A 144,179-nucleotide genomic window follows, 5' to 3' on the forward strand; every position below is an offset into this window, starting at 1 on the left:
AACCAAATTCAAAAAGAAATACATCCAAAATACAAAAATGAAATTTTTACCTAAAATTTATTTTTAAAATATAATACCAAGGGAATAGATATGTATAATATGAACGAAAACATGAAGTATAGGAAAGCATCTCCTCTATTCCAACATTAGAGTAAATCTTTGAGCGTTTCTTAGAACTTTTTCATTATTTCCTACTTTGAGAAAAACAACAGTTATAACTTTGCTTTTGAAGTTTATTCAAGTTGTTTCAAGTTGACTCGCTTTGGTCTGGCTGTGTGATACGGTTCTCCTCACAGTTACCATACGCCAGCACTATGCTAGGTCCTATTACAAAAAGAAAAAATATTTGCCCCTTGAAGATATGAACTTTCCTTGTGAGCACATGTATGAGGAGCCAAGCTGCCCTCACACGGTTTGGTTACTCTAAAATTTATCCATTAATATTGGCAAAATAACCGCAGGTAATGGAGTAATGGTATATTCAAAGTTTCTGGTGTCTGCCCGCTTCCCATTCATTTGAAAACTGGCAGAAATTGATATAATCCAAGCTGTTTTATATCAAAGCAATTTTACATTAAAGTTCTTAATATTCTGAGCCCATAAAATAAATCTGCGTTTACTTATCAGTCTTACTTACTAATTTTTGATCTTTCACAAATTATTTAAGCTCTCTGTGCTTTGGTTTCTAGATAGATACATGGATAGATAGCTATCAGAAGGATTACAGATCTTATGTAAAGTGATTGGCACAGTAGAAACTGCACAGTTAATGTTTGTTAAATTTTTATCTTGAAATAACAAAAACCTACATTAATTACCTATTTTTCTAGGGTGTATCTATCATACCCACAATTTTTCCAATGTTGATACCATTCTATATAGGGTCTCTTGTAGCTTAACATTTCTAATTCTTGAAAGCAAAATCCAGTGTTAACTTACTATATTTTATTCCCAAAACATTGATCTTTCCTGGGATTTGAGTCATAGCTTATTTTATGGGCCTTTAAATTTTATAAAGTACTTAGTGACACATGGGCAAAAAATAAGACCCTATAAATTCATGTTTCTCCAAATTCCATTTCAGATTCTCTTCTTATAAATAAGTGAAATTGGCAGGTTTCACTCCATAATGGAAAACAAAACTAAAATACCTCATATATCTTCGTCTTTTAAGTCTGTATATTTTTATCTTCCATCAAGATAAGTATAAAATTATTTTGGACAACAGAAGCCAGATGATGCCTGAGAAAGGCCTAAAACTCTACTCATCAACATATTTGGGGAAATGCTCATATAGAATTAATTTATAGGCTGAGAGGCCTATTATTTCCAATTCTACATAATAAAATAAGGCTAAATGTATTTGAAGCAGATTTGCCTTTAGGCCTCGAAAGTCTTGTGGCCAAAAATAAAGAAAAATAATGAAACCAAATGCTGTTCTTTAAAAAGATCGATAGAATTGATAAACTTCTAGCCAGACTGATCAAAGAAAGATGCAAAATACCAATAATAGAAATGAGAAAGATGACATCACTACAGATTCTACAGATATTAAAAGGACCATAAGGGAATATTATGAACAATTTTGTACCAATAAAATCAACAATTTAGATGAAATGGACAAATTCCTTGAAAGACACAACCTACCACACTCACTCAGGAAGAAATACATAATTTGAATAAGCCTGTGTCTATTAAGGAAATTGAAATTGTAGTTAAAGTCTTTCCACACTGAAAACTTCAGACCCGTGTAGCTTCACTGGTTAATTCTGCCAAGTATTTAGAAAGAAATAATAGCAATTCTACAAAAACTCTTCCAGAAAATTGAAGCAAAGGGAATACTTCTCACCTCAGTCTATGAGACCAGCATTACCCTGGCCTGACAAAGACAACAAAAGAAAACTATAGACCAGTATCTGTGATGATCACACATTCAAATTTTCTAAACAAAATTTTAGCAAATCAAATCCAACAATATATTTAAAAGATAATATGCCATGGTCAAGTGGCATTTATCCCAGGAATGCAGAGTTGGTTACACATTCAAAATCAGTCAAAATAGGGGCGCCTGGGTGGCTCAGTCATTTAAGCGTCTGCCTTCGGCTCAGGTCATGATCGCAGGGTCCTGGGATCGAGCCCTGCATCTGGCTCACTGCTCCACGGGGGGCCTGCGTCTCCCTCTCCCACTCCCTCTGCTTGTGTTCCCTGTCTCGCTGTGTCTTTCTCTGTCAAATAAATAAAATCTTTTTTTAAAAGATTTTATTTATTTATCTCAGAGAGAGAGAGAATGAGATAGAAAGCACGAGAGGGAAGAGGGTCAGAGGGAGAAGCAGACTCCCTGCTGAGCAGGGAGCCCGATGTGGGACTCGATCCTGGGACTCCAGGATCATGACCTGAGCCGAAGGCAGTCGCTTAACCAACTGAGCCACCCAGGCGCCCCAAATAAATAAAATCTTAAAAAAAAAAATCAGTCAAAATAATTCACCATATTAAGAAACTTTTTAAAAAAGAAAAACCATATGGTCATCCCAATAGATGCAAAAAACCATTTGAGAAAATATAACATCTATTCCTTATAAAAATGTTCAGGAAGCTAGAAATAGAAGGGAACTTCCTCAAACTCTAGATAGTATCTATTTTTTAAGAACCTATAGCTAACATCATACTTAATAGTGAAAGACTAAATGCTTTTCCCTTAAGATCAGGAACAAGATGTGGATGTCTACTTCACCACTTCTATTCAACATTGTACTAAATAAAGGTCCTAGCCGTGCAATTAGGCAAGAAAATAATGATAATAAAGACATCCACATTAGAAAATAAGTGAAATTATCTTTATTCACACGCAACATGGTTGTCTATGGAATCTACAAAAAACTACTAGAATAAGTGAATTTAGCAAGGCTACAGAATACCTGATCAATATACAAAAATCACTAGTATTTCCACATACTAGCAATGAATTATTGGAAAATTAAAATGTAAAAATTATTATCTTTACAATAGTATCAAAAAACATGAAAGAAATCTAACAATATGTTAAAAGCCTAGAAACTGAAAACTATAAAACATTACTGAGAGAAATTAAAGGCCTAAATAAATCAAGAAATACCTCTTGTTTTATGGGTCAGAGGATTCAGTATTGTTGAAATGTCAGTCTCCCCAGATCACAATCAAACTCCCAGGAGGCCGTTTTGTAGAAATTGGCAAGCTCATTCTAAAATCCATATGGAAATGCAAAGAATCTAGAATAGCCAAAACAACTTTGAAAAAGAACAAAATTGGAAGACTGGCACTATCTGATTTTATTATAAAGCTACAGTAATCAAGATTGTGTGATAATTGGTATAAAGATAGGTCAGTGGAACAGAGTAAAGTCCAGAAATAGTCCCACACTATATGTGATATGTGGAAAACTGACTTTCAATGAAGGTGCAAAAGCAATTGGTAGAGAAAGGATAGTCTTTTCAACAAATAGTGTGAGACAATTGGATTTCCAGATGCAAAAACAAACAAACAAAAAACTTTGATCCAAATCTAGCACCAATATAAAAGTTAATTCAAAAGGGATCATAGACCTAAATGTAAGACCTAACAATACAACTTCTGGAACAAAACATAGGAAGAAATTTTTGTGACCTTGGGTTAGGCAAGGGTATCTTACGTTCAACACCAAAAGCATGATTTATTAAAAGAACAAATTCATAAATTAGACCTTGTCAAAATGTAAAACTTTTGTTCTTTAAAAATCCCTGTTAATAAAATGAAAAGACAAATCATGTATCTGCTTAAAGGGCTTGTATCCAGAATAATTCAAGAATTCTTGGGGCCCCTGGGTGGCTGTCAGTTAAGCATCTGCCTTTGGCTCAGGTCATGATCTCAGGGTCCAGGGATTGAGCCCAATGTTGGGCTCCCTGCTCAGCGGGGAATCTGCTTCTCCCTCTCCCTCTCCCCCTGCCCCTCCCCCACAACTCCCACCATTCCTGCTCCTGTGCGTGCTCACTCGTTCTCCCTCTCTCTCTTTTGCGTGCACAAAAACAAATAAAATCTTTACAAAAATAAAAATTAAAAATTAAAAAAATAAAAACAGTAGGATAAAGCGATACTTAACAGAAGGGGAAGGGAGCATGTGGATTGTGCTTTTTGGAGACCACTGTGGTATTTTACAGCAGAAGAACCTAGGTGTCCCATTGACAAGGAGGAAAAAAAGCCAGTGAACTAGACAAACTGAGTCCCTGGGAGATAGGACTAAGTGGAGAAAGTATAATTTTTCTTTTTTACTGGAAATCAAGCACCATATTTTGTCATGCAAATACAATCGGGTCTTTGTTTCTCATTATGATAAAAAGACATTTCAGAAAACAGAATTGAGAGCCCAGAAATAAACCCACACATATATGGACAATTAATTTACAACAAAGGAGCCAAGAACAGAAAATGGAGAAAGGACAGTCTTCAGCAAATGGAAAAACTGGACAACTACATGAAAAAGAATGAAACTAGACCACTATCTTACACCATATACAAAAATTAACTCAAAATGGATTAAAGACTTGAATTTAAGACCTAAAACTATAAAGTTCCTAGAAGACTCCAAAGGCAAGGGAAGCAAAAGCAAAAATAAACAAATGGGACTACATCAAACCCAAAAGCTTCTTCTGCACAATGAAGGAAACATCAAAATGGGAGGGCAACCTACTGAATGGGAGATGATATTTTGAAATCTTCTATCTGATAAGGGGTTCATATCCACAATAGATAGAGTTCCTACAACTCAATGATGAAAAAAAAATTTAAAAATGGGCAGAGGATCTAAATAGACATTTTTCCCATGTTTCTTAATGTCAGATTTCAAATGTGGCTATCTATGTATTAATCAACCCAGCATTCAAGTCAATCTGGTTTTTTTTTCCCCGTGGAAGAAATCCTCACATGCTTGTTTCTTAAACTGTGGCTAAAGAATGAAAAAAAAAATTGCTCTATATCTTCTTTTCTATTTCCAAAAGACCTAACAATTAACCCCAGTTTGGGGGCAGATTGTCTTTGGCCTCAAATAGTTAGCACCAGTAGGTGCCCTTGCCCCTGAGCACTGACACCGTGATGCTATCTAAGCACCAATTCCAGTTCAAGCAGGGTGAGTGCCAGGGGCCTTGGGAAGTGTCTAACCTTGCTAACATAATTGTAGGGTCCAGGATTTGTGGTGAGGCCAGTCACTCAGTACAGTGGGCTATGAAAGTATTTTTCCACTTGTAGAGTTTTGCTTCTAGTCCTAGCATATGATCTCCCTGAAATACCTGTAAGTTCAACTTAAGGTCATATTCATTATTTCCATTCTACTTTACCTCATAAGTGGGTCTTGAAAATTATATACTTAAGCATATTAAGTATCAGAATAATCAAGGAAAGATAAAGATATGTATGAGGCAGTGGTTTCTAGGGAGAATAGTCATTGAGAGAATGGTTTTGTTATTTGGAGCTTTGTTTGATAAAAGTTTTTTAAAAAATTTTTAGAACCTATTATGGACTGGGTCCATAGAAATAGCCCTGAACTCTTCTTCCCTGTGACTAACAAGGTTTATTCCAATGTCTGTTGGGGCAAAGTTGTTCTTGGAGCTCACTCTCCTTGAGCACATTGCAGATTCCTCCTCCCTGAGACTCTCAGATGGAAGGGAACCAAGTTCCATCCTGGGCCTGTCTCCTTCTGTCCTACCACCCACAATCTGAGTCACCCCCTCTCTATCATGTGACACTGGCTGTTGGGTGTTGCCATTGATTCCGAACCAGGAACTCAGACTAGGGAGCATGCAGTTCTAAAACGCTGGAATAGGGCACACTACCTGGCTATTCAGGGCCATGTCACAGTTGTCCCATGGAAAGCTCTCTAGTCTTCTGGAGATCCGATGCAACAGGAAGTGGCTGAGAGCAGGGAAGCAGCTCCACAATATACAAGCCTACTGAATGAGAGTCATACTCTCTTTTAATATATTTTCCTAAAATCCTCTTTATTTTATATTACTTTTGAGCTAAAATTTTAGTTCATTTAAAAAGCCAGTAAGAAAATGTTATAGGGGGGAAAAAACCTTTAATCACAGAAAACTAGGTTTCTAACCAGATGATAAGCTTTGATAAATCAATGATACCCAGATCATGACTTTAAATTCTCACTGATCTATTAGGCTGTAACATCAATCTATTACACACATGCCTGCTCACTTTGGCTGACCAAATGTGGGCCTACATTGCCAAATTAAACATGGAGAGAAAAGCTGGCTTCTAGACAGCCTGCCTAACATGTTCATTTGAAACAGCTTTTAAGCAAATATAATTATGATTGGAACTTATCTCAACCAAACAAAATTCTCTAATGGTCATGAGAGATTGAGCAATATAGAGGTGAGATTGCTCTGGGTGGACTGGAGTGTCACAAGGTCATCAGCCTACCTTCTGCCAACATAAGATGGCTCCATAGAGTCTGCATACAGCTTGTTTAAAGTATGCTACAGCTCAGTGACCATTCCAAGCTCTGCCTTCTCCCTCTCTCCCACATCATGCCTTCATCCTTATTCCTATATCCAGTGACCTCACTGCCTAATTTAATGATGAAAAATTAAATTAAAATGCATAAGCCCTTCCCCCTTCCCTTGGCACTTGAACATCTCTTTCTTCTAATCTACTCTTCTATCCCTCCTAATTTCCAAAGCTGTTCCCTGTATCTGAGCCCTTAGCCTCATTCATTCTTGCTTTCCCCGGGGCCTTGCTCTCTTAGTTATCAGCTCTTTTGCCACAATTTGTTCTCTCTCTACTGGCTTCTCCTGCATTGTCTTCAGACAGCCATATATTTCTTTTGTCCCAAAAAGATCTTTTTTTTTTTTAATATTTTATTTATTTATTTGACAGAGAGACACAGCAAGAGAGGGAACACAAGCAGGGGGAGTGGGAGAGGGAGAAGCAGGCTTCCTGCAGAGCAGGGAGCCCGATGCGGGGCTCAATCCCAGGATCCTGGGATCATGACCTGAGCCAAAGGCAGACGCTTAATAACTGAGCCACCCAGGCGCCCCACGAAAAGATCTCTTGCTGTCCTCTAAACCACCACCTGCTCTTCACATTCCTTTCACTGACAAACTTCTCTGTACAACTTTTCTTGTTTTATTACACACTGTTTACACCACAAGTGCCTGAAAAGCAAGTTATGATTTATGATATGTCTGTTGAGTCCCTAGCACAGTATAAAGCACTGAATGAGGCATAGACCCTGGGTTCAAATTTGGTCTCACTGACTACTGTCAAATGACCTTGGGAAATTACTTAATCTTACTCACCCTCAGCTTCTTCATTTCTAAAGGAGGGGGGCGTGGGAATAATAATGCTTATCTTCAGAGGATCTGAATAGGGATTTTGCCAAAGAAGACATACAGAAGCCTATAAGTATTATGAGAAGGTGCTCAACATCACTAATATCAGGGAAATGCATAATCAAAACCACAGCAAGATATCAGCACACGCCTATTAGGATGGCTAGTATCGTGAAGACAAGAGGTAACAAGTGTCAAGATATAGAGAAAAGGGAGCCCTTGTGCCTAGTTGGTGGGAATGTAGATTGGTGTAGCCACTGTAGAAAAGTAGTTCCTCAAAAAATTAAAAACAGAATGACCTTATGATCCAGCAATCCCACTTCTGGATATTTATCCAAGGGAGTAAATTTGGTATCTCAAAGAGATAAGTGTACTCCTGTACTCACTGCAGCATTATTCACACTAGCCAACATATGGAAACAACCTAAGTGTCCACCTACAGATGAATGGACAAAGAAAATGTTAGATATATAAACAATGGAATATTATTCAGCCATGAGGAAAAAAAAAAGGAAATCTTGCCATTTGCAACAACGTGGCTGGACCTTGAGGGCATTATGCTAAGTGAAATAATTCAGAGAAGAATAAATTCAGTATGATCTCATTTATATGTGGAATCTAAAAAAGTGAAACTCATAAAGACAGTAGAATGGTGGTTGCCAGAGGCTGGGGGTTGGAGGAAATGTGGAGATACTGGTCAAGGGGTAGAAACTTCCAGTTATAAGAGGGTTAAGTTCTGGGAACCCAATGTGCAGCATGATGACTGAAGTTAACAATACTGTATTATATGCTTGAAAGTTGCTAAGATACTGTATCTTAAATGTTCTCACTAAGAAAGAAGCTAATTATGTGAGGTGGTAGAAGTGTTAACTAATCCTATTGTAATCATTTCATAATAGATAATGTGTATCAAATCATCATGTTGTATACCTTAAATTGACCATGTTATATGTCAGTCATATCTCAGGAAAGCCAGGAAAGAATGATGCCTATCTTGCAATGTTGTTATGGAGATTAAATGAAATTATGTTTATAAAAACCCCTAGCATGGTGTCTGGCATGTAGTAGGCGCTCAAAAAGGCTGGTTCCCTTCCCACTCCACTCGTGGTAGGGTTTCAGTTGATTGACCACGTGGTCAATTTCAGGTCACCATTCAGTGGCATGGCATCCAGTTTCTGTTAAGTTTGATTCTTACTCTTCTGTCTTGTGTGTTTCAGGTTCACAACCAATATCCAACGGAATTTGAATTCAATCTCTGTTACTTAAAGTTTTTGGCTTTCCACTATGTGTCTAATCGCTTTAAAACATTTCTCCTGGATTCAGACTATGAAAGATTAGAGCATGGTATGTGTTTGCACTCCCTTGTTCCATCTTTTTTGTTAGTTTTGTGTGTTTTTAATTAAAAGCTCTAATCTACCTCCAAGTATGGCAAGGCCATTTTAGGGTATTACCCTGAACTATAAAAGTAGAATAGATGGGGCGCCTGGGTGGCTCAGGTCATGGTCTCAGGGTCCTGGGATCAAGCCCCGCATCGGGCTCCCTGCTTTGTGGGAAGCCTGCTTCTCCCTCTCCCACTCCCTCTGCTTGTGTTCCCTCTCTGGCTGTCTCTCTCTCTCTCTCTGTCAAATAAATAAAATCTCTAAAAATAAATAAATAAAAGTAGAATAGATATGAATGAGTGCCCACCTTCTCCAATTATGTGCTGTGCTCTTAGGGACTGCAGGTGGTTGTCCAGTAGCACCGTAGAAGGGTGAAATTTGCTTACTATTTTAACATCCCAAAGTGGTATCGCTGAAGAGAAACATTTGACTTAGTTTTACCATCCCTGGTACACTCACTCTGGTAGGAAAAGTGCCGGCCCTTGGAGGCAGTTTGAATAGCAGGAAAGGCCATGGGCTCCAGAGCAAATAGACCAGGGTTCAATTCCAGCATTCCTAGTACCAGCTGAGGACTTTGGACAAGTTCAGTGCCTCTCTGAGTTTCCTCAGTGTCCTCATCTCTAAAATGAGGACAGTGGGCGCCTGGGTGGCTCGGTTAGGCGACTGCCTTCGGCTCGGGTCATGATCCCGGAGTCCTGGGATCGAGTCCCACATCAGGCTCCCGGCTCAGCGGAGAGCCTGCTTCTCCCTCTGACCTTCTCCCCTCTCATGCTGTTTCTCTCTCTCTCTCTCTCAAATAAATAAATAAAATCTTTAAAAAAATAAAAAATAAAATGAGGACAGTAATAGCACCCACCCCTTTGGCCATGATGATCACGTGAGGAAATATTTATAAATTTCTTAGCAGTTTCTAGCTTTTAATAATCACTCATTGAATTTTATTTATTTTTTTAAAAAGAGTAGATTTTGAAAGTCAGCCCCTGTGAAAACATTCCCCACAGGGATTTTACATTCTTACTTTTGTTGTTTTTTTAAGAGGGGAAAGGATAATACACAAGATCTTGTTAAGAAGACAGTAAAGAAAAAAATAATCTATTTTCAATATATGTACCTGGATATTCATAAAGAGAACTCTTCTAGTGGCTGAAAATATTTACTGATGTTCTCAGTTTAAAATATGAAATCAAAAAATGTTGCTTTCCGATGTATGCTATTAAATGGTCTAGCATGATATTTCATACTTTTGGTAAAGGAGACAGCACTGGTTCTTATTTATACTCCAGACCTTTGTTGACTCATAGAATTGTCATTCCACATGTCATAATCAGAAACTTTAATTTCTTAAGCACTGTGTGTTGGGAAAACATTAAGGAGAACTGATTACATTGGACATTAGAGTCACTTGGAGAACTTTTAAATCTTTTTTTTTTAAGATTTTATTTATTTGACAGAGAGACACAGTGAGAAAGGGAACACAAGCAGGGGGAGTGGGAGAGGGAGAAGCAGGCTTCCTGCAGAGCAAGGAGCCTGATGCAGGGCTCAATCCCAGGACCCTGGGATCATGACCCGAGCCAAAGGCAGATGCCCAACCACTGAGCCACCCAGGTGCCCCCACTTAGAGAACTTTTAAAATAACTAGTATCTGGGACCCATCCTCAGAGATTCTGATTTAATTGGTCTGAGGCAAGACCTAAGCATTGGGATTTTTTAAAGCCCTTGATTTTCCTGATCTGTGGCCAGGGTTGAGAACTACCACACTGGACTCTGCAGTTAAAAGGTAGACAAGAAACAGTACTTAGTCTTGGGGGCCTCTTTGTAGGATTTTGTGCAGCCTTGGGCTTGAAACATTCTTTTCTGATCAACTGGTAAAATGTTTGTTGACTTTTGACTGAGTCATTTCATTCAAAGCAAGACAGCACTGCTAAGAGAGGCACCCTTGGCCCTTTGAAGAAATACTCTCCTTCCTCACCCTTACACATCTTCTCTATTAAAACCAAAGTGAGCCCATGTGAGTGGCAAATTGACTATTTGATAGGTACAAGGATAGGATCAGAAAAGGCCTGAAGTACCCCCCTCTACATTTGGCTTTGGTCAAGTCACCCAAAGATACAGACCACACCCTCTATCCTCCAAAGTCTCCATGACCATGATTTGCAGTATATATAAACTACTGAACAAAGAAACTTTAAACGGCTTCATAATGAACAGCCGAAGACTGCAAAAAGAAACCTAAAATTACATTTTTAACTGGGCTTCATCACATCAACTCGAAGTCCTTCCCTTTTCTTGGGAAAAATGTGTAGAATGACTTCTGGCGTGGAGCTCTGTGAATCTAGATCTAAATGTAGAATGTGGATTAGAAGAAGGTCATGATGAACTGCTAAATACTTGGGAAAACCTTATCAGATGTTTTCCTTCCATTTGGGTTTGTTTCCCTATAGCTGAGAAGTTCATTCCTCTCTTTAGCTTTGCAGTTACCTCCTAAGGTTTCTGCACGTACATTGCTGTTTTGAGAGCCATAAGATAGATTTTACTTTTCATCTGCTACATGCATCATAGTTTTATTTATTTCTTTTAAAGATTTTATTTATTTATCTGAGAGAGAGAGAATGAGAGATAGCATGAGAGGGAAGAGAGTCAGAGGGAGAAGCAGACTCCCTGCCGAGCAGGGAGCCCGATGTGGGACTCGATCCCGGGACTCCAGGATCATGACCTGAGCCGAAGGCAGTCGCTTAACCAACTAAGTCACCTAGGCACCCACATCATAGTTTTAGACAGACTGTTGATTTATTTGACTTTTGTTTTATTGATTTTTTTTTTTTTTGGACTTACAGGAACTTTGTTTGAGGATAAAGGAGACAAGCATGCCAAAAAAGGAATTTGTATTTGGGAGTGTATTGATAGAATGCACAAGAGGAGCCCCATTTTCTTTAATTATTTATATTCACCAGTGGAAATAGAGGTACAGTAAGAAAGTATTTATGTTTCATTTTCTGAATATTTAGTGTTAAAGTTTTCCTTACTTTTAAGTATATATAAGCTGTTTAAGCTTTTTATAAACATTGGACTAGGAAGCTGTTTAAAATACCAGAGGCTATTTAAAAGTTTGATACACCATGGGTTTGGGTTATGATGGAATGGAGACTGTTCATCGTATTCTTGACCACAAAAATTAGGAGCTGGACCCCCAAATCTAGAAGGGGTTACTTAAAGAAAGTCAAAGTGAGGCAACTTTCCATGGGATGGAAGACCAAACAAAACTTGAAACCTCAACTGGTTATCTAAGCTGAAAAAGAAAATCTAAAATACTTTGGGAAAGATTTCTTTAAGTCCATTTATACCAAAGCCATGGAAGAACCCTTTGGGAAGCAGGGATGTTTGGAGCGCAGCCCAAGAAGCATGACATCTCAGGGGCAACCATGCTCTCTGATGCACGTCTATATGAAGTAAGCTCTGGGATGGGACGGACTGGTGTGATGAGCAGTACCACCTTCCTCCGGGGCAAGAAGGCCCTATCCTTGGCTCCATACATTAGGACCCCACTCTGGCCTTTCTCCAGCAACCCCTCCTCAGAAGGTGCAGAGCACAAGAAACCAAGTGTTTGTGCTTAGATACCCCTTCTTTATCTAAACCATGCTCTGGTACCCCAAAATTTCTTAACCCAAATCCAAGTTATTCACGAGACTACTTCCAGTCTGTCTCCCAAGCCAGTGCATGTGCCCCTCAGCCCCAAGGATGCCTAAGAAATAACTGTTTGGCAGGGAGTAGACAGAGTTTAGCTTTGTGGACTGGGGTATATATGCACATTCATAAAAGACCTTCAGAATATAGGACAGAGCCAAAGTGAGAGGAGCAGGGACTTAGGCCGAGGACTGGGAGCTGGGACTAGCTTCCCCAGTGCCACCACTTTCTGGTGTAGAATTCCAAGGAGTCCATGATATCTTGTTTTGAGCTTGGTCTTCCTGGTCATTAGGAAGTTCTGTTTATCAAGGTGGGAGGAGAGACATATTTTATTTAATAGTTTATCTTGATGTATAACATTTAAATATTTAGACATGTGGTATTAGAACATCCATTCATGCTCTTGCCCTGGACCTTGCAAATGTTAGGGACCGGCCTGCCTATAAACTTGAGGTACTTTGAAGTCAAGATGAAACTATATTTCAGAATTCTCTTTGAACAGGCCCTGAAGCCCAATGTAAATGTCTCCAGCCTCAAGAAATGGGATTACTACATAGAGGAGACCCTTTCCACAGGGCCTTCATATGACTGGATGATGCTGACCCCCAAGCAGTTCCCCTCTGAGGACTCTGAAGTGGCCGGAGGAGCTGGGCTCCAGAGCCAGAGGAGAACAGTGTGGCCATGCTATGATGACGTCAGCTGTGCTCAGCCCGATGCACTCACCAGGCTTTTCAGTGTAAGTCAGGCCTATGGAGACATGCACGTAGGGCACCCGAGGCCTCAGGAACCAGGCTAAGTTAGAACTGGCTCGCAGACTTCTAGACATGGCTCTCCTCACTCTGGGCCAGTGTTATATGTGGTGCCACAGGAGAGTGAGGAAACCAAATTTGCTCCCCAGCAGCAGCGGGGTACCAGGCTCAACTACTGGAAAAGAGTCCAAAAAAGTAAGTTTTCCAGCATTATGAGGAAGCAATCAAGCAAATGGAGCAATTTGCAGCTTCCCGGCTGTTTTAGCTGCCCAGCAGCCTGAGTCAGGCCTGGGTTATGGCTTTTGTGGGTGCTTTACTTCCTCTGGTCAGAAGTGTGGGTGGTTGATGGCGTGATGGGAGTACTGCCAATCGTCTTCTCCAGGGAATATTCTGGAGTGAAGCTGCTCCAGCAGTGGCCACCCTGATGAGAGCAGCAGCCCCGAAGAAAGGTTTGAGCCCTGATCTGGGCCCAGCAGTTCCTGAAGAGTCTTTGTCCATTCTTCTGACCGGGGGATGGGGGGGTACGCATGCTGCAGTGAAGGTGCCGTCACAGGGGCAGCTACTCTGCTCTCCAGCTTCCCTCTCCAAAGCAAAGTCCATTCCTTGGGCATTTCTTGATTCATTCTTTCCACATCTGGTTTTAAATCATCAGAGTTGGGGGTTCCTCTGTCAAAGACAGACCTCTACCTCAGCTATTAGGGTTTGAACACCAGCCCTTTTGCTGTGGCCATCAGATTTCCTGTGGGGTGGCCAAAGGTCAAGGTGTTTGGGATACATATTTTCTCTTTATTTAAGCTATTCTGTACAAAGGGCCTGATTACAGATCCTAATAAATCACCTTTGCCACAGTACGTCATACCAGCTAGAGCTCCCACCGCTGTCCCTGGCTTGGGAGACTTCTGAGGCCACCGACTTTAGCTACCTTCTGGCCATGATGTTCATCAGGCCCAATACAAGGAGATTTGGCTCTGGGGCACATTCTGATTTCTATGAAATACTTAATGTCAGAAAACTCATTTTAATTGCTTTGCAGGAAATTGAAAGATTGGAGCACAAATTGAACCAAACCCCTGAGAAGTGGCAGCAACTGTGGGAAAGAGTAACAGCGGACCTTAAGGAAGAACCCAGAGCAGACCGTGTGAGTTGATAAAATCCTGTGAGGAGCTACTTCTGAGCTTTTTGAGGGTGCTAGGTCAGGTGGGGCCCACTGCCACAGGTAACCCAGGTGGGTTTATGGCCAGAGGGAGGGATGGAAAGGGAGGGGTCATGCCCTGGAGGTCCAGGGCAGAAGGTTCCAAATGACTGAATACTTCCTGAGTGTCTCACTTTACCACAGTGACATAAGACTTGTGTTTCAGGGCCCCGCATCCAGGGAAAATTACTGGGTTCTTTTCTATCTGTGCCTCTGTGGTTTCAGCTGATTTTCTACCATATGAGTAGGGAAGGGAACACCAGGACCATCTTCCCTTCAGAGAAATAGAGAAAAGAAAATATTTTTAAAAGACAGATTATGCTACTTTCTGTTGCTCACACCCCCTTTTCTGTTTCTGAATTAAGAAACATTTATCATAACAGTATTTTAAAAACACTCTGTTTTCTCTTTTTCATACCCCCTCTTCCGTTTTTGACTTAAACTTTTATCAGGCCTGTAATATGTGCAAGAGGCCATGCTGAGCCCCCCCCCACTTTAGCATTCCCCACAGCCCACGGTGAGGGGGGGCGTCCCTGCTCACAGGCAAGGAGACAGGCACAGAGATCACACACCTCGTACTTGAGGCAGCCACCATCAGATCCACATCAGACTGGCTCCAGATGCAACAGAAGGGAAGTCAGGACAGCTGTGAGTGTTGTGAAGAGGACTTCAGATGTCACAGAGGGACAAGGAGAGTGGGGGACAGAAGAAAGCCGCCGGGCTGCCGAGAAGGGACCCTCCAGGCACTAGCTCTGGCCTCCAGATGGCAGCTCAGGGAACTGTTGTCAGACAGACCACTGGCGGGCGATGTCTGACTGCTTTACTTCTCAGAAAAATAAAACCGTTTCTTGATATTTTTTTCCGATTATGAGAGTGAGATATATTTATTCTTTAAATAAGACAATACACAATAAACAGAGGATAAAAATCACCTACAATTTATAGCCTAGAAATAAACCACAAGCTGTCAAACTTGTATCATTCCAAACACACAAAAAGGGGATTTACTATATATATTGTTTTAAAACCAGCTTTGTGGGGCGCCTGGGTGGCTCAGTCCGTTAAGCGTCTGCCTTTGGCTCAGGTCATGAACCCCGGGGTCCTGGGGGAGCAGGGAGTCTGCTTCTCCCTCTGACCCTCCCCCTCTCATGCTTTCTCTCTCTCTCTCACTCTCTCTCTCAAATAAATAAAATATTTTTTAAAAAATGAGGCATACGTGACCTTCCTTTGTCACTCTCTATAAGTGAGCACAGCAGTTTTAGTGCCTGTCATAAAATTCCATTCTATGGAAATACCTTTTTTTTAACCAGTCCCCTAATGACAGACATTTACGTTGTTTCTGGTTTTTTACTATTATAAACAACTCCAGGATAAACATCTTTGTACGTATGTTTTATTTAGTGCTCCAGTTTTCTCCTTGAGAGAAATTTTTAGAAATGAAATTATTGGGTGAGTTGCTCAATAAAATCTTCATAAAGCTTTCCTAGCTCTTTTTTTTTTTTAACGTAAAATTCAAAATTATCATCTTGGTTCTTTTTCAGCTGCAGAGACACCCTTCAGGCTCCCCAGGAATTGTGTCTCCCAACCTGCCCTCCTGTCAGAAGCGGTCTCTGCCGCCCCTCCCAGACAGCGGCGCGGGGCGGGAGCACAGCGCCCGCGCGTGCCCGTCCAATGGCGTGGACCGGCGAGCAGCCACGCTCTACAGCCAGTACGCGTCCAAGAACGACGAGAACAGGTGGGCCCACCGCGCCGCCCGCCCTGCAGGAAGCTGCGCCTGGCCTGGGCAGCCTTCTGTAACCTTAAATGGATTTGCCTTCATGCTTTGTCTCTGTTGTTGTAAATGTGTTAGATGGCTCTTTGAAGAGGAGAAATCAAAGTTACAACTAAAATAATGTCAAGAGGTTACAGCGATTTGTGGTTGAGTCCTGGTTATTATTATCTCATGCCTGTTAGGTCGTTAGAGGGAGTATGTGTCAGTCAGCAGTCTCGCAGTGGGGCCGTCAGAAGTTCAGCTCGTGCTCGCTGAAACAAAAAGGGGTTTACTCACAGAGACTGGGAAGGCCAAGGATGTGCCAGTTTCTCACACAGTTGTCTTCAGGCTTCTGTTCATTTGCTGGCTCTGTTTTCCCCTAGGGGTTGCATCATTCCCAACACGGCACAAAAGATGGCTACTGGGAGCTCCAGACCTCACAAGTTTGGCAATTCCAGCAGAAAGAGGCAGTCTTTCCCCTAAAGGTCCCGTAAAAAAGATTCTGGAGCCAATTCTGATTGGCTTTTTTTGGACCATCCGAGGGAAAGAGAGGCTTGACAAAAACAACAGACATCCCCTTCACAGCACTTTTTAAATGAAAAACCAAAATTAACTGCCCTGTCATTGTTTCTTCTAGGTCCTTCGAGGGAACGCTTTATAAAAGAGGGGCTCTGCTGAAAGGTTGGAAGCCCCGTTGGTTTGTGTTGGATGTAACAAAACATCAGGTAATAATACTATCAGAGTCTACAGAAATCACCTCTCTAGGCTAGACTGCAGCCTTACTGTACCTTATAACTGACCAGTCAGCCTGGAGGCTGAGTACACAGTTTGATTCTCAACACATTCATTTCTAAAATAGAGTCTGTTGAGGGTCACTTGGGTGGCTTAGTCAGTTAAATATCGAACTCTTGATCTCAGCTCAGGTCTTGATCGCAGGGTTGTGAGTTCAAGCCCCGCATTGGGCTCCACGCTGGACATGGGGCCTACTTTAAAATAAGATAAGATATATAAAATCTAAAATGAAATATAAAATAAAAAATGGAGTCTGTTAAGAAAGATACAAACCGGTACCCCTATACAGTGTTCTGGTAGGACCTGCACCTTGAAGACCATTTCCAGATAAAGATCTCAGATGGGGACCACATTTTCCTCTGGTCAGGGCTTTTCATAAAAGTTAGAGTCTTTGTGGAAGAATATAGAGAATTTATTTACAGATATGCAGTGGAAGCCCTTTGGGGGGGAGATTGTACTTTAAAATAACGACTCTGAGGGGCACCTGGGTGGCTCAGTTGGTTGAGTGTCTGCCTTCTGCTCAGGTCATGATCCCAGGGTCCTGGGATCGAGTCCCGCATTGGGCCTTCTGCTCAGCAGGGAGCCTGCTTCTCCCCCTCCCTCTGCCTGCTGCTCTGCCTACTTGTGCTCTCTCTCTCTCTGTCAAATAAATAAATAAAATCTTTAAAAAATAAAATAAAATAAATAATAAAAAATAAAAAATAAAATAAAAATTAAAAATAAAATAAAATGACTCTGAAATCATAGAGAATAAGCTCTAGAGACAAGTTCCATTAAACCACTAGATATAACATAGGACAATGTCATTATTTTTCTGTAATTTATAATTACACCAAATTATACTCACATTTTTACCAATCTTTTAGATTTCTTTAGCATGAAAAGTTTATGTTAGGTCTGTTTTAGACCTACTTATACCCACGCCTGACTGGAGAAACAGAGAAAAGTCTGAGGCCATAACTGCAGTGACAGAGGCACCAGACACTTTCCTACTGTGTAAGTTAGTGAAATCCAGTCCTGGCACATAATAACCACTCAGTCAAATGTTGAGCTATTTATTGTGTTTTTCAAAAATCATTTTATATCTACATGCTATCTGGCAACTTATATTTTTATATAATATATCTTGAACATATTTTCCTACCAGTTCATAAAGATCTTCCTTACCATTTTTGAAAAGTTATAGTATTCCATATTATTGATATAATTAGCCAACCATCATTGAATTAACAAACACTGCATTGAAAGACAGATACATCTTTTCCATTTTTAGCTAATAAAAACAGTGCTGAAGGAAACCTCTTTCTGTGTGCCTGTGCATGCTGGTGGGAGTGTTTCTGTAGAGGTGAGAAGGATGTATCAATAGGCATAAACATTTTATTTATTTATTTTTATTTATTTATTTGAGAGAGAGCAGAAGCAATGCGAGCAGCAGAGGGAGGGAGAGAAGCAGGCTTCCCGCCGAGCAGGGAGCCGGATGCGGGGCTCGATCCCAGGACCCTGGGATCATGACCTGAGCCAAAGGCAGACACTCAACCAACCGAGCCACCCAGGCGCCCCAGGCATAAACACTTTAAATTTTAGTTGCTGTTGCCAAATTATAGTCCAGAAGGTTTCTAACAAATTATATCCCCACTAACAATGTTTGGGAATACCTAGTGCCTTACATTCAACCTGAATATTATCAGCCATTTTTAATATTTCTTAATCTAAGTGAAAAGTGAAATCTTACTGATGTCATCACCTTTCTTTCATCAGCGAGGTTGCTCATCTTTTCAGATGTTTATAGGTCATTTGCATTTCTCCTGTGACTTGCCTGTTGAGATTTTTTTTATCATTTTTCTACTAGATTGTTTATTTTTTTCTTACCGATTTCTAGGAATTCTGTATATATTCTAAACCTGTTTTTTATGTTACCTATGTTTCTTACCATTGTTAGTTGACATTTAATTTTGGTTTTTAGTATGTCATCTTTTTATTCATTCAGATTTCAAAAAAATATGTCTTTTTCCTCCTTTCTGTCAGCCACCAAGAAGCAAGCGGTGTTTTTATTTTCTTGTTTATTCTTTCAGGCATAGGTAGCAAGATACAGAGGAAAGTATTCAGATACATTTTGAAAAGCCATGCCATTTTCCCTTTCTGTGCCTCTTACACGCCTTCTGTGTCCTTTTGGTTCTAGCTGCGATACTACGACTCAGGCGAGGACACAAGCTGCAAAGGCCACATTGATCTGGCTGAAGTAGAAATGGTCGTCCCTGCTGGCCCCAGCATGGGAGCCCCAAAGCACACGAGTGACAAGGCTTTCTTTGATGTAAGTTGACCTTACTTGTCTTTTCCTGGCTCTGTACATGATTCCTTACAATCCATCCACCTCCAAGAATTATGGGGCCTCAGAGCAATTGATGGTGACAGCAGGTAGGTTGCAGACCCCCTGGCTACGGGAATTGCTACAGAACTTGAACTCAGCACTCGATGCCCAAAGCTGACCTCTTCCCGCTTTTCAAATATCTCAAAAAGGCTTTGCACAAAGGACTTCTTCAGTGGGTGTCTAGTCACATATGGAGACAGATGAATTCCCTGTTAAGTATTGTTAGTTATTGTACTTACTACCTACTGTCAAGAGCAGATGCTACTTCCCTTTAGATCCAGTGGTCCATAAAAATTGTCCTTAGTCATACATGGTGACTATTTGCCCTTAGGTGAGCCTTGGGGCATTTTATGGGCCACATGATAGGGTTCTTATCTAGTTCCCATAGCCAAGCAGGGCTTCATAAAGAGCACAGTCATCCTCAAGGGCTCTGTTCGAGCTATCAGGCCACTTCCCTGAGTCTCGGCTTCCAGGGGGGCCCCAACTGAAGCCTTTAGAGAAGGGGATGGAAAGGGAACAGGGAAGCCAACTTCCTCATGGTGTGGATGAATCTCACTCAGGCTTGCCTGAGGAGCACAGGGAGCTTCCACGGCACATTTGCTGCACTGGTGCAGTGCATGGGAGAGGCCAGAGCCATTCCTGACCCTCTTCCTTAGTCAAGGAAGGCCCCAGGAAAATGTGAAGTTAGGCTCTCCTAGCATGTCTCCTTTTTCTGCCAATGGCCTTCTTATAACATCTGCAGTGACTCTGGGGACCAAAACCACAGTGTGACTGTAAAGGTAATGACAGTATGGTACTGGAGGGGAACGAGAACACAGAGGTTCTGGGGCGATATGGAAAGGGAAGTTCACTGGGATTGATTCACACACTTAGCCAAAGCCATAGAACAGGCCTGCCCTTCATCTGTGCTTCTCTTCATTTGGTTTTGTAGCTCAAGACCAGCAAACGTGTGTATAACTTCTGTGCCCAGGATGGACAGAGTGCCCAACAGTGGATGGACAGGATCCAGAGCTGTATCTCTGATGCCTGATGCCCATGGTCAACCCAAGCAGAAGAGGGAGGAAGGACTCATGCTGTCAGATAGAACAAAGTGCATGAATCCTTGAGGAGCTGACAGCTTCCTGTTTGGTTCTAAAGAGTCATCCCAGGCCTAAGGTTCTCCCGCCCAGTGTTACCCAGTGCCCTCTTTGAGCAGTTGCTGTGTCTGCTTAGCCGGAGTGAATATGTCACAGAGGGCTGGCCAAGAGCCCCAGGCACTCTCTGTGTCTTGCACTAGGTTGTTCTAACAGGGTCTTAGTGGTTAGGGATCAGAAGAATGCTTCCTGAGCCAACTGTCATCTATCCCCTAGGCAAAATGGCTACCACTTACTTGACTCCTTGATGAAACTAGATCCTTTTTCTTCCCAAGGTCATAATTTTCTTGGAGACCTTTCTGACAAGCAAAAATCAAAACTCTCCAAGATGATCTTACATTCTGTCTGGAAGAGGTTTCCCAGCAGAATAGCTTCTACTCTTAACTGCCTGACCTTAGAGATGCTCAGTTCTCTGGTGCTGCCAAAAGGTGCTTCCATAACCCCTGCTTGGCCACTGGGGATCACAACAAGAACCTCAGTGCTCAGTGGCAGGCAAGGGGCAGGCGGGGGTGCACACAGGATTCTCCTGAAGGAAAAAAATGGTCCAGGGAATGATGTAACAATGACCAGGCCAATGCAGGAAAATATTGCTTCCAAAACACTGAATTTTCTAGGCCAAAGGTGCCCTGAGGATTCAGCACTTTGTGTTCCTATGTATTCTTCTGCTCCCTGACAGCTTCTTACACAAAATAACATGCAAAAAGCCGAATGCACTAACTCACAACTAAACACTTGCACTGAACTCTTAAAGAAGCGAAGATGTTGGAAAGACAGAAGCTGGCTGTTCATGAGCGCATCATACCTGTGACGGGCTGCATAGACAGCGGCCGCATGGGGGCACGATCCGATGCCCAGATGGCACTTCTGCACATGCACAGTAAGAACTGTTTGTAGATTTTCTTTACTTTGGATAATGTTGTCTTTGTTCAGCTTAAGATCTGAGGAATGCTGTTGGTTCACAGCAAGCGGGGCAGCGAGCTCTCTGCCTACAGGCACTGCCACCAGCCGGAGTCAGAGGTAGCTAGATGGTTGTTGTGGAATGTTAATATGTTACATACCAAACTAATATTTCAAAAATATGTATATATGATTTCTATATCCTTGTTTTTCAGATAGTCTACTTATAATTTAATATAAAATTAACTGATTCATGCATAAGATTTCAGTAATGAAAATAGTTCCCTTTTTAAAAATTAAAAAACCACTTTGTCTTTGTAGATTACAAATAAATCAGATTTTCAAATTTAAAATTATCTACACACTAGGAAATAGAACTGTGTTAATATATAAGAAATTGGGGAATAATAAGAATGAAGGATTTTTCTATCATTTTCATTTTATAAATTGCCACCTGTGAAAATGATTTTTGCACATTATTTGTATTTTTTCTTTGTATATGAAATAATTTTTGTACTTTGTAAAATACGGAGCCCATTGTACCTTCAGCTATTTGAGACTGTACACAGTGCTTCTTTTATAACTGGATTCTTTTAACTTTCATAAAGGTGTTACATGCCTTACATTCACTAACCACCTTGAATTAAATTTATTTCTTAAGAAAAAGCATCCTCATTTGCTGTGAAATAAAACTCACACTGTAGTACACAGTACTCAGAAGGCAACATTCAGGATTTATATATGAGACTAAAAGTTCAAGGGTGAAATGGCCCATTCCATGCCTTGCTTACAAGGTCAGCAGACACACTGGACACGCTGGCCTGAGCTTCGGGGCTCTGGAAACACTGCCGCCGAGTTTAGGTAAGAGACCTGAAGCTGCTCTTCCCGCTCTGTGTCTCTCATGAGCGGTGTGAAATTGGTGGAGTCCTTTATGTCTTCTGGGTCACAGGTTTGCCACCTATGGTATGTGGCAATTTGTGAGAATTTTAGGCAGGATAATCTGAACTCTAGTCGGGTGGCTGGCTTTTCCGTTCCAGGAAATCGTTAGCACAAATGAAGGATTGGTGATTTCAGTTCTGGACAACGCTTCTTCTAGTTAAAGCCTTCAGTTCACCTTGGGGACTGTAGCTACATCTCCACATGGAGCCAACAGAATGCCGCTTCTCACTCAGGGCTGAACCGCTAAGTCTTTTGATATCCAGGAGCCCTCTCTGAGCCAGGCAGAATGGGCCCCCGGAGCCTCCAGATTCCCTCAGTCTAGAGGCTCAGGTGATCCAGGCGGGGGCCCTCAGCCTTCATTGGTCCCAGGATTCTGCCTCCGCCCCTCAAATAGCTGTGTCCCTGAAATTCAATCATAAGGGAAACCACTGAGATTGGGGGTTGAGCACAAGAATATCCAGATGCCCTTCATTCCTCAGGTCTTAGCTGTGAGGGGGAGAAGTGCACTGGATTCCAAGGAAGAAAGACTATGGCCTGGCCCCTTGTAAGAAGGCTATCCGCCACCACCCCTCACCTATGGCGCTTGTGTCAAAGCCTTTCTATGGCTGGGCTCTTGAAAGATGCAGATCTTGAAAGCGCATTATACAGGTCCCGCTCCCCATACCCTGAGCCCAAGTTCTTTAGTCTCACTTCCAAAGCCCTCCGCCCAGTGGCCTCCATTCCAGAGCTAGAGCTTAAACTGTTAATGGCCCGGCACATTTGCTTCTCAACAGAAATTGACATTTCTAGATATTTCATTGGGGGTTCTCTTAAGAGTTATTAAGTAACCCCATCATCCCATAAAGAATTTCTGAACAATGTCAAGCTGATAACAAGCAACAGCAACTGGAGCTATGAATTAAGCAAAGAATAAGGCAGTATTGATGAAGAGAGAGGGCTTCGAGCAGCACTGTCAAATAGATACATAATGCAAGCCATATAATGTATCTTTTTTAAAGTAAAAAGAAATAGATGGAATTGATTTTAATAACATTTCATCTTATTTTTGATATATTTTACTTAACCCAGTATATCAAAAATATTATTTCAACATGTAATCAATCCAAAAAATTATTAATGCTATATTCTCATGCAGTTTACTCATTTCCCTTAGCCCCACTCAGGCTCAATCCCAGAGATAGTATTTCCATCTTATGGACTACTGCCAGGCCCATCCGTTTTTAGTACGTGATGCATCCAACAGAACCCAAATCATAATGGACAGTTTCAGATGTCCCTCTTGGTGTACGGTGGTCAAGTGTTCTGTCTCTAACCAGAGCCTGGTAACATGCTAGAAACTGTTTCTCAGGTGTGTAATTCGCTGTTGCTGATAGCGTGGCCCTGCTGTGGCCTCGCAGGGGCTTGCTTCGGGATTCTCCCACTGGGACTTGCCATGAGCTCTATACTACATCTTTCCCTGTCCCCATTGCCGACACTCCCAACACCTCCAGCTCCCAGGCACGGTAGCCTGGCCCTGTTGCAGAGCCTTCTGTTGTGGGACCCACCTGCAGCCGGCAGCTCTACACTTCACCCAGAATACTGTGTTGTCTGTAAGCCCAAAGACACTGTGCTTTCCTCACAGCAACAAGAGATACAAGATACAACAATTTTTCTTATTCTTTACTTTCACTTTCTTTCACTGGCCACTGAACCCCTTAAAAACTTCATTAAAGGGGCAGGTCCTTAAATCTTCATCGGTTTTCTGTGCTCCACTCTGGAGTGTGTGTAACTGCACCATGGCCTCCAGCATAGGACATCTCTTACTCATCCTGCCTGATCAGCACAGGGTCATTGATGTAATGGATCAGTGTGATGTTCTGTGGGATATCCACATGGCCCTGATCTCTTGAGATGACATTAAGACAGAGGGCAAGGCAGTTTACACAACCCTGAGGCAAAACTGTAAATGAATATTGTTGTCTATCCCATGTGATTATGAACTGTTTCTGATCCCCTTTTCTAATTGGAATGGAAAAGAACACATTGACCAAATGACTGCAGACCACATACCTACAGCCTTACTAATCTGCTCTAGCAGTGATCCCATGCCTGGCACAGCATCGGCGAGCACGGCTTCTCCTCGGTGCAGCCAGAGACAGTCCAGCTAGTCCTTGTCTGGGATCCATCAGATTCATGCAGAGGTGACTTAAATGGAGAAACAGTAGGGACCACCACCCCCTTCATCCTTGAAGTTGTTAATGGTGGCATTACTTTCTACCATATCCCCTGGTATGAGATTTTTTTATTTACTATTTGGGGCAAGGCAAGGGAGCTGGGAGAGAGCAGTTTCAGAAGCTTGCACTTGGCTTTCCCTGCTGATTGCTCCCACGCAGTAAGCCAGGGACCTGATGTGGGGGTTACTGCCCCTGTCAGAGCACATGAGTTCTGACTAAGCACTCAGGTACAAGGGACTGGTGACAGCTTCAGACCCAGCCAGACCTTAGCTGTGACTCCCCTCTTCCCTGACCTCCAGGGGCCCCGTTCTGAAAAAGGGCCCATGACAATGCTTTGAGTCTCAGATGCTCATGTCAATTAAAACTCCGGTGTCTACTAGTCCCTTTTCTCTAGTGAACAGTCAGCCAAATAAACAGTTTTCTCTGGGAGAAAACTTCAGGAATCACCGTACATACTTGTTGCACTTTTGCAGGGTCCTTCCTCCTAGACCCCTGGTCTCTCTTTGGACTACGGGTTCCAGATCTGCAAATTGGTTCAGGCCTGGGAACTGAGCAGGGGACCAAGGCTTTCCATTGTGCCTGCTCCCTGCACCTCCATTCCTGTCTGCTTTTTTCATTGTAGTTATTAGGCAGAGCCTTACTGGCTGCCGGTTTGCCCCTAGGGACACCATGCTCCATGTGCCTTCTCCACAACTTTCTGTAGGTTGAGCCCCCTTGCCTACCCCTCCTCCATTACTGGCCTTACATAATATATCCATTCCAGCACACCCACTTCTGCCAGCTTCTTTTATTTCTTCTTTACCATCTGCCAGGAAAACTCGGGTATTTCCATTTCACTGAGTGTTTGGCCACTGCTTTTTCCAGACTTCTAAGAGCCACCCCCAGCAGAATCTGCCCTACTGCCTTGTGTCCCATCCAGGGTATTAAATCTGTATCTCAAGAAAGTGCCCCCAAATCCATGAATTCTTGCTTATCCAGTCTTACATTCCAGCCCCCGTAATCAAGCGTTCCCAAAATCCAATCCCAGGAGCATTCCTCTGGCTCCTGCCAGTATCTGTCTGTGGTAGTTACTCTTCTTTCATGTATACTCTCTTTCCTTCATTAGCAGGCCCAGTATGTTCCCAGCAGGATTATTCTGGAATTCAACCCTAATTACGGTCCTTGGCTAGCAGGGGAGAAAGTGGGGGCCACTCCCGAGAAGGGACCAGTTGCCCGGCAGGGGTGAGGCCTCTGTGGCATCCGTCAGCACAGCAGAGGTGCTGGCTCTTAGGAGGAGGGGGGGCCAACTCTGTAAGCCTAGAGGGTCAGGAAGGCTGCAGTACCCGCATCCTCCGGGGCATCCATCCTGATGTCTTTATCTCGTGTTGCAGGGTTCCGGACTTTCCCCACCGGGGCCTGACCTTCACATAACTACCTAGGCTGAGCATTCATACTTATCTGTGCAACTCTTATCTTCAGCCTGCCACTCAGCTATGTCTGATCTGCACTGCCAGAGATAAGCGGCTTCTGCGTCAACTTCCATGGAGGTTTGCAGGCTGGCACACTTGCCCAGCAACTGCTTGTCTGTGGCCGGTGGTCCTTCTGCAGACCATCAGCCTGCACTCATGGCAACCAGCCAATTTGGGGGCACTGTTCCACGCCCCCCCCGCCTTATTTTTTTAAATGCCTGGATGATCACACCTACCATAATATCCCCCTCCCCTAGGAAGTTTCCCCGGGTCCTCACCAGTGTGAACTCTTTAGCATTTGAGCCACTACCTTGCTCTAGGGACTGTCTGGGGCCCCATCAACCAGGATGGCATCCTCTTGGCCATCCCCTGGGACAGTCCCAGACCCCCATCTTGCCACTGTTTCCTCAGACCACTTGTGGGAGTCCTGGTCCTTCTACAAAGACAGGACTCGCTATGTGCAAAAGACTGACGGGGGCGGGGGAACGCCCGTGAGGGAAGATGAGCAGGGCACAGTTCGCAGGCAGGTTGGGATGTAGGTTTGACCTCTGTGAACAAGAGACAGAAGGATGGAAGGTGGAATGGAAGAGTGTGAGGCTGCAGTTTGGATCTAAAAGGAGCAAGGCCAACGGGGAGCCCTTGTGCCAAGACCACCTGTCAGAGAAACCTTGTATCTCCCAAGAAGGAACCCACCTTAGTCATTGGCCAAGAGCAGCCTGTGGGCCTCAGCGCAAACCCTGAGGATATCAGAGCGCAGCCACCGGGGGCCAGTCTAAAATCTGAGAGGTGCATTTTCATGGCCACCACCCAAGTTCTAGGGGTTTCTCTCCATTGGAGCTCTAGACCCAAAGGAACAAAGGTGTCTGCATTTCCCACCTGACGGCAGTATATACGAAAGCTCCCAGCTCTGTCACATACTAGCTCTTTTGGCCTAACTTCTCTAGCCTGATTTTCCTCACCTATAAAATGGGAATAGAAGTTGTGATGATATGTATGAAAGTACGCAGCACAAATGAATTCTCAATATATCATTTGAATCAGATTTATTCAAATATGTAATAAACACCTAGCACAGGCTGGGTCCCAAGGAGTCTCTGAATGAGTAAGAGACAGACATGCCCAAAGAGAAAGAGACAGACCATCTGTGGTGTGCAGAATAATGCCCACCACCCCCGAACACATCCACGGCCACATCCCCAGAATTTGTGAACAAGCTACCTGATGTGGCAAAGGAGAATTAAGGTTGCAGATGAAAGTAAGGCTGCAGGAATCAGCTGACCTCAAGAGATCTTCCTGACACGCCCAGCGTCATCACAAGCGTCCTTGTTAAGTGGAGGAAGGAGGCGGAAGTGAGTGGCAGAGAGACGCAACGCAAGAGACATGGCCAGTCACTGCAGGCTTTGAAGATGGAAGAGGCCAAGGAATGTGGGCAGCCTCTGGAAGCTGGAAAAGGTAAGAAAACATCCTCCCTCAAAGCCTCCAGAAGGAATGCAGCCCTGCGAACACCTGGAGGTTTGCCCAGTGAGACCCATTTGGACTTCAGACCTTCAGAACCGTAAGATAATAAATCTGGGGTTTTTTATTTTGTTATATAAGTTAACCCCTTTATTATAGGCTAGCGATGTTTCAAATGGTGGAGCTTCTACTGGTCTTTCAACTCCTCAGTCTTCAGATGGCAGACTTTACTGTGATGGCAGGAATGGTTCTGTGGGTCCAGGCACCACCTGTTTTAGGTTTTCATGCACGAACCCCGTGCCAGATCCCCACAGCTCATCTCTTTATCTTGGTTTTGCCACAGGAGGAGGTGTACTTGGCATGCTGGCTTATTTCAGCTTTCCTCACCATTTTCCTGAGGGAGGCACCACAACAGATCCCACATTTAGCAGCAGTCCTGCCCTTCTTGGTGCGCTTAGCCATGTCACCACAGACGAGATGAGGGCATGCCTGTTCACACATGTACTCTTGCACGCATGCCCACTCTAGTGACACAGGCCCACCTGTCACCTACAGTCCACCTGTTTCTGGTGACCTCTCTCAACATCCACATTTCCTAGGGGCAGCTGAGTTTGGCAGGTGGGGTTGGGCGTCCCTGCTGTGACCCCATCACTAGAGGCCTCACCAGTGGGAGGCAGCTGGAGGTCATTTCACTGCAGGGGCTTTAGTAGGCGAGGTGCCAGGGCAAGCCTGACCGGGTGCGCATTTCCCCCAAACCTCCCACTGTGGGATGGAGCCTACCATGAACGGGGCAGTCACCCAAAACCACAGAGGGTCCCATTATTCAATCAGTCAGTACATTTATTGGTACTTGCTGTGCCAATACCTGTTCCGAGACTACTTTGGACCCCAAGTCAAAGAAGCCATTACGCATACCTGCAAGGTCAGCTGTGCAGCGTAATCAGAACCGTGACCAGGTGGGGACAGCTAGGGGCCGGCAGAAAAATGGGAGGAGACCCTAGCCCAGCCCCGGGGCATCAGAGAAGACCTCCCAGCGTGAAAGACTGACGTGACTGGAGTCATTTGAAAACAGAGTCGGGAGAATCTGCCTCACCTGCCCGTGTTTGACCCGGGCGACGCACCTGTTGTTTGAAGCAATCGTCCACAAAGTCAACAGGACAGCAGGCCTCCCGGCCATAAAACTGTCGGCTGGGGGCTTCGGGAAGACAGAGCAGGTCACTAAAGCATACCAGGAATAGTTCCACTTGTTAACCCAATAGTCAACCAGTGCACACCCCACAGCGGTGCGGTCTGGCAGCACCGAGTCACGGAATCCCTCCCTTCCTCTCTCTGGTGGAGCCCCTTGCTGTCACCCAAAGGCAGGACACTTTTCTGGTTACAGCCAGAGTCTGTGCCCCCCACACTGCAATTCCTGGGTCCCAAATACACACTCGTTTGCCTCTTGTTGTGGCTCTTTATTTCCAGGTTAACACCTGAATACATGACATGGAGGCTAAGTCTTAGGACAAGAAGGAGCTAGCTGGGCAAAGGGGAAGGGGAGGAGGGCGAGGAAAGGCAGTTAAGCCAGGACGGGACATGTGTTTAGAAAGCCCTCCCTGGTGAAGATGCGCAGGGGGCCTGGGAAGGCGGGGGCGCGGGGGGGCGGCCGGGGCTGTTGTGGTTGTTCAGATCTGAGAAGGCAGGCAGCGGGGCTGGAGAGACGTTCCCGAGGTGGCATGTGTGGAGGGGCCTACCTGCTGGGGACAGTGCGGAGAGAGGGGAGAGGGACCTGAAATCGGCCGCAGCCTCCGAGTCCCGTGGAGGAAAGACGGCCGGGCAGACAGCAGAAGCCTGGGCCCCGGCTCCACGGGCAGGCCGCACACGTCCGCAGAGGCCCTGCCGGGCGGGGGCGGGGGGCAGCGCTGCCAGGCTCTGGGAGGGCTTGTGTCCCACAGCGTCAGGCAGGCGGCCCCCTGCCCAAGTCACAGACACATGGTGCGACTTGATGGAGAGAAATCGAGTAGCCATTCTGCTGTGCAGCTGAGGGCTCCCTGCTTTGGAGAGAGAGGTCAGGTGCCCACGTCGGCCGGTAGTGTCTGATGGAGACGGGCTGGAGCCCAGGCCTGAGTGACTGTGCCCCTCTCTCACCCTCCCCAGGCATCATCCTTCACCCAGGCCAGTCCTGGCACCAGAGAAGGGAGATTAGCGGGCACCCGTGACCTCCACCTCTCACCCAGCCAGGCCAGGCCACTTAGAGGCCATCCAAGGCCAGGAGCACACTGCCATGACGTCACCCTCCTGGGGACTTGACCAGGACGTCAGGTTTCCTCTGCGGGGGGAATGAGCTAGGGCCTCCAGGAGAGGACAGAGGGGCCCAAAGCTGACTCAGCACCCTTACATTCTCTCCACACAGGCCGTGCACCCCACAGACCACCTGAGAAGCGTATATCCCTGTCTGGAAGCGAGGGTTCCTGCCTCCCTGCCAAGAAGAGCACAGGCCTAGCCCAGCTCATCTCCCACTGTCACACAGCTCAGCAAAGCTGGGCCTTCCAGGAAATGCACGCCTGGCCTGAAGAAATAAGAGTTCAGGGCTTAGAACAGGGACGCTCATGTGATCCTGGTGAGAGCTGGTCCTGTCTGAGCCTGTTTCCTCATCTGAAATGTGAGGCTGGGCTCATTTACCCCAAAGCTTCAGCAGCTGTGACGCTCTTTCTGCATCTGCTCTACAGTGTCTGGCCCCATCCCAGCTGAAGGGTTGGACACCAGATGCCTGGTCCCTGCAGAGAGCCCCCGACTCTGGCCTCGGAGATCCACCTCCTCACTCCCCACAGGTCCCCCGAGGTTCGAGGTTCAGTGCAGCCCCAGCCAGAGGAATGTGAGCCATTCCCGGCATCTCCTCCCCTGTGGCCAGCCCAGAGAGGGGCTGGGGCCTCTGGGCCATTCTGACAGGAAATTAGCTGGGCCTGGCCTTCCCCACTACCAGCTGCTCTGCTGACCCTGACCCCGTGTTTTCTGAAACCCGATACTGCAAATTTCAGAGCCTCCTCTCCATTCCCAAGGAGGCCTGGATGAGCTCTGTCTCAAACCTCCAGCCTTCATGACGGTTGGCTTTCCTGCCCTGGGAACTCCAGCCCTGCCGTGACCCTCAGCAGGCCCTACTCTCTCTAGAAGACTGGTGTCCCCATGTCTGAGGCTTCAGGCAGAGCCCATGTGCAGAGTGCCTACAACATGGAAAATGGCTTGGAGGGAGACAAGTGGGAAGGGGTGTGGAGAGACCACATAAGGGGCTGTTGTGGTCCAGCGGATGAGTGGTGGTGGTTAGGATTAGGAAGGGGCAGTGAAGATGTGAACTGGGCAGAGCCCAGAGCTATAGAGGCAACAGGAAGAAGGCGGGGGGGGGGGGGGGGGCAGTGTTAGCCTGGCCATGGAGGCTGCCGGGAGAGGTGTCTGGGGCCCCTTAGTTTCCTGAGTTGCAAAGCCTCTTGGGGAGACACGGAGCACCAGGGGCTGAGCAGCCCTGTGGGGGAGGAGAAAGGGCCCCAAGTTTGCCTTGGATCATAGAGGCTAAGGTGCCTTTCAGATGTCCTAGTGAGCATTTGGATACAGGGAGGAATGAGCTGGAAATGCTCACTAGGGAGGCAGGAAAGTAGATGGTAAGCCAAGCTGAGAGGCGGACAGGGGTGCCACAGGCGAGAGTTCAGAGAAGAGAAGAGAGCCAGCCTGTGCCCAAGGACACTAATGCTGAGTGGCCTGTGCGGGGTGGACCCGGAGGGAGCGGCGAGGAGCGGCCGAGAAGATGCAAGAACAACCCAAGAACGCTGTGCCTGCAAGGGACGGAGAAGGGCGGTTCAAGGGGCCAGTGCTGGAAGCTGCTGGACGACTAGGAAGAGGAGGGTCCTGGGTCACTGACGACTTCAGGGCGCGCTCTCTAGGGGAGTGAGGGCCCGATTAGGCAGGCTGCAGTGGGCTGGGAGGCCGTGAGAGGTGAGCAGCAAGAGCGGCGTGGGGAGAACCGCCCTGTGCAGCCAGGGGGGCTGTGGAGTCAAAGACAGGATCTGGCTTGTTAGCGTTTAGGGCGAGCGAGACGCGAGCGTGTTTACACGTAGCTGCCGAGGGCCCTGCCACCGAGGCGTTGATAATAGCCGCGAAAGCAGGGATGACCCCCAGAAAGGTGGCCTGGAGCCCGCCGGGGCCTTGCGAGGGCCACTCCGCGCCTCAGGGGCCGAGCTGGAGGGAGGTGCGAGGGCGGCCACGGCGGGGCGCTGTCCTCCCCACCCCACCCCCAGCCCCCCAGCTGACCCCCGGCGCCCCCCCACCCCGGCCACGCTGCCCGGGCCCCCCGCCGCCCCCGCCGCGCGCACGCGCGCGCACGCGCGTCTTAAAGCTTGGGGAGCCCGGCGTAAAACGCGGCTCCTAACGGGTCGGCTGTACTGGAGGTGACGGAGGTAGACAGTCACACACACGCTTCTCGTCGGAGTGTGGGGTTTCCCTGAGAAGTCAGGTCGCGTCCAGCGACCTGGTTCCATCCTGAACGACGGCAAGCTACTGTTGCACTGAGCTTTCCACTCACGGGTTTTCCACGAAGCCCGCCGTTCGCCTCTGCCTGGAAAGAGCCGGGAGCCAGCGCCGCCGCGAGCAGCGCCCTCGTCCCCGCGTCCCCGCGCTAAGCCCCCGCTCCCGGAGACACGGGCAGGCGCCGGTGCCGAAGGGCGGAGCTGGATGGCCACGTCGCACCCCGGCCCTCCCTGTGCGCAGCGGAGCTGAGCGGGGCACGTCACCCGGGGCGGGGGGGGGGACACGGAGACACCGGTCGTGAGCGGGAGCCTAGCCGTTCCCGAGCTCTCCGCGGCTCCTGCCAGCACCCGCTCTGGCTTCAGACATGCTCTCACCCATTGTCTCGTGGTTTCCCTCCAGCCTCTCGGCCACTCCGCCCAGGGCGCGCGTGCTGCCTGTTGCCCCCAACCGCCCCGGACCCCGTCTCTTCTCTGCCCCCTCGCTGGACGGCTGGCGCTGAGTGCCGCCTCATCGTCGTTGCAACTCAGGCCGAAGGCTCTTCGCGAGCTCCGGCTGCCTCCGGACGCCCCCACCCGAGCACGCAAAGGCGCCCTGACCGTGTGACAGGTGCACCTCCTCTGCCTGCACTCCCTGCACTCCCTGCCCGCCGAAGAAGCAGCCTTGCTTCTCTTCCTCGGAAACGGGAACTCCTTACATTTGCCCTGGCCACAGGCTGAGTCGTCCTCGACGGAATGTTCCCTGCTCTCACACCCACAGCTGACCCAACTTCAAAGTACACTCTCAGCCTGTCCACTTGTCACCTTCGCCACCGCCAGCCTGGCCCACCTCTCACCTGGGCTTGTGCAGGAGCGTCCTCAGCGGTCTCCCTGCTTCCACCCAACAGTGGCTAGGGGGACCCCTAGAAATGAAAGCTCAGGGCATCCCCTATCCAGCCTCCCCCCCTCCCCCCCGTGCCATTCCCTCTTCCTTGGACTGGAAGTCTCGAAGACCTTACAACAGCTTACAAAACCTGTGGCAACGCCTCCCTCTGCTGCCCGTCCGGCCTCTTCTCGGGCCATGGGCCCCTTGCTCATCTGCACCAGCCGCCGCCACCACACTTGTGCTGCCCTCTTCCTAGGACACTCCTCCCGCAGACTTGGCTGAGCTCACCCCTCACTTCCCTCCGCTCTCTGCCCAGAGACGCTCCGCGGCATGTGCGCATGCGCGTGACAGCACCCAGCCCTGGCGTTGCCCCCCCCGCGCTCATCGCCCGCTCTGCGGTGTCCACAGCACGGCCTCTCACGCACCGCTGCCGGCCTGTCCCTCCTCTCAGAAAGCAGGCTTCGTGAGGGCTGTGACTTCCTGCTCACAGTCGGCCTCTCAGCACATGGAAGCGTGGTCGAGGCACAAACATGAACACAAATAAGCACTAATAAAAACTGTGGGAGGAAGGAGCAAGAGTAGCTGAGAGAATGGCTGCTGGGCACAGGGGAAGGCGCCCAACCACCTGAGGGAGGATGGGAAAGGACGGACTGAGAGATCCACAAAAGATGGAGAGAAGGGCGCCCTTCCTGACCTGCCAGGTCCAATCTGCAGGAGGCTTGAATGTTGGTGAGGTTTGCTGTCGGTTTTATCTTCAACTGTCTCCCACCTCTTTCCTGATGATACAGGTTTCTGTTCCTTGCAACCAAAATAGTCTTGACTCAAGCACTATCCTTCCACCCACTCTCCACATCTCCACCCTCCGTCAAGCCTCCCAACCATCTAGACATCTAGGCATCTGTCCATCGAGCCACAGGAGGAAATAGAACCAAGACCCCTGGACCTGGGGCCCAGTCAGCCCTCAGAGCCCTTGCCCGCTCAGGAATGAAGATCGGGCAGATTGAGGATGTCACCCCCATCCCCTCCGATAGCACCCGCAGGAAGGGGGGTCGCCGTCTGCAAGTCCAACAGCCCACGGGGCCCTTCATCCCCAAGAGCGCCTGCCTGCCCAGAGTCCACCCACCCACCTGTCAGAACCAACAACTGTCCCTCTACACATCAGCCCCTCAAAACACACACGGTACTGTGGGGCCAGATCCTGAAGGGTCTTGAACACCAGCTAAGCAGTGGGGAGCTATGGAAGAATTTTGAGCAGAAAAGTTATATAATCAGATCTGTATTTTAGAAATAGAACACTGGCAGCTGTGAAGAAGATGGATTAGAGGAGGAAATCTAAAGCAGGAAGACCAGTTGGGGTAATAATCCAATATTCCAGATGATGAAATAGGGCAGAAGGAGAGTGGCTAGGGAAAGGAAGCTTCGAGAAGACAGGGGAGCAGCCCTGGGAGCAGGCTTGCCCAGATGGGGGACCATCTAATGGGCCTTGGCTTGGCAACCCCCAGGTCGGCCCACGCACCGTGCTTGCCCCAGCTCTCAGGTGGGGCTGTGCCTCCTGCACATTTGGCCCCAGAAGTTCAGGACAGGCAGTTCCCAGGGGCCCAGCGCAGAACCAGTCCTTTCTGGGCCCATCTACAGAGCCCTGTGCCCCATAGCTCAAGCCCCTGAGCAAGTGATATTTCCAGAGTACACTGTCACCACCAACTCCAGTGTCACAGCTCAGCCTGGGCTGCAGAAAGCTGGGGCCTCTTCTCTGCTAGTTTTCTCCAACTCCTCAGAGGCTGGGCCTCAGGCCCAGTGAAGTCACAGTTTGGGAGGCAGCCCTGGCTCCCTGCCACCCATGGAGGCTATATTTGGAGCAAGACAACTCCCTACAAACATAGACTAGGGACCCACCCTGCAGCGCTGCCCCAACAGTTTCACCTACCCAAGCGGTGTGAGTGTCACTCACATTTTCACGTACTTGCTTATTCAGTCATTTGGTCCCTCATTTATTCGTTCCCCATGTAGTTGCTGGACCCCCTCATAGGACAGGGCAGGCAGGATGTATGGTGGGCACGTATATGTGTGCGAGTATATATGGCTATCTGTGTTGAAAGAGGGATGGCAGAACATACTCTCCGTGCCCTCCTCAGGGTTCCATGGTGTCCGTGACTCAGGATCAGGTGTCAGTGGCGTCTGCGGGCACCTGTGGCATGTGCATGCAGGCACGCGCTCGCCGAGGAGGCAGCTGTGACTCAGCTGCACACGGCGTCCGTACCGTACCTGCGCGGAGAGGACTGTGTGTGCCGGCACGAGCCCTTGTCCCCAGGGTGGGGGGGAAGCAGTGGTGACTGACTCGGCTGCATTCGGTGACTGGGTACCCACAGACCAGCTGTGGCTTTACACCTTGCTCACTTGCCAAGCCAAACAGCCAGTGCTGGGTGCAAATGTTCTGCACAGAGTGTGCAGGGGACAAAGTCCCAAGTCAGCGGCCTCCGGTAAGCGATCAGGGCCCAGCTGCTTCTGCCCCTCCCCCGGCATAGGGCCCACCTCTCAGCCTCTCCCGCCTGGCCTCCTGGAGTCTGGGACACTGTGCCTCATGCGGACTCCTCCGTCCCCCTCACCCACCAGTCCCAGGTCTGAGCACATTAGGAGCCAGGCCGAGAGGCACCGAGCTGCCAGCCCAGCCCATTTTCCTCCCACACCCCAAGCCCCTCCTGTTTTCAGCCATGATCGCATCTTTCTCCATCTCCCAGGCGCAGCCGTAGCAAGGACAACCCCGGGAGCGTTTCCGATCTCTGGGGCTCCAGACCCACGGCCTTGGCACTGCCCGGCCCTGCCCCATCTTCTTCCTCTGTGCTCCTTGCCCTGTGTATGCCCGGCTCTCTCTCTCTCCTTATCTGCCCAAGGGTCTGTCTGTCTCTTTCCGAGGCCGGCTGTCTGCAGCGGAGGCTTCACAGGAGTGGGGGATGCTGACAGGGTGGGGGGGTGTGGGGAGGCCACTCTGTGTCCCTTCTTGAGCCTTATCAGGAAAGCTGAAGTTACTGCTCAGGGCTCAGGCTGGAATTTCGCCCCGGATGACCTCGCTCCGTTTGCCGGGGCCTCCGCAGGGACAGCCAGGGTCAGCCCAGGCAGGAAACAGGCCCCTGCTTGTTGGCTGCTCCCCCTCCCTCGTCACCCACTCTCATCCCCGCCGCCGGCCCCCAGCCAAGCCTGTCCACAGAGGACACAGAGGAGAGAGGGCCGCCCCTTCCTAGGCTCTTACAGGAACAGGGCCCGGCTGTGTGCGTGCTGGGGGCAGCGGGGAGGGGTGAGTCATGACCAGAATGCCTCAAGCCACCCAGCAGGGCACTCCCCAGGCCCCCCAAAAGGAAACCTCAGGGCCCGAGGAGGAAGGGGGCTCCCCCACCTTCTCCCCTCATGGGCTTCCAGGCAGGCTTGCACTGCAGGCGTGTGGTACATGCCGGGGGGGCTGGGAGAGCCTCGCAGTCGGGACACCTGGGTTTTGTCCCCCATCCGTCACTGCCTGCCCTTGGGCAGTTCCCTCTCTCAACACCGTTTTCTTCATCTGTAAAGTAGGAGGGGGGTGTGGAACGCCACCTTTTGGGGCTGTTGAAGACACAGTGGGGCGGCTCCGGTAGGCTCGGCGTCCGTTTCCTCAGCCCTTGGCGGACACGGCCGCCACCCGCGGGCGCTCCCACCCGCCCCGAGCGGACCGACCCTGCCGCGGGCGGGACGAGGGCCGGCGGGGCGACCCGGACGGCCGGGAGCGTGGCCGCGGCGCACGCCCGCCACCTGGCGGCCCCCAGCGGCGTCGCCCACGCCAGCGGCCCGCGGCCCGGGCTCCGCCTCGCCGTGCGCCGGGCCACAGGCTCTTTCCCCCAAAGGCGTCAACAGCTCACTGCCCCTGAGTCTGCGCCGCTTCAGGACCTGCCGGGAAGGCCTGGATAAGGGGGATCCTCCCTTACGGGGGCGGGCATGTCCCTCCTTACAGCCGAAAGTAGGCCTGAGACCCCCGGCAACCCCGGTCCGCTGTCCCTGGAGGGTGGGGTTAGAGCGGTAGTCTTCGCTCTGCATACCTCCTTTGTCTCCATTTTCCACATTGGGTAGGTATTACTTTGTGATGAGAAAAAAACCACAAACGTTATTTTTAAAAAGATTTTATTTGAGGGGGGTGGGGGGTTGCAGAGGGAAAGGGAGAGAGAGAGAATCCCAAGAGAATGCTGCACCCAGCTTGGAGCCGGATGCAGGGCTCTGACCTACCACCCTGAGATCATGATCTGAGCCAAAATCAAGAGTCGGTTGCTTAACTGACTGAGCCACCCAAGCGCCCCCAAAAATCAGGGAGAGAGGGGGCCCAATTAGCTTGTCCATCAGGGAATTTGGGAAGGCTTTCTAGTATCTCTATTAGGAGAAATGGAGACTAGGACTTGAGACCCTAGGATTGATGGTCCATCCTTCACATAAGCTGGTATTAACTCTCTTTAGAAGAAAGGCAAGAAAAAGTAGCCCCAGCCTCAGGACAGGGTGGGGTAAATGCTCTAAACGGACCAGAAATTCTGTAGAATAGAGTTGCTGGCAGGTCAGTCACTGTTGTCTCCTGTGAGCTCTGATCAGGCCCAGGGGACTATAACCAGGACATATTTGAGGACAAATATGGGGCATTAAAACGTCAGCCTCTACTAAGGACTTACTAGGTGTCAATATAGCCATGAGGAGGCTCCCCTGCCATTAAGGAGCCTTGGGCTTGGGCGCCTGGGTGGCTCAGTCAGTTAAGCGTCTGCCTTCGGCTCAGGTCCTGATCCCAGGGTCCTGAGATCGAGCCCTGCATAGGGCTCCCTGCTCCGCAGGGAGTCTGCTTCTCCCTCTCTTTCTGTGATCTCTCTCGATCTCACTCTAATAAATAATAAATAAAATCTTTAAAAAAAAAAAAAAAAGGAGGCTTGGGCTCACCTCTGAGAAAGTTCACCAGGGCTGGAGTGCAGTGGGGAGCCTCGCCCCACAGAAGTGGCAGCGGGAGCAGCAGCTGGAGGAGGCCCTGGGAGGAGAGTGGAGAACCGCTCTGGCTTCCAGGGGATCCCAGAGGGGAAAGCAGAGGCCAGGGGTCATGGAGCTCCTGGGAGGTGGCAGTCCCAGGCCCTTGAGATCCACTTCAGAGCCTGGCCGCGCCACTGTGACTGGGAAGTGGGAGTCTCGCTTCCACCGTAGGACCACCACTATGCAAACATTTGCCAAGTACCTGCCTTTGCAGGACACCTGCCTATGGAAATGCAAAGAGAGCACTCTCCAGTAGCTTTGCATGACCACCTACCTCAGGCACCTGCAGAATTTTCTCAGAACTTGCCAGTTCAACAGCAACATCTCTATTATGTGTCCTGGCCCAGCCAAGATGGAAAACCCCTTCACCACTGGACTTTCCAAAGAAAACGCGCGAGGATGAAACATGGCAGGTGGGGGTTGGAGGGAGAGTTCATCTCTGCCCTGTGGAGAAACCTGAACAGGTTGATATTCTCTCACCAGTGATGGACAGATAACATCATGTGCCTCCAGGTGTGACACCCTCAGAAGGACACATGAACTGTGCAGGACCCCTCTGAGAATACAGAATCTAACTCAGGGTGACACAGTAAGTTAGAACCATTAGAACCCAGGTCTGTGTCACTCTGAAGTCCGGCCTCCTTTCCACCTCTCTAACTTGCGGGTTGTCGGTCGGAGCGGAGTATCGGCCGAGGCGAAGAGGCAGGGTAGCACGGGACAGGAAATGAGGAGTTCGGATGGGGAGGAAGAGTCAGCTGCTAGCAGGGGCTGAATGGAATGGGGGCTGCCTGCAACCTCCCCACTGCTCACGCCTTGCTGGCTCTCAACCAGGCCCTGTAGACCACTGCTGAGGAGGTGGACACAAGCAGGGGGGAGGGCCTGCTTCCTGTGGGTACACAACCCTAAGAAATACGTGGTGGGGACGAAAGAGGAATCTGAGGCTAGCTCTTGTTGGAATTTAGTGTCTGCCACAGCTTAGCCATGGCGCAGGGCCAAAGACTCAGCAACCTCAGGCCAGCAGAAGCGGAGCGCAGGACTGCAGCGGTCACGGCCCTCCCTCCATAGCAAGATGAAGCACGGACATGCAACTGGCTGAATGATGGGGACAGAAACACATCAAGATGAGCATGTTTGATGTCCAAATGTAAAGGGGAGGCAGGGGGCGTAATGAACCGCATCCTAGAAGAGGCATTCCAGTATGGACTTGGCTCATCCGCTTCCAGGTCCTTCTCTGCAAAGTGAGGGAGTTTGGACCCACTGTGAACAGTACAAATCTTGTGTCAGGCTGATAACATTTTACTTATAGAAGAACAACTATGCACTTCCAGCATCCCAGAAGGTTCACTTATGCTCTTTTGCAATCAACAACCACCCCTCCTACCCCAAGGTCACTCTACTTCTGACTTGGAAATCGGCACATTAGCTTTGCTGGTTCTGGAAATTACTATAATCACAGAATATTCTCTGGTTCCTTTGCTCAACACGATGTCTGTGAGATTCATTCATACTGTTGCATCTCTCAGTGATGTGTTATTTCTAATTACAATGTAGTGTCCTTTGTCTGAATACACCCTGCTGGTGGGCATTGGGTGGTTTCGGTTTGGGGCCGTCCTAAGCAAAGCTGCTGTGAACAACCCTCCCTGTAGGGTCTTGGTGGGGACACGTGCCTCAGTTCTCCTGGGGGTAGAACCACTGGGTACATGTTGTTTTTAGCTCTAGTGGATATTACCAAACAGCTCCCCCAGCGCTGAAACGTGACTTTTATGGGTCTCAAAATGAGTATAAATAAACAAGGAAACAGAGGGGAAGAGAAAGAAACACATTGCTTAAACGATTCCCAAGACTGATCCTTTCAATAAATTTTGAGCACCTACCGTGAACTGAGGAAGGCTGGGCAGCGCCTCTTCCCCACGGCACGCGGCCTCGGGTTAGCCTGATCCTGGCTCCGCGGGGCTGCTGCGCCTGGCTGGCACCTGGCGGAGGCTCTGAGAGGCTTTGCCAAGCAGAACAGGTGCCGGTACAAGGCACAGCACGGCTGGGCAGTGCCTCCGAACACTCATTCCTTACCAGCTGCTGGGTGCTTCCGACAGACCCTCCCTCTCAAGGAAAGAAAATCAAGCTCATGGCAACTTTCATATTTCACACCTCAGCAACCTGCATCACAGAAAGACTTTAAAACATACCCAAAGCAATTCCCTCCGGATCTGTGTGAAAAAGGCAAACTGGCAGTTTCTGAAGCCCGCAGCCCACACCAACTCTGCCAGCCCACAGAGCAGGCGGCCTCTCTCCCTCCCCTTTCTGCCAAGGGGACTCCTTAAGGAAAACCCTGATTCACTGGGTTCTGGGTACTAGAACTTGCCTTTCTGTAGAGCAGGTTGTCCCAACCTTGGCACTACCGACACCTCAGGCCAGATGACTCTTGGTTAGAGGGGACTGTCCCATGAATTGTAGGACATTCGGCAGCATCTCTGGCCTCTACCCGCTAGATGTCAGTAACCGCTCCCAGTTGTGACAACCAAAAATGTCTCCATACATTGCCAAATGTCCCTGGGGGGAGAGGATGGGGGACGGGGGGCAGCAAAATTGTCCCCTGCTGAGAACCACTACAGTAGAGAAGGATGTTTAAGAAAACACCTTCCTCTAGAAGGGAAAGATCAGCTTTCCAAGACACAATCAAGCTGGCCTGAGTGAGTGGGCCGGCTTAGTCCACAGTAGGCATTTTAATCTTGGCAACCATGTGAGACCAAAACCAAAAACCACACTGTTTACTCTGGTAAAACTGAAAGAAAAACTAAAAAGTATAAAAAGAAAATTCAGGAAAGCAGAGGTTAAGAGGATTGGGAGGTAAGAGCAACAGTGAGGGAGAAATCATTTTTGTAAGTTCCCGTTTGTGAGCACACACATCTGCCATGGTTTCCCATGAGTGACTCAAACACCAAACATGAAGCCGTAGCTAACCTCATGACAGCACTCGTTTGGGGGTCCAAGCTCCAAACTCAGTGTTTTCAGGAAGTATCCCTAAACTCAAGTCCATCTCATTATATGAAAATACACACACATACACAAAACCTTACCCTACTGTTCTATTAAATCAGACAGTTTAAAATGCATGCCATTCTGGTATTTTTATTTTCTTACGGAGTCCATTTTACTAAAAACAAAACAAAAAAACAAAAAAACCAAACATACAAAACATTTTTAATATATCTTAGAAAATTAGCAAAAAATTAAGAAAGTTCAGGATATTACATTGTACAATACTTAGGTAAGAATGTCTGAAAATTATAAATATTTGTTCCTTCTCAACACAGGACATCATAAAAATACATTTTTAAAACTTTCTTCATGTATAATTCCTATAAATGATCATTCCCTATTAATATTTAGGAAAAGGCCTGATTATGACAAGCATTCACACACTCCGGAAATTTTCTGTACAGTAACTACAAAAGTAAAAGCAAGGGGGTCTGGTGGTACGATGACCCTCACAACCATTTTAAATATTAGAAAGAATTCCATTAGTATCAAATTATCATTCCAAATGGGATTTACTTAGTTCATCTCTGTGCTGTGTTTGATTCCTAAGGATCTATCTTAGCCAAAGCACCGTGGACAAAGGTGTTTGCTTCCTTGAGCAGGTGCCGCCGGAGCCAGGACTTGGATCAGCGGCAGTGCACTGGGCACAAACCTCTGCACGACCGCACCCGCGGACCGCTGCCCGCAAGCCACGAGCGGGGGCAAGGGCCACACACTGCCAGGGACGGCTCTGCAGGAGAAGGGGTCGCAAGCACCCCTCCCTGGCCACCAGCACGCCCAGGCCGGCAGACCGGCAGGCTAGTTTAGAAGCCTGCGCTCGGAGAAAGGCACATGCTGCCTGCCTCAGGCAAGGAAGGAGCGCCGTCCCCGGGGCCCCGACCCCATCCCTCCGGGGACGCACACGCGGCAGCTGACGGCACCCCCCCTCCCCCGCACGGCGTGTCCGTGTGCGGCCTGCTTCCCACTAGGCCCTGAGGGAGCTAAAGGGAATTTTCAGAAGCTGAAGTTTTCAAAGAAAGAGTAAATAAAGAGCTTGATAGTGTCGACTTTTTTTCTTCAGGTAAGCCCTTATTTTCAGGCAGAGAAATAAGAAGGCTTCCTCAGTATGTTGACCTGCTAGGAGGCACAGAAGGAAGGTTAGAAGCAGCAAAGCCAGTTCCTGTAGCATCGAGCTTTCCAGACACACGCCAACACGCCCCGACGGCCCTGCCGCCCATCACTCCCTTCACTCCCTCACTCGGTGCTCTTCTTTCCCTTCCAGCTCTTCTCCCTCTCTTCCAGTTCCGCCTGGGTGAAAGCCGCGGGGCCCCAGTTCGTGATCAGGTGAGGGTTTTTGGAACCTAAGGGACAAACACACATTAAATACAAGAAGTACCATATCCTTTGGTTAACATAAGCGTTTCCCCACAGATAAAACAGTAACTTTCTCCTTTATTTCTCCTCTGATGAATATCCGTCAAGGTCATACCAGCCAAAAAAACCGGAAGGCTTATGCAAAGGGAATTAAGGGCGCCTTCTTATCTATTACAGAGAGAGTTATTCAAGAGAAATTGACCCTAAACAGCTTGGTTTCTATATATTTGGGCTAACGAAGATTTTTAGCACAATTCAAACACACAAATAAAACAAAAATAAGTTGGAAAAATATCTGATTACTTCAAGGAGCATGTTACCTGGCTCTATCAATCGAATTAATCCTTCATGCTGGGCCACTTTGTCCTTCCAGCTCTTGGTCTTACTAGTTGCCATCTCCAGCTTCTTCTTAACATCCTGGAACAGAAGCAGATTTTGGACTATGCAAACACAATGGGAGTTTAAGAACCAAATAAAAATGATTAGGTGCTTACTCTATGCTTGTGGGTTATCCCAAGAAATCCTCCCAGCCACCCCCGTTTTTACAAATGTGGAAACCAGATGTGCAGAGCTTGAGTAACCTGCCCGAGGTCAGCCAGAGGACCGACTCGCACTGCTCCGCACGAATGTGTGAGATCCTGGTGTGCATCACAGTGCATCACCCCTTGGCTCCAAATGCCCCCCCCCCCCCCCCCCCCCCCGCCGCCCGGCATGTGACTGAGGGGAACTCTCCTCGCCTGCTGGCACCACCTAAGCTTCGTCAGTAGAGGGCACTGAAGGGACACTGGAGGAAGGGGCTTTGCTTCCAGGTCCCACTGGACCCTGCTCAGTGGCTGAGAACCTGCCGCTCTTCTCAGCAGCTTCTGCGGCGGCGGGGGGGGGGGGGGGGGGGGGGGGCAGGTGCTCATCCCAGTGCCCAGAGGACAGCCTCCCAGTCATAGCTCTTCTGGCGTCCAGGAGGCCAGGGCCATGCCCTCTCCAAGGAGGCCAGGATCACAGCCATGGGCAGAAGGGGCAAGGGGCAAGGGGGGCCCTCTCCCAGCTGTGTTCCCTCTCTGCGAGCCCTGCCTCAGTCTCCGAGGCACGGGCTGCTTCCTGCCCCAGCCGTTGCTGCAGCCTAAGAGTCTTCTTTACTGCGTAGCAGGTAATCCCCTCGTTATGGCTCATAACTGCCTCTATCAGACTGCCCCCGTTCCAGTTACCGTGCCTCTGGACTGGACTGACCTGGTGCACCTCAGCACCTGTACAAACTACCGCTTCCTACAGCGACGCGACCTTCTTACCAGCACTTCTTACAGCTAAGCAAATACCGTTATTTCTAAATGTTTCAGTTTTTACTTCAAGTCCAGTCAGTTAACAGAGAGCGTTATATGAGTGGCTTGTTTTTAAAGCCTGACTGATGCGCATGCAGGCCCCATGTGGTCACCTCGTACTGCTCCAGCGCCTGTTTCCGCTCACGCCCCAGCCGCTCCAGCTGCTCCATGGCCTCCTGAAGCGCCCGTTCCTTCGCGCTGCGCTCGCTCTCCAACCCCTGCTTCTCCGCCTCGCTCGCCTGAATGGCCTGCTGCTGCTCCAGGTGCCACTTCTCCAGGTCAGCCCTCTTGGAAGACTCTTCCTCTAGCAACCTGCGACACAGGCAGCCCAGGATCAAACCTGCCTGGGCTCCCCACCGCAGCAGAGGCGGGGGCCCCTGAGGTCATCTCATCCACCCCCCTCATTTCGCAAGGAAGAAACGAGGAGCCACAGAGGCCCATATTCACAAAGCTGGTTAAGGCGACCCACATGTCCTGTCCAGCTCCTCTCTGTTGCACCCTTTGTTGAAAACAAATTAAAATAAAAACAACATTTATGAGAGGTTTAACATGCACACAAACTAACTGTATTTAGCCAAGAGCTAAATGTATTTCCCCAATCAATCCTCACAATAAACTTAAGTGCTATCAACATTCATAGTTCAACGATGAAGAAAGGCACAAAAGCTAAGTGACCTATACCAGGTCATTCACTTGGCAGGTGGGAGGGCCAAGTTTGGAAACTTGCCTGGTTGCTAGGACATTAAAACATTTCTCATCTAGTACAAACCTATTACCAAGGACAAAGCTAACAAACAAGTGAAGGCGAGGGAAGAAGGAGCCAACAGAAGGCAGAATAAATCAGATACCACTTATTGAACAATTACTACATGTTAGATCCTTGCTTTCATGACTGCTAACCCATCAATTCTGCAAGGTATTATCATCCCTCCAGGTGAAGCAATAAAAACCAGAATGTTTATAAGTATGTTTACAGGCAGTAGTGGATTTTCACCAAGGTTTGTGTGACTCCAAAAAGTCATCTCTGAGTAACAGGCTACCTGTCTAAGAATATCCAGGTACGGAGGCATTTAAATAAACTCACGTACAGCCCAAACCTGTATCCAAAGTACAGATGGTGCAGTTAGATGCCGGCCCGAGGCCCGACACACCCCCAGTGGCCCGGCCACCAGCATGCTCTTCCAAAGCCAACGACAGAAGGAACAAAGCAAGCAACGGACCAGACGGCCTCATGTCACCACCCGCAGCCGCCCCCACTACAAGAACTCCCTCTATGACACCCTGCAGGGTGGTTATCCGACTGTTCTCAAACCCTCTGGGGGATGGGCCGCCCACTGCTTCACAAATCAGGTGAGTTTATTTATGGGCAGCCTCATCTGTAGAAAGTTCTTCCTCAACTAGGAAGAGCTCTCCCACCCACTACCCCTCGTTCTACACAGGACCATCCACTTCCTCCTTAGATGGCTCCTGGAGTGTGAGAACCACAGCTGAACACAACACTGCAAATGTGGTGTGACCAGTGTTTAGCCACTCACTCAGTGTGTATATATGATGCACCCTCTGTGTGCTTTTCTAGGCACTGATGACACAACACTGAACAAGACTGGAAAGGTCTGTTTCCTCATCCTAGTGGTAAGAGTATGGAAGGGAAATGGACATTTGCGGTGTTCAGCCTGCCCGGTCTGAATCCCCTTCATGTGTCCAAGGAATCTGCCACAATAGGTGTCTGGATGGGAAGCAGGGCCCATCTCCCACTACATAAGCCACAGGCCAGACCCCTGCCCTCCTGCCCTTTGGTGGCCAGGGCACAGTGGAAGCCTGAGCTGGGCTTGGCTAAGCAGATGCACAAGGAAGGAACTAGCTCTGAAATTCTGACTCTGAAGCAACCAACACAAAGGAGCAGAGAGAGTGGAGAATTTATCTTGCTGGGGGTGGCAACATCCAGTGCTGAGTGACAGCAGAAGCCATGGTGACTACCAACACATGGTGCCAATGCTGACCTCAGTGGCATCCTCAGGGGACTCTCCCCACGGCCTGGTCCGTGCTGTGGTTGGGCTGCTCAGCCTTGGTTCATGCCTGTGTTCAGGCCTGGCAACCTGCCTGCTCTAACATGGATGGAAGGCCTGTCTAGAGCCCCAGAAGCCAGGGTCCTCCAGGGCCCTAGATTGAGAATAAACAAGTTGGCCAGCCAAGCCTCCAGGGTCTCTCCAATCTGGCAGACACTCTTCCCTCTTCACCAGAACGTTAAGTCATTCCTAGAAACGACATTAGCCCAAGCTAAGCACATAAAGGCAAGGGATACAAACGGATCTGGCACCTGGCCTGAAGCTTCCGCACGGTCTCCTCATCTTGCCGGGCCTGTCTCTCATCCTCAAGGGCCTCCTGCAGCTTTAGGTACATGTCTTCCAGCTCCCGGACTCGCTGCAAATACTGCTCCAGTTCAGAGGACTTCTGGGCAACCTGTTCTTCCATCTGCTGTCTGATCTGATGGTGTAAAAGGGTCATGTTAAACTCCGGCTGACTTCATCCTCAGGGAAAGTCTCCCTCGCAGCCCAGCAGGGTGGGCAGGGCCCCGTCCCGCGCTCCCAGAACTGATGGAGGAAGGACAGCACTGCCCGCAGAGTCCACGGACACAGACTACAACCCTCATGCTGTATTCCTGCCCTGGGAGCGCTCCGTCCCTTCCACTCCACACTTTAAGATTCAAGTCAAGAAAATACTGTTTCCCTGAATAATTTCTCTTTAAATTCCTTTCTGTTATAAAAGCCACAACCTCTTTACCCACAGTCTTCTCTAAAAGGAATGACCCTCTGCCCAGTCAGAACAGCCAGGGGGTTAAAACAAAGGGTAAAGGAATGACCGACCCGCAGCCAGCGATGCCGCCTCTTACCTGGCTGCCTCCTCACCCCTCTTCTCCCTCCCTGGGGCATATCCAGCCCGGGGGGCCTCAAGCACCCAAGTTAGCACCCTAACAAGTATATGGGTTCTCCTTTCTGTATTAAACAGTTTTGAATCTCTGCCTTAAAAACTGAAAGACAAGGACATCTAAAAGTAATAGCACACACATTAGCATATGTGTCTGCGGTTTATAAAATATTCTCACTGCTCACTTCATCCTCTTAAGAGTCATGAGAGATCACATGACAACGCCTCCAATGTAAAGAGAAAACTCATGCTCAAAAGCAGGAGCAGAGAGGAAAGAACCCAGATCTTCTGGCTGTGAGTGCAGCGCTCCTTCCCCCCACGTCTGCCTGCCTGTGTTCTTTTCTCTCCTAACACGAACTTGTCAGTTTCGACTCCCAGCAACCAAAAGTTACTAAAAAATGTCACGAGCATCTGTTTAATAGGCAATGGGCTCAGTACTCTGCCACACATTACAACTCCGCATAAGACCTGTGTTCCAATGAACTAGCTAACCACCTACAGCAACCTGGCTCTTGGGTGTCTTGGGGGATGGGAACCTCTAAGATGAATCAGAGCTCCTAAGAGGAGCAGACCAGAATTCACATGTTCTCATGACCTCAGAACCTCCCACTTTGCTCATTACAGAAGAGAAATGTCATGGAACCCATGCTCACTTTTTCCACAGCTATTTATTTTCCAAGCCAGGACTCTTTGAGAAGGAAAAGGAATGCTGTTAATAATTATAACAGGATGGCAAGGACTATCCCAGCAAACCAAGACATACAGTCACTCTAACCACAGTACTTATCACCCCATTCCATGAATTTCTATTCTGGGGTCCTGAAAGCAAGGTTTACGCCTTTTACCTTTATATCCTTGGCATAGTACCTGGCACAGAGGTGTTCAATGAACCCATACTGAATGAAGAAACACAGAACTTCCCTGAGCCCACTACAAGTCAGAAGCAGAGCCCAGCTGAGAAGATGGCCTCATTCCAGCCTCCCAGGCCTTGGCCCCTTCCCCTTCACCCAGACTGGCTCTGTGAGCAAATGCAGCAGCGTTCCCAGGTTCCCAGCTGTGTGGCACTCACAAGCTTCTCTCGCTCCAACTCTGTGCTGAACCTGGCCTGTAGTTCCACTTGAGTCTGAAGACGTTTCTTTTCTTCTTCTGCTGCGCGAGATGCTGCTTCTTCCAGTTTCTACCCAATCAAAACCCCACCCATAGAAAAGCAGTAAATATTAAGAGTGAATATCATCTCACACATTATTCCTTAAAACTTTTACCAGAGCTTGACTTATCAGAGGTGGCAATGAGGAACTCCATGGACCCATTCCCCCAGCAAAACACCCATAACTAGTGAAAATAATTTCCAAAAAACCCCCCAAAACAACCATTTAAAGTCCCTGGAAATTATCCTAAGAGCATACAGCAAATGGAGAACATTTATCCAAGAAAAATCTACCAAATCTTAGTAAGAACAGTGAGTTTATGGCATAATAAAACCTTTAAAACATAAATAAATAAAATCTTTAAAAAAAAAAGAACAAAATAATTCCCTGCAGCATTGCCTATTTAATCAAAAGATTAAAAACAAACCAAATGTTCATCAAGAGCAGACTGGCATTGTTTCTTTTTCTAATTTTTATTGCTATGTTAATCACCGTACATTACATCATTAGTTTTTGATGTAGTGTTCCATGATTCATTATTTGTTTCTTTGTTTTTAAGATTTTTATTTATTTATTTGAGAGAGAGAGAGAGAGCCTATGAGAGAGACAGCACAAGCAGGGGCAGAGGGAGAAGCACGCTCCCCACTGAGCAGGGAGCCTAATGCAGGTCTCAATCCCAGGACCCTGGGATCATGACCTGAGCTGAAGGCAGACGCTTAACTGAGTAAGCCTCCCAGGTGCTCCTGGAATTGTTCTCTTAATATCTCTTTCTGATAGTCCATTATTAGTGTATAGAAACAACAGATTTTTGCATATTGATCTTTTATTCTATAATTTTCTGAATTTGTTTATTGAAACAACAGATTTTTGCATATTGATCTTTTATCCTGTAATTTTACTGAATTTGTTTATTAGTTCTAACAGTTTTCTCTCTATATAATATCATGTCATCTGCAAACAGTGACAATTTTACTTCTTACCTTCCAATTTGGATGTCTTTTCTTTCTTTTTCTTGCCTAATTGCTCTGGCTAGGACTTCAAACACTATGTTGAATAAAAGTGGTGAGAGTAGGCATCTTTGTCTTATTCCTGATCTTAGAGAAAAAGCTTTCAATTTTCCACCACTGAGTATGTTAGCTATGGGCTTTGCATGACATTTATTACGGTGAGATAGAGTCTCTCCATACCTGCTTTGTTGAGAGTTTTTAAATCAAAGTCAAATTTTGTCAAACGTTTTTCTGCCAACTATTGAGATGATCATTTAATTCTTATCCTTCATTTTTATAATGTGGTTGTATCATACTGATTTGTAGATAAACACAATTTAAAATGTGAAATATGGTATCAAAAGCATAACATGTTGGGGAGGGGAAAAGACAAATGTTGAGCTTTAGAATGGGATCAAACTTAAGTTATCAACTTAAAATTGTGTTACATGTATAAGTTGTTATATGTAAACTTCATGGTAATCACAAAGCAAAAACCTATTTTAAATATGCAAAAGAGAAAGAGAAAGAAATAAAAGCATAGCACTAAAGAAAGTCATCAAACCTTAGAGGAGGAAAGAGAAGAAAGGAACAGAAGAAATACAAAAACAGCCAGAAAACATTTAACAAAATGGCAACAAGTACGTACCCAATATTAACTTTAAATGTAAATGGACTAAACTCTCCAATCAAAAGACAGAGTAGCTGAGGGCGCCTGGGGGGCTCAGTTGTTAAGCGTCTGCCTTCAGCCCAGGTCATGATCCGAGGGTCCTGGGATGGAGTCCCGCATCAGGCTCCCTGCTCCGCGGGAAGCCTGCTTCTCCCTCTCCCACTCCCCCTGCTTGTGTTCCTGCTCTCGCTATCTCTCTGTCAAATAAATAAATAAAATCTTTAAAAAAAAAAAAAAAAAGACAGAGTAGCTGAATAGATTTTTTTTAAAAGACCCCAATCCACTGAATTGTATACTTTAAAATGGTAATTTTATGCTATGTGAATTACATCAATAAAATTTTTTTTAAATTTCTCATTATTAAAAAAAAAAAGGCCTGTCTATATGCTGCCTACAAGAGACTCAGTTAAATATAAGGACACACACAGACTGTAAGTGAAGGGATGGAAAAAGATATTCAATGCAAATGTAAATTAAAGAAAGCTAGAATACCTATACTTATATCAAACAGACTTTAAAACAAAGCCTGTAATAAGAGGCAAAGATGGGTGTTTTATAATGATAAAGGGGTCAATCCAACAAGAAGATATAGCATTTATAACATTTAAATATCCAGCATAGGAGCATCTAAATATATAAAGCAATTAACAGACCTACAGGGAGAAATATTCAGCAATACAATAATAGCAGGGGACTTTAATAGCCCACTTACATCAATGGATATATCATCCAGACAGAAAATCAATACGGAAACATGGTCCTTAAACAACACATTAGACCAGATGGGCTCAATGATGTATATAAAACATTTCCATCCAAAAGCAACAGAATACATATTCTTCTCAAGTACACATGGAACATTTTCCAGGAAGATCACATGTTGGGCCACAAAACAAGTCTTAATAAATTTATGAGGACTGAAATCGTTATCAAGCATCTTTTCAACCACAATCATATGAAACTAGCAACTCCACAAAGAAAACCAGAAAATTCACAATTTGTGGAGACTAAACAACATGCTGCTGAGCAACCAATAGGTCAAAAGACAAATAAAAAATACTCTGAGACAAACAAAAGTGGAAATATAACGTACCAAAATTTGCAGGATGCAGCAAAAGCAGTTCTAAGACTGAAGTTCTTAGCTATAAATGCCTACCTCAAGAAACAAAAGTCTCAGGGGCACCTGGGTGGCACAGTTGGTTAAGCATCCAACTCTTGGTTTTGGCTCAGGTCACGATCTCAGGGTCATGGCATCAAGCCCTGCATCATGCTCTGTGCTCAGCAGACAGTCTGCTTGGGATTCTCATTCCCCCCTCCCGCTCTCCCTACCCCCTGCTCAGACTCGCTCTCTCTCAAATAAATCTTTAAAAAAAAGGAAAGAAAGAAATTAAGAAAGAAACAAAAGTCTCAAATGACCTAACTTTACACTCAAGGAAAGAAAATGAAGAAAATGAAGCCCAAAGTTAGTAGAAGGAAGGAGGTAACCAAGATTGGAGCAGAAGTAAATAAAAGAGACCAAAAGACGAGAGAAGATCAATGAAACTAAACTCGTTCTTAGAAAAGATAAACAAATTGACAAGCCTTTAGTTAGACTCACCAAGGAAAAAAGAGGACTCAAATAATAAATGAAAGAGATGTTACAAAGGATACCACAAAAAAAAAGGATCATAAGAGACTATTATGAACAATTACACACCAACAAATCAGACAACCTAGAAGAAATTTATAGATTCCTAAAAACATACAACCAATTTGATTACTAGGAGATTCAATCAGTAATCAAAAACCTCCCAACAAAAAAAAGTCCAGGACCAGACAGCTTCACTAGTAAATTCTACCACACATTCAAAGAAGAATTAATATTTGTTCTTCTCAAACTTTAAAAAAAAAAAAAAAAACAGAAGAGGAGGGAATTCCTCCAAACTCATTTTATGAGGCCAGTGTTACCCTTATACCAAAACCAGACACAAGAAAAGAAAAATAGGGGCTAGTATCCCTGATGAACACAGATGCAAAAATCCTCAATAAAATATTAGCAAACCAAATTCAACAATACATTAAAAGGATCACACACCACGATCAAGTGGGATTTATTCTTTTATATAATTTAAATTTTTGAACCATATGATTATATTACCTATACAAAAGATTAGAGTTTTTTTAAAGAAACCAAAGTGGAAATAAAAGTTATTTGGGAGAGGAGGGGGATGAATAGGTAAGAGCACAGAGGATTTTTAAGGAAGTGAAAATAAGCCTGAATGATACTCTAATGGTAAATACATGTCATTATACATTTGTCCAAACCCATAGAATGCAAAACACCAAGCATGAACCTTAGGTAAACTATGGACTTTGGGTGCTATGAGTGTCAGTGTAGATTCATCAATTTTAACAAGTGTACCACTCTGGAAGGGGATGCTGATACCAAGAGAGACTGCGTGTGTTGACACTGAGGTATATGGGAAATCTCCGTATCTTCCTTTTAATTTTATTGTGAACTTAAAAGTGCTCTACAAAAATAAACTCTTTTTCCAAAAAAAAAATGTGGGTAATCCCTTTAAAGATATGTATTAATTTACAAAAACTACAGATTTCTTGTTCCTTCTTCCAAATTAAATGAGGCCAATCAAGTCTTACAAAATCCACAAATGTTATCGAATTCCAGGTGATTAAAAGATTCATCTAAGCAGTTTTTTTCTAAATATGCTTTAATGAAAAATTAGGATGAATTTTACTTAACAAGAAAAAGAAAATTAAAGATTATTAAGGGATCTATAATAATGTCTCAACACTTGTCAAATCCCAAATCAGTTGCTTAACTAAAACTAGGTAGGAGGAAAGCTGTCTAGTTTGGCCTAGGCCTTGTCAGCTCTGACCATACATTCACATAAAGCAGAACAGGCCATCTACATGCTCATGGGAGGCAGAGTTTAAAAGAGTCTAAAGGTTCAAAAAGATGCCAGATGGATGAATCTCAAATGCACGATGCTAAGTCAAAGAACCCAGTCTTGAAAACTTACATACTGTGCAATTCCATTTATATGACAATTTGGGAAAGGCAAAAATATAGGAACAGAGAATAGATCAGTGGTTGCTGGGGGTTAGGGATTAGTAGACAATCTGAGTACAGGGGGCAGTGTGAGGAAATTCTTTGGAGCATTAGAATTGTTCTGCATTCTGTCTGTGCTAGTTACAAGAATCTAGACACATGTAAAAACTCATACAACTATACATAAACCATGAATCTTACTGTTTGTAAACTACTAAAAAACTAAAACAAAAGAAAAAAGGACACCAGAACTTTCAAGTATCGGCAATACTCTATCCTAACTTGGGTAGTAGTTTCAGGGGTATTCACTTTATGATGCTTTGTATACAATCTTTCATACTTTCTTCTGTAGGACCTCTTGCACAATTTTTAAAAATTATGAAAGAAGGACAACAAGCCCAGATTTCCACTCCATTCTTATAACACCCACTACTGCCATGTGTACAGTGGATGAAGGAAGCAGTGATCACATACCACAGGTGCTCATCCTAGCCTATTAAGGGAGATTTAAAGAAAATGTATTACAGCAGAAAGACAAGATGCAAGAGTGATTCAGGAGGAAGAACAACAAGACCTGAAGAGCTGCTTTTAGAAAGTAGGTATACTCTCTGGAAACAGTATGGAGGTTCCTCAAAAAGTTAAAAGTAGAACTACCCTCCAGCAATTGCACTCCTAGGTATTTATCCAAAGGATACAAACAGTGATTTGAAGGGGCACATGTACCCCAATGTTTATAGCAGCAATGTCCACAATAGCCAAAATATGGAAAGAGCCCATCAACAGATGAATGAATAAAGATGTGGTGTATATATATATACTCAGCAATCAAAAAGAATGAAATCTTGACATCTGCAACGACATGGATGGAACTAGAGGGTATTATGCTAAGCAAAATAAGTCAGAGAAAGACAACCACCATATGATTTCATTCATGTGGAATTTAAGAAAGAAAACAGATAAACACAGAGGAAGGGAAGGAAAAATAAAACAAGATGAAAACAGAGAGGGAGGCAAATCATCAGACTTTTAACTATAGGAAACAAACAGGGTTGCTGGAGAGGAGGTGAGTGAGGGGATGTGGTTACTGGGTGACAGGCATTAAGGAGGGCATTTGATATAATGAGCACTGGGTATTATATGCAACTAAGGAATCACTAATAATATACTGATAATAACTGAAACTCATACTGAAACTAATATACTGTATATTAATAATATATAGAAATTAATAATATGCTGTATGTTAACTAATAATATACTGAAACTAATAATATACTGTATGTCAACTAAATTGAATTTAAATAAAAAATTTTTAAAAAAAGAAAAGAAAGTAGGTATGCTGGATAGGAAAAACTGTTTCTAATATCGTATGCCCACATAATTCCTAAGGTTATAAAAGTATTAGAAAATTCTTTGAGTCTACTCAGAGGATGTCAGCACAAAGTGTGGCATTTCCATGGACTGCAAAGGGAGAACCCCACCAGGAATGTGGGGGCTTATACTGTGAGCATCTCCAATACCCCAAGGCAAAGGTGCTACAGAGGAGACACAAAAGGGTCTTGGATCTTGTAGTTAAGCAGGTGCTCACTGACTCAAGGCAGACAGGCTCAATCCATCCCAAGTAAGGATGGTGCCCAGACACCAAAGACCGACTCCCACCCCCAGAACCATGATACAACTGAGCAACAAGGTTTCCCAACGAATGTCAATTATCCTATACAATCTATGGTACTTGACCTCCTAGCCCAGAGGTGGAAGGAGAAACCGACCCAGACTTATCTTTGACTCTGAACAGTGAGACCCACAGCTCTATACTAAGGGTACTCAGGAGTAAAGATGGGAGCTAAGAGGGGGAAAAACTAAAAAAGCAACACACCCTGCCCAGGTCACCAAAAATGACCTTGACATCCTTAGGGGAATAAAATTTCTCATCTTTATCTGACAAAATTCAACTGTGCTCACCATTCTTATAAATGTTCTTTTCCAGTCAATGAAATGCCTTGCTGACCTGAGACCCTCATACTTCCAAGGCTGGGAAAACCAGGATGTCTCAGTAATCTAGATACACTTCCTGAGAAAACAATTTACCAAAACATCTCTCTAAAACTGCATGCAGCTGGTCTTGGTGGGCCCAAAGCTTGTAAGTAAGGTAGCTGTGGCTCCTGCAATGAAACAGAGAGCCCTCCCCCAGCCCAGTGTCCATTCCCACCTTCCTCACGGTCTCCAGCTCCTGCTGCTTGTTTTCGTTGGCAGCCTGGAGCTCCTTCATCTGTCGCTCCAGCTCCTCTTGTTCAGCCAGAAGCTTCTTCCGGAGTTCTTTCCGACGCTGGCGGGCTTCTTTATGTGGTGGGGGGCTGCCCAACTTCAACAGATGGATAGTAGAATGAATGGCTATAAAAGGCGTAGGACAGAAAAAGGGACAGACTGTTTATTCTTCGTATGCAGATGGCATACTGGGAAGAAAACCAGAGACCCAGTGTAGATTCTGATTCTGCCATTAAGTACTGGTGTGACCTTGCGTAAGTCATAACCTGCAGCATCAGTCTCCTCATCTCTAAATGTGATCTCTGGAGTCCCTTCCAACTCCAAAATTCCACAACTGCATATCTGTGCTTAAATAGATACTTGATTCAGGAATATCGCACACATTTGAAGAACTTACAACACTTTCAATTCCCTTCTCTATATTTCTCAAAAGGCCAAATAAGAACAAGACATAGTAAGAGTTGAGATTCAAACTTCTTAATATCTGATTTGCTACATGCTGGGTTTAGTCTGCCCTTATCTATGCCTTCTGAAACCATACCCTTATACACTTCCTTCCTGAGATGGTTAAGCGTAGCTACCATTTACTGAATACTTGCTATATGTATACCCTTTACATGCATTATCTAATTTTTATGTATCTTCCTGATTATTTGAATTAATTTTAATTTTTTGAAAAGCTATTACTTTCACATGGTTCAAATTCAAAAGCATGAAAAGACATATAGGAAAAGTCTCCCTCCTGCTCCTATGCCCAAGTACTGGCTTCCCCTCTCCACTACCAACTAATGCTAACAGTTTCTTGTCTTTTCCAAAGATATTTTAAGCATATACAAATAAATATGTATATACATCCTCCACCTTCTTTTGACATAATACACTCTTCTGAGCCTTGGTTTTTTTCACTTACTATATCTTGGAGAGCTTTCCATATCAATATATAAAGCATTATACAGGGCACCTGGGTGGTTCAGTCAGTTAAGCGTTTGCCTTCAGCTCAGGTCATGATCCCAAGGTCCTGGGATCGAGCGCCAATCGGGCTCCCTGTTCAGCGGGGAGTCTGCTTCTCCCTCCGCCTGCTCATGCTCTCGCTCACACACTCTCTCTCAAATATATAAATAAAATCTTTTAAAATAAATAAATGAATAAATAATTATATACAAGTACTGTACAGAACCCCATTGAGTTTCTTCTATCATTTATTCAACCATTTTGCCATTAATGGACATTTAGGTTGTCTACAATCTATCACATTTTTGCAATGATGTGCCATTTTTAAAATGTGCAAGTATATTTTCATTATCTAATTATTAACACTCAAAAAACCTTCAGAGATAGGTACTATTTTTTTTTAAGATTTTATTTATTTGAGGGGTGCCTGGGTGGCTCAGTCATTAAGCGTCTGCCTTTGGCTCAGGTCATGATCCCAGGGTCTTGGGATCGAGCCCCACGCTGGGCTCCCTGCTCAGCAGGAAGCCTGCTTCTCCCTCTCCCACTCCCCCTGCTTGTGTTCCCTCTCTCACTGGGTCTCTCTCTGTCAAATAAATAAAGTCTTTTAAAAAAAAAAAAGGATTTTATTTATTCGAGAGGGAGGTAGTGAGAGAGAGCATGAGCAGGGAGGAAAGGGAGAAGCAGGCTCCCCACTGAGTAAGGAGCCCGATGTGGGGCTTGATCCCAGGTCCCTGAGATCAAAACCTGAGCCGAAGACAGATCCTTAACCAAATGAGCCACCCAGGTGCCCTGAGAGGTAAGTACTATTATTATCCCCATTCTACACAAGAGGAAAAACAGCTACAAAATTCATAATTCAACTCAAGTGACCCAGGAAAGAGGATACAAACCTAGGTGCACTTGCTTCAAAATCTTAAGCCACATCAAAATGACAATTTTCAGTATAACATAATTTTACTTATGTCTAAGAATATCATATTCAGAAGCCCCTTTCATGATTAAAAAAAAAATCTCCTATGTAGTGTTTCATTCTTTACTAATTTTAGAATAATCAGTTTAAAAGTTTAAAAGTTATTAAATCAAAAGTTTATGTTCTTGAAATAATTATTTGAAACTAGTGCTTTCTTGTGAAAATAACAGATCTTAAAAATTACTGGAAATATTCAAGTGATTGCATTATTCCTCTTTTGTTTTCTGTATTACTAAAAATTCAAGATAGTCACTTCAAAATTCTTCATAGTCCTTAAAAGGGGAAATTCCATTCTCTTTAAATAGTAAAAGTGAATAAAATTTAAAATGTCCAGTTTATAATTTTCCCACAAGTTCATTACGCAAATGAAACTGATGAAAAATTTGGGAACTCCTCTCAATTTGTTTTTCTTTTAGCTATTATGCTGCATGCAGAAATAACTACAATGAGGAAACAATGCTTTAGTATCTCTAATGAGATTAAAAATACAAAGTCAGAGCTCTCAAGTTATATCATGACAAATAATAAAAACTGCCTTACCCTGAATCCACTCCTGTTTCTTCTTCTTATCTGAGGCACTGATTTCAAAGGTCTTATCAAAACATTTTATGAGAAAAAGGCATTTCTTCCCATCTTTGTCGGGCAAGGACTAACACAGAAAGCAAAATCGGTTTTTTAAAATTTTATTTTTAAGCATTTAAATTTAATTTAATCTGAATTATTTATACAAATCTGGCTGAAATTCAATGTCAATGAAAAATATCTATAAGAGCATATTTCTGATTTACAAAATGCTATTCTCTAGGCAACATTACCTATGGTAACAATGACCCCTGATTAGTATACTTCATCTGGACTGCGAGAACCACCAACACCTGATGGGGACACCATGCTTTGGCTTCCTGAGCACAGTGACTCTTGTATGTGAGCACACCCCTTACAGGAACCCTGGAAGGTATATCCACGTCGTTACAACAGGTATTGATTCCAATGCGCTATGAGGCTACTAAGCCAGGGTGATTCCCACATCCACCTGATGCAGATCCACTCTCTGTGCACTTGGGCTATTATTGCTAGCAAGCTATGGTTCCTGTCCTATATCCTTAAGTAGACTGGTATGGTCTATGGTAATCTCGTGAGTCTCCATGTTTAGCTGAATCTAAGAAGACCCCTTAGTAGGCAGTGCACACCCCGAGACATCAGTATATGTACACTATTTCATCCATCAAAATACATTCTCATTTATGAGCAAGATTTTAGGTATTTTACATGTTCTTCATCAAATACAGATGTGATGATAGTTCAGATATAAATTAAAAACTCAAAATTTATGTTTCCTGAAGACTTCACTTCTTTACAGAATTAACAGCAATGAATAAGGTGTCCTGAAAATCACCTAAAATATTCAAAGATACTGCTCATATTTTCTTTAGTTTTATTTACTGTACTCAAAATGGCCCAGATTTCCCCATATATTCATGATTTCAAACACTGTCTTCCTGAATATTTTCTGGCTTTCTTTTTTGTAACTCCATTTTATTCAATAAATGTTTCCTTAAATGTTCAAATAAATCTGACTTAATCCCTGTACTTTGTTCATGAGACAAAATAAATTCACATTACAAAAAACTTCTGTCAGGTATCTTTGGTTTTTGGTTCAGAAAGTCTAGTAACTGTATGCCTATACTATTTTTAGAAATGTTAATTTTAAGATTATTTTAAGGTTCTAAAGCCTAGAAGCAAGATAAAAGACTTGAGCAGCAGGGGGCAGCATCAGAAAGAGGTAACTAGAGGCTTACCTCCACACAGCAGTTTTCATCCAAGAGAATGTCTCCTTTCTTATCTTTCAGATCCTCACTCACATAATAAGAAATTATGTTGGGTTTTAGTACAAACCAGCGTTCAGTCCAGTTTTTCCGTCTATGGCCTTTTTTCATCATGTAACCCTATGAAAGATTAAATCTGATATAAATGCCTGGCCTTTTACTTATTAGAGCTAATATCTCTTCCTTGAATACATGAGTATAAGTGGTTCTTGACCTTTGTGGATCATGAACCCACTGAGGACCTATGATGGCCAGAGGTACTAAAGCCAGTCAAATACATGCATACAAAAGTTTACACATAATTCTGGACCTAGAGAGACAACAGTCCACCCCACTCTCCATCCCCCAATGCTATATACGTTGTCTTAGAACTCCTGGTGCTAAAATCATTGTGATTTTTTTTAATTCCTTTTTTTTTTCTTAAAGGGACGGAGAGAGAGTCTTAAGCAGGCTCCACACCCAGCACGGAGCCTGACATGGGGCTCAATCTCATGACCCTAAGATCATGACCTGAGCCGAAATCAAGAGTTGGACACTTAGATTGAGCCATCCAGGTGCCCCTAAAATTCCTTATCTTTTGGGGATACCTATGGAAATATTTATAGATAAAATGAAATGTCGGGGATGCCAAGGTGGCTCAGTCAAGTCCTGCATAGGGCTCCCTGCTCAGCAGGGAGCCTGCATCTCCCTCTGCCTGCCACTCCCCCTGCTTGTGCTTGCTCGCTCTCACTCTCCCTCTCTGACAAATAAATAAAATCTTAAAAAAAAAAAAAAAAAGTCTGGGATTGTTTCAAGATACAGGAGAGGAGAAAGTAGGAAGTGTAGGATCAACCATGTGTTAGTGGTTACTGGGGCTGGATGAATGGTATATGGGAGTTCACTATACTATCCTGTCTATTCTGATTAAAACACATACACACACAAAACCCTGATAGTGATTCTCAGTAAATTAAAACCTCAATCAATGAAAATGTTAAACTTGGTCAAATATACCTTTTAACCAATCACCTTCTGGCACCAACCTACCCTTCTACCTGACCTCTCACTCACTATTCTGGAGGAAGAATTCTGCTCCAGATGAACAGAAAAGAACTAGCAGTTAGGATTCTGGCTTCTAAATGTAGCTTCTACACTCACACTTCTAGGCCTATACTTCCTTCCCACATATCAATCACAAAGGTGTACAATTCATATCTTTACTTAAGCAAAATGACATATTATTATAGGCCAAGCCTTTCAGGGTTGTTTGAGAATAGCTGACATTTTTTTTTAAGATTTATTTTTTTATTTGAGAGAGAGACTGCTCACGCACGTGAGTGGGTGGGCAGAGGGTGGGAAGAGGGAGAGAGAATCCCAACGGAGCACAGAGCCCAACGTGGGGCTCAGTCTCACCACCCCAATCTCACCACCCCAAGATCATGACCTGAGCCAAAACCAAGAGCCAGACGCTTAACCGACTGAGCCACCCAGGAGCCCCAAGAATAGCTAACATTTTAAATATTAAATGTGTAAGTGCTGATAGCCTAGAGTAGACTATATATTATCATTAAATATTTATTACCTTGCTGTATCATTTGATTATTATGTCAGGTTCTAATCATATACTTGTTCAGTTTCCTAATCCTTGGACATTGAAATAAAAGCTATCTCATACTGAAATTCATCTGTAGTCCAATTATCCTGCCATCTGGTGGGCCTAGAAGTCTTTAGACAGAGACCATGTCTCACACTTCTTTTTAGCACTAAAAACCTACACAAATGAACCTCAATTAATGTTTCTTGATGGGCTCAATTAGGGAAAAAGAGCAAAGACAACAACATCACCTGCTTAGTTAATAAAGGACAAAAGTAAGGAAACCCCAACTTGGGAATTATTATTCAGTATAGTAATTAAGAAATCGGAAAGATCCACTAAAAATATATATAAATTCTATTTAACAAGCATTAAGCTTCTCATATGTATATCATATGCTATGCAGGTCATAATCTAATAAAATAAATGCAATTTTGCTAAATAAAGGTATTTTTCTCCCAAAAGTAAAGGTATTTTTCTGATTTTATAAAAATATATAATCATATACATACATTCATGTATAGAATCCTATAAAGTACTAAGTCCAATAACAAGAAAGGAATAAAGAAGAAAATAAAATTTACAGAAATCCCACAATCCAGAGGCAACTTTGGGGACCATCCTTCCAGATAGCCCTACAAACGTGTATCACATTTCATGAAAGGGGCTGCAAGATACTTCCTGTTCAATAACCTGTTTTTTTCTCTGAACGATATGCCATGAGGATCTTTCAGATCAACAAATATGGCTGTACACAACATGAAAGTACTTTAAAAATAGTTTAAAATGTGGTCATTTAAACAGTTCTTTCAAAATAGTAATTTCCCAATGCTTAAGGGTACTTCAAAATTGTACCAGTAATTTTTTTAAAATTAGAGCCTAACACAAGACTGGGAAAATAAGAAACTATATTCCTGTTCTAAATCAGTGTAAAAGTATAAATGACTTATGCCCGATGAAAATATCTTATTTCAAACATGTCAAATTCTAAAGGTGCGGAGACAGCACTCTTACCTGTTTCAACACATCTAATATAAGCTCATTAAAGACTTCATTAATCGCCATGGACACTGTCTGCCGATCCATGCCTTTGCTGAACTGTCCATTTCCAATAAGCTCAATCAGTTCCCACACAGAAAGGCCATCTTTACTGTCATCAAAGTTGATTTTATAATGTTCAAACTGTTCTTGCTGCCAACCTCCTCCCATAACTTCTGTAAGTTTCTTAAGCAAGTATTCAATCTGTACAAAGAAAAATGTAAAAGTATTAATTCCTAGTAAAAAAAAATAACTTTTAAACTTAGGTATGTATCTATGTTATTTACACTGATATGGTCAACTTAGAAAATTTTCTTTTCTAGTTACAAAAGCATATCTTTAAATAATTATGATATTATCAGGGAGAAAGATATGGATAAAATGCCTCTGGTCCTATATTAACCTTATAGAACAAGTAAAGGAATAAAAAACTGATAACCCTCTAATAGTATAGTATATCTGTATGCAGAACTAAAGCAAACTGTACACATATAGTATCATACACAAACTGATGTGACTGGATTACTCTCTGTTGGATAAATATTTCAATATACCAGAATATTGACCTTACTGAACTAACATGCAAGTACTAAATGAAATAAGCATCTCAAAGTAGTATGTACAAGTTAGTCCTCAATTTACAAATTTTGCACATAAGCCAATTATTTGAAAGTTATGATGCTTCCTCCCATTATAACATTGACAATGTTGGCAACAATGGCTGAATTCCTAGCCCGGGCTGGAAGAGTTTATTAAATCCTGAAACACACATCTTTGTGTAGAAAAACAGTAGAAAATGTTGCTGTTGAAATAGCAGCAGGTGAACAAAACAGTGAGGCAGTAATACTCACTGAATGAAAAATCAGTATCTTACTTTCTAGAAAGCCTGGGTTTCCTACACACTCTTGAATTCACCATGTCCAAAAATGAATGAATCACCTCAAGCTTCCAAACGGCTTCCCCTTCTATTATTGGTTTCAGATGCGAACACCACCACTCACCCATGCTAATCCTTGTTCCCCGCTCCTTTATACCAAATCAGTGATAAAAACCTACCGTTTTCACTTCCCTAGATCAGTGTTTTTCAAACTGTAGGTTATGACCCAACCCAATATAAAACCAATGTATTAGGTAGTAAACACCATTTTCCTTAATGGAATGAAAATATTTGAGTTCACCTACAATAAAGACAAATGTTTTGTGAAAAGTTTGGCATTATGGGTGTGTCTATGTGTGCTGGGTCATGAAATAAAACACTTATCTTCCTATGGATTACAGTCAAAAGAGAATGAAAAACTCTGTTCCAGCAGTTCTCAAATCCATCCCCTCCTAGTCCATCTTCCTTTGTTCAGGCCTCCCAATTGTCCTTGACTCCAGCATTGCTCCCTTGCATCTATATGCTGCTAGAGAGATTTTTCTAAAACACAAGCTGAGCCTGTCACCTCCCTCTTTAAATCCTGTGCTGGCTCTCTAGCACCTCAAGGACAAAGACCAAGCTCCTCTGTGTCCCTTGGTAAGTACCACCCTCCCAGCCCCACCCCGGCTGACTACCTATCTCTAACACGTCTTCCACTATGCCCATTGCAGATTTTACACTTCACCATACCAGGTTAGAGGTCTCAAGCTTATTCTGTAAAGGATTAGGTAGTAAATGTTTTAGGCTTTGTGCATCTCTATTAAAGTTACTTTTTGTTTGGATTGGTTTTTTGTTTGTTTTATGCTTTAAAAATGTAAAAAACTAGGGCAGCTGGGTGGCTCAGTCGTTAAGCGGCTGCCTTCAGCTCAGGTCATGATCCCGGGGTCCTGGGATCAAGCCCCGCGCCCCGCATCGGGCTCCCTGCTCAGCGGGAAGCCTGCTTCTCCCTCTCCCACTCCCCCTGCTTGTGTTGCCTCTCTCGCTGTGTCTCTCTCTGTCAAATAAATAAATAAAATCTTTAAAAAAATGTAAAAACTATTCTTAGCACATGGGCCATACAAAAATAGGCTATGGGTTAGAATCAGCAATGAGCCATAGTCTGCCAACACCTGCCATAGATTATAAAGAGTATACCAATTTAACACACTTTTTTATGCTTCTGTGCCTTTCCCCATGCTGTCCTCTCTGTTTTGAATACCTCTTCTCATCTCTATACCCGGCTAACTGGTATTCATTCAAAATCTGTATTGTCTAGGCTATTCCTACTTCAAGTGAGGTGTGTGGAACAGCAGCATCGGCATCACTTAGAAGCCTGTTAGCAATGAAGAACCTTGGACCCTACCAAAGACCCCAAAATCAAAATCTGCATTATAATAAGAATCCCAGGTACTTCCACATGCACATTAAAGTCTGAGAAGCACTGCTCTAGGAAAACTGCTCTGACCAACCCTAATCCAGGTCAGGTGGTCTTCTATGTCACTGCACTTAGCATACAGTACTGAAATCACCTCTTTACTCATTTTCTTCCCTACCATTTTCTGAATTCTTTATACTAGGGATCATGTCCCACCCATCTTTGAATCTCCAGAAATCAGTATCATGCTTAGAATGTGGTAGAGCTCAATTAACGTTTACTAAAATAAACTAAGCTAAGCCTCAATTTTTTCATCTATGAAATGGACATACTAACACTTATCATATAGAACAACTATGGGGATAAAACGAGACAAGTACTGATTATTTTGCATAGTGTCTGACAGAGTACGTACCCCGTCAACGTTACTTCCTTTTGTACTGAGTGAGTGGGGTATTACACAAATATTTAAAATTATATTTTATGAACAGACCCATAACCACTAAGGAAATTGAAGCAGTCATCAAAAATCTCCCAAGAAACAAGAGCCCAGGGCCAGATGGCTTCCCAGGGGAATTCTACCAAACATTTAAAGAAGAATTAAACCTATTCTTCTGAAACTGCTCCAAAAAATAGAAATGGAAGGAAAGCTTCCAAACTCATTTTATGAGGCCAACATTACCTTGATCCCAATATCAGACAAAGACCCCCATCAAAAAGGAGAATTACAGACCAATATCTTTGATGAACATGGATGCAAAAATTCTCACCAAAATACTAGCCAGTAGGATCCAACAGTACATTAAAAGGATTATTCTCCACGACCAAGTGGGATTTATTCCTGGGCTGCAAGGTTGGTTCAACATCCGCAAATCAATCAATGTGATACAATACATTAATGAAAGAAAGAACAAGAACCATATGATCCTCTCAGTAGATGCAGAAAAAGCATTTGACAAAGTACAGCATCCTTTCTTGATTAAAACTCTTCACAGTGTAGGGATAGAGGGTACATACCTCAATATCATAAAAGCCATTTATGAAAAACGCACAGCGAATATCATTCTCAATGGGGAGAAAATGGGAGCTTTCCCCCTAAGGTCAGGAACACAGCAGGGATGTCCACTATCACCACTGCTATTCAACATGGTACCACAAGTCCTAGCCACAGCAATCAGACAACAAAAAGAAGAAATAAATGGCACCCAAATCGGCAAAGAAGTCAAACTCTCACTCTTTGCAGATGATATGATACTTTATGTGGAAAACCCAAAAGACTCCACCCCAAAACTCCTAGAACTCATACAGGAATTCAGTAAAGTGGCAGGATATAAAATCAATGCACAGAAATCAGTTGCATTTATATACACCAACAAGACAGAAGAAAGAGAAAGGAGTTGATCCCATTTACAACTGCACCCAAAACCATAAGATACCTAGGACTAAATCTAACCAAAGAGGCAAAGAATCTGTACTCAGAAAACTATAAAATATTCATGAAAGAAATTGAGGAAGACACAAAGAAATGGAAAAATGTTCCATGCTCATGGATTGGAAGAACAAACATTGTGAAGATGTCAATGCTACCTAGAGCAATCTACACATTCAATGCAATCCCTATCAAAATACCATCAACTTTTTTCAAAGAAATGGAACAAATAATCCTAAAATTTGTATGGAACCAGAAAAGACCCCAAATAGCCAGAGGAATGTTGAAAAAGAAAAGCAAAGCTGGTGGCATCACAATTCCGGACTTCAAGCTCTATTACAAAGCTATCATCATCAAGACAGTACGGTACTGGCACAAAAACAGACACATAGATCAATGGAACAGAATCGAGAGCCCAGAAATGGACCCCCAACTCTATGGGCAACTCATCTTTGACAAAGCAGGAGAGAATGTCCAATGGAAAAAAGACAGTCTCTTCAACAAATGGTGTTGGGAAAATTGGACAGCCGCATGCAGAAGAATGAAACCGGACCATTTCCTTACACCACACACAAAAATAAACTCAAAATGTTTGAAAGACCCAAATGTGAGACAGGAGTCCATCAAAATCCTAGAGGAGAACACAGGCAGCAACCTCTTTGACCCCAGCTGCAGCAACTTCTTCCTAGAAACATCGCCAAAGGCAAGGGAAGCAAGGGCAAAAATGAACTATTGGGACTTCATCAAGATAAAAAGCTTTTGCACAGCAAAGGAAACAGTCCACAAAACCAAAAGACAACCGACAGAATGGGAGAAGATATTTGCAAATGATGTATCAGATAAAGGGCTGGTATCCAAAATCTATAAAGAACTTATCAAACTCAACACCCAAAGAACAAATAATCCAATCAAGAAATGGGCAGAAGACATGAACAGACATTTCTCCAAAGAAGACATCCAGATGGCCAACAGACACATGAGAAAGTGCTCAACATCGCTCGGCATCAGGGAAATCCAAATCAAAACCTCAATGAGATACCACCTCACACCAGTCAGAATGGCTAAAATTAACAAGTCAGGAAACGGCAGATGTTGGCAAGGATGTGGAGAAAGGGGAACCCTGCTACGCTGTTGGTGGGAATGCAAGCTGGTGCAGCCACTCTGGAAAACACTACGGAGGTTCCTCAAAAAGTTGAAAATAGAGCTACCCGACGACCCAGCAATTGCACTACTGGGTATTTACCCCAAAGAAATGTAGTGATCTGAAGGGGTACATGCACCCCAATGTTTATAGCAGCAATGTCCACAATTGCTGCTTTGAGCCAAGATGTCCATCAACAGATGAATGGATAAAGATGTAGTGTGTGTGTGTGTGTGTGTGTGTGTATACACACAATAGAATATTATGCAGCCATCAAAAAAATGAAATCTTGCCATTTGCAATGACGTGGATGGAACTAGAGGGTATTATGCTAAACTAAATAAGTCAATCAGAGAAAGACATGTATCATATGATCTCACTGATATGAGGAATTCTTAATCTCAGGAAACAAACTGAGGGTTGCTGGAGTGGTGGTGGGTGGGAGGGATGGGGTGGCTGGGTGACAGACATTGGGGAGGGTATGTGCTATGGTGAGCGCTGTGAATTGTGTAAGACTGTTGAATCACAGACCTGTACCTCTGAGACAAACAATACATTATATGTTAAAAAATAAGAAGATAGCAGGAAGGGAAGAATGAAGGGGGGGAATCGGAGGAGGAGACAAACCATGAGAGACGATGGACTCTGAGGGTTCTAGAGGGGAGGGGGTGGGGGGGATGGGTTAGCCTGGTGATGGGTATTAAAGAGGGCATGTACTGAATGGAGCACTGGGTGTTATACACAAACAATGAATCATGGAACACTACATCAAAAACTAATGATGTAATGTATGGTGATTAATGTAACATAATAAAATAAAACTTAAAAAAATAATAAATAAATACCTTTCTAAAAAATAAAAATTACATTTTAGGAGGCATTTATGAAATAACAAAGAAGAATGCGAAATTAAATTTACCTATAATTTCCACTGCATAAAGATTACACAAATATTTTGACAAATACTAGAGGAAAACACAGACACAGTAAGTCTAATTTGTTACAGATAAGATTGTGAGTTAATTTTTCTTTCTCTCCTTTGCACTTCCAATAATTTGGTTATAATGATGTCTGTGAAATAACATATTTTTGCAGAGAAAGAATGCCAGCAATAGGAAAAACATGCTTGCAAAGAAAGGTACATCCACAAAATTTCATGAAGTCAAAAATATCAAGAGTTCTAAGGATTTAATTTGATGAAATACTATAAAGTCCTCTAGTACGAAAATGATCTTCTCTCCTAAATCTAGCATATGGTAGGTAGTCAACAAATGTTTACTTGCTGGAGAAAAACACACTTAGGTCTTTCCTTTCTCTTGTTGGAGACAGATCATGTACTGTTAAGCTTAACAGATACTATTATTTTCTTGGCTTTTAAATAGAAGTAGCAGGGACTGGGGGGTTGGTGCTGGCTGGCTCAGTCTGTAGAGAATGTGACTCCTGATCTCAGGTTGTGAGTTCAAGCCCCACGTTGGGTAGAGCTTACTTAAAACAAAACAAAACAAAACAAAACAAAAAACAATTTCATTTGCGCCTCGCTGGCGCAGTTGGTGGAGCATGCAACTCTTGATCTTGGCATTTTGAGTTCAAGCCCCACGTTGAGTGTAGTAATTTCCTAAAAATAAAATCTTTTATTTTTTTTTGAAGATTTTATTTAATTTATTTGACACACAGAGAGAGAGAGAGCGAGAGAGAGAGAGCGAGCACAAGCAGGGGGAGCAGCAGGCAGAGGGAGAAGCAGGCTTCCTGCATGAGCAGGGAGCCCGATGCAGGGCTCAATCCCAGGACTCTGGAATCATGACCTGAGCTGAAGGCAGCGGTTTAACCAACTGAGCCACCCAGGCGCCCCCAAAAATAAAATCTTTTAAAAAAGAAGAAGTAACAGGGATAGTCAGTGGAGGAGAAAGAAAAAAAATGGTCAAGAAGAGAGAGAAAGAGGAGAGAATGGGGCAGAAAAGAAAAGGAAAAAAGACTACAAGAAGAGATTAAAGAGAGACAAGAGAGAAAAAGAAAGTCAAAAAGGACATTAAGATAAATAAATGCCCAAAGTAAAATATCTTAGAGGCATTAACATGTACAGAAGTTCAGTCTCCCTAATACAGCAAAAAGAAGGGCCCATGCTGTCTGATCACAACTCGGGATAAAGGCAGTGCAAGCACAACTAAAAGTTTTAGTAGTAAGGCCAACAGAAGACATGTATGTGCATACAGTCACATGTACAGGTGTGACAAGAAATGGTGCAACTGAATGACCATTCATACAACTAGTCAAGAAACAGCCTCAGCTTTTCCTCACTTACCCCTGTGAATACACCCAAGTCCCTCCCACTGCAAGCTTCAGTTCCTCTTGTATCTGGAATGGTCTTTTATAATGTTAGTAACTCAGAGTGCCTCTTAGCAGCAAACTCAGCCCTAGAGACAGCTTCCCAGGCTCATTCTGAACCTTTCTGAAGGTGTACTCCCAAAGCCTTCTGAGTTTGTCATCAGTACCAAGCATCTGCTCAGCATTACCAGGGACTGTCCCAGACAAATTATCTAGATTCATTTCCTGCTGACTTTCAACACAATCACACACATCATTAGCAAATAACTGAAGGGCCTCTTAATTCATTATACTGGGCGAGGGAGAGACAAACATTCCCATTCTCAACTATTCAATTATACTAAATAATAAATCACGTGCTGCTGTGTTAGTCTCGAGTGGCCTGCATCAATTCTAAGAGTTCATTCAGTTTCAGGAAGCAGCTTACTTCCTCCTTCCAAGCAAGTTTTACCAAAAATAACAAAGAATAAACTTTCAGGCTGCATGTGATTTTTGAGGCCTTTGGCTCCAAAAATTATTTTGTTAAAAGTTCTTTCCCTGTCATCATTAAAAAGGGCCTTTATTGGCTTAACAACAATTCAGGTCTTATTTCACTAAGGGTCTCTTAAAACTATTTCAGGTTTGATATTTAATTGCATCAAGGCAATTCCTCCAAATAAGCCCACAACAGACACATCCTGTTTTGTTCTTGGCTCTGTGGAAAATGAATACTAATGAAAAAACTATACCGACACACATTTCCAGGAATATCATTTGACAAAAATTATAGAACCATCTTAAACAGGAACATACCGTACCTTGACTTCTGCATGTTAACTCTAATATTTTTGACACTGCTTTCTAGGTGATGGGAAATAGAGTCAAAAGCAAACATTTATATAACTTATATTATTCATATAACTACCACTATCATATAACTACCACTGTTTCTTTTATCTTTTATAGTATTAATTGAAGCTAGAGAATAAAATCTTAGTTAAAAACATTCTGGACTTAAAATACAAATAATCATTATGGTAGATGAATGATTAGAAACATTAAAATCACCTTAAATGTATAAAGCCTAAAAACTGTTGGTAAGATTACAAATTAAATTCATAGATACACTCATGACAAATTGAGACATTATATTTCAAATTTTATTTTTAAAATGTACCTGCCTTTACATTAAATTTTATTAAAATCTCTAAGTCTAAAACTACTTCAAAATATGTTTTTTTAAAAATGTTATTAAAGTATTTAGGAAGGAAGCAAAATGTAACAAACAATGGCCACCTTAAGAAATATTATGATTCTAGTATTTTCCATAAAATAGTGTGACCTTGAGTTACAGTGGTTGGTCCAAGGACAGTAGATGCGCTAAGAGCTTAATAAATACAAAACCGTATTTTAAACCTCAGGAAGCTGGTTCAGCAACCGGACAAAGCAATTCCACATAAATCTGTCCCAATGATTCCTTCTTTCCCCACACAAGTACTCCAGGCCACAGAGAAATTATACATCTAAGCAGAAGAAATGCTGAAGGAGTTAGGGAGGTCAAAACAGAGTAAGTCCAAACAAGAACATGACAAGGTATGCTGCCTGCCTATTCTAAACAAGTCAGAGAGGCTATTCCCTTCTCAAATGAGATTAATTTGTTTAGAAACAGGACCAAAAAAAAAAAAATTAAACATTCTAACAGCTTTTTTCCCTAAATGAATAATAGATAAATTTTAGACAAATAAAGAATTATATTTTATATAAATAAATACTAGATAGCATCTGGTAAAAATAAATAAAAGAAAAGGGGACCAAAGACGTTACGATCAGCCCACAAAGATGAAGGTAGGCATACTGTGGAGTCTTGGTGGGGCCCTGGGGCACAGGAAAGGTTAGAATCATGGCACACCACAAGGCTCACATGGGTCCCAGTTCTTCGGGCCACCTGGGGCATAAATCTTTTCAGTTTATTAGGCAAAGCAGTCAGGAAGCTGGCGCTGGCCGGCTCCCTTCACAGCCTGTGGCTCAACAATGATTTAAAACCAATGACAAGTCCTCCACATCACACAAGTGCTGCCTTGAGGAATAAGGTAAGTTTCCTTACTAATTTTTTTTTAAGATTTTATTTATTTATCCTACAGAGACAGACACAGCCGGAGAGAGAACACAAGCAGGGTAAGTGGGAGAGAGAGAAGCAGGCTTCCCGCCGAGCAGGGAGCCTGATGCGGGGCTTGATCCCAGGACCCTGGGATCATGACCTGACCCGAAGGCAGACGCTTTAACGACTGAGCCACCCAGGCGCCCCTACTTCCTAATTTCTAATACTGAAATCAGGACAAGATCACTTTCAAGTCCACCAGGAATATTTCAGTGATGGAAAGAACCCAAACATCACATGTTCACAGTTAAGAGACCCACCCCACCTCCAGTTCCAAAGAAAACACAAAAAAATTTAGAACACAGAGTAACTACAAAATGTCTTAAAAGACAATACTGGAAGTTTTATTAGCATAATTCTTCCAAGCAACAGCTAGGTTTTTAAAATGCCATCAGTACATCTTTTTCAACACCTATCAATTTTCCATTCCCTTCTATATTTCTCTGTATTAAACTAGACAACATTGGTGTGCAAGACTCTATAGCACGTTTTATTCTTTATGTCTCCTTTAACATATTTGCACTATTACATCATTACTGTTACTAAGCAGTAAGAAACTGTTCCCACCACTACAGTGAAACTGTGTTCTACTTGATTACCAATGACCACCTAATTGGTAAATCCCAGGGCAACTTCTCACTCATCACTCTCTTAATTTTTCTGCAACATCTAATGCCAGTAACTACTTTCCTGCTTCTTAGAACTTTTTCTTTCTTTGGCACCCATGACTCAACACTCTCCCAGTTCTCCTCCTACCTTATAGACTATTCAATTCAGCTTCCTGTACCAAATCTACTTCCTCTTCCTGCTACAGAAACAGTCCCCAAAGTTCTGTCCTCAGCCCTCACTTCTCCCACAACAGTTTCTTCCTCCCTGATCTAATCTCCTTCCATGGCTTCCCCACTTCTGTCTCTAGTCCGGGCCTCTCACAAGCCCTAGATGTGCACTTCCAGTTGAATACAGGACAGCTCCACAAATATGTTCCACCTAAAATACCAATATACCCAACCCTTCATCAGGCACCATATCCCCATCTTATTCATCATCCAATCATTCATTCATACATGCACACACGCGCGCACACATACACACACACACACACATACACACTGTCAATTAGCACTTATCATGGGGCGAGACACTATATTAAATGTTTCACATCATCAACTATTTTAGTCCTCACAAGAGTCCAATAAATGAAATAGTTATCCCCACTTTACAGATGAGGAAACCCAAACAAAGAGATTAAGTAATCTCTTCAATCTCTTCAAGATTACATAGTTAAAAAGTGGTAGAAGTCGGGATTTAAACCAGGCAGTCTGATTTCAAAGATCATGCTTTATTTTTTTAAAAGATTTTACTTATTTATTTGACAGAGAGAGAGACAGTGAGAGAGGGAACACAAGTGGGGGAGTGGGAGAGGAAGAAGCAGACTCCCCGCTGAGCAGGGAGCCCGACGCGGGGCTCAATCCCAGGACCCTGGGATCAAGACCTGAGCCAAAGGCAGGCGCTTAACAACTGAGCCACCCAGGTGCCCTATCAAAGATCATGCTTTAAACAACCACACTATATTACCTCCTGATCGCCCAGGCCTGAAACCTGTCCATAGTCAGGCACTATGAACTTAGTCCTGTCACCTCGGGATCTCTCCCATCTGACCTTCTTTTCCATCCTCACTGACATTACTATACTTCAGTCCTCAAATACCACTTATCTTCTCTCAAGTTCCCATCTCCCATCTCTCCGTATTTCATCTATTTACTTGTCACTCTCTTGCTTAAAAATCATCAGTGGCTCATAGTGCCCCACTGCCTACAGGATAAAGTCAAAACTCTTTCTAGACTCATCTACTACCACTCCTCTTCAGAGCCATCATGTTCCAGTTAGAAATGGCAGGTGTCATTCTTTTTGACTGCCTAGCATCTAATCCCCTTCTTATGTCTAGACAATTCCCTACCTCCCAATATATAAGTTAAAAATGCAAATGGATCCTTTACAGGCCTCCTTTGCAGCTACTTCATGGTACCTGACATAGGCCATACCAATTAGATGTGTTATCCCCTGACTGAACTGGAAAGTGGACACAGAGAACTCTCTCTGGCAGAAAGAACAGCTGCAGGAAGACTGGAGTCCCGGGCTACACTATGTGCAGGGCCAGAGGTGTTCCACAGCACAAGTATAATCCCCCTCCCTCTGGTGGTAGCAGCATTTTCCTTGTGGTTCCTCATTGGAGTGACAACTATAGTTCCAGACGGATACTATTCAAACCTGGTTTCTATGCCATCACAACAATTCTGTGGGCTACCAAATATCTTTTTGGCTTCAATCAGTCCGTCCAGCTGTTTCTAAGTAAGTGTATTCAGACAAGTAGCTATTCAGACAAGTGGAATACCTCACTCACCTCAAAACATGCCTTTTGCTTTCCTGACTCATATAACCTTGCCCACTGTGTCTTCCATCCAGAATTCTTCTCCATTAGTCAAAATTCTTCCCATCTTTTAAGGCCCAGCACAAGTGCTACTTTCCCCATAAAGATAAAAGTAAACATTTAATGAGCACTTTCCAAGGGTCAGGCATTCTCCTTGTCCAATCTTCATAAGAACAGGAGGAGGTAGATACTAGCATTAACCCTATTGTATAGTTGAAGAAACTGCAGCAAAAACAAACAATGTATATCACCCAAAGCGACACAGCTAGTGAACAGTGATAGAGCTAAAATTCAAATCCAGGAAATCTGACTGCAGACCCCTGCCCTTAACCAGGGAACAGCAAATGACAGACCACGAATCAACTCTAGTCCCCTCAGCCAAATCTGGCTCATGACATGTCTGTATACACTCATGACCTAAGAACAGTTTCTGCAGTTTTAAGTGGTTGGGAGGAAAAAAAAAAAAGAATAATATTTCATGATCCATGAATATTATATAAAATTCACAAATTCACATTTCAAAGTCCATGTTATTGAAGCACAGCAACATACTGTCTATGACGGCTTTCTTGCCATAACGGCAGATTTAAGTAACTGCAACAGAGACAGTATGGCCCAAGAGGGCCACAAAGCCTCAAATATTTATTGTCTGGCCCTTTATGGAAAAAGTTTAAGACCCAACTTTTGCCCATTATATTACATTGCCTCTTACAAAGCCTTCCTTACTTACTTCCCCCAAGCTGGAATAAATCTTTCCCTTCTCTGTATTTGCATGGCATTTGCACCTCTCTTATAACAGGTAATCTATTTTGCTTCGAATTACACTTCACTTATTTTTTTTCCTTGAGCAGACTACAAATTCCTTGAAGGCAGGAAGCAATCTTTTTCCCTCTGCATTCCTCTTGGCGCCTTGCTTATTGTTGGCAGTCAATAAATGCTTGCTGACTTTAAATAAAATATTGCAGTATGAACTTTTAAAGAGATTTTCCTAACATGAATACGAATCACAGAAATCACAGACTAGACTCTGTATTGGCAGAAGTAATAACAGGCCCTCTCAATCAGGTATATAAATTGGTATGGCCTTTCTTTTTTATTTTTTTTTAAGATTTTATTTATTTGAGAGAGAGAGAGCACGAGAGGGAAGAGGGTCAGAGGGAGAAGCAGACTCCCCGTCGAGCAGGGAGCCCGACGTGGGACTCGATCCCGGGACTCCAGGATCATGACCGGAGCCGAAGGCAGTCGCTTAACCAACTGAGTCACCCAGGCGCCCTGGTATGGCCTTTCTGACAGGCAATTCTGCCTTGTTCATCAAATACCTTGAAAGTGTGTTTTTTAGGACTCAGAACTCCACTGCTAGAAATCTGTCCTAAGGAAATAAGCAGACTAGTGTGCAAAAATGCAATAACAGTAGTCACAAGAGTTGACACTATTTACTGAGTACATCTTACATGCCAGGTACTGAGCTAAGTCCTTTAAATGCAGAACCTCCTACCCTTTAACACTGTGATGAGCCCTATTTTGTAGGTGAGGAAATTAAAACTCAAGAGGTGAAATAATTTGTCAAAAGTTAAGGAATGACAGATTTCTTTTAAGGGGAACACTATACCTGATTGTAATTCTGCAAATTAGTCTTTTCTGTATTTACTACTATAATAAGCATGTATTATATATATAATTTTTTAAGGCAGTAAGATAGCACAGAAACCCTACACCTGTCTTTTTTTTTTTCCTTTGGAAGCTCAGGGAAAAGAAGTCAGAACAGAATAAGCAAATGCCCTTTTTCATTTACTTTGTAAAGTACAATAAAAAGTCACCATTCTGGACTTTGAAACAAGGGTAGTATTTCCTCACATGAAACAGTCTTGAGAAATAGCACTGTGGATTCTATGTTTACCATATAGCATCATTCAGCCAATTTTGCCCTGCTTTCCTAAAATGCCATACTGGTTTTGCCAATATGTAAGTAGACAGAAAATTATGTTGTGACTTGTACTGAATAAAGACTCTGGATATGAGGACAGATTCATCTATAATTATAGCAATTTAGAAATGAAAAATCCCACCCTGTCTGCAAATCTCCAGGGGTATTACATGACCCCAAATCATTGAGTTTTGGACTTTTCTGGATTCAGGCTGTTTTGCCTCTGATCTAAAAACACTAGTCCCAGATGTCCTTCTATATCTACACTGAATTAACACAGTACTTCCAAGCTAGATCTATTAAATGCTTTGATCACCATGTGAGAACTTCCCAGAACCACACCTTACCTCTTCTGGCACGATAATTAATGGATACTTGTCCTCAGATAGAAAGTTGAAAATAACCCATACTTTAAATGCATCTTCTTCTGTAATGAGCAGGGGACTCTTGGTGAGGTTTTTTTTGACACAAAGGGTCCAACACATCCTATTGAATTCAATCTTGTCAAAGTTGTCTTGGACCTAAAAAAGAATTGAATTAAAATTTCAGTGAAAAAATTCTAATGAATGAGGAAATATTCCAAAATAAGCAGGATATAAGCCAAGTAAAACAGATACAGGTTTCCATTTTCACCAATCCAATTAACTAATAACCATTTTCTAAGTACTTGCTTGTGTACCACACTTTCAAAAGCCCAATTAAGATGTTATATTTAGCCTGACACTAAAGCAACATCTATCTGTCCAAATCACTGACTTGGCACATAAAATACTAGCTTGTCGAATAGTTCTTTTTTCACATGTACACGTTCTCTTCTAAATAAAACTACCAACCCTGGTACAGAGGAGTGGAGAATATCAATTACTCAGTATGAGCCACATGCAGATATCTCATCTTTACCTATATAGTCAAAGAAGACATTTTCTTTTGAAAACAAAAACAAACTTTAACTGAAATTCTAAAAAGACAGCCCTGCCATAGTCATTCAACCATGCATTCAATATTCCCTCAGCATCTATTATGAGCCAAGTACTATGCTACAAATTAAGGATATAAAGATGAAGAACTTGGTCTCTGCTCATAGAATATTCAGTTTATTAGGGAAAACAGATATGCAATAGATAAATTCTAACATAATACCATGTATAATTCAATAGTTTTTCACTCATTCAACAGATAAAATTTAGATAGTAATTATTATCTGTCAGGGATAATGCAAAGATACTGAATATAATACTAGCCCATGTCTCCAAGGAAAGCCAAGACAATTACAATATAGTGTGATAAGTACTATAATAGAGGTAAGCAGAGGGTTCTGTGGGAACACTGAGGAACTAATCCAGTCTTAAGAACTGGGGGAAGATTTGCAGAAAAAGTGACATGACAACAGAGTAGGGTCCTAAAGGATCATTAAATATCAAAGAGTTTCTAGTCACTATGGAAAACTGTATGGAGGATCCTCAAAAATTTGTTTTAAGAAACGCCATATGATCCAGCAATTCAACTTCTGGAATATAACCAAAGATAACAAAAATGCTAACTCAAAAAAAAATATCTGCACCCCCATGTTCCTAGCAACATTATTTACCATAGCTAATACATGAAAACAAAGTAAGTGTCCATCGATAGATGAATGGATAAAGAAGTTGTGCTATATCTCAATCCCAGGACCCGATCAGGACCTGAACCGAAATCAAGACATTTAACTGACTGAGCCATGCAGGCACCCCTTACAACCTGCATGTTAAAAGCCATATTCTGGGACAATAAGGAAGATGTACAGGAGAAGGCAGAGTGGGCGGCAGGACCATATGAACAAAGTATTTCTTTTTGGAAAGAGAGAAACAAAGTGTTATGTGTATGGTAAGGAAGAAGTCACTAGCTGACACCAGGGAGAAATTTCTCTTGACCTCTCCCTAGAATTTGTGGTTGGTACACCAGTTCCCCAGGAGTACGAAGATATCCTTTGTGCTCTGCCTTCAGCAGCCTGTCTCAGTCTGGCACCATTTCCCACACCCCAATCGTACACAATTGATCCCACGAAGAGAAAGCAGTGGCTGCCACTGCAGCTTCTTTTTTCTTTTTTTTTTTCCTTTAACACCATTTATGAAGACTTTTAATGTATGCTTGGCATTTTATATGCAGTTTCTCACTTAAACCTCATATTAGCCTTGTAAGGCCAGATATTTCCCCTGCACCCCTAAAAAACACTTTGGGGAAATGACAGGTACACAAAAGCACGTAGCCTTACCCTGAAGAACAAGAAGTGATTCTGTGTAGATTATGTGATGAATTATAGGGTTCCTGAGGGGGAGTGGCTAGACTTATGGCCAGAAAAGCAAACACAGACCAAATCACAAACGGCTTCATAATTTTAAGAAATAGACTATAAGAAACCCCCAACTGAAGGGTTTTAGAGCAGAGAATGAGAATAGGTCATTGGCTGCCCAGATTAGTACTTTGCAGAAAGATGGTATTTGAGGCGGACCTTGAAGTATATGAAGAATGCAAAGAAAAGTACTGCAAAAAACAGGAAAGGAAATGGCATGAGCAAAGGTATGGCAGAAACATCACAGCAGCCAGGTTTAGGGAATCGTCACAGGATGGAGACAAAAACAAGGGAGAAGAAAAGATAAAGTTTTCAGTTATGAGCATCTTCAACCTGAAGGTCTGGTAAGATATTTAGATGGAGGTGTCCAAAGACAAAGTGCAACTGTAGCCTAAGAGGAGAGGCAGATCTGTGAATCAACTGTATGCTGATGACGACTGAAGCCATGGCGGTCAACGAGATCACTGACAGGAAACATAAATGGAGAAAAGAGATGGGATCAAAAAACAGAACCTCAGGGCGCCTGGGTGGCTCAGTCACTGGTCATCTGCCTTCGGCTCAGGTCATGATCCCAGTGTCCTGGGATCGAGTCCTGCATCGGGCTCCCTGCTCAGCAGGAGGCCTGCTTCTCCCTCTCCCACTCCCCCTGCTTGTGTTCCTGCTCTCGCTCTCTCTCTCTGTCAAATAAATAAATAAAATCTTAAAAAAAAAAAAAAACAGAACCTCAGGGGATATAGACATTTACAAAACAAGAGGAGAAAGAGGAATCATGATGACCGAAGGAACAGTCAAAGTGGTAGGAGGACCACAAAGATATGAAAATTGAGTGAGGAAACTGTTAAGAAAGTTTGATCAATAGTGTCAAATGCTACAGAGATTAAAAGGAGTTGTTTAAGACAAGACCACTGGTTTTGCAATTGAGTGATTACCAGTTACCTTCAAGATAGGCAAGAAATTTGGGTAAAAATCAGATTGCAATGGCATCAGAAACCAGGCAAATTCCCCATAAATTTTCCCAGGAAATAAATAGTGGCTTTTTGATCCATGTCCACTGTATAACTTAATTTTAATAAATTGTTTGGCTCATTCCTTTCTCTAAAATTTAATGTACTATTCTTTAGTTTAATCATGCTCAAGGATAAAAACATACTAAATGAAGGCATTTACATATTTTTTTAAAAGTACAAAACAGTACGAAAAGCCCACAGCTAACATAGTACACAACAGTGGAAAACTGAGTTTTTCCTCTAGGATCAGTAATAAGGCAAGAACGCCCACTCTCACCACTTGTATTCAACACAATACTGAAGGTCCTAGTCAGAGCAATTAGGCAGGCAGTCAAGCAGGCAAGAAGCAAAAGGAAAAGGAAAGGAAAAGAAAAAGAAAGAGGAAAAGGAAAGAAAAAGAAAAGAGAAAAGAAAAGAAAAGAAAAAAAAGGAGGGAGGGAGGGAAGAAGGAAGGGCATCCAAATTTGAAAGGAAGAAGTAAAATTACCTGTTTGCAGATAACATGTTCTTTTTTGTTTTGTTTTGTTTTAAGATTTATTTATTTCACAGAGAGAGACACAGCAATAGAGGGAACACAAGCAGGGGGAGTGGGAGAGGATAAAGCAGGCTTCCTGCTGAGCAGGGAGCCCAATGCAGGGCTCGATCCCAGGACCCTTGGATCACGACCTGAGCCGAAGGCAGACACTTAACCATCTGAGCCACCCAGGTGCCCCAACATGTTCTTTCTTATATGTAGAAAACTCTAAAGATTCCACAAAGAAAACCTGTTAGAACTAATAAAAAAATTTGGCAAAGATGCAGGATACAAATTAACACTTAAAAATCAGTCGTGTTTCTAAACACTAACAACAAACATTCTAAAAAAGAAATTTTTAAAAATCCCATTTAGCATAGCATCAAAAAGAATAAAATACTTAGGAATAAACTTAGCCAAGGAGACAAAAGACTAGTACATTGAAAACTACAAAATGTTACTGAAAGAAATTAAAGATGATATAAATAAATGGAAAGACCTCCCATGTTCATGGATTGGAAGACCTACTATTGCTAAAATGTCCATACTACCAAAGGAATTTACAGATTCAATGCAATCCCTATCAAAATCCCAAGGGCATTTTTTTTCCAGAAACAGAAAACATCATGCTGAAATTCACACAGAATCTCAAAGGACCATGAATAGCCAAAATAATTTTTTCTTTAAATTTTTTTATTGTTATGTTAATCACCATACATTACATCATTAGTTTGTGATGTAGTGTTCCATGATTCATTGTTTGTGCATAACACCCAGTGCTCCACGCAGAACGTGCCCTCTTTTATACCCATCACCAAGCTAACCCATCCCCTCACCCCCCTCCCCTCTAGAACCCTGTTCATTTTCAGAGTCCATCACCTCTCATGGTTCGTCTCCCCCTCTGATTTACCCCCTTCACTCTTCCCCTCCGGCTATCTTCTTCTTTTTTTTTTTTCCTTAACATATATTGCATTATTTGTTTCAGAGGTACAGATCTGTGATTTAACAGTCTTGCACAATTCACAGCGCTCACCATAGTACATACCCTCTGCAATGTCTATCACCCAGCCACCCCATCCCTCCCACCCCACCCCCACTCCAGCAACCCTCAGTTTGTTTCCTGAGATTAAGAATTCCTCATCAGTGAGATCATATGATACATGTCTTTCTCTGATTGACTTATTTCACTCAGCATAACACCCTCCAGTTCCAACCATGTTGTTGCAAATGGCAAGATCTCATTCCTTTTGATGGCTGCATAATATTCCCTTGTATATATATACCACATCTTCTTTATCCATTCATCTGTCGATGGACATCTTAATAGCCAAAATAAGAAGAAGAACAAAAGTGAAGGCCTTATACTTCCTAATTTCAAAATATATCACAAAGCTACAGTAATCAAAACAGTATGGTACTAGCTAGCATAAGGAGAGACATATAGACCAGTAAAACAGAGCCCAGAAATAAACCCTCATGTATGCAGCCAAATAATCTTTAACAAGGATGCCAAGACTATATACAATAAGGAAAAGATAGTCTCTTCAACAAATGGTGCTAGGAAAACTGAATATCCATATGTAGCAGAATAAAATGGGCTCTTATCTTACACCATATACAAAAATTAATGCAAAATGGAGTAAAAATCTAAATGTAAGGCCGAAACTATAAAAATCCTACAAGAAAACATAGGGGAAGAGCTTCATGACATTGGAATAGGCAATGATTTCTTGGATATGATACAGCACAGGCAACAAAAGCAAAAATGGACAACTAAGACCATTTCAAACTTTAAAACTTCTGCACAAAATGAAAGTAATCAATAGAGTTGGACAATGGTGAACCAGTCCTTGCCTGTCACAGAAGTTACACTCCAGGAGGGTTTTCAGGTATCGAACAATACAACAACATAACCATCTACATGATGAAAACTGTGGTAAATACTACAAAAGGAAAACAGAGGATAGTGTGAGAACACTTTATAGGACAGCAGGTTAGCTCTGGTAAGGGTAGGGTGCTACCTGGAGAAACCTTCCTGAGGAAGTGACAATCAAGCTGAGACCTACAGGATGAGCAGGAATTAGATGCATGTTAGGGTGGAAGAAGCCTTACCACAGAGGAAGCAACATGTCTGAAGGCTCTGTGGCAGGAAGGGTCTTGATAATGTGGGGAACAGAGAGAAGGCCAACATAACTGCACTGAAGTGAACAAGAAGGGGAAAGGAAGAAAAGGAGGCTGGAGAGGGTGGCAGAGGCCAAACTGAACATGGTCCTATATGCCATGATAAGGATGTTGGGCTTCACCTAAGAACAACAGCAAGCCACTGAAGGGTATGGGCTCAATATTTAATTCTTGCTTAATTAAAATAAATCTATAATATAATTTAGAAGATCTCAAGGTCTGTTGTAACGATAAAAGGTCTAGAAATCTATGAGTCCATATTCCATCTCATCTAAGATTATACACTGCTCAAAATCCCAGTTTATATCACACATAATAAATCAAAAGTCTCATATCTTTTGGAAAACTACTAATGGCTGCCAGTGGTTTCAAGGTATCCAAATGGAAGACAATACCCTAGAAAGAAATGTGTAGAGTTGTTCTCATTTTCAACATATATTTCCTTTTCACTAAAATCCATACAAGATAGCAATGCTATTTATAGACCTCAATTCCAACTCAAAGTACTAAAAGTATTTACAAAACTAAACTCACATGTTTTCTAAAATAGAATTTTCATCCAAACCAGCTCAAGACTAAAGTTCCTGTGAAACAGAGACAGTTCTCAGAAGACAGGGAAATTGGCCAATTTGATGCTTTGGAAATTGATTGCAGAATTTGTTTTCTCAGACAATATTCATACTCTTCCATCAATAATTCTACTTCAAATAATCTATCCTAAAAAGAGAACCAGAGTCAGATAAAGATTTACCTAGGATAGTCACTATTATTTATAAGAGTGGGGAAAAAAATAAAAATAAAATATAAGCCTACCAAAAAGGGAATAGCTATAAAGCCACAGGACAAAATTATCATATAGTCACTGAATACCACTCAGCAGCTGGGTGACCTTAGGCAAGTAATATAACCCAAGGCCCGGTCTCTTTGTCTTTAAAATGGTAGTGATGATGGTACTTAACCCATGGAGTTGATATAAAGAATTAATTAGAACACTTGTTTAAAATATTTAGCAGAGGGGCACCTGGGTGGCTCAAGCATCTGACTCTTGATTTCAGCTCAGGTCATGGTATCAGGGTTGTGAGATCGAGCTCCACCTACAGGGAGTCAGCTTGAGACTCTCTCTCATACTGCTCCTGCCCCTCCCCACCCCTCATGCATGCTCTCTAAAATAAATAAATCTTTTTTAAAAACTAATGAAATATTCAGGTATCAAAAGGAATGAGGTACCATTACATGCAACAATGTAGATGAATTTTGAAGACATGCTAAATGAAACAAGGCAGACACAAAAGGCCTCACTCTTGTGAGTCCAGAATAGGCAAATCCATACAGAAAGTAGAATAGTGGTTTCTTAGGAGTGTGGGGAAGGAGACTGTGAGTACTAACAGATAGTTTTTTCTGAAGGAAGGTGAGGAAAATATTCTAAAATTGACTACGGTGATGGCTGCATAAAAAAGTGACTACACTACACTATACTGGGTGGCTCAGTGGGTTAAGCATTGGACTCTTGGTTTCAGCTCAGGCCATGATCTCAGGATCCTGGCACTGAGCCCTGTGTCAGGCTCCCCACTCAGCAGGGAGTCTACATGTCTCCCTCTCTCTCTGCCCCGCCCCCCACTCATGCTCAGTCTCTCTCTAAAATACACAAATAAATCTTTTTTTTTTTTTTTTTAAGTGACTAGGATGCCTGGGTGGCTCAGTCATTTAAAAGTCTGCCTTCGATTCAGGTCGTGATCCCGAGGTCCTGGGATCAAGTCCCACATCGGGCTCCCTGCTCAGCAGCAAGTCTGCTTCTCCCTCTGCCTGCCGCTCCCCGTTTGTGCATGCTCTCTCTCTGACAAATAAATAAATAAAATCTTAAAAAAAAAAAGTGGTTATACCAAGAACCGCTGAATTATACACTTTAAATAATTAAATTGCATGACGTGAATATCTCAATAAGGCTTTTATTTTAAAAAACAGTATTTCTTTATATCACTCTTAAGACTTATATTGCTGGCCACAGTATTTAATGGGCATAAAGTCATCCACAGGTTTCAGCATTTAACCTCTTTTTTCACCAGAGGTTTTTAATGCTGGGCACCTGGGTGACTTAGTCGATTAAATGTCCAACTCTTGATTTCCGCTCAGGTCATGATCTCAGCGTCGTGAGAGAGAGCCTCATGTCGGGCTCTGTGCTGGGCATGGAGCCTGTTTAAGATTCTCTCCCCCTCTCTCTCCCTCTGTCCCTCTCCAACCACCCCCCACCTTGAACACATGCTCTCCCTCTCTCAAAAAATTAAAATTAAAAAAAAGTTTTTAGTGCTGTATAACTTCACAAAGATGATGAAAATGTAGAGTCCAACTCAGCCATTGTGCCAAAATAATACTATATAACTCCTAAGCAACAATGAAAGAAAAAATAACATAGGCTAAAGGACAATAAAAAGAACTGTATAAAAACATGGTTTGGGGTGGTTAAGAGCAGTATGACTTCCTATAAATGACAGTTGTTAGGCACCCATTTGAAGATATTTTGATTGCTGATGGTATAAGGATTCGAATAACAGAATTTGAAAGCTCATTTTATGGAAGAACTAGAACTGATGTGACCAGCAAGCATTTGGTATGTCAGCCTAGGAAAACAGAATGCAGAGGCTACTAACCTCTAGAGAAAGGACATTATATTGAACTGAAGGTTTCTTTTGTTTTTCTTCCATGTGTATGTATGTTTCCAAAAAGCCAAACGCCAAAAAGAAAAGGATTATGCTAGAAAAGTGGCAGATTTCCCAATGAGGACTTGGCATCTTGCCAATGGATTATTGGTTTTAGTCATAATAGCTCAGACTAATCCTTAACATGTGGAATCAGGAAAAAGAACTGACAATGATTCAGACTCAAAAGCCTAACAGGCTATTAAATGTCAATGAAAGAATTAGATTGCCACATAAATATGCTGAAGCAGAACTAGCTTTTGATGTAGTCTATTGGGGCTCAGTAGTAAAAAGGTAGTAATATATACTGCTTTCTTCAAGTATTCACTGTCAGATAATCCAGGTATAAGGTCTCTTTGCAAAAGAAGAGAGGGGAGGCTCACAAAAACATTCTTCCTAAATGTTTACAGAATTCCATTCTTCACCAAAGAAGGAATTTAACAAACAAGCAAAAAAATTAAAAAAGCTAACACTCGGGGAAGGCAAAATATTTGATACAAGAACACAGGCATATTAATCATTTGATGTCTCAGGAAAGCTGAAAATAAATTCTATCAGTGTGAAGAACAACAGGAATATGATTATCTCTGAAGAAGTAAATACAGAAATCAAATGGAAAAATTACTTTTTAGAAAGTGAATTTCAACATAATTTATCTCTTAGTCCCAAAACCCCTTCAGAATAATTCTCCTAGGCAAAGTCAAAAAACCTCTAAAACCACCTGGAGAAAAAGTGATAAGAATGAACACTAAAGAACACCAGATACCGGAGCACCTGGGTGGCTCAGTCATTAAGCGTCTGCCTTCGGCTCAGGTCATGATCTTGGGGTCCTGGGATCGAGCCCCGCATCAGGCTCCCTGCACAGTGGGAAGCCTGCTTCTCCCTCTCCTACTCCCCCTGCTTGTGTTCCCTCTATTGCTGTGTCTCTCTCTGTCAAATAAATAAATATAAATCTTTATTAAAAAAAAGAACACCAGATACCAATTAAGAGAAAAGACTCATCTTAAAACCTTTGAGAAAAAACCTAAGAGAACTAGAGGCTGACAGAGTTTGAGATTTGTCAGAACAGCTTTTAAGCCCCTTTCCCCTTCCCCTATATACCTAATAACTGGAAAAACAATAATTCTAAAAGGAAGTAATTAATCCCTCAACAGTACAGTTAAAAGAACACTGATCTAGAAATTAAACGGCTTAGGTTTAAAATCTATCTAACCCTTATTTGTTAGGCAACCTTATGCTCTGTTTCCTCCTGAGTTAAATGAGAATAAGAATTCCAGTTATGCATTGCGGGATTAACATAAGGATCAAATGAGATAGTGTGTGTGATAGATATATGTATATGACACACACAGATATGTATATCACATCTTGCAAATTTAATCATTATTTTCTATTTCTTTTGCATAACCGATTACAACCTCTAAACTTTATGTTAACATTCTCCAGTCACTATTGGCACTTTTTCAACCACGTTTCAAAACAAGGCACTAATCTTTGCTCAGTTTAAACCCACACATGGAAACCTTGGCTACTTTATTTGGATTGAAGGACTGGCAAAATTCCACTCCAGGTGGCTAAGCAATAATGTAAACAAGAACTTACTGTTTCATCATATCCGCACTCACTTTGTGAACAAGTTTTTCTCCAAACTTAGTGGTTTATTTTGAACTTTTTAAATATTGCTATATTTTCTCCCCCAATTATAAAACTTTAAAATACCTAAATACTAAAATAAAAAAAACATTTTAAAACTTAAAAGTTCAAGATATTTAACAAAAGTTACACCAAGGAGAACAAAATACAGAATTAGAGTACAGCACTTTGAGATATGAAACCATATTTCCTTATCCACTGGCCCACCCCACAAAAATTTTAGCACTGAAAAGGCAATTTTCAGATTTCTGAATATCCCCCAGTATGTTCTATATTTTAATAACAGACATAATTCTGCTCATTGTCTTTTAATTTAGGGCTGGGGGGTGGAGTACAGAAGGAGAGGGAGAGAATCTTAGGCAGGCTCCACACCCAGTGCAGACCCCAAGGCAGGGCTCGATCTCAGAACCCTGAGATCACGACCTGAGCCAAAATCAAGAGTTGGGACACTTAACTGACTGAGCAACAGGCACCCCTGATTGTCTTTAATTTTTAAGATTAAACACACTCACATAGCAGGTCATCAAATATTTGTGGAATTTAAGACATATTTATTTATAATACAACTACAGAACACAAGTGAGCTACCTCATCAATGAACAGAACAGCACTCAGGAAAAACTCCAGAAAATAGTACAGCATCATACTATGAAGTTTTGAGACCTTACTAATCAGTTTCTGTATAATTTGATTAAAACATTTTTTAATGATTTGATTTACTTGAGAAGAGACAGTGAGCAAGAGAGAGAGAGAGAGAGCACGAAAGGGGGGAGGAGCCGAGGGAGAGGGAGAGGGAGAAGCAGACTCCCCGCTGAGCAGGGATCCTGATATGGGACTCAATCCCAGGACCCTGAGATCATGACCCAAGCCAAAGGCAGACGCTTAACCAACTGAGCCACCGAGGCACCCCTAAACATTTTTTATTGAAATATAATTCACATACCATAAAATTTGTACTTTAAAGTGTACAACTCAATACTTTAATATATTCAGTTTTGCAACCACCATCACTATCTAATTCTAGAATATTTTCATCATCCCATAAAGAAACCACAAGTCCATTGGTAGTTACTCACCATTCCCACCTCCCCTCAACCTCTGTCAACCACTAATCTACTTTTTATCGCTATGTGTTTGCCTATTTGGGGCATTTCATGTAAATGGAATCACACAATTTGTGGCTTCTGTGAGTCTTACTAAATCTTACATTTCATTTTGGTATAATTTCTCTTTTTTTCCTAATTATTAGGCATGATCAAAGCAATGTTATCATCTCTGCAGGGAATAAACATATAACACATACACAGAAAACAAAGAGCAGAAAATTGAATTGTGAGGCTAATGTGGAATAACAGACATAGGTACAAAGAATACTACATAAATGAACACATTGTAATCTTGACAACCTTTGCAATAAAATTTCTGAAAAATGTGCAATTTTTTATTTTTTTAAGATTTTATTTACTTATTTGACAGAGAGAGAGAGAGCACAAGCAGGGGGAGCAGCAGTCAGAGGGAGAGGGAGAAGCAGGCTCGATCCCAGGACCCTGGGACCATGACCTAAGCCGAAGGCAGACGCTTAATGACTGAGCCACCCAGGCGCCCCTAAAACATGAGATTTTTTTAAAGAATCCTCATCAACACTTTGACATTTTCCAAACTACTAACTTATTATCATAAATTTTAATTAATATACCTATTACAAAGACACTAAACTATAAAAAAAAAAAGTATACATATCCAGCAATAAAAATCCAAGGAAGCCATAGAAAAAAGTATGTAAATAGTTATGGTGGTATTTAGGTGATAGAAAAATAAAGTTTTTAAATGTTTTTTTAAGCTTACTTATTTATTTAAGTCATCTCTACACCCAACATGGGGCTCAAACCCACAACCCCAAGATCAAGAGTCGCATGCTCCTCTGACTTAGCCAGCCAGGGGCCCCTTAAATGTATTTTATTTTTAATTTTAAAGTATTATCATTGTCACTTTTTGAAAGGCATTTTTAAAATATATCCAAAAGTTTCATGCTTGGTGTTATAAATAGGCAAAAGCAGGAATTTCTCAGCCATTCATGTGAATATATGATTACTTTTGTATCTTTTTTCTTTTAATTTCACACAGCATTTCTTTTTTTTTAAGATTTTATTTATTTATTTGAGAGAAAGAATGAGAGAGAGAGAGCACATGAGAGGAGGGAGGGTCAGAGGGAGAAGCAGACTCCTTGCTGAGCAGGGAGCCCAATGTGGGACTCGATCCTGGGACTCCATGATCATGACCTGATCTGAAGACAGTCGCTTAACCAACTGAGCCACCCAGGCACCCTGATTACTTTCATATCTAAACTAAGTGTACACAATATGGAAAAATGACACTAATATATCATTCAGTTAAAAAAAACAATTTGAAGAACTTTATGTGTAGCATGATCTTAGCCATATGGAAACAAAACACTATGTATTATGTAGGGGTGTGTCTGCATGTATACATTTAAAAAGATCTGCAAAGATAGTCACCAAACTGTTAAGAGTGGTTATTCCTGGAGGGTGAGACTAGAAGAGTAAAGAGACATTCACTTTTTATTTCATATATATATTTTTTAAAGATTTTATTTATTTATTTGAGAGAGAGAGAGAATGAGAGATAGAAAGCATGAGAGGGAAGAGGGTCAGAGGGAGAAGCAGACTCCCTGTCGAGCAGGAAGCCCGGTGCAGGACTCGATCCCAGGACTCCAGGATCATGACCTGAGCCGAAGGCAGTCGCTTAACCACCCAGGTGCCCTTATTTCATATATTTTTGTATTAATTGCCTATTTAATAAGTATATGCAAACTTTCATAATTTTTAATGAACAATTTTTAAAATTATTTGAAGGTGCCATCAGTTTAGATTATTTTCTTCTAAAAAGAAATAGAAGTAGCTTTTTCGCAACGGGTTTGCCACCAGAACACAGGTGTCGTGAAAACCACCGCTCAACCTAAACCAAAATGGGAAAGGAAAAGACTCACATCAACATCGTCGTCATTGGACACGTAGATTCGGGCAAGTCTACCACTACTGGTCATCTGATCTACAAATGTGGTGGGATCGACAAAAGAACTATCGAAAAATTTGAGAAGGAGGCTGCTGAGATGGGAAAGGGCTCCTTCAAGTATGCCTGGGTCTTGCATAAACTGAAAGCTGAACGTGAACGTGGTATCACCACTGATACTGATATCTCCCTGTGGAAATTCGAGACCAGCAAGTATTACATAACCATCATTGATGCCCCAGGACACAGAGACTTTATCAAAAACATGATTACAGGCACATCTCAGGCTGACTGTGCTGTCCTGATTGTTGCTGCTGGTGTTGGTGAATTTGAAGCCGGTATCTCCAAGAATGGGCAGACCCGTGAGCATGCCCTTCTGGCTTACACACTGGGTGTAAAACAACTAATTGTTGGTGTTAACAAGATGGATTCCACTGAGCCACCCTACAGCCAGAAGAGATACGAGGAAATCGTCAAGGAAGTCAGCACCTACATTAAGAAAATTGGCTACAACCCCGACACAGTAGCATTTGTGCCAATTTCTGGTTGGAACGGTGACAACATGCTGGAGCCAAGGGCTAACATGCCTTGGTTCAAGGAATGGAAAGCGACCCGTAAAGATGGGAATGCCAGTGGAACCACACTGCTTGAAGCTCTAGATTGCATCCTGCCACCAACTCGTCCAACTGACAAGCCCTTGCGTCTGCCTCTCCAGGACGTCTACAAAATTGGTGGTATTGGTACTGTCCCTGTGGGCCGAGTCGAGACTGATGTTCTTAAACCTGGGATGGTGGTCACCTTTGCTCCAGTCAATGTTACAACTGAAGTAAAGTCTGTTGAAATGCACCATGAAACTTTGAGTGAGGCTCTTCCTGGGGACAATGTGGGCTTCAATGTCAAGAACGTATCTGTCAAAGATGTTCGTCGTATATCAGATAAAGGGCTAGTATCCAAAATCTATAAAGAACTTATCAAACTCAACACCCAAAGAACAAATAATCCAATCAAGAAATGGGCAGAAGACATGAACAGACATTTCTCCAAAGAAGACATCCAAATGGCCAACAGGCACATGAAAAAGTGCTCAACATCACTCGGCATCAGGGAAATCCAAATCAAAACCTCAATGAGATACCACCTCACACCCGTCAGAATGGCTAAAATTAACAAGTCAGGGAACGACAGATGTTGGCGGGGATGTGGAGAAAGGGGAACCCTCCTACACCGTCGGTGGGAATGCAAGCTGGTGCAACCCCTCTGGAAAACAGTATGGAGGTTCCTCAAACAGTTGAAATTAGAGCTACCATTCAATCCAGCAATTGCACTACTGGGTATTTACCACAAAGATACAAATGTAGGGACCCGAAGGGGTACGTGCACCCCAATGTTTATAGCAGCAATGTCCACAATAGCCAAACTGTGGAAAGAGCCAAGATGTCCATCAACAGACGAATGGATAAAGAAGATGTGGTATATATACACAATGGAATATTATGCAGCCATCAAAAGGAATGAGATCTTGCCATTTGCAAGGACGTGGATGGAATTGGAGGGTGTTATGCTTAGTGAAATAAGTCAATCAGAGAAAGACATGTATCATATGACCTCACTGATATGAGGAATTCTTAATCTCAGGAACAAACTGAGGGTTGCTGGAGTGGTCGGGGGTGGGAGGGATGGGGTGGCTGGGTGATAGACACTGGGGAGGGTATGTGCTACGGTGAGCGCTGTGAATGGTGTAAGACTGTTGAAGCACAGATCTGTACTTCTGAAACAAATAATGCAACATATTTTAAGAAAAAAGAAAAAGAAGAAGATAGCAGGAGAGGAAGAATGAAGGAGAGTTAAGTCAGAGGGGGAGACGAACCAGGAGAGATGATGGACTCTGAAAAACAAACTGAGGTTTCTAGAGGGGAGGAGGGTAGGGGGATGGGTTAGCCTGGTGATGGGTATTAAAGAGGGCACATTCTGCATGGAGCACTGGGTGTTATGAACAAACAATGAATCATGGAACACTACACCAAAACAAATGATGTAATATATGGTGATTAACATAACAATAAAAAATTAAAAAAAAAAAAGATGTTCGTCGTGGCAATGTGGCTGGTGACAGCAAAAATGACCCAGCAATGGAAGCAGCTGGCTTCACGGCTCAGGTGATTATCCTGAACCATCCAGGCCAAATCAATGCTGGATATGCACCTGTGCTGGATTGTCCACACGGCTCACATTGCTTGCAAGTTTGCTGAGCTGAAGGAGAAAATAAATCGTCGATCTGGAAAAAAGCTGGAAGATGGTCCCAAGTTCTTGAAATCTGGTGATGCTGCCATTGTTGATATGGTTCCTGGCAAGCCTATGTGTGTTGAGAGCTTCTCTGACTATCCTCCTCTGGGCCGTTTTGCTGTTCGTGACATGAGACAGACGGTTGCTGTGGGTGTCATCAAAGCAGTGGACAAGAAGGCAGCTGGAGCTGGCAAGGTCACCAAGTCTGCCCAGAAAGCTCAGAAGGCTAAATGAATATTATCCCCAATACCTGCCACCCCAGTCTTAATCAGTGGTGGAAGAACGGTCTCAGAACTGTTTGTGTCAATTGGCCATTTAAGTTTAATAGTAAAAGACTGGTTAATGATAACAATGCATCGTAAAACCTTCAAAAGGAAAGGAGAATGTTTTGTGGACCATGTTTTTGTGTGTGTGTGTGTGTATGGCAGTTTTAAGTTATTAGTTTTTAAAATCAGTACTTTTTAATGGAAACAACTTGACCAAAAATCTGTCACAGAATTTTGAGACCCATTAAAACAAAAGTTTAATGAGAAAAAAAAAAAAGAAATAGTACATTAAATTCAACACCTTCTTGTGTCAATTTTTAGTTATCCAAACCAAAAGAGAAACTGAACATGGCAGCAATGCCAATAGGTTATATTTGGCTTCCAAACACATAACAGGTTTTTACAGCACCTTTACTCATACCCCAGAGGAAGCATCTGGGTGGTACCCTGAAAAGTCCCTGATGAAAACTTTGCCAGATAACAGCTATTTAGTAAAGATAATTAACATCACCTTTGGTATTCACATTTTACCCTAACATACCCATGCTTTAACAATCATTGCCAATATATGTGGAACAGAATTTAAAAAGAAAAAAAAAAGCACTCTGAGAAGACATTATAGACTAATACAAAATACAGCTCTTAATTTCAAAAAATGACCCAAGTTGTAAAATACCAAACCAAGTTTTGGAATACTGTGAAGAGGAAGAAATAAGAAATGTCAGTCTCCCATTCTTTCTTTCTTTTCTGATTTATCCTCCTGATGCCTCACACCTGAACTCCTTAGTGAACTCACCAGCAAGGGGCTCTGGGGCCCACTTGAAATGTGCAAATCAAACAACGCTGTAAGCAAGAAGACATTAGAAGCATACCTTTTCCAAAATGAACTTGTTTAAATACGGCATGTAGCCCTGATTGGAGACGGGCCCCTCATCATCATCCCTGAAGTGCTCTTCAAGGGCAACAGGGTCATGTGGAACCTTCAGCACCGTGCACAGGTTATGGGAAAGGACCTAAGGGGGAAAGAAAGTAGTTTATTTATTTTTTTTAAATTGGGGGTGCACCGTTCCTGGAAGTACTGCAATACCAGGTCGATGCACGAGTGGACGGAGCAAGCTCCTATTCCACCTCCTGGCTCCAAAAATCCATTTACTATATTGTCCTCGGATAGAGGACATATCAGATATTAAACTGATAAGAACAGATACTACACTTGATCTTAGCCAAAAGGCCGAGAAGCGATAAGAAAGTAGTTTAAAGGCATCTGCTCACCAACACATGGCAGCTTCACTGTCTGAACACAATTGGCTGCTCCCTGCCCTAGGGAGAGAAAGATGGAGAATAAGCTAACAAATACGGGGTGAGTACTGCTTGGCTGCCTGCTCCTCACTTGGTTGTTACCTCAGTCCCTCCCCAGTTCTGGTTCACTTCAAACAAGTCTCTTTTACATGCCTACAATGAGCTGGCTCCATGCAAGATCTATGACTCTACACAGGAATAAAGGGAATGGCATAGGGAATGCAGTCCATGAGACTGTAATAACACTGTATGGTGACAGACAGTAGCTATCCTTGTGGTGAGCACAGCATAACATATAGAGAAGTTGAATCACTATGTTGTACACCTGAAACTAATGTACACCATGTGTCAACTATACTTAAAAAAATGCTTAAGTATCTGTGACTATAATATTCCTTACAATTTTTTATTACTTGGCCCACATTAGAATGAAAAAAGCGGGAAAAAACCAAGAGGATGTTTTCAAAATTAAACTTCTCCCCAAGTAGAGCAGTGTCAGTCAGTTAGAGCTGTAAGGGAAAGAACATGGAACTGGGCAGCTGCAGCCGAAGGTTCTGGACAAAGTGACTGAGGAGGGCCAATCACACCTCTCTGGGCTCCGGTGTTCTCACTTGGTTCAATACAAAGGGCCAAGTTAACATGCAAAAGTACCAAATATTAATTAGCAATCTCTAAGTGTCCAAGTATCTCTAAAATTCTAGGATACTGGGCTAAGTTTTCAGCATGAGTCTAAAAGAACATAAATATAAAAAGAGAAAAGAAATCAAGGGCCTGGTTTAGAAATAGAAGAAAAATTAATTGCAAAAATATTTCAGAAGATTTGCATTCTGTATATAAAGCATTACTGGTTTTGGCATAACTGGAGTGCATACTTTCACACTCAGGCAGTTCAATTAGCAGTCTGGGGTCTGTGAGTACTAATCTCATTTTGTATTAAATGAAAATTTTACATTAAAACTTAAACCCCTCCCATTTCATTTGTGCATTCTAAACAGGTCAGTTACATAGCTCAGGCTGTACTTGCTTTAACAGAGAATCTTACCAGACGTTAAATCCCAGGTTAAAATATTCCCTACTTTGCTCAGCCCTACACATTTAATCACTTGAAGAACCACATTCATCTCAATGAAACTTTCAATGCCACTTTTTCCTGCATACACATACTTCAGTCAGGATTTTTTAAGATTAAAAAAAGTAACCTATAAAAAGAATATTTGCATATCTTCTCTTTATATTTGTTTTGTTTCTCAAAGCTTCATTTATGTGCAGATCCTTTTCTACATGCTCTACTGGTTTTAAGGAAGTAAGTAAAGGAAGTAAATTCACAAATGGTTATAAATGAAGTAATGAAGACTTTTATCAGCCCCTACAAAGCAGGCTGTGTTTCTCAAGCAAAACCTCTATTTGCCAATAGTAGAGCACATGAAAAGAGCGCGGTAGAGCTCTTGCTGAAGAATCCTGCACCACAGTCGGCAAAAACCTAGATATTTCCTTTCTCTATTTACCTAGTACAACTCGTGGAGTAATTATCTTCTTCCAAAGAGATTTTGTGAGGATCATCTGCAAGAACGTAAAGTGCTTAAAACCTGTAATGTACTATAGAAATATGAGTTTGGAGAAATAAGGAGCAATTTTCTCAGCTAAGGCTCAAAGGTCATTCAAATCTGAAATCATTTAGGACTTTAATCAACTAAAAATTCCTAACCACTGGTTAAATTATGATGCATTCATAAAACATTAAGAAGAATAAGGAAGCTCACTGTGTGGTGGTATGAAAAGATCTCCAAGATAAGTGAAGTGAAAAAAGCAATATGCTTAAGATTGTTTAGTGTGCCATCTTTTATGTAAAAAAAAAAAAAAAGAAAGAAAGAGGGCACTGGGTGGCTCAGTCGTTAAGCGTCTGCCTTCGGCTCAGGTCATGATCCCAGGGTCCTGGGATCGAGCCCCGCATCGGGCTCCCTGCTCCGCAGGAAGGCTGCTTCTCCCTCTCCCACTCCCCCTGCTTGTGTTCCCTCTCACTGTGTCTCTCTCTGTCAAATAAATAAAATCTTAAAAAAAAAAAAAAAAGAAACTCTAGCAGAGGGGCACCTGGGTGGCTCAGTTGTTAAGCATCTGCCTTCGGCTCAGATCATGATCCCAGGGTCCTGGGATTGAACCCCACATTGGGCTCCTTGCTCAGCAGGGGGTCTGCTTCTCCCTCTGCCTGCCACTCCCCCTACTTGTGCATGCTCTCTCTCTCTGACAAATAAATAAATCTTAAAAATAAATAAATAAAGGTTCTATTTCTTAAAAACCCTAGATTATATAAGAAACTAATAACAGTAGGGGAAAGATTACCTTGGTGGTAGACCTGAGGTATACTTTTTACTGCACCTCCCATTTTTCTTAAGTTTGAAAAAAATTTTACCATTCAAAAATGTTCTACCTATTTAAAAAACTAAACTTTTTTTTTAAAGATTTTATTTATTCATTTTAACAGAGAGAGAGAGAGACAGCAAGAGAGGGAACACAAGCAGGGGGAGTGGGAGAGGGATAAGCAGGCTCCCCACCGAGCAGGGAGCCTGATGCGGGGCTTGATCCCAGGACCCCGGGATCATGACCCGGGCCGAAGGCAGACGCTCAACGACTGAGCCACCCAGGCGCCCCTAAACATATATTTTTGTAAAAAGTGGCTGACCTAAGATCACACAGCTACATCAATTTATCTTCGAAGTCTCTATTTTTTTTTTACATTAATCTACTCTCTAGAGATAGGTGTAAGAGGAAGGCATATTCCACAGCAATGTACCATGATTAACAGATGAGTGAGCTATAAGGACAATCAATGAGTTCAGAAAAGAGAAACAATGTGTGTTAAAGTGACTTCATAGAGGAAGTGAAATGTAACCTAGGCCTTAAAATAAGGAGAGCTATTTGGACAGGAAAGGGCAATTGGCAGCTTTCAGATAGGGGAATAACATGAGAAATGTAGCTGATTAATGCAAACTCCTCGGGGTACAAAAAGGAGACACCAATCTCTCCCACACCCTTTTTTCTCTGCCTTCAGGTTTCATAGATCTTCCAACTAAAGTCCTGGAAGGGGCTTTGGATGCCATATTGTCATCCTCCTTATCTTATAGATGGTTGAGTACTGGCTCAAAGAGAGAAAATTTGTTTCATTTTGTTTTTAACTAAGGTACTTAGCAAACTGAGACTAGAATTCAGGTTTTGTAATCCCTGGTCCAACACTCTCTAGTAATAAGGAACATCATGGTTTTAGTTCTCTAAAGTCAACAATGCGCTTTGTATGTGTAGCTGCTCAGTGCAATTCACTGATCCAAGAAGATTTAGATTTGAACTCTAGACTTGGACAATCAAACAGCACTTGTGTTAAACAGAGGAATAACTGAACTCAATGACAATTTTCTTAACCGCTTTTATCTTTATTTAGTTAAACAAACTGTGAGGGAGACAACACTTAATAGTAATAAGGACCCTAGAGGAGATCTGAGCGCCAGCCCTGCTCATGCACTCTGTTCCTGTTCAGTGGTTTGCCACTTACCGTTTTATAATGGTTTAATGTTTTGCTACCTATTTGCTCAGTCTCAGCATCCTCACTGTGGAATAAGGTGTTAAAAACTGCTTCTAAAAAAAAACTTTTTAAAGCCCCATCCTTAACTGTCAACCAAAACTCATTTTATGAATTCGGCAAGAGCTACAATTTGATCATAAATTCAGCTTTTTTCATTGTTAATATGGCCTAGAATAGGGAAGTCTTTATCAAACAAAGTAACAAACTGAATGATAGATAACTGAAAAGATTTTGTTACTAAAAGATTTAAAAAAGTGTGCTATCTTTAAAACTTTTCAAAAATTTTTATCAGCATAAATAAATAAAATCTTTTTAAAAGGTGGGGGGGTGCACCTGGGTGGCTCAGTCTGTTAAGCATCTGCCTTCAGCTCAGGTCATGATCTCAGGGTCCCTGGGATCGAGCCCTGCATTGGGCTCCCTGCTCAGTGGAGTCTGCTTCTCCTGCCCCTGCTCTTGTGCTTCCTCTCTTTCTCTCTCAAAGTAAATAAATAAAATCTTAAAAAAAAAATTAACAGCAATTTTTAAAAGCCTAAACATTATCTCAAGTTTTTTTTCATAAAAAATAAAATGTATAAAGAAACCAAAATCTTAAAGGACAGAATATAAACTATTAACAAGAAGTAAACACTCTATATGCTTATACAGTAGTTTATGTTTTTAGAGTAGACTCGCATCATCCATTAGTTGGTTTTAGTCTCACCCCTGGGAAAAGTAGGTATTATTGCTATCTTAGAGATGAAGCGGCTGAGTCAGAGATTAGGAGATGTGCCCCAAATCACAGAATTTTATGTGTAGTGAAACTGGGACTAGAACCAAAACTGGGACTAGAGCCCAAGCCTCCTGCTCTGATGCCCTTTCCACATTTGCCACTTTCCCTCTCTTTCTGGAAGAACAGAGAGCCCTATGACCCCTTGGCAATGTATGCATGTTGTAGATAAGGTGCAGTGATGGCCTGGTGCTTCCCTAGCCCTACCTACACAGTTCTCCAGGACCCAATAAGATAGCTGGCACTATTTTGTGGAGCCGAGTTAAATCCAGGGGCGAAGAACTACATGTGCCTAGAACTCTGGGACCATTCTCTCTCTCAGGGAGCCCCCATCTCCTAGCACCCACCTTTGGGGGAACCAGTTCCAAGAGGCACTAGCCTCTCCAGATGAGGAAGTTGGAAAGCAGATCAGGACAAAAGCAATCAGGAGGAAAGAGGCCTGCAAGTGCTTGATTTGTATAAGGACTGCCCCTGAATCACTCTAATCAGAATGTTTTCAAGTTTCTCAAAAAAGTTGAATTTATCACACTTCAAATGCCTGCTCCTCCAAAGGCCATTCTTTTAGCGCCCACATGATTGCTAAGCAACTTTGCTCTCATTACCCTGATTTGAAGAATAAACTATTGTTACTACAATAAAAGATCCATATCCATGCCAACAACCCATCTCTCCAGTTCTTTCATAACTATCTACTATTGCCTCTGCAGGGTCTTTGCTGACAAGAGATGACTAATTAGCTGCATGAGCCCTGTCGTTGGTCTGTTCCTGTTCAGTGGTTTGCCATTTACCCTTTTTAAGCACTTTACTCCAACTATCATGAAAACAAAATCAAGGATGATAAACGACTAAACAGTGTTTTAACACATGAGTGCATGTTTACCCGCCACCCTCCCAAAGATGTAGAGATTATAAAGGTTCTCTGAAATGTGCCCCCCTCCCCGCAACAAGTCACACAGTTTCCCTTTACAGGATGTGCGTAATGGGCAAACTTCAACACTGAAGGAAAGGGGGGTGGGGATCTCTATTCCAACAAGCTTATCTGAACCAACACAATTACAGAATTATAATTCATAATAAGCAATCTTTTTAAAAAAAACATGAAAATCCCTGCCTGATTTATAAAATTTCAAGCTAATGGCGAATTACCAGAAAACTCTTCCTAACAATGAACCAGAATGACCAATTTCCTACCAGTATTATGCCCTGCCTTAAGAGCATTGTCTTAATAGAAGTCCTGCCCCTTACCACATAGAGTCATTTTCCCTTTCCTGGCAATATCCTTTCATCCTGCTTATCAATGTTTAAGTCTCACTTGCTTTCCCTTAAATTATTTTCATTGTATTCAGCTTCAGAAATCTCCAAGTCAATGTTGACTTAGTCCCTAAATGCAATCACCATCCTAGACACTTTTACTAAATTAATCTTTTTTTTTAAAGATTTTATTTATTTATTTATTTGACAGAGAGAGAACACAAGTAGGCAGAGCAGCAGGCAGAGGGAGAGGGAGAAGCAGGCTCTCCACCGAGCAGGGAGCCCAATGCGGGGCTCGATCCCAGGATTCTGGGATCATGACCTGAGCCAAAGGCGATGGTTAAATGATAGAGCCACCCAGGCACCCTTTACCAAATTAATCTTAAAGTGCTGCTTATATCACATTATTCCCTCATCTAAAATTCATCAAAAGCCTACAGAAGTAAAAACCAAGTAAGTATCTCAGCTCTGTATTTAAGTCACTCGACAGGTCAGGCCCTCTTTAGCTTTCTAGCATTTCTTCCTACCCCTCTGTACCAACCATACAAATCCCACCAAACAAGTTTACTCACTGTACCACACACAAACCCTGTACCATACCCCTTCCCTCCAGGCCTTTACTCCAACCACCCCTACACCTCCATTTCTACCTAACATAAATGCTATCCCTTTCAGAAGCCTCCACCACCCAAAATCAAGATGGTCTTTCCTCACTCTGCATTTCCCAAGCACTCTGTACTTTTTATTTTACACTACCGCAAATGATTTCTCTCTCCCAAGATGGTAAATTTCTGAAAGGCCCATGTTTTATCTATCCTTGCATTCCCACAGCACCTCACATGCTATCCAGAAGGCAGAAGGCTTTCAATAAACGCTGAATTAATTCTTTCTAAAAATTCTCTTTTAAATAACAGTAAAACTACAATATTTTAAAGACAACAATCTTAAGAAATATCCTACTTCTGTCTCCTATTTCACAGATAAAAAGACTGGGGCCTGAGACTTGGCCTAAGTCACACACTGATGAGTAACAGAACAGGGATGAGAACCCAAGTCTCCTATCTGCCTGTCCCACAACAGTGGGGTGCCAGAAACATTCCCTTCTGCCTAGTTACATCCTTCAAGACTGGGTCATTCTCCGTAAACTCTAGGAAACCTTTACTGGCCCTCCTGTCCACTGAACTCCTACTCAGCATTTAAATGAATTGTTTCATATGCCAGTATCTCAAATACCTAGCTGCAGCTCTGCGAGGGAGGGAACCTTGCCCAACAGTTGTATTCAATATGTTTCACATTTACTACCAGTAGGAGCGAAACACTTACGTACAGATTAAGGCAGGATATCTAACTCAAAACCACCTGTTGTGATGTTGTCTGGAGACTACATGCCATTAAACTACCTACAGTAAATGCCATTGGATTTCATTCTAAATGAACCACCTTTAATAAGTTATTTCAGGCAATTAAACAACTTAGCCCTCTTCAGAAATCAAACAGAAAATATCAATAAATTTGACCACAAATTTTTTTTAATTTCCCTTTAAAAAGAGATACCACAAAGAAACAAACAAAAAAAGGCTGATAGCTCCAATATTCAAATTACTCTTCTAAATTAAATGAAGATGAGAACCTAATAAAAAAATGGACAATGGACATAAATGGGAAATGTGTAAAAGAAACTGACGGCTAATAAATATAGAAAAAGATGCTTAACCTCACCAGTCATCAAAATAATGCAAACTAAAAGAGCTGTTTCTTTTTCCTTGAGTAACAATACCTAGTGTTTGAACAGATATAGGGGAGTGAAGATAGCCACCACCCAACACTGGAGAAGGAAGAGAGAAGGTTCTCTCCATCACTACTGACATTTTGGACAATTCTTTTTTTTTTTTAAATAGGCTCCATGCCCAGCATAGAGCCCAACACAGGCTTGAACTCATGACCCTGAGATCAAGACCTGAGCTGAGACCAAGAGTCAGACACTTAACCAACTGAGATGCCCAGGCGCCCCTAGACCAGATAATTCTTTGTTTAACAAGCAGGGGGAGGTGTGTCCTATGCACTGCAGGATGTTTAGCAGCATCCCTGGCTGAAAACATTTAAACGTCTCAAATATCTAAGAATAGGAAAATGGTTAAATAAGACATGGTGCATCAACACAGTGAAACAGTTCATAGCCATTATTAAGAATGTTGTCTGTATCTATAAGCAGTGATATGGAAAGATGATCCTAAGACCTCTTTAAGAAAATAGGTTACAGAGGCACCTGGCTGGTTCAGTCGGTTAAGTGTCTGCCTTTGGCTCAGGTCATGATCCCACGGTCCTGGGATCGAGCCCCACATCAGGCTCCCTGCTCAGTTGGGAGTCGGCTTCTCCCTCTCCTGCCCGCCCCTCCCCCCCGCTTCTTATCTCTCTCTCTCTCTCTTTCTGTCAAGTAAATAAAATCTTAAAAAAAAAGGTTATAAAAGCATATGAAATACAGTCCCATTTATATAAAAGGATATATATGTTTGTGTATATGCAACTGTGTGCATGCATATGTGTATGTGTACGGAGCAAAGAGAGGGAGGAAAAGGGGTGGAAGAGAGAAAAGATGTTAGAAAGATACTCACTGAAAAGTTAATTGCATCCGCCCTTGGTGGTGGAATTTTGGGTACTTTTACCTTTGCCTCTATACTTCAATGCGTTGTTTGAATATTCTACATATTATCTTTATAATCAGAAAAAGTGAAGGTTTATATTTATGGAAAATTTAAAAATTAAATATGTCTGGGGGTTCCAGCTGGAGAACACCAATAAAATTATAAAATATGAAGAGATCACTGTAAGAATATAGAGTTGATGAAACTAACTCAGTTCAGTCATCCACAAAGAACTGTGCTTTGGCACACAATGGGCAACAAAGTCTCCCAATCTGGGACAACTTCCTTACGTTCCAGTCTCCCACTGGACTATAGCATAAACAAATGTCTTTAAGAAGATAAATCATGTAGACGAACCATGAGAGACGATGGACTCTGAAAAACAAACTGAGGGTTCTAGAGAGGAGGCTGGTGGGAGGATGGGTTAGCCTGGTGATGGGTATTAAAGAGGGCACGTTCTGCGTGGAACACTGGGTGTTATGCACAAACAATGAATCATGGAACACTACATCAAAAACTAATGATGTAATGTATGGTGATTAACATAACAATAAAAAATTTAAAGTAAACAAAAAGATAAATCATGTATAAAAAGATTTAACTCCAATAAGTGTCTGCACCTATCTCTCCCACTACTTTGTAAGTTCCGTAAAGGGAAGGTCTCTATTTTATCCAACCGTGTCATACCAAAACCTAATAAAGTGCCTGATGTTCAACAAATGTTTGCTAAATAAGCCCTATTTAAGAATTTTCTTATCTCTCTCTTTAATTTAGTTTGCTTCTCCATCATCTTTATCTAGATCTAGGTCTTTGAATTTACTTCACTGTATTATCATTATATTCCACTGGAGAGAATTTTTGTTTAACTGGAATCTCTAATTCAGGTCACTTTTAGAGTAAAAACCAATGTCATTAGTTATTCACACCACCAGAACTAGCAGACGTAACTCATCTGATCTGAGGTCTAGTAAAGCAATCCAGTTCCTCAAAATTTGAGTAGAGATTTTTGAGGAAGGGACTCAGTAAGAATTAACAAGTGTGAGAAAGAACTCTGTAACAGAAGAGAGAAAAATTAGGTAGTTCAATTTAGTACACTCTACTCCAAAAGAAAATCTGAAGCCACAGTAAACACCCAAAGTGATGACAAAGATCACAAATCTGAGGTTTATCTTTGCTGCCCCCTCTTCTGACCACTCTGTCTCCTTACAGTCTCCATAATATGGCTCCCATCCCTATCAATCTCATGAAATTGCTTTTTCAAAAGGATTCTGTGGCAGACACAGAGATGTACCACTCAGATCCCTCAAGAAAGGAAATGCTGCCCAGCTACAAGGACTGTAGTTAGCTGAGAGCTTCCAGCTATTATATCTTCAGGGTCCTCAGCCAATGACCAAGCAAGATGGTGGTATCATTTGCTCCTAGTTTTGTCAAGTCTGTATCACAGTTTGACAGCTCCTTTTCCCAATCCTAATTCCTCTTTTTTTTTTTTTACCCCCCCATAGGTGTTTCTTCTCAATAGGCCTTTTGCACTCCCAACTCTGTCTCACCATCTGCTTCCTGGAGAACCCACCGTGGGACAGATACCTTCCGAACAAGTCATTCTCCCAAGTTGCTGGCACTTGGCAGTCTGGATCATCCCCCTCCTCTTAGACTTATTTTTGTTCTTCTCCTTAGGAGAATGTCAGGTGAGGGAGGTGATCCCACAAAGGCACCTCTACCAAAGCTCAATTTTCGGCCCTGAGTTCTTCTTTCTCCTTATTCTCTTCTTCAAAAGTGCTTTTATTCTGACAATGTTAAGTTACCTCTATTCTAATAACTTTCAGATCCTCCTCTGGTCTTTTCCTCTCAACTGAACTCTGATTTATATCCCTAACTAATTCTAGAGATTTCTACACTAAATTTGCCTCATATCCAAAAAAACCCAAAGAAGAATTCATCACCTTTTTCCCCAAAACAGGCTTCCCACCCTGATGCTAACTTTGGTACCATCATTTCTTTAACAACAAAATCGTGGACTCTCCTCTTCTTGTACCTCTTTTACTTATAGTTTATCCTATAGCTAAGTCTAATTCAGCACCCCCAATGTCAACTCCTCTCTCCACTGAATGAGCTGCTCTTTCAGCTTATGGTTAACCAGAGAATGTAATGCTGGGGAAACAGGGGCTCCCTGTCCTCAGTAGCAGGTCCCATTCTCCCTTCTGAGACTCCAACAAAGAGCTGCTGCAGAACAAACACTCAACAGGATATGACTGTGGTAAACACATCAAGCTAATATAGTTAAATTAGAAGACTAACCCTCAAAGACCTCATCTGGTACTCTACATTTACAAATGAGGAAACTGAAGCCCAGCAAGAAATGACTTCCCATGGCTACACAAGTATCAGAGCACAGACAGGTCTCCTGACTCCCCAACTAGTGCTCTTTCCTGACACTTTTCCTGTTTTCCCAAGGGATTTATTTTCTGTATCTTTCATCACAGATGTTCTTATAGATGAGTTTGACACATCCCTTAAGGTCAGTAACAACTGTCTCTTCCTCTAGAAGTATTCTCTGACCTAACTCCTCCAATCCTCCCCATAGGCTAGACAGGTTCCCCTCTTCTGTGTGCCCAGCACTTTTTTTTTTTTTTTTGGAGAAAGTTTAATTCTAAAAAGAGTTAGAAAATGAACAGTCGTCTTTACACAATGACAATAAATGGACAAAAATGATAGAATTTATCTTAAAAATCACTATATTACAGCCAACAATAAAATAATTCATTACAGGCAAGTGTTATGAATAGATCCCACAAGGCTTAGGTGAAATGTGTACTTTCCTTATCTCCCTATATTTGAATTGATAGTTTGCTGGGTCTGTCTCATTCACAAGACTAAAGCTCAGGGCGCCTGGGTGGCTCAGTCGTTGGGTGTCTGCCTTCCTCAGGTCATGATCCCAGTGTCCTGGATTGAGCACATCGGGCTCCCTGCTCGGCAGGAAGCCTGCTTCTCCCTCTCCCACTCCCCCTGCTTGTGTTCCCTCTCTCGCTGTGTCTGTCAAATAAATAAGTGAAATCTTTATAAAAAAAAAAAAGAAGAAGACTAAAGCTCTATAAGGGCAGGGAACACACCTGTTTGATTCCCACTGCCACCATCCCAGTCCAGCACTGATCAACTGACTCATCAACTTTCACAGATGCTCCCCAATTGGTCTCCCCATCTCCAGCCTCTTACCTCGAACTACCACACCCACAATCTCAGAATAATCTCAAAACTCTAACTTTGTCATAAATTCCCAAAAAGTTTTAGTAACGTCCCCTCTTTATAGGATCAGTTCTGAAGTACTGGCTCTAATGTAGTCAGTCAACAAATATATGTTAACCATCTATTCTGTACAGGAACAGAAGCATCGAAAATGTAACCCCACAACCATCACCCTAGGAGCTGAAAGAATTGATGGGGATGTGCTGCCTGGCAAGGCAGATAATGCTCCATCCTCCCAGAGCTGCTTATGCAATGCAATATCATACCTTCAACACCGTTCAGCACATGCTGGAGCACGGCTGGTACACGATGCTCACATACGCCACCTTCCTGGTCCAGATCAAAAATACCTGATTACCGAACAAAGGTATTCCTAAGGAAGCAAAAGGTATAGAAGGCACAGAAGAATCCAAAGATGAAAAAATTAGTTTTTCCAATACTGCAGAAATCTCTCCCTAATCACAATATTTCTTCATTTATGAAATTCAACTATATGCAGATTTACTCCTAAATACCTTTCCACAGTTAATTAATTGCTGAGAATTGCAGTTTCAAGTAAACACAGATTTTGAATTAAAAAAAAAAAAGGAACCTGAAGGTATCATGAGAAGAAGGAAATAAAGCAGAAAGCAAAGCAGAAAAATAGATTCATGAAATGAATCCCTGGGGAGGATAAAGGAAGCTGAGACAAAGGGCTACCTTAGACTTATGTTGTAGGATGGAACCAAGGACACACAGAAGAAAGACTGCAGAGGCAAGCTGGATTACCTCGAGTTCCAATGTACTAATTATCCCGAGGGGCCTACATAATAACCTTCGTGTTGAGAGGGAATGAGAACATGGCTACTCTGTGATGGCAAATGGAGTAAGTGAAAAAAGGTCACGCAAAGCCTCTTCTGTCTCTAGCTTCCAGGTACTACGTACCTCAGGACTACAGTGAGACCCAAAAGGAAATACAAAATGGAGATCAAGAAGGTTAAGAACTCTGAGTCATAAGATTAGAAATGCACACTGGCTCTTAAGATGGAGGGACACACACACACACACATATAGTGCCTCACAGTTTGTATATTACCTTCAATAAAGCAGAGGTTTACGTGTTATTTCAAAAAAAAACCCAAAATTTCCAACTCATCTCACTGAAAAGCTGTTAGCAAATAAGGAATGAAGAAAGGAAATAACCCAGAATCCATTATTACCATTTTAAGATTTTTAAATGTCTCCTACAAATTCTTTATTTGGAGAGCTGTCCTTACTATTTTGTTTTGGTGAAATATAAAAAATATTTACAAAGACATTTATAGGCTCATTCATGATTCCAATCCCCTAATCCCATTTTTTTAATTAGATTTTTTTAGTTCCTCAAAAGAAACAACTTTTACCACAGAGGTTAACAGAAACATAACACTAAAGATTAGGGGAAAAGGGGCACCTGGGTGGTTCAGTCAGTTAAGCACCTGCCTTCAGCTCAAGTCATGATCCCAGGGTCCTGGAATCGAGCCCTGCATAAGGCTCCCTGGCTTGGTGGAGAGCCTGCTTCTCCCTCTCCCTCTGCCTGCCACTCTACCTACTTGTGCTCTCTGTCAAATAAATAAAAATCTTTTTAAAAAATGAAGTTCAAACCTTAAAAAAAAAGATTAGGGAAAAATACTATACATGCCAAGTTCACAAAAATTAATCATATTTTTACGTTGTGTTTAACACAATAAAAGCCCTTTACTGCAACTTGCTTCCTTTATACAGTTGTCCTGCTTATGCAGGGGACATATTCCAAGTGGATGCCTAAAACCCTACTGGATAGTACTGAACCCTAGATATATTTTTTTTCCAATACATACATATCTATGATCAAGTTTAATTTATAAATTAAGCACAGTAAAAAGATTAACTAATAATAAAACAATAATTATAACATACTGTAATAAAAGTTATGTGAATATAGTATCTCTCTCTCAAAATATTGTACTATATTCACCCTTCCTGTAATTATAAGAGACGATAAAAGGTCTATGTGATGAGATAAAGTGAACTGAATGATGTAGGCACTGTGACGTATTGTTAAGCTACTACTTAACTTTTTTTTTTTTTTTAAGATTTTGTTTATTTGGGGCGCCTGGGTGGCTCAGTTGGTTAAGCGACTGCCTTCGGCTCAGGTCATGATTCTGGAGTCCCGGGATCGAGTCCCACATCGGGCTTCCTGCTCAGCGGGGAGTCTGCTTCTCCCTCTGACCCTCTTCCCTCTCGTGCTTTCTATCTCTCATTCTCTGTCTCTCTCTCTCAAATAAATAAATAAAATCTTAAAAAAAAAAAATAAATAAAATAAAATTAAAAAAAAAAAAAGATTTTGTTTATTTATTTGACAGAGAGAGACACAGCAAGAGAAGAAACACAAGCAGGGGGAGTGGGAGAGGGAGAAGCAGGCTTCCCACCAAGCAGGGAGCCCAATGTGGAGCTCGATCCCAGGACTCTGGGATCATGACCTGAGCCGAAGGCAGACATTTAACTGACTGAGCCACCCAGGCGCCCTTACTACTGAACTTCTGACGATATGTCAGAAGGAGGATCATCTGCTTCCAGACCACAGATGACTGCAGGTAACTGAAACTGTGAAACTCAAAAACGCAGGTAAGTGGGGACTACGGTATTTTTGACTGACACATTGGCCAGGCTCAATTACTTTTGTAACCAGTAAGGTTAAAAATTTTTGAGGCTAAATGTCTATATGGGAATAGAACATATAATATTCATAAGATACACAAACCAAACTGCAAAGCAAAGAATAAAAGATATTTAGCTGAAAATCTATCATTGAAGAATGAAAAAAGATTCAAACTACCCATGTTGTTCCCAAAAATTTTTTTCTACTTAGATTCTCTTTTACTTCAGAAGGGCACAATTTAAAACAAAACAAAACCCTGTGTTTCTAAAAACAACAGGATAAAAGTGCACAGCCAAAAAGCTTATTTCAAGACATTTCCAGGACTGACATGTAATTCGCACTGCAACCATAATTGCAAAGTAAAGTTATAATAAAGACTGCAAAAATATCACTAGACTTTGCTATATTTAAAAGGACAACACTTACTAAAACAATAAGAGTATTAATTTTAAGGTACATTTTGATCTCTGGAAGGAACATAACAAACTAGTAATAATGGTTACCTCCAGGGCAGGAAAATAGTGTGGGACAGGGCTTGAAGAAAACGTCCTCACTTCTGTAAATGCCCTTTTGAACTTTACGAATTTTTTTTTAAATTTATTTGAGCAAGAGAACATGGGGGGTGAGGGGCAGAGGGAGAGAGAGAGCAGACTCCCCACTGAACAGGAAGCCTGACATGGGGCTTGAGCCCAGGACCCTGGGATCATGACCTGAGCCTAAGGGACGCCCAACCAACTGAGCCATCCAGGCACACCGAACTTTACGAATTCTATACCATGTGTTTATATGAACTATTCCAAAGTTTCTCTTTAATGTACAAATGTTTAAATAATAGCCTTCATCACCTTATCTTCTTGGAATTACATGTAATTTTTTCTTTTTTTAAATTTTTATGTTATTTTAATTCCAGTATAATAATAGAAAGTGTTATATTAGTTTCAGGTGTACCATATAGTGATTCAAGAATACATTACTCTGGGGCACCTGGGTGGCTGTTAGATCATGATCCCAGAGTCTTGAGATCGAGCCTTGTGTTGGGCTCTCTGCTCACTGGGGAGTCTGCTTCTCTCTCCCTCTGTCCCTCCCACTCCCCCATTCACTCTCTCAAATAAATTTTTTTTAAAAAAAGAAAAAAGAGGGGTGCCTGGGTGGCTCAGTCAGTTGGGCATCTGCCTTTGGCTCAGGTCATGATCCCAGGGTCCTGGGATCGAGCACCACATCGGGCTCCCTGCCTAGTGGGGAGCCTGCTTCTCCCTCTCTCTCTGCAGCTCCCCCTGCTTGTGTTCTCTATCAAATAAATATTAAAAAAAATACATTATCAGTGCTCATCACAATATATGTACTCTTAATCCCCCTTCCTATTTCACCCATCCCCCCCACCAACCTCCCTTCTGGTGACTACCAGTTTGTTCTCTATATGTAAGTCTTTTTTTTTCTTTGTTCATTTGTTTTGTTTCTTGAATTCCACATGAGTGAAATCACATGATATTTGTCTTTCTCTGACTTATTTCACTTAGCATCATGCCCTCTAGATCCATCCATGCTGTTGCAAATGACAAGATTTCACTCTTTTTCATGGCTGAGTAATATTCCACTGTATGTAGGGGCGCCTGGGTGGCTCATTTGGTTGAGCCTCTGCCTTCGGCTTGGGTCATGATCCCAGGGTCCTGGGTTCGAGTTCCGCATGGGGCTCCCTGCTCAGCAGGGAGCCTGCTTCTCCCTCTGCCCCTCCTCCATGCTCATGCTCTTGCTTGCTCTCTCCCTCAAATGAATAAATTAAAAAATCTTAAAAAAAATATGCCATTGTATGTATACACCACATCTTCTTTATCCGTTCATTTATCAATGGACACTTGGGTTGCCTCCTTGCCTCCATATCTTGTTGTTATAAATAATGCTGCAATAAACAGAGGGGTGAATATATCTTCCAAATTAGTGTTTTCATATTTCATAAATATCCAGTCATGGAGTTACTGGATCATATGGTAATTCTATATTGCATTTTTTGAGAAACCTCCATCCCATTTTCCAGAGTGGCTACACCAGTTTGCATTTCCACCAACAGTGCATGAGGGTTCCTTTTTTTCCACATCCTCACCAACACTTGCTGTTTCTTGTGTTTTTTATGTTAGTCATTCTGACAGCTATGAGGTGTTATCTCCTTGTGGTTTTGATTTGCACTTCCCTAATGGTAAGCAACATTGAGCATCTTTTCATGTGTCTGTTGGCCATCTGGATGTCTTCTTAGGAGAAATGTCTGTTCACAGGTGCCTGGGTGGCTCGGTCGGTTAAGCATCTATCTGCCTTCGGCTCAGGTCAGGATCCCAGGGTCCTGGGATCGAGCCCCACTTTGGGCTCCCTGCTCAGCGGGGAGTCGGCTTCTCCCTCTACTCCTCCACCCTGTTCATGATCTCTCTCTCACTCTCTCTCTCAAATACATAAATAAAATCTTTATTTTTCATTTATTTTTTTTTAAGATTTTATTTATGTATTTGTCAGAGAGAGAAACAGAGTACGAGCAGGGGGAACAGCAGGCAGAGGGAGAAGCAGGTTCTCCACTGAGGAAGAAGCCCCATGCGGGACTTGATCCCTGGAATCATGACCTGAGCCAAGGGCTGACGCTTAATGACTGAGCCACCCGGGTATCTCAATAAATAAAATCTTTATTAAAAAAAAGTCTGTTCGTATCTTCTGCCCATATTTTAATTGAATTATTTGGGTTTTTGGGTGTTGAGCTGTGTAAGTTCTTTACATATTTTGGATACTAACACTTTATCAAATGCAGCATTTACAACTATCTTCTCCCATTCAGTAGGCTGTGTTTTAGTTTTGTTGATTGTTTCCTTTGCTGTGCAGAAGCTTTTTATTTTGATGTAGTCCCAATTGCTTATTTTTGCTTTTATTCTCCTTGCCTTAGGAGACATATTTAGAAAAATGCTAAGGCCAATGTCAGAGAAATTATTGCCTATGCTCTCCTCTATGACTTTTATGATTTCAGGTTGGAATTGCATGTACTTCTAAGTAACAACGGAGATTTATTACCTTTCAGCAAGACCACTGAAATTCTAAATCATCTGAAGATCATTTTAAAACATAAGTAGAGGGGCGCCCGGGTGGCTCAGTCATTGAGTGTCTGCCTTCGGCTCAGGTCCTGATCCCAGGGTCCTGGGGTTGAGCCCCACATCGGGCTCCCTGCTCTGTGGGAAGCCTGCTTCTCCCTCTCTCACTCCCCCTACTTGTGTTCCCTCTCTCGCTCTCTCTTTGTCAAATAAATAAATAAAAATCTTTAAAAATAAAAAAATAAAATAAAATAAAACATAAGTAGAGAAGAAAATAATTATTGCCTCTACTTCAAATAATATCCCCTATACCTATTTCCATTGACTTCTGCAAATTTACATCAAAACCTAAAAATAACAAAGTCTTCTTCAGATGGCATATTAATAAGGTTTCATAACATATAGAATCCACATACAAATGTTCCTCATTAAAAAAATATATATCCAGGGGCACCTGGTTGGCTGAGTCAGTGGAGTGTATGACTCTTGATCTTGGGATTGTGAGTTCAAGCCCACATTGGGTGTAAAGATTAATTAAAAATAAAAATAAAATGGCAAGATTTCATTTTCTGATGGCTGCATAATATTCCATTATATATCCCTATATCTATATACCACATCTTTTTTACCCATTCATCTGTCAATGGACATTTTAGGCTCTTTCCATAGTTTGGCTATTGTGGACATTGCTGCTATAAACATTGGGGTGCACGTACCCCTTCGGATCCCTACATTTGTATCCTTGGGGTAAATACCCAGTAGTGCAATTGCTGGATCGTATGGTAGCTCTATTTTCAACTTTTTGAGGAACCTCCATACTGTTTTCCAGAGTGGCTGCACCAGCTTGCATTCCCACCAACAGTGTAGGAGGCTTCCCCTTTCTCCGCATCCCCGCCAACATCTGTTGTTTCCTGACTTGTTAATTTTAGCCATTCTGACTGGTGTGAGGTGGTGTCTCATTGAGGTTTTGATTTGGATTTCCCTGATGCCAAGTGATGTTGAGCACTGTTTCATGTGTCTGTTGGCCATTTGTATGTCTTCTTTGGAGAAATGTCTGTTCATGTCTTCTGCCCATTTCTTGATTGGATCATTTGTTCTTAGTGTGTTGAGTTTGGTAAGTTCTTTATAGATTTTGAATACTAGCTTTTTATGTGATATGTCATTTGTAAATATCTTCTCCCATTCTGTGGTTGTCTTTTGGTTTTGTTGATTATTTCCCTTGGTGTTGTCCCAATAGCTTGATGAAGCCTCAGTAGTTCATTTTTGCTATTTTTAGACTCTTAAGAGTTAATATCATAATTGGTTTATTAAATACCAGACTAAATATCCAAAACAAGTGTTAAAGTTTATCACTTTGTAAAACTATATGGGCATTCTAAAATATTTTTGAATTTGCCTTTTTGAATTACCTTCACAATATTTGACACAACGAATGGATAATCACTAACTATGTAATAGACACTTCATGTGTTAGATACTTTGCCCAATGCTAGGGGTGGTAGTAGAGGGGGGGGGGGGGAAAGAAACAAATACAAATTTTTGCCTTCAAAGAGTTTAAATTTTGGTAGGCAAATTAAGAAAATAATCAACCATTAGAGATGGTTGGTCCTCTCTCTCTCTCAATTATATTACTCAGTTAGCTTATCCTTAAGAAATTAAGTCGGCTTCTCCCTCTGCCCCTCCCCCGCCACTCGTGCTCGCTCTCTCTCTCTTCCTCTCTCACTTGCTCTCTATCTCAAATAAATAAATAAGATCTTTAAAAAGAAAAAGAAAAATAAGATCTGGTGGTTGAGATAAGAAATAAATATTGGATAAAGGATGTTGAGTGGGTTAGAAAATAAGGGGCCATGAGATTTTAGAGGAAGAGGTGATTACTTTTTTCTTTTTTTTTAAAGATTTTATTTATTTATTTGACAGAGAGACACAGCGAGAGAGGGAACACAAGCAGAGGGAGTGGGAGAGGGAGAAGCAGGCTTCCCGCAGAGCAGGGAGCCTGATGCAGGGCTCGATGCGGGGCTCGATCCCAGGGCGCTGGGATCATGACCTGAGCCGAAGGCAGTCGCTTAACAACTGAGCCACCCAGGTGCCCCGAGGTGATTACTTTTTACTGGTGAGATTATTTCATGAAAAAAGCTTTGAAATGAACTCTGAAGACAGGATGTGATTATATAGAAATGCAGGAGGGAGAGGTAAACCCGTTCTATTCATTCATTCATTGGATATTCGTTGGATATTTGTTGACTGCTGTTTGCTCCAAGGCATCCCTGTGAACTATTTGCAACAGACAGGAATTAATCAGGCATTTATGGGGACTTCTCTGTAATTTATTTTGATTGCAGTATAGAATATAAGTGTGTGTGTGTGAATGTATATTTAAGAGAGAGTTATTGCTGGTGATAAAGCAATAGAAATAGATTGTGGTTAACGCATGGAAGACTTTGAGTACCGGGTTAATGAGGTAGGTGCCATAGAGCCTCCAAGTTTTCTGAGAAGTGATGGGCCATGATAAAAAGTGCACTTTAGGAAGTCACTTGGGCTGTAGCATGTGACCTGAGTTAGAGTGGATTGGGCATATTGGAATTAGGGAACAATTGTTGTAGCCCTAATGAGAGGTAATAGGGGCTGGAGGTGGTGAGGACAGACAAGTGGGGGATGGTGGGTGAAGGAGTTTTGCTGTCTAGTAGCCTCGGCTTATGAATGGGTGTGAGGAGAAATGAAAAGGACAGAGTCAGAACTGTTTCAAATTTCAACTGTGGATGACCAATGGATAGTAGTGGTTTTTAATAGAAATGGGAAAGTTATGAAAAGGAACTGTTAGAGAAGAAAGGAAAGTTAGCTTTGAACACGTATAGGGTTTTGTTTACTTTGTTTTGTTTTTGACTTCCTTGCTGGAGATGATGTCCTTAGCAAGGGTGGGGCTGTCAGTACAGGATCTGTTTAGTTGAAACTTGGAAAAAAGGGGCGCCTGGGTGGCTCAGATGGTTAAGCGTCTGCCTTCGGCTCAGGTCATGATCCCAGGGTCCTGGGATCGAGTCCCGCATTGGGCTCCCTGCTCCTTGGGAGCCTGCTTCTCCCTCTGCCTCTCTCTCTCTCTCTCTCTCTCTGTCTCTCATGAATAAATAAATAAAATCTTTAAAAAAAAAAAAAGAATTGAAACTTGGAAAAAAGACAGGAATTAATTGACGGCCTTGGGGAATGACTAGAGTATGTGGTGAGAGGAAGAATAGAAGCCAAGGGACTGGAAACAAGAGTAAGAACCACTTTGGAGCAACACTGGAACTGAGGGAGAAGAGATTTCAAGGAAGACATAGTCTCTTATCTTTGAGAGTTATTATTATTGTTCTATACATATATTTTGGAGATTGTAAAGTAATGAGAGTGACTCTAACAAACTATAGCTTATAAACTACATATTTCTTCTCTAAAGAGAAGTTGTGAAAAGTTTGGAGTATTGGCATCATCTTGGGAATAAATTCAATTTTTTACTTTTAGGAGATTACTTTGTAGTACAGTACTCATTTAGATAGATGTGTTTGAGTCACTGCTATAAGTAGTAAATACTGGGGCACCCGGGTGGCTCAGTCGGTTAAATGTCTGCCTTCGGCTCAGGTCATGATCTCAGGGTCCTGGGATCCAGCCTTGCACTGGGCTCCCTGCTCCGCGGGGAGTCTGCTTCTCCCTTTCCCTATGTCCCCCCAGCCCCCACTCTCTCTCAAATAAATAAATAACATCGTTTTTTTTTAAAGATGTTATTTATTTATTTGACAGAGAGAGACACAGCGAGAGAGGGAACACAAGCAGGGGGAGTGGGAGAGGGAGAAGCAGGCTTCCCACCGAGCAGGGAGCCCGATGCCCTGGGATCATGACCAGAGCCGAAGGCAGCCGCTGAACGACTGAGCCACCCGGGCGCTCCTAAATAAATCAAATCTTTAAAAAAATTAGTAAATATTTTCTTCCAGGGCCTCCGATTTAGTACAAAAAAAGCTTATGTTTTATACCTAATTTTTATTAACTAATAAGCATATTTTTGAGTAAAACAAAAATTACTACCTCAATAAATTCTGTAACTTGAAATCCAAAGAATAAATTAACAACATAAGTTATTATTTTGTTGTTGCAAACATACACTTTCATTAAATTTATCAATAAGATAAAAATATGGAACACAGAATTGGAAAACCACTTGTGACTTGCATAAGCTACTATAGAGGCAAGATGTTGAGGTTGTTTAGTCACAGTGATGCTTCCTTGTTAAGACAACTGGGCATGAGGTCAATGTAGGTCAATATCTTCCTGATCCTCATTAATGTACCCTTCTCCTCCCCCCAAGCCCCTGCTCCCTGTACCCTCCAAAAAAGGGGGAACCATCTCTGCCTCACTTTTCTTAACCTTGATTCTTTCTCCCTCTTCCTTCCGCATTCCCTGTGATCTCCCAGGCTTCTTCCTTGCATTTTGTGCACCCTCTGCAGGGGACCTTTCTTTGGCTCCACTTGCGTTTCTGGCTCCCCACCTGAACTGCGGTTGTACAAGTCTTTACCCCCAACCACACTCAGCCTTTGTACTGCCCTAGAAGTTATCAGCTGTATTAGTTTAACAATGGGATTGTTAGAAGGCAACTGGTTTTTTTTAAATTGTCGTACTGATTTGGTGTTACTCTGTTTTTCAGGCTGGATACAGAGGAACATTAAACTGAATTATTATTTTATTTTATTCTTAAATTTTATTTATTTATTTATTTTTAAACATCTTATTTATTTGACAGAGAGAGACACAATGAGAGAGGGAACACAAGCAGGGCGAGTGGGAGAGGGAGAAGCAGGCTTCCTGCTGAGCAGGGAGCCTGATGCGGGGCTCGATCCTAGGACCCTGGGATCATGACCTGAGCTGAAGGCAGATGCTTAACGACTGAGCCACCCAGGCGCCCCAAATTTTATTTATTTTTTTAAAGATTTTTATTTGAGAAAGAGAGAGAGAGCACAAGTGGTGCGGGAGGTGAAGAGCTAGTGGGAGAAGCAGGCTTCCCGTGGAGCAGGGAGCCTAATGCGGGGCTCGATCCCAGGACCCTGGGATCATGACCTGAGCCAAAGGCAGACACGCTTAACGACTGAGCCACCCAGACGCCCCAACAAATAACATATTATATGTTAATAAAAAATAAATAGATTTTTAAAAGAGAAAGAAAAAAGAGCATAAAAATACTAATTTTGTTATGAAATTAACATGGTACCTTACACAGAATAGACAAACAAAAGGTTATAGTACGAACAAATGAATGAATGAACAAATTAAGGCAAAAACTCTACTCCTAGACAATAAATCAGTGGACATCAAACTTCAGAGTCAAAACAAAAAGGGGAGATCTAAATAGAAATTTTTTTCTTAATATTTTCCATTCCAGGAAGACTGGTAAGATGAACAGAACTAAATCAATCCCAAAGTCTCTCGGTTAAGTAGACAAGGGACAGACAAAATACAACTGCATAGTTGCATTATCAACATCTTGTGGGTGAAGGTATGTACTGGGATTTAATATTTCTTGCCAAGCCTTTCAGTCAAGAATCCTCTTTTTCTACAAGCAGCCACAAGGAAAATTTTGAATGGAGTGCAACAAAAGTAATAGAAACATCTCATTTATGTCGGGCGCCTGGGTGGCTCAGTTGGTTAAGCGACTGCCTTCGGCTTGGGTCATGATCCTAGAGTCCTGGGATCGAGCCCATCGGGCTCCCTGCTCAGCAGGGAGCCTGCTTCTCCCTCTGACCCTCTCCCCTATCATGCTGTCTCTCTCTCTTAAATAAATAAATAAATAAACAAACAAACAAACAAATAAATAAATAAATAAATAAATAAAATCTTTAAGAAAAAAAGAAACATCTCATTTATGTCATCAACTAAATGAGAAAAAAATTAAGAAACATTGGCTCAAAAGTTGGAAAATCTTGGTATAGATTTAGCTACTACTTACAACTGGGAGTCTGGGCAAGCCACCAAACACCTCATAAGCTTAATCCACCTTATCTATAAAATTAAAGAGTTATCGGGGCACCTGGGTGGCTCAGGCTCAGGTCATGATCCCAAGGTCCTGGGACTGAGCCCCACTTTGGGCTCCCTGCTCAGTGGGGAGCCTGCTTTTCCTTTTCCCTCTGCCTGCCACTCCCCCTGCTTGTGTGCACTCTCTCTCTCTCTCAAATAAATAAAATCTTTTTCTAAAAAATTAAAGAGTTATCTGGGGAGAAAAAACTATTAAGAGATCTTTAAAATAAAAATGGTGGTTGAAAGCAAAAAAATTTTAACATTGTCTGATAAGGTTTTCAATGTGTGTAAATTAATAAATATGACAATTATAAAGCAGAGGTTAAAAGGACTTAAATGGTGGGCGCCTGGGTGGCTCAGTCGTTAAGCATCTGCCTTCGGCTCAGGTCATGATCCCAGGGTTCTGGGATCGAGTCCCACATCAGGCTCCCCGCTCAGCGGGAGACCTGCTTCTCCCTCTCCCACTCCCCCTGCTTGTGTTCCTGCTCTCGCTGTGTCTCTCTCTGTCAAATAAATAAATAAAATCTTTAAAAAAAGGACTTAAATGGTGATAAGGTTTCCACATTCCTCTTAAAGTGGTAAAATATTAACTCTAAGTAAACTGAAAAGTTAGGTATGTATTATAATCTCTAGAGCAGTCATTAAGAAAACTATACAAAGAAATATAGTAAAAAAACTCATTATTGAGGCGCCTGGGTGGCTCAGTCAGTTAAGCATCTGCCTTCTGCTCAGGTCATGGTCCCGGGGTCCTAGGATCAAAGCCCCAGATCGGGATCCCTGCTCAGCGGGGAGCCTGCGTCTCCCTCTCCCTGCAGCTCCTCCTGCTTATGCTCACTCTCTCTCCCTCTCTCTGTGTCAAATAAATGAAAATCTTAAAAAAAAAAAGAACTCAGTATTAAAATGAAATACTAAAGTATATTCAAATAATCTAAAAGAAGGAAGGAAAGGAGAAACAGTGGAACAAAAAATTGGAAAACAGAAACCAAACAGTAAAATTAGTAACCTTAAATCTAACCATATCAATAATTACATTAAATGTCAATGGTCTAAACACAACAATTAAAAACAGAGATTGTCAGAATGGATTAAAGAACAAGCCCCAACTACATGCTATCTACAAGAAATCCACTTTAAATATAGTGGTGTAGGTAAATTAAAAGTCAAAACAGTAAGGGTGCCTGGGTGGCTCTGTTGGTTAAGCATCTGCCTTCAGCTCAGGTCAAGATCCTGGGGTCCTGAGATCAAGTCTCACATTGGGCTCCTTGCTCAGCAGGGAGCCTGCTTCTCCCTCTGCCTGCCGCTCCCCCCTGCTTGTGCGCACTCTCTCTCACTCTCAAATAAATAAAATCTTTAAAAAAGAAAAAAAAAAAGTAAAAAGTAAAACACAGCTCTATTCATAATCACCAAAAAGGGGAAATAACACAAATGTTCAAGGGTGAATAGATTAACTTCAGTTAATCCCATTACATGGGATACATACAAATCATACAATGGATTACTTAATAAAAAAGAATTATTAATACATACTCACAATAACATGGATGAATCTCTAAGGCATTACCCTGAGTAAAAGAAGCCAGTGTCAAAAGGTTACATACCAAATGACTTCTTTTACATGACACGGTGGAAAAGACAAAACTATAGCAATTAAGAACACAGCAGGGGCGCCTGGGTGGCTCAGATGGTTAGGCATCTGCCTTCGGCTCAGGTCATGATCTCAGGGTCCTGGGATCGAGCCCCGCATCGGGCTCCCTGCTCTGCGGGGAGTCTGCTTCTCCCTCTGACCCTCCCCCCTCTCATGTTCTCTCTCTCTCTCATTCTCTCTCTCAAATAAATAAATAAAATCTTTAAAAAAAAGTTTAAAAAAAAAAAAAAAAAGAACACAGCAGACCACTGGTTGACCCCAGCTGGAGGTGCAAGGGCAATATGAAGCTTCCTGGGATGACAGAATGGATGGAAACCTGATTTGGGTAGTTATATAAATTTGTACATTTGTTAAAACTCATGGAACTCTACAACAAAAAAAGTCAATTTTACTGTAATTTAAAAGTAAAATAAAGATTAAGAGAATGATCTCTGTGAACCCTTCCAGACTATGATTTTATGAATGAGAAGAAGAGAGGAGTGTGAAAGGAAAATGAAAGGAGAACAAATGCTAAATCCTACTGGCATAAAAACCACTACTCATAAAAACCTCCTGATTACTGCACAAAATAAACAAAGCAAATCCAATCTTCAGAAATTCATTCCCAGAAAAAAGCTAAGAAAACCAGACATTCAGATCCAAAATGTGGATGTTAAGAAATGCCTGTGAACGGCTCTTGTCTGTTTCTATATTTTATACTTTCAAGAACCTGCCAATTTCTCCGGGCTAAATGCCACTTTCCCTGCTTGGGGTTACTCAATTTACAAGCATTCCTTTATTTATACCCTATACTCTCAATGACGGGGCCTTTAGCAGTCACAATATAGACTCTGCCAGAAAGATCAGGGCTCCTCACCCGGAACTAAGGTCCCTGCGGGACGCAGCACACGCATGACTGACCTAAAGCCCCTAGGCGGGGAGGTCTTTCTCACAAGTCAGAAAGCGTCTCCCATCACCAAAGCCCCCAAAGGAGGAAGCCGCTGGAGACCAGGTTCTGGGCACTTCTCGCTCCTCTGAACAGCCAGACTGCCTCGGGTGCAGCTGGCCGTTTTGAGGGCGGCCCGGGTGTGGAGCGTGCGCTCTCCAGAAGGTTCTGCCCAGTGACCTTGGGTAAGTCCCTTCCTCTTCCAGAGTAGAGCGGTTATCTGGGTATTCTGTCTAAGGGAGCGTCCCATCGCTCTCTCCGAGTCTGAGACTTTATGGGCGCCCCCCCACCTCGCCGACAGGAGCCCGCCTCTCCCCTCAGACCCCATCCCCGCCTAACCCCCTCCAACCGCTCACGGGGAGCCCTGAGGGGGCTAACTACCCGCCCGAGGGCACGGCCCGAAGGCAAGAGGGAGGCAGAACCGCCAAATCCCCGTCACTAGCCCCTCTGCGCAGAACAGGCCGTCCCGCCGCATTCCTACTCACCCCTCCCTGGGGTAGCCGCCCGCCCGGGCCGGCTTCTACCCCCCGGGGGGGGTGGTGCGCGCGCCGGGGAGGGTCGGGGTTGGGGACGCGGGGGGGGGGGGGGGCCCCCCCTGAGCTGGGGGTTAGAGACCTTGCCGCTGTGGTCCAGGTCGAGTGCGGTGAAGGCGTGCCAGATGGCCTTGAGCAGCTCGTCCTTCAAGCCCCCCATGACCGCGGCGTGATTACCCAAACTGCCAGCCCGCCTCGCCGACCCTAAGGCGAGTCTGACGCCCCTCCGCCACCGTCGCCACGGCCGCCCGCCCTCCAGTCACCTGACCGTGGCAGGCCCCGCCCCCTCCAGGCCCCACCCTCGGGGCTCCAGCCCGGAGCCGGGCGCGCTGGCGTGGGAGCGCGGGTGGACTCAGGAGTGGACGGGGCTTCCCACCCCCCGCGAGCCTTCCCTCCCGGCTTGGATGCTGAGCACTACCCCGCAGGTCCCTCGTGTTCCCCAGACCGCTTCGGGCCACCTTTGGTGCTTGCGTGCCACCAAACAAGACCCCATTCCGAGGAAAAATATGAGAGTCGGGGTGAGCAGCCTCCAGCCCGCGCCCCGCCGTGAAAAAAAAGGAGCCCCACATCTGTCCCGAGGACGCACCACTGTCTCGAGGAGAACTAACAAGAGCCGGAAAAGTCCCCGAGCAGGGGCTCCAATGCTAACGCAGTTCCTAGCCCAAGAGGATGTGGAGGGGGAGGGGAGGCAGGGAAGGGCTTTTGAGGGAAGGTTCATATTACTTTTTCAGACGTTTCTTGATGCCTACTATGTCGTGGGTGTGGGGGCACAGAGACGAGGTTTAAGGTTGGTTTAGAAGCCACAGAGTCAGGCAACGTTTTCTTCCCAACCCTCAGCTGTTGAGGGTCAGTTCACAACTTAGGCGGGGTTTGACTCCGGTTCTTGTGCCGTTCCTGGTATTTCTGTGCTTACACAATAGGAGTTATGAGAGAGTCACAGCAAATCACTCCACCTATTTTACTAGTCAGAATGGGTGGACCATTTAGAAGAACACATCCAAACCTGTAAAAGCGTCCTCTTCATCGTGGATGTTTAATTAATATCTCTTAACAGTGGTCACCTGAGCTCTTTGGGCTTCAAATTCTCCACATACAAATGAACATGTTGCACCAGATGTTCTGGAAAGGTTCTTCTAGTGTTCACATCATAGGATAATAAGGATTGCTGGCTGACTCCAATCTGATAAAGTCACCAGGCACAGTTAGTGCCTTGCCTCTCCAATCCAAGACTAAATCTGGACGATATGGAGAGAAGAACAAATACCAAGAGTTTTGAAAAGGAGATCATTCTCAGATCAAGTTTGGTTTTGCTTTCCTCTTTTACGTTCCTAAAGACACACAAATGTACCTTATAAAAAAGGAAAAGATCATCATAAGGAAGGGGGATTGGGAAAAAGCAGAAAAGGAAGGAACTGCTCAATGAGCTGGAGACCAAAGGGAACTTGGTGGGCCAGAGGAAAAGAATAGCCTAAGTGAAGGGAAGGGGCAGAAGCAGAAGAACTGCTCGTCCCTCACTCTGAGGGCCCTTGAGGTCCTACCCTACTTTATCACCATTTGTCAGGACTTATCTTGACATGCCAGTATCATTTCTCTCATTTATCTTCCCCAACTCCAGTCCAAATCTGCCAGTCAGCAAAAACACATGATTCAGCCTTTAATTTCTGAATGCCAACTCAGCTTTCCCTGGGCAGTAACAAAAAAAGAAACCCTCCTAATTCTCAGGGTTCAGCTTAACTACTAGACGGTTCTCTCAGTATCTGTTAGCATCCAAACAGGTATTTCAAAGCTGTTATATATATATATACATATATATATAAAATCACATGACTGGGACATTCTGAACTTCCAAATTCCCATTTCTCCCACAATATCAATTCTCATAATCCAAACAAATTTTAAAGCAGAATGATGTCGTCTCATATCTTTCAGTGGCAGGGATGGGACACATAACTTGTCTCTTTAATTCACAGTTCCTCAGATGAAGAGGAGCTCCAATCAAGGAGCCTCATGTACCTGGACCTGACTTTGATGAAATCCTAGACTTCAAGGCAATTCCATGAAAGGGGACATGAATTGTGGTGGCTGGAATGAGGTAAGGACTATGGTAGATGGTCTCCAAGATGGCAGCAATTAACTCTGTTCCTCTCTATGGATCCACACTGATCTAAATATTAAGAGGTAAATCTAATTCCCCTCCCCTTGGATATGAGCTGGACTGAGTGGCTTGTTTGACTTGTTTGAATGTGGCAGAAGTAACAGCTTGGGACTCCTGAACCAGATCACAAAAAGTCTTTCAGCTTTCACCTGGATTTCTTGGAATTCTTACTCTTGGAATGCTCCCTCTTGGAAACTTGGTGCCACGCTGTGAGGAGCTGAGGTCACATGGAAAAGCCCTATGAAGAGAGAAAACAATGCTGGCCACATCCCAGTTTCAAACCTACAGCCTAGACATTAGATATATAAATGAAGGAACCATCTTAGACATTCTAGTCCCAGCAGACACTGCATGGAAAAGAACTCAAATCCCAGACTTATGACCCCAGTCAAGCTGTCCCTACCATCTCCAGCCACTTTTTTTAAAAGATTTTATTTATTTATTTGAAATAGAGAGAGGACATGAGAGGGGGAAGGGTCAGAGGGCGAAGCAGACTCCCCGCTGAGCAGGGAGCCCGATGCGGACCCGATCCAGGGACTCCAGGATCATGACCTGAGCCGAAGGCAGTCGCTTAACCAACTGAGCCACCCAGGCGCCCTCTCCAGTTATCTTTGAGCCAACTCAGTTGAGACCCCAGACATTGGGAAGCAAAGACAAACCATCCCTTCTGTGTCCTTCCCAAACTTCTGACCCACTGAATCATGAGCATAATGAAATGGTAGTTGTTTCATGCCACTAAGTTTTGAGTGGTTTGTTATGTAGCATTAGATAACTGAACAACAGTGAGAAGATAATGTTCCCAAGATAATGTTTCCTTCCCCTACCCACCCAAGAAGATTCTGGTCTGGCCTACTCATTCTTCCCCTCCCCTCCCTTCCAGAAGAGACCTACCTTCCCAGACTAGTTCTTAGGCTGTTTTTTGTCATGGTGAATTAGGAAGAAAGGAAGAGGGAAAGAAGACCACAGTGCAAAAATTGGCCGGGGGCGGCGGGGACAGTTGTTGAGAAGAAAGGGAAAGCAGCTTTAGTATGTGAAGGCATTGGGTGGGAAAAGGGGGTTTCTAACAGGTCTTGTGGAACACTGACTACAGAGCTCCGTAGGGTTGGAAAGGTATAGATAAAGGATTTGAAAAGTTTTCAAGTAGTTTTGATTGGATAGACTTCGCTCTTTTATTCAGGACTAGCTTAATTATGGCTAGTACTTGTGGCTTCTAAGTGTTACAAACAAATGGTATTCCCTCCCCTTGGACGGCATTCCAGACCACCCTGTGTTTTTCTGCTAAGTGCTACAAAGCAAAAGTATGGGTTTCTCTGAGTGTGTACAGGTGAATATGCTGCTCTCTCAGGAACAGGGAAAGCTGCAAATGAGGAGTGACAGTGAGGCTGAGTTCTGAGGGATGAGTTGTAGCTAACTGGGCAAAAGTGAGAGAAGAAACTTCCAGACAAAAAAAAACCTTAGACAAAGTATGGTTTAGTCAAGAAACTCAAGTGAAGGCCAGTGTGGAGTATGAAGAACGGCGAGAGCAGAGATGTGAGAAGAAATTAGAGAGGTTGGCATCTGAGGCCAAATAAGCGAGGAGCGCCAGGCCTGTCAGTGAGGTCTGTAGAGCTCTTATCTTCCGCAGGGTCTGAAATACCCCGTAATCAGTGGCACAATCTGGCAGCAAGAAGCAAAAATGCTGAACAGCTGTGCCTGAAGTTGCAGATGTGGGAGTGGTGTCCAGCCCCTGGCCGCTTGGCTGCTGATAGCATCTCCATTACTGCCATACCACAGCTTTCCTGGGGACAGGGACGCTTCTGGTTCCATGGGAAATTTCATAAATCGGTCCCAGAATTTAAGTAGCACGCCAGGGAGTCAGGCCCACTCCACATCCTCAGAGCCAGGTGAAATTGCAGTCCCCTCAACTGGGAAAAACAATAGCCCTCTCTGCCTCACAGGGGTGGGTTATTGTGAGGAACAAATAAGATACCATCTGTGAAAGCACCCATAATCACTAAAGCCTATCCAAATGGGAGGGGCAATAGTGACGAACAAGAAGGAGAATAATAATAGAGTTCTGATGCCAACAAGGACAAAAACCTCTGAGGCTTTAGGGTTGGCTGGTTTGCTCAAGGTGCAAAAGCAGCAAAATTTGATCTTTTATTCATTTTTTTAAAGATTTTATTTGTTTATGTGACAGACACAGCGAGAGCAGAAACACAGGCAGGGGGAATGGGAGAGGGAGAAGCAGGCTTCCCGCTGGGCAGGGAGCCTGATGCGGGGCTCGATCCCAGGACCCCGGGATCATGACCTGAGCCGAAGGCAGACGCTTAACAACTGAGCCACCCAGGCGCCCCAAAATTTGATCTTTTAATGATAAGAACCGTGTGACAGGGCTAATTCTTAAAGCCTTCTCCGACAGAAGTAGCTGGAGTTTAGGCTAAGCCCAGTGTTCTATGGAATATCCTGATTTCATGATCTTCTACTGAGACCAAAGCCAGATCTACTGACCCACTGAATGCATGAAAATCTTGCGTTGACAATGGCAAGGCCTCCGGTATCTTGTAGGTCCTCTTCATGTGAAAGTTCTTTTGAAAACCTCCCTTGTTCCTTATCTCCCCCGACCCCATAGTATATAATCAGCCACCCCTCACAACCCCTGTGCAGCAGCTCTTTCTGCCCACGGGTCCTGTCCCTGTGCTTGAATAAATCACCATTTTGCACCAAAAAGAAAAAAAAAGAATATCAATGTCAACATTACCCAATTAACCACTGAGGATAGGATAAGGGTAGGCATCTCAAAGGTGGAGATTGAGTCTTGAAAATTAATAAAAGGTTACAGACAGCTGGAGAGGAGAAGGAAGGGAAAGAGGTAGCTGAATGTGCAGAAGTCTGAAAGCCAAAAAAAAAAAAAAAAAAGCTTGTGGGAGATGAAGGCGAAAGAAGAATGTAGAATGGTATTTTGGCTAGAGGCACCTGGTGGCTCAGTTGGTTAAGCATCTGCCTTAGGCTCAGGTCATGACCCTGGAGTCCCAGGATCAAGCTGAGTAGGGTTCCCTGCTCAGTGGGGAGCCTGCTTCTCCCTCTCCCTCTGCCCCTCCTCCTCCCCCTGCTCATGTTCTCTCTCTCAAATAAATAAATAAAATTTTTTAAAAAATAGTATTTTTGGCTACATGATATTGTGATTTATGATAAGAAATATATATAGTTGACCCTTGAACAATGTGGGAATTAGGGGCACCAACCACCTCACAGCTGGAAATCCAAGTATAATTTTTGACTTCCTCAAAACTTAACTGCTGATGGCCTACTGTTGACTGGAAGCTTTACGGATAACATAAACAGTCAACATAGAGTTTGCATATGTATTATTTACTGAATTCTTACAATAAGGTAAGCTAGAGAAAAGAAAATGTTAAGAAAATCATAAGGAAGAGAAAATACATTTATAGTACCTACACTTCCGAAAAAAATCCACATATAAGTGGACCCATGCAGTTCAAACCTGTGTTGTTCAAGGGTCAGCTGTATTTGGCCTTCTTCCAATCCCTGGCACAGAACTCCTGAAACCCATGAATTTCCTAAGTGATGAGAATTATTAAGTTGTCTTTTGTTATGTTCATGAACTTTTGGAAAGCACCTAAGGATGAGGGCTATTTGCCAGGGGAACCAACCATATCATTAGAAGGTTGGAACTTTCAGTCCCGCTCTGACCTCCAAGGGAGGGGAGAGGGGCTAGAGGTTTAATCAATCACCAATGGCCACTGATTTAATCATTCATGTCTATGTAATAAAACCTCCACTGAAGCCCAAAAAGACAAGGTTTGAAGAGTTTCTGGGTTGGTGAACCAGAACACACCCATGTGCAAGGCCTCAAACTCTGCAGAAACAGCAGCTTCTGTGTGCGGGACCTCACCCTATGTATCTCCTCATATGGCTGTTCATTCACATTCTTTAAAGTCTTTTGTAATATGCCAGTAATCTAGTAAGTGAACTGGTTTCCTGAGTTCTATGAGCCACTCTGGCAAATCAACTGGACCCAAGGAAGAGAGGTATAGGAACCTCTGATTTCTAGCTAGTCTGTCAGAAGCACTGGTAATAACCCATGCTTGAACTGGTGGTTAGCATCTGACTTGTGGGACTGAGCCCTTAACCTGTGGCATCAGATGCTATCTCCAGGTAGATCATGTCAGAATTGACCCTAGCTGGTGTTGGAGAATTGTTTGGTGTAGAGAAGAAACCCACACATCAGAGTTGGTTTCAGAATCATAGGCTAAGACACCTTGGTCTTTGCAGTCAGAAAGATGACCCGAGAGAGTTTTTTTATTATTATTATTATTTATTTATTTGACATAGAGAGAGAGAGAGACAGCTAGAGAGGGAACATGAGCAGGGGCAGAGGGAGAGGGAGAAGCAGGCTTCCTGCTGAGCAGGGAGCCCGATGCAGGGCTCAATCCCGGGACCCTGGGATCATGACGTGAGCCGAAGGCAGACGCTTAATGACTGAGCCACCCAGATGCCCCAACCCGAGAGAGTTTTTTTTTTTTTTTAAGATTTTATTTATTTATTTGAGAGAGAGAGAGAAACAGTATGAGAGGGGAGAAGGTCAGAGGGAGAAGCAGGCTCCCCACTGAGCAGGGAGCCCGATGTGGGACTCAATCCCAGGACTCCGGGATCATGACCTGAGCCGAAGGCAGTCGCTTAACCAACCGAGCCACCCAGGCACCCCTGGTTTTTTTTTTTTAGGTGAAACTGAATACAAAAGCCAGACAGAGCCTCCAAATGAGTAGTAAAATCTACTAGATTTCACTTCTGGGAAAAGGACTAGACAGAAAGGAGGGGAATAGAAAAGCAGTGGTGCAGAAATCAGGGAGAGCAACCAAACCAAAGCTCCAAACCCAAGGGCAGGAGGCAGAGCCTGAAGAAGTACTTGATTTGTACGTGGTTCCTGTGGTCAAAGGCAAGAAGGTGACCTGAGGGCTTATGGATTAATATCCAGCCCAGATGTCACATACAAGTAGATGAGTGGAGGAGACCAGCTAGAAAAAGTAGAAGATGAAACAAGGGTCTAGGGCCCAGGGAACACCAAAATTTAAGGGGTGGTTTCAAGAGGAGTCCTTGAAAACAGCTAAGAAAATGCAGCCAGAGAGGTCCGGTCCAGCGTCTCCCTAGCCTCTAGTACTTCTCTCAGAGCCACTCTCCCTTCACAGTGCCCCTCATTCTTGAGTTAATTCTTGATCCTTCCCCTCCACTCTCTCCATCAAAACTCCTCTTCTGAGAGTGAGAAAGCAATCTGAGTTAAAGCGATCCACATTTAGGTTTGAATGACCAATGCTTCTCAACCTTCATCCTTAAGTGTTAATCTCTAAGTGTAAATTAATATCCAGTGGATAAACTTTCAGCCTACTTGGGAATGGTGAAGAAAACTTCAGTTGTGGCCACCCTGGCTATTTACTTCAGCTTGGGGGAGAGAAGTAGAGGAGAGAGTTGAAAGCATCTATAAAGTTGCTCTGAAGTCCTAATTTAGTGACACTCATGTGGTTCCCTCCTTCCCACCCCCCATTTTTATTTTTCATTTCATTTCATTTATTTTTTAAGTAGTCTCCATGCTGGACGTGGAGCCCAATGCAGAGCTTGAACTCACGACCCTGAGATCAAGACCTGAGCTGAGATCAAGAGTCAGACACTTAACTAACTGAGCCACCCAAGAGCCACTACCCTCCATTTTTAATGGGGGGCCTTCATGGTTTGAATCTGCTGGAAACGTCTAACTGACAGTCATATATACCTAGAAATTCTGGGAACTAGGATAAGCCAAACAGTGGTGTCCTGGGTGTAGTTCAGTTTCAGGCTGAATATCCTTCTTTCTTCTTCCCTTTTATTGACTCTCAGCAAGGACAGAACAATTAAGGCCCTCAGACTCCACACAGGAAACTGATGGAGAGAGTAGTAGAGAAGAGGACCTCTCTGTCCATCCATTCTCCTTCTGGGAGAGGCATCAAATGGCATAACCATTATGAAAAACAGTTCGGAGTTTCCTCAAAAAATTAAAAATAGAATGATCTTATAATCCAGCAATCTCACTCTGAGTATACATCCAAAGAAAATGAAATCAGTATCTTGGAGAGATATCTGCAGTTCCACATTCTTGGCAGCATTGTTGACAGAAACCACAATATGGAAACAACCCAAAAGTCCTTAAGTCCATTGACAGGTGAGTAGATAAAGAAAATGTGATATAGGGGTGCCTGGGTGGCTCAGTCATTAGGTGTCTGACTTCGGCTCAGGTCATGATCCCAGGGTCCTGGGATCGAGCCCCACATCGGGCTCCCGGCTTGACGGGAAGCCTGCTCCTCCCTCTCCCACTCCCCCTGCTTGTGTTCCTGCTCTCGTTATGTCTCTCTCTGTCAAATAAATAAATATTAAAAAAAAGAAAATGTGATCTATAATAAATATATATATGTGTGTGTACACACACATATATATATATATATAATGGAATATTATTCAGACTTTGCAAAGAAGGAAATCTTGACATTTGTGACAACATGGGTGAAACTGGAAGACATTATACTAACTGAATTAAGTCGGACACAAAAAGACAAATACTGCATGATCTCACTTATATGTGAATCTAATATAGTCAAACTCATAGAAGCAGAGAGTAGAATGGTGGTTACCAGGGACTGGGGAAGGGGGAAATAGGGAGACGTTGGTCAAGGGTACAAAGTTTTGGGGCACCTGGGTGGCTCAGTTGGTTAAGCGACTGCCTTTGGCTCAGGTTGTGATCCCAGAGTCCTGGGATTGAGCCCCGCATCGGGCTCCTTGCTCAGCAGGGAGCCTGCTGCTCCCCCTGCTTGTGCTCTCTTTCTCTCTCTCTCTGGCAAATAAGTAAAATCTTAAAAAAAAAGGGTACAAAGTTTTACAAGATGAATAAGTTCTGAAGATCAAATGTATAGCAATGTGAATATAGTTTATAATACAGTATAAATTTGATGAAAGGGTAGATCTTAAATGTTCTCAACACCAAAAAAAAAAAAGGTAGCAAGGTGAAATGATGTATATGTTAATTAGCTTGATTGTGGCAATTATTTTTAAGTGTATTTTTAAAATTAATTTATTTACGTAATCTCTATACCCAACATGGGGCTCGAACCCATGACCCCAAGATCAACAACTGCATGCTCTTCCGACTGAATCAGCCAGGTGCCCCTGGCAATTATTTTTTAAGTTATTTGTGTATCAGAATATCAAGTCATATACCTTAAATACATACAATTTTTATTTGTCAATTATACCTCAGTAAAGATAGGGAGAAAACCAGCAATATCCCAAAAAAGAAAACAAACAAACCACATCTTTTTGTCCATTCTTCACTCCTTTTCTTTCTTCCTCCATGCCTTCCTTCCTTTCCTTCTTATTTTCTTCCTTCCACAACTAAGCACTGAACATCTTCTCTGTACCAGGGATGGTACCAGGTGCTGGGAATCCACCAATGAACATGCAGGTAGCCATTCCTCTCATAGACTCACTGTTGGGAGGAAGCTCTGTCCCTTCTGCTGGTCACTTAAAGGGCCCCATGTGGATGCTACTTAGTTACCATTCCCGAACTGCTCAGGAGGCACTCCTCCTCCTTCCCACATTTCCAATCTTTCCCATCTCTCCATGATCTAACTTTCAATATATTAATAGAGTCATCCAAAGGTTTTACCTCCTGGGAAGCAAAGGATTGTTTGCAGAGTCAGCTTTCTTTCTTTAGGACATTAAAGCACCATCTTGTGGGCGCCTGGGTGGCTCAGTTGGTTAAGCGACTGCCTTCGGCTCAGGTCATGATCCTGGAGTCCCGGGATCGAGTCCCGCATCGGGCTCCCTGCTCAGCAGGGAGTCTGCTTCTCCCTCTGACCCTCTTCCTTCTCGTGCTTTCTATCTCTCATTCTCTCTCTCTCTCAAATATCTCTCCCAAATAAATAAATAAAATCTTTAAAAAAAATTAAAAAAATAAAGCACCATCTTGTAACACATTATCAGACCCTTTTTTTTAAACCTGGTAATTATGTGACCATGAGGTTGATCATTTTTTTTCCTGTTCTTAGTACAATTCCTGCTTTTTTCATAATTTTTGGCTTACCCACAGTTCACTGCATACACTCTTCCCTCATTACACAGAGAGAAATACATATTTATATTTTATACGCAGAATATACATAATGGAAGAGACAAAACAGCCAAAAATATTGACATCTACTTTAAAAAATTAATAAAAATGTTAATACATTTTGGGCGCCTGGGTGGCTCAGTCGGTTAAGCAACTGCCTTCGGCTCAGGTCATGATCCTGGAGTCCCAGGATTGAGTCCCGCATCGGGCTCCCTGCTCAGCAGGGAGTCTGCTTCTCCCTCTGACCCTCCCCCCTCTCATGCTCTCTCTCTCTCTCTCTCTCTCTCTCATTCTCTCTCTCAAACAAATAAAATCTTTAAAAAAATGTTAATACATTTTATTATATGTATCCTCCTTTCATATTAGAGTTACTTTTTTAAAGATTTATTTTTTTTAATTTTATTTATTTGAGAGAGAGAGTACTAGAGAGAGAGCATGAGCAAGGTGAGGGGCAGAGGGAGAAGCAGACTCCCCGCTCAGCAGGGAGCCCGATGCAGGGCTCAATCCCGGGACTCGATCCTGGGACTCATTCCCGGGACTCTGGGATCATGACCTGAGCTGAAGGCAGACGCTTAACCGACTGAGCCACCCAGGTGCCCCTAGTTACTTTTTAAATACTTGTTTTAAACTTTTCACTTTGACTCATGGACTTTTACAAATATAATTACTAGCTATAATTATTGTTCTTTTTTGATGCTCAAAAGAATCACAACGTGGCCAGTGGGAATCCTCTTATATTGGCTTCCTTACCCAATTAGCACGATTTCAAATATTTTTGGAAGCATCCTTTTCCTGGACATTACAACCCCCTCCTGATTTCCCCCTGCTCCAAGACATGGAATTGGCTATGCTTCAAAAAAGCTTTGGTTTCTGTTTAAGGAACATAACAGAATCCAAAATGCGGATGTTGGGTGTACAAATCACTTTGGTAGTGACTAAAGTTGTTTCCAGGTGACAGACCTGAAGATTATTCTTTTTAAATCCATCAGTTTGGGGGTGCCTGGGTGGCTCAATTGCTTAAGCTGCTGCCTTCTGCTCAGGTCATGATCCTGGGGTCCTGGGATGGAGCCAGCCTGCTCAGCAGGGTGTCTGCTTCTCCCTTTTCCTCTGCCCCTTCTTCCCCATGGCACCCCCCCCCCATGCCACCAGGGATGTGCTCTCTCTCTCAAATAAATAAATACAATCTTTTTAAAAAATCCATCAGTTTGCATTAAAACTTTCCATTTTGGGGGCACCTGGGTGGCTCACTTGGTTAAGAGTCCAACTCTTTTTTTTTTTTTAAAGATTTTATTTATTTATTTCAGAGAGAGAGAGAATGAGAGATAGAAAGCACGAGAGGGAAGAGGGTCAGAGGGAGAAGCAGACTCCCTGCTGAGCAGAGAGCCCGATGTGGGACTCGATCCCGGGACTCCAGGATCATGACCTGAGCCGAAGGCAGTCGCTTAACCAACTGAGCCACCCAGGCACCCAAGAGTCCAACTCTTGATTTCATCTCAGGTCATGATCTCATGATCTCAGGGTCATGGGATTGAACCCTAAGTGGAGGCCCATGGCGGGCTCCACGCTCAGTGGGGAGTCTGCTTGGGGATTCTCTCCCATTCCCTCTGCCCCTCCCCCCCCACACGTGCGCTCTCTTGTGAGCACTTGCTCGCACACTCTCTCTCTCAAATAAATAAATCTTTAAAAGAAAAAAACTGTCCATTTTTATCCAACTGGAAATTCCTTTTGTTCTGACATAAAAATATACTTCCTTAATATACCATATACTTCCTTTTTTAACCTCTCACCAAATGTATAATTATAACCTCTTCTCTTTTATAATCTTTATTTGAATCACCTCTCACCATTCAGAAGTCTCTTGATTGATGTAAATTTTTTTTTTTTTAAAGATTTTATTTATTTATTTGAGACAGAGAGAATGAGAGAGAGAGAGAGAGAGAGAGAGAGCACATGAGAGGGGGGAGGGTCAGAGGGAGAAGCGGACTCCCCGCGGAGCAGGGAGCCCGATGCGGGACTCGATCCAGGGACTCCAGGATCATGACCTGAGCCGAAGGCAGTCGCCTAACCAACTGAGCCACCCAGGCGCCCTTGATGTAAATTTGTTTGCATTCTTTTTGGTCCAAAATAAACTTAGTACTCAACTGTAAGAAAAATTTTCTAGTTAACTGTTATTATCTATACCATGGTTATTTATAAATGACCTGTGTTCTACTTCAATTTTAATCCTTTTTTTGTAAGAATCTGGGTATAAATATAAAATAAATGAACAGCTGAGTGTTGTAATCAAGTCAAACTTGATAACAAAGCAACTCATATATATTTCATGATTTGTTATTGTAATAAGATAATTCGGCATGTATGGAAAAGTTTATATGTATATATATATTTTTAATGATTTTATTTATTTATTTGACAGAGAGAGAGAGCACACCAGCAGAGGGAGAAGCAGGCTCCCCACTGAGCAGGGAGCCAATGTGGGACTGGATCCCAGGACCCTGGGATCATGACCTGAGCTGAAGGCAGTCCCTTACCCAACTGAGCCACCCAGGCGCCCCTGGAAAAGTTTATATAAATGATGATAATTACACAGAAAGATGGTATGTCAAGGTTAGATGGTAGGAGAGAAGGAAGGAAGACATGGAGAAAGAAAAGAAGGGAGTGAGTGACTAATAGTCATATTTATAAATATAAATATATGGCATGTTTATATTTCCAGTTATTCCGTATTATATTTCCATATATTCCATGTATATTCCAGTTATTTAATCTTTTAAATAAATCTTTAAAAAAAGTAACTCTAATATGAAAGGAGGATACATATAATAAAATGTGTTAACATTTTTATTAATTTTTAAAGTAGATGTCAATATTTTTGGCTATTTTGTCTCTTCCATTATGTATATTCTGTGTATAAAATATAAATATATGGCATGTTTATATTTCCAGTTATTCCAAACAACTGGGTCAATACATAACAAAAGGCAATACAACCAATTACATAATACTAAGTAAAACTTTAAAAATACATAATTTCAGGAAACCCCCTATGAAAGGTTTAGGCATGACAAATAACACTGATGGAGTGAGTAAAGTTTAATGATTTAAAGGAGTCAAGCTTCTATATAGTGTATGATTCCATTTTATTTATTTATTTGTTTGTTTGTTGTTATGTTAATCACCATACATTACATCATTAGTTTTTGATGTAGTGTTCCATGATTCATTGTTTGTGCATAAAACCCAGTGCTCCATGCAGAACGTGCCCTCTTTAATACCCATCACCAGGCTAACCCATCCCCCCACTCCCCTCCCCTCTAGAACCCTCAGTTTGTTTTTCAGAGTCCATCGTCTCTTATGGTTCGTCTCCCCCTCCGATTTACTCCCCTTCATTCTTCCCCTCTTGCTATCTTCTTCTTTTTTTTTTCTTAACATATATTGCATTATTTGTTTCAGAAGTACAGATCTGTGATTCAACAGTCTTGCACAATTCACAGCGCTCACCATAGCACATACCCTCCCCAATGTCTATCACCCAGCCACCCCATCCCTCCCACACCCCCACCACTCCAGCAACCCTCAGTTTGTTTCCTGAGATTAAGAATTCCTCTTATCAGTGAGTGTATGGTTCCATTTGTATGAAATGTCCAGAGTAAGCAAAGCCATACAGACAGAAAGTGGTTTGGTGGTTGCCCAGGCCTTGGAGGACGGGGGAAATGGAGGGTGAATGCTAACCAGTTTCTTATTGGAGCGATGAAAATATTCTTTTTCTTTCTTTCTTTCTTTTTTAAGTAGGCTCCATGCCCAATGTGGAGCTTGAACTCATGATCCTGAGATCAAGAGTCACATGCTCTACTAACTGAGCCAACCAGGCACCCCTTGATGAAAATGTTCTAACATTGTGGTAATGGTGGCACAACTCTGAAGATACTAAAAACCATTGAATTGTATATTTTACATGGTCAATTGCATGGTATGTGAATTTTATCTCAATAAAGCTGTTATGAAAGTGAAGGCAGCGGGCGCCTGGGTGGCTTAGATGGTTGGGCGTCTGCCTTCGGCTCAGGTCATGATCCCAGGGTCCTGGGATCGAGTCCCGCATCAGGCTCCCTGCTCCTTGGGAGCCTGCTTCTCCCTCTGCTTCTCTCCCTCTCTCTCTCCCTCTGTCTCTCATGAATAAATAAATAAAATAGTTTTTTAAAAAAGAATTTTTAAGAAAGTGAAGGCAGCTTGATGTCTGGCAGCTCAAGCTTAGAAGGTGCCACCCCCCCCACTCCAGCCAGGAATTAATTATAAATAACTCCAACCTACATAAATAACCAAACATAAGTAACCTACAACCTTGGCCAGTATGAAGTGGTATTATTTTAATTTGGGATCTACTAAAATTACTGTAACCCTAGAAGAGTATCAAAATAAGTATTACTTATAGAGATAATGAAAAAATTAAATCTATGGTTTTAATATTTTAAAATTAGATTTAAACATAGTTCTAGCCTCTGTGATTATTTTACTTTCATGTTTCTGTCTGCCATTCGGTGTGTTAGGATGTTTGAAATGTTCAAAGAATTGATCTCATTGGGTTTGTGCATATAATTTGGATTGTTTAAGGGAATTTAATTAAGTGTATGCAGTGAGCATTAAGACGGATTCCCCTACACTCATTCACTCTGGGGTAATTAGAGCCAACTGGCAGTCCCATCGTCCTTGCCAGTGACTGGTCTAGGAATAGGCATGTGACACAACTCTGACCAATGAGATGTAAGTAAAAGTCTACCATGGGGCTCCTGGGAAAGGTTTCCATGGTCACCCCTCCCACCCCACATAAAAAGGAAATAAAAGTCCCACTTCCTTCTCTGAAATGTTGTGTCTGAGTAAAATAACGTCATTGCAGCAGCCCGGTCGTGACAAGCCTGAGGGCGTTGCCAATACACGGAGAAGGGCAGAACCAAGAGAATCACAACAAAGTGGAGCTGGAGCCCAGATGTACTGCGTCCACAGCCCACCCCACCTCTGGCCTTCACCTTATGTGAGATCATACATTTCCTTATTATCTAAGCCACTATGAGTTAGTGTTTTCTGTTATTGTCACCCCAAAGAAATAGAAGTTGTAATCAGGATTTAAATGTAAAAATGTAGTTTAAGAAACTTTTATTTTCTAAGTTTTATTAGGCATGTAAAGTTGATAAATTGAGCATCAGTTGTCTTGATACTGGGAGTTGCAGAGAGTATTCTTCTGCACACACAGAACCCCCTGGGACTTTGAAGAACCTAGAAGCAGTGCCAACAGACACATTTCAAAGAGGGATTCATTCCCTTGATCCTCATATGAAAACCTACTGGTAACATGACACATGTCTTCAACTGTGGCATTAAATATAAACTCAGAGAAGACATATCTGCAGGAATCACAAATACTGACTTCTTCTGCTATCATTTCTGGTGGAGAAAGAAAAGTTAGAGAACCCAAAGGAATAAAACACAAGTAGTCGTGCTCTCGGGCAATGACCAAAGGGGACTCCATAGGCCAAGCGTCCCCAGCTCAAATGCCTTTAGGGTTCAGGCAATTTCTGTAACTGAAATTGAGCAGAAGTGAGGCCCTAGGAAATGGTGGTCCCACCTAGAGGGAGTGCCTCCACCCAGACCCACATGATGTTACCATGAGGAAAAGCTACAGCTTCAGTGTTGCCAGATCTTCCCCTTTTCAAGAAAAGCCAGAAACCTGGCTCATATGAATTTTTAGATCAAGCCAACCGATTCAACTTCAAAAATAAAAACAAAACATTTGTGTGGCCAAACGAAACACATCTAGAGGCTGTCCACAGGCTGCCAGTTTGCAACCTCACCCCATAGTTTTGCAGCATGCCTGTACAGTACACATGTGTAAAAGCTGAGACATCTGCCCCATGCTGCCAGCCCGGGCCACCATTTCCCTCCCACAGGTGCTTCTTAGACACTTAAATTCGGGTCCCATAGCCGAAAAGAGGTGATTCATACCAATAGCCCAGCCAAAAGGATTAGCCGCAAAATGTACCTGCAGAGTTGAATGAATGATTTGTCATACGGGGCTGTTTAAGTGTTGTCCTCTGGGGCGCCTGGGTGGCTCAGTCGGTTAAGTTTCTGCCTTCGGCTCAGGTCATGATCCCGGGGTCCTGGGATCAACTCCTACACCAAGCCCCACAGTGGGCTCCCTGCTCAGTGGGGAGTCTGCTTCTCCCTCTCCCTCTCCCTCTGCCTTCCCCCGGCTCGTGCTCTCTCTCTCACTCTCTCTCTCTTTTGCTCTCCCTCTTTGACTCTCTCAAATCAATAAATAAAATCTTAAAAAAAAAGTTGTCCTCTGCTTCAATGCTGAAGACTGACACGTAATTTGCATTTCAACTCTTGCCAGACCCAAGTTGCGTAACAGTGATTAGCCACAAATGTGATCAGGCCTGCTGAACTCCTCTGCTGTGTTCCTAGGCTTTCTAAATTAGGATCAGCCATTCACTCAGATGAAAGAACTAGACACACACACACACACACACACGAGAGAGAGAGAGACTGAGACTGCTAGTTGCTGGAGTCTCATCACACGTCTCTGGAGCTTCCCAGTTTAGCCCAACACAGTCTGCAGTCTGCAGGGGTCACATGACAAATATTCCCTGGTTTCTTGAAGATAAGAGTAAACCCAAGACCTTGTGCATGCCTCTGACTCATAGAAAAATCTGCTCATTTTCATGGGTCTATTTGTGTGTTATTTTAAAATATGTGTGATCTGACACATTTTAACAGGAGGAACTTAGGTTAGATATTAAGAACAATTTCCTAACAGATTGTGAAACATTAGAGCAGGTTACAAATAAGGAAGTAGAGGCTCCATCTCTGCAGGACTTTTCCCTAGGGTAAACGCCTGATTCTGTCGGTCAGATGCTATCACTGAAGTCCGTGGTGTTTGTGTGAGATGTCTCTTCCAGCCTGCTCTTCAGTCTTAATAAGAGCTGCCATTTATAACTTGCTCACTGTTGTAGGTCCTTATCAAGTCCTCCTGGAAACCCAGTAAGACAAATTATCCCCATTTTACAGATGAGGAAGCTGAACCTCAGAGAGATGAAATAACTTGCTGAAGTTCACCCTGGCAGGGCTAGGATTAGGGCCTACCTCTGTGCGGCTTCCAAGTCTAGGACCTTTCTATAAGGCCATGTTGCTGCAGCTCCCTTGGCAGAGCACCCATGACTACCTGGGAGAGGAGAGACCAAAGGGCAGGTTCAGGCAAGGAAAATATTATCCAAAACATTTGTGAGAGCAAGGCTGAGATCCAAAAAGGAAACCAGTGTCAGGAAGAGAGATAAGATGCCAACCAGGGCGGAGACAGAGACACAAAGGGGAGGCAAGGTCAGAACCTGGAAGTCAAGGGATATCCTTCTAGAAATGCGTTGCACTGACTTGGACAGTCCAGGAAGTGAAGATAGTGACCAGGGAGTTCCTTTTAAGCAACACTCCCCTTGTGCTGCCGAGCCTGCCAAGCACCAGGCTGGATGCTGCTGACCTGCCCAGCTCAGCTTTTCCTTTGGTGACTCCTGACTTGCTAACAGTGCCCTTGGACAATTCCCATTCCCGCTGTCCCACTTGCCAAGCAATTGTCTTTGATGTACAGGAGCTGAAACACTGTGCAACAATGATTCTGCCATGTACTCAGCTGTTCAGAATACCTGTAACGGTGTAACTTCCCTTCTCTAAAATATTATCCCTGTTGTTTCTGCCCTGCAAGGGCCTAGGCTCCTGGAATAGCATCATTGCTACAACCTAAGAGAGGGCAGGTTGACAACTAGTGGGTGCCTACAGCACCAATATATGATATGTGAAACTGCACTGACTTTCCTACTTAACACTTGTGGCCGAAAAGAGCTAGTGTCTGTATTGTGAAATAACCAAAGAGTAGCTCCAAGACAACTCTGGAGGAAGGTGGGGGGCACCTCTACATTATTTCAAGAGGTAATCTGGGTGCCTGTTTTGTTTTACTGGAGTATAATTAACATACAGTGTTATTATAGTTTCCGGTGCACAGCATAATGATTTGACAGTTCTATACATTACCCAGTGCTCACCACAAGCACTGTCACCACCTGTCACGAAACGTTATTACCATCTTACTGACCATATTTCCCCATGCTGTACCTCTCATCTCCGTGACTTATTTATTTTATGACTGGAAGTTTGTACCTCTTAAGAGCTTGTTCTCCCAAACTCCAGTTGGCCTTAGGAGCTCACCACCTGTCACGAAACGTTATTACCATCTTACTGACCGTATTTCCCCATGCTGTACCTCTCATCTCCGTGACTTATTTATTTTATAACTGGAAGTTTGTACCTCTTAAGAGCTTGTTCTCCCAAACTCCAGTTGGCCTTAGGAGCTCTGTACTCAAATAGGAGATCTAAAGAAATGAATGCAACCACAGAGACACAGGAGAACAGACTCACTAGGTTCAGTTCCCAGCTGTTCGACTAGAACTGACACCCAGTTCTTTCCGTTAAACTCAAAACTTTCTGGAAGCTCAGGCCTCAAGGATCGGAAGGCACGCCCAAATCTGTCCTGCTGGTCAGTGCCTTTGGGAAGTTTTTTCATTCAGTCTATGCTTTCCTGACGCACATTCCTCTATAATAAGGGCGGAGAGAGAAAACTAAAGCAGAAATTTAAAAAAGAAGTCAGGTCTTTTCTTTTTTCTGACTGATCATAGCTTGGCCAGGTCAATAAATGAATGCAAGGATACATCCGCCTGAAATTATTTATCTCACCCCACCTGCCACTCACTGTGAAAAAAGCCGGAGCTGACTTATCTATGACTCCAGGGGAAGGTTAAAGCTCTCCAAAGCCTTCTGAGAGTTTGGCCTAGGGAGTAACAGGGTTCTGGGGAATGCTTTGGATTTTAGGCTCATTCATTTATCCCACAATCATTTATTGGGTTCCACCAATCTTCTAGGTGCTGAGTTAGGAGTGGGGGAGTGCTCTGGAGATGACCAGAGCACAGATCCTGCTCTCCAGCTGCTCCGGGGGGGTAGCGGGGAGACAAAGCATGAATTAGATGGACTGCAGATAGAAGGAAGAAAATGCTAAGTGTCACGAAAGAGAGAGAACCACATAATACTCATCATTTATATTTGAATGGGACTTTCTAAGGTCAGTTTCCTTATATTATCTCATTTGCTCCTCAGCACACCTGTCGTGGACATCTGCAGTGATTCTTGTCCAGCATCCTCTCACCATTCTGATCAATGTACCCCAGCTTCTCACTGGAGAACCTCCACCCACCCATTCTCAGCCCATGTGCTGTTGCCAAGACTATGCCCCAGTGTCTGAGGAGGACAAATCTCCTGGGCCCCAGGCAATCCAAGCAGCCAATTCTCCTGGCCATAAGGACCACCTCAGGGATGGGAACATGACCCAGTTAGAGCAACGAGAATTTAGCTGGGACTTCTGCAAAAGTTCTCAGGCTTGTCTGCTGGAGTTAAAGCAGAAGGACTAGGGTTCTGGGCCTGGTGCCAGCCATCTTGTCACTCTTTAAACCTGAGCCTGAAGGCGGCAGTAAAATGCAGAGCTGAGAGTCCTGATGGTATCACTTGAGCTCTGAATTCACCAATGCCTGAAGCCATCTCTGCCCCTAGACTTTTCACCAGTGTAAACCAGTAAGTACCCTTTTGTCAGAGGCCGATTTGGGTTGGGTTTTCTGTCACTTAAAACAGAAAGAGTCATGAAAAAGGCTCTAACTCTATGAGATAAATATTTCCATCTCTTCTATAAAAGAAACACTGAAGTTCACATAGGTAAAAAAACAAAACAAAACAAAACAGAAAACAGCTAAGAAGTAGCAGAGCCCCCTTCTGAACCCACAAAGCCTGATATCAGTTTGTCAATTCAGTCCTTCACACTACAGCTGCTTCCCTCAGTCAGAGAAATCCTGAGGAAGCATAGATAACTAGGCTGGAAAGATTAGCCAGACTTCATAGGAGCACCAGTTGAGCTGGACTGTGAAAGACAGGCTGGATTCCGCCTAAGATGATGGCAAAAGTACTATGGGTAAAGGAAGGGTCATATACAAGGTCATGGATATGAGAAACTCAGGGGTAGCTGGACAATAGCAAGTACTTCAGTTTGTCCAATGCATTGGGTATATAAGAGAAGATAACAGAAAGCTTATTTATGATCAGAATGTTTGGGGAAAGGCGCCTGGGTGGCTCAGTTGGTTAAGCGACTGCCTTCAACTTCAGGTCATGATACTGGAGTCCCTGGATCGAGTCCCGCATCGGGCTCCCTGCTCAGCAGGGAGTCTGCTTCTCTCTCTGACCCTCCCCCCCTCATGTGCTCTCTCTCTCTCATTCTCTCTCTCAATAAATAAATAAAATCTTAAAAAAAAAAAAAAAGAATGTTTGGGGAACTTGAAATTTATCCTGAAGGTCAGAAATTTCCAAACCCCACTGTATGAAAGAATAGGCTTCAAGTGACAGGAACTCAATTTTGGCTAGCTTGGTTGTGCAGCATCTTGGGGATGAGGTCCAGGAAAGAAGATTCCAAAGAACCCAATGAGGAAAAAGAGTCAAGTTCTTGGCTTTGAGTTCCAAAACAGTATCTTGAAACCAGGACAAGATGTTGGAACTGAAGCAGGACTCACCTCTTTGAGACTGAAAGCAAGAAAGGGAAGTTCTCAGGAGCCAGAAATCAAAGTCAAAGCTAGCATAGTGAGCAGAATCTGAAGCTGGGACAGGATGGCCTTAGAGATTAAGGATGAGATTTTGACATTGATGTGGCAACAGAAAATGAAGCCTTGGGCCCTGATGAGACCTGGACTTATAACAAAAGTCCTACCTGCTCCACATAGGAAGATAGAAAAACCCTGTTAACTAACCAGGGGAAGGAGCAAGAGAGCTTGCCATTTGCCTAGATCACAGGGAGAAGAACAATCATCTGTGATAGACTGGAACCGCAAGCCTGTTGTTGTACCAGCATGGGACCTAAACTCGCAGGTACATCAGGTCCTGTGCCTTATCAGGTGTAGGTCACAAGATATTGAGCAAAATACAAGCAAATTCATACCTAGATAGCATAATAAACTTGGAGAACATCAATTACAAGGAACAAAAATCTTAAAAGCAATCTATGAAAAAAGACAGAGTACCTACAAAAGACTAACAAACTGTAGCGAGCTACTCATCAGCAACAGTAAATGCTAGAAGACAAAGAGATATCTTAAAACTGCTCATCTATTGAGCTGCAAAGGGCAAGAATGAGAATCAGAAGAGTGCCAAGTAATCATGCAGAGAGTGATGTTTTAAGAACCAGGCAGTAATGCAGCATTATTTACAATAGCCAAAACATGGAAACAACCTATCAGTGAATAAATAGATAAGAAAATGCGATACACACACACGCACACACACATGTACATAAGTGGAATATTATTCAGCCATAAAGAGGAAATCCTGCCTTTTGTGACAACATGGTTGGAGCTTAAGGATATTATGCTAAGTGAGATAAGTCAGAGAAAGACAAATACTGTGTGATCTCACTTATTTATATATGGTGTCTAAAAAAAAAAAATTACTCAAACTCACAGATACAGAGAACAGATTGGTTGCTCCTGGAGCTGGGAGTTGGAACAGTGAGCAAACTGGGTGAAGGTAGTCAATGTACGACCTTTCAGTTATAAGATAAATAAGTCATGGGGATATAACATACAGCACTGTGACTAGTTATCAAGACTGCATCGTATATTTGAAAGCTGCTAAAAGAATAGATTTTAAAAGCTCTCACCACGTGGGACGCCTGGGTGGCTCAGTTGGTTAAGCGTCTGCCTTCAGCTCAGGTCATGATCCCAGGGTCCTGGGAGCGAGTCCCGCATCGGGCTCCCTGCTCAGTGGAGAGCCTGCTTTCCCCTCTGCCTGCCGCTCCCCCTGCTTGGGCTCGCTCTCTCTGACAAATAAATAAATAAAAGCTTAAAAAAAAAAGTTCTCATCACAAGAAAAATATTGTAAATATGTATGGTAATGGACATTAACTAAACCTTTTGTGGTAATCATTTTGCAATATATACATATATCAAATTTTTATGTTGTACACCTAAAAAATAAGATGTTATATGTCAATTATATCACAATTAAATAAACCAAAACAGGTGGTTAGTTATGTCAAAAGCTGCCAAATAGATAAGAACGATTGGGACAGAGAAATGTCCATTGGATTTGGTAACCTAGAAATCACGAGTAAATCTGACTTCATGGTTTCAGTAGGGGGTGGAGGACAGAAAGCCGGTGTGAGGAGGCTGAAGTCAACACGAGGAAGTAAATTTATACCTCCAAAAACCCCTTTGCTTCAAACACATGGCCATGGCATTTAAAATGTAAAAATGAAAAAAAAATTAAAAATAAAAATGATTTTTTAAAAAGACATACCTATCCCCATGAACCAAAAATGGAATAGGAACACAGTACTATGAGTGGGATGAAGTCTCAGGTTTAGGGGCTCTGAGTCTAGAAGTTGGATAGCGGCAGCTGGTCGAGTTCAGCTCCTGTGGGAGTAACGTGCTCCCCTCAGTGTGGGAGACTGATGCTCACAGCTCCATATCAGAGGCTGATGCGGGCTCCACAGCTTATTTAAAAATAAATAAATAAATAAAGGCTGAAGAAAATAGCTGTCAATCTGTGGGCTCTGTCTTTATTAGAGCCCAGGGAGGTGAGGAATGAAGAGTCATCTGCTGGTCCCATGACTAGATCCGCCATATCCCTAATATCTGGGGATGGAGCACCATGGGCAGAGGCCCTGGCTCTAGGTTGACACCCAGAGGACCCCATGGAGGCATCCTGGGAAGGGATGAGGGGAAAGTTAGAGAGAGAGAAATCAAACAAAAACAAATACTTCCTCACTCAAAAGCCTATGAACCATAATTCCAAAACGTATGAAAGGACCTCCTGGTGGGAAAGGCAGCCTTTAAAATTAACAATCAGATCAGAAATTTTCTCAAATTTCCTCTGGAAATTTGTAAAAGAGTATAAAAAGACTTTAAAATAGTATGCTGAACATGTTCAGAGATGAATGCACACCTTCCATTTCAAAAGGAAAGTGTGAAGCAAAAATAAGCTGAAATGAAACAACACGAACCATAACCAATTAGAAATCCTTGAAATGAAAAATACCCTAGGGGCACCTGGCTGGCTCAGTCAGCAGAGCGTGCAATTCTTGATCTCGGGGTCTTGAGTTCAAGCCCCACATTGAGGGTGGAGATTATTTAAAAAAAGAAAAGAAAAATACCTTAGTTGAAATCTCAGGGGCCATAAATGGGAGAAGTTCTAGAGTAAGTTACTCTCAAAGAGTATATTAGAAAATTGGAAGAGGGAATAGAGGAATTCACTCAGAACACAGCATGAGATTAAAAAAAAGAAAGAGGGCACCTGGGTGGCTCAGTTGGTTAAGCGACTGCCTTCGGCTCGGGTCATGATCCCGGAGTCCCGGGATCGAGTCCTGCATCGGGCTCCCTGCTCGGCGAGGAGCCTGCTTCTCCCTCTGACCCTCTCCCCTCTCATGTACTCTCTCTTTCTCATTCTCGCTCTCTCAAATAAATAAATCTGAAAAAAAAGAAAGAAAGAAACAGCAATTAAAAATATGAAGAATACATGAGGAGGTTTAAATATATATAATAGGAGTTCCAGAGAAAGAGAATTGAGAGGAATGATAGAAAAAGCAATATTTGAAGAGAAAATTACTGAGTCTTTTCCCAGAATTGAAGAAAAAGTCCTAGGAATGAAAGAAATTTACATTCAGCCAAATTATTATTCGCGGGTCTTGGGAGAGGGGGAATCTCAGCATATAAAAACTAAGAAATGTTTGCTACTCACAGGCCCTTACTAAACGAACTACCGGATTTTGATTCTAACACATACATCTGTTCATATGTTCTCATCTCCAAAATCATAATGTGTATTACAGTCAATCAGCAACTTTTATTCTTAGTTTTGTTTTCTCCTTAAAAAAAAAGTCTAGACTTCTATTTGCTTAGTTTTCTATGTACTTATCCTAATGTGCCATCGAATGTTCCATCAGCTGTGCAAATCTGCTCTCCAGGATATTTATTCCCATTAGGCACTCTGTTCCATCTACTTGAAGAGATCTCCCCAGAGCCTTCTGACTTGCTGCAGAATGAACTGGCTGTTCTCAAAGCCTGTGGCATCATCACTACCTTAGATTTTCTATTCAGCATCATTTTGGCGATTTTCTTCACCTCTGCCTTATGATGAAGACCTAGTCTCCTGGTTCCCATTTTTCTTCCCTCTTGGTTTGTCCCCTTTGTTTTAGTGAAGCAAATTCTCCTGTTGTGTCCCAACAGTGCACTGGAAGGAACATTTTTTGAGACTTCGCACGTCTGAAAATATTTTTTTCCTACCCTCACTTGATAGCTTGGTAGGGTTAGAATTCTAAGTTGGAAATTATTTTTTCCTCAGTATTTTGAATGCATTTTCCCATTGTCTCATAGTTTTCCATGAGAAAACTGAGAATTCAGATGCATCCTGATCCTTGAGCATTGGTGGAAAACTGTTCTTCCTTTCCAAAAGGTTTTAGGAATGTCTCCTTGCCCACAGGTTCTGGAATTTCTCCATGGAGTACCAATTTTCATTCATTCTGCTAGACTTTTAACGGACTCTCTCATACTTTATGATGATGCCTTCATTTCAGCTCCAAGTTTGCTTGTTTGTTTGTTTTTTAGGGTGAAGGCCTCATCTCCTATTGCCATGTCATCATTAAAATCCCATCCTCAGTGCCTAAGACCTATTGTGTTCCAACTTCGGATTCTGCTCACCATACTAGCATTGGACTCTTCTTTGATTTCTGGCACCTGGGGATTTCCCTTTCTCACTCCCAAGCTGCCTTGGTGATATCGTCCCGTCTCATGACTTTAAATACCATCTATAATGAGAACTAGCAAATTATTTATCCACACCAGACCTCTCCAAACCTGCATAGTATGCTTCTCCTTGATATCCCCATGTGTATGTCCAATAGAAATTTCAAACTTAAAATTTGAAATCCAAACTCCTGATATTCCCCCTAAACCTGCCTCTCGCTCAGCCTTCCACTTCTCAATAAGGGCATTCTTCCATGTGCTCAATCTGAAAACCACAGAGTTACCCTTGACTCTTCCCTATGCCACAACCACATTCAATGCTTTCAGGAAATCCTCTCAACCTGCCTTAAAACATACCCAGAAACCAGTGAATTCTCACCATCTCCATTGCTAACACCTTGGTCCACACCACATCAAGTTTGGCCTCAATTATTAGCCTTCAACTCAATGTTGTTGAACTGTCACTGTTGCCCCTTATCACTGGTTGCCCCCAATAAATTACATTACATATTCTTTTTTCTTTTTCTTCTTCCTTTTTTTACGTAGGCTCCATGCCCAATGTAGGACTTGAACTCATGACCCTGAGATCAAGAGTCACAAGACTGAGCAAGCCATGCACGCCTTTTTTTCTTTCTTTTTTTTATGTAAGTCCTGTATTCATGTTCTTGAGGCGCCCATTCCCTCAAATCCGCCCTGGCCCTGTACTCTGCTTTAAATAAGAGAATGTGGCAGAACTGATGCTTGCCCGTGATGAGCCAAAGCCTTAAGAAGACCCCATAGCCCTGGGGCGCCTGGGTGGCTCAGACAAGGTAAGCATCTGACTCTTGGGTCTTCAGATCGGGTCATGATCTCAGGGTCGTGAGATCGAGCCCCACACTGAGCCCCATGCTCAGCGCAGTCTGCTTAAGATTCTCTCTCTGTCTCCCTCTGCCCCTCCCCCTTGCTCATGTTCTCTCACTTGCTTTCTCTCAAGTAAATAA

General features: G+C 42.9%; 2 protein-coding genes, 2 long non-coding RNA genes and 1 other non-coding gene across 8 annotated transcripts in view; 2 read left to right on the plus strand and 3 right to left on the minus strand.

Annotated features, from left to right (window-relative positions):
• Window positions 1-9,968, minus strand: part of LOC112806360 (uncharacterized) — a 14,230-nt gene extending 4,262 nt beyond the window's left edge. Inside the window, exons 1-2 of the long non-coding RNA XR_003203836.2 lie at window positions 9,843-9,968; window positions 5,838-5,954 (exon numbers count right to left, since the gene is read on the minus strand). This is a non-coding gene — a long non-coding RNA (uncharacterized lncRNA). The remainder of the gene's footprint in view (window positions 1-5,837; window positions 5,955-9,842) is intronic.
• SBF2 (SET binding factor 2) overlaps window positions 1-21,959 on the plus strand; it is a 467,005-nt gene extending 445,046 nt beyond the window's left edge. For all 3 annotated transcript variants that reach the window (XM_025848643.2, XM_025848644.2, XM_073882924.1), the window contains 8 exons: window positions 8,570-8,696; window positions 11,566-11,693; window positions 12,915-13,148; window positions 14,195-14,299; window positions 15,895-16,088; window positions 16,741-16,828; window positions 19,075-19,206; window positions 20,195-21,959. In XM_025848643.2, the coding sequence (XP_025704428.1) occupies window positions 8,570-8,696; window positions 11,566-11,693; window positions 12,915-13,148; window positions 14,195-14,299; window positions 15,895-16,088; window positions 16,741-16,828; window positions 19,075-19,206; window positions 20,195-20,293 (1,107 nt within the window). In that variant the 3' untranslated portion in view covers window positions 20,294-21,959. The remainder of the gene's footprint in view (window positions 1-8,569; window positions 8,697-11,565; window positions 11,694-12,914; window positions 13,149-14,194; window positions 14,300-15,894; window positions 16,089-16,740; window positions 16,829-19,074; window positions 19,207-20,194) is intronic.
• A 4,885-nt stretch (window positions 21,960-26,844) lies between these two features.
• LOC141370884 (uncharacterized) lies at window positions 26,845-33,514 on the plus strand. Its single transcript, XR_012375362.1, has 2 exons — window positions 26,845-27,448; window positions 32,242-33,514. It is a non-coding gene; the product is annotated as an uncharacterized lncRNA (long non-coding RNA).
• Window positions 33,515-40,829: 7,315 nt separating this feature from the next.
• Window positions 40,830-118,279, minus strand: SWAP70 (switching B cell complex subunit SWAP70). 2 transcript variants are annotated; one of them, XM_073882925.1, is made up of 12 exons: window positions 118,113-118,279; window positions 91,302-91,444; window positions 74,821-74,994; window positions 60,799-61,026; window positions 58,185-58,331; window positions 56,926-57,034; window positions 54,409-54,590; window positions 47,416-47,523; window positions 45,739-45,905; window positions 43,535-43,733; window positions 42,429-42,525; window positions 40,830-42,095 (listed from the first exon to the last, which is right to left on the minus strand). In XM_073882925.1, exons 1-12 carry the CDS (start codon window positions 118,207-118,209, stop codon window positions 41,989-41,991), a joined length of 1,758 nt encoding a protein of 585 aa, XP_073739026.1. In that variant the 5' UTR covers window positions 118,210-118,279; the 3' UTR covers window positions 40,830-41,988. The 2 variants fall into 2 exon arrangements, with proteins under 2 accessions (XP_073739026.1, XP_025704432.1); XM_025848647.2 differs by lacking the exon at window positions 118,113-118,279 and adding an exon at window positions 91,702-91,749 and having other exon boundaries at window positions 91,302-91,442.
• On the minus strand, window positions 91,483-91,672 carry LOC112806396 (U2 spliceosomal RNA). The gene has a single exon (XR_003203862.1). It is a non-coding gene; the product is annotated as a U2 spliceosomal RNA (small nuclear RNA).
• Window positions 118,280-144,179: the final 25,900 nt, after the last annotated feature.

The sequence above is a fragment of the Callorhinus ursinus genome, unplaced genomic scaffold (assembly GCF_003265705.2).
Source record: "Callorhinus ursinus isolate GAN/ISIS: 27379988/994484 unplaced genomic scaffold, GSC_fseal_2.0 scaffold49, whole genome shotgun sequence".
NCBI lineage: Eukaryota > Metazoa > Chordata > Mammalia > Carnivora > Otariidae > Callorhinus > Callorhinus ursinus.

Bases quoted from the DNA above. Each gene is read 5' to 3' on its own strand.
- SWAP70 (XM_073882925.1), bottom strand. From the start codon at position 118,209: ATGGGGGGCTTGAAGGACGAGCTGCTCAAGGCCATCTGGCACGCCTTC. The intron at 61,027-74,820 runs GTAAGGTGTGGT...TTCTTTGTACAG, and splicing joins TAATTATCGTGCCAGAAGAG to ATTGAATACTTGCTTAAGAA. The intron at 42,526-43,534 runs GTGACCACATGG...CTTCTGTTCCAG, and splicing joins AGGCGCTGGAGCAGTACGAG to GATGTTAAGAAGAAGCTGGA.